We start from the raw sequence: 137,664 nt of genomic DNA, 5'->3' as shown, positions 1-137,664 counted from the left end.
TGGCAGGCCGCGCCCAGAGGAGGGGGGCTGTCCCAGGAACTTGGGAAGTGTTCCCCTTAGTCCCACTTAGCTTTGGGGACTGAACGGGACACTTCGGTCCAGGCTCTGGTCCGTGGGCGGGTCAAGGCCCTGGCAGAGGGTGGGATCCGCGGAGGCGCGACTTAGGCGGAAGTCGCGAATGTCTTTATTGCTGTCGTTTGGCGCCCCCGTCTGTTTTCCTAGCGGTTTCAGCGGCTGTGAGCTACTTTCAATCGCAGGAGCCGCCGCTGGGTGGCTGGGTGTTGAGCGCAGCCCCTTCCTCCTTCACCCCGTGGGTGGGTCTCCAACTTCTTCCCTTCCTCTGGGACCCTTCGGCTCTAGTGCCAAAGCCTGTGGCAAATCGTACCTCAGTCTGATGGAAAGGGAGAACACCATTTCTTGGCGACACCTTCATTTATTAGTGGTTTTGAAAATTATTTTGCACCTTTTAAATAATACTAATATTGCTATTATAGCACGTTTATTATGAAAAGTACATTCGAGAGCATGTCAGGAAAACTCTTCACACTAAAAGACACCTATAATTGTTCATGAAGTCCGTTTAGCAGACAGTGTTTCATGGGAGACACTGAACATACCAATATTTAATGTCCCTTAATTTATTTAGATTTCACATCTACTAGTAGTAGTAATACTGGCCGAGCTGTATTGAGCTTTTACTCTGAAACTACAAGTGCTTTTTACATATATTAGCTCCTCTAAAACTCACAACTATAGAAATTGATTCTATTACTATCCCTTTTTCAGAGATGAGAACCTTTCTACATGGAGGTTAGACAGTTTGCTTGTGATTTAAGTTATCTCTGATCGCATCCAAACTATACTGTATTATAAAGCTTTGGGCAGCATTTTTGGTTGGTTCTTTTATTTTGTATATGTCTTCTTTAAATATAGGCCTACCTCAAAAACATTTAGTCTGTATAGAGGTAGTGAGAAGACTGACACAATTCTGTTGAGGGTTATTATTGAAATGCCCAAACCTTGAACCTCTGGAATGTCCAGACTGAGACTGGGTTCGGCCTGTCAAAAGTCCCTGGTTTTCAGACACAGCCTCCAGGCCACCAGGACTCCCTACTCACTACCAAGGCACAAGACTCACTCACTCAAAAAAAAAAAAGTTAACCCATGCCCGCACGCTTTGGCAGGAATTTTTAAGATGCGTTGGGGGTGAGGGTTCAGGAAGGCTTTCTCCAAAAGGACTGAAAAGCACTTTTTGCTCCAAAGGAGGAATTACATGAAAGAGGCCTAAATTTGTTGTTGTTGTTGTTAGGCCTCCAGACTAAATATCTGTTTCTTGAGCAGCGGCGGGTCCTGCGAGGTGAAGTGGTAAACACTTTTGGCTTTCGACTGAAGGTAATGAAAATGTGTGCAGGCTGTCCGAAGGGTGAAGGGTGCCCGTAGAGCCCGAGATGCCGTAGAACCCCCAAAACCTCGCTGGGGCCTGTCTCCTGACTTCGGAGGAAGACTCCCAGCGAACGGGGCTCAAAACTGGCAGGTCCACAGCGGGACGCAAGCCCTCTCCAGGACAGGGGCCGCTGGGTGGAGGCGGAGAGCAGGACGGCTAGGTCCTGGGCTTCGATCTCCGGGTACATTTTCTTTAGGCTTAGTGCCGCTGCCACGGCTCGGGGGTTTCGGTTTATTAGCAAAGATGTGGGTCTGGCGACTCCAGCGCGGACTCTGTAACTGGCAAACTTTTGCTGCCTTCCCTCTGCAGGCCGGCCTCGCGTTCTCCCTCCCGGGCCTCTCTGGCTGCGTCTATTTCTTCTCCTCTTTTCTCCTACAATCCTGCGCCCACTGGACCGCCTTGGGTGGGGGCTGGGAGGGTACTTTCTCCCTGGACTCCTGGACTAACCCGACTCGCTGCCTGCCTGAAGCCCGCGCGCCCTCCGACACGACAGGAAAACTTGCAGGGACATCTAGCGCCGGACCTGGGGAACTGCGCGCGGTCCAGCCGGGAAGCTAAGCCCCATCACTTACTCCTCCGCCTCCTTCCCTTCTCCTCCTCCCCGCCCCCCACCCCAACCCCCGCCCCTTCGTGGTTAGGCATTTCCCTACACTTCATCCCTTCGTTCTGTCGATGACCACAAGTGGATTTCCCACAGGGACAGCGGGGCTCTGCGGAATGCGGGGGAGGAAGGAGAGACAGAGAGACTTACTTATTTTCTTTCATCTCAAAGGGCCGACAGAGTGAGCACTTACTGGACTTCAGTTACTGATACTGCTGGAGAAGTATTCCAAGGGCAACCTCACACCTTGAGTTGTCGGACAAAACAGGGGAAGATGGTTTGCAGTCCCATCTTTTGTTTTGCGGGCGGGGGGTGGGGGGTGAGGAGCAACAAGTTATCCGGTTCTTCCTCCAGCTCTGCACCCACGCTGCGGCGTCCCCTTCGTAGTGAGGTTAGTGCTTCTGTGAGAGGGAAGACTCCCTGTGCTTAATTCCCTCCAGGACTGGAGGAGCCCACCGCCCTGCGGGAGGTAAACCTGGTTTCACCAAATAACACTTCGGTTTGAAGCGGTTTTTTGTTGTTGCAAACAATTTACATTTAATAAAGCCTATATTGTTAAATTCAAACGGAATACATCTCAGACACATTAAGTGCCTAAACTCAGGATTCCGCTGTCTCACTTTTGCTAACGACCCCTTTCTTTACCCCGGGTTTGTTGTTTTTAATCCTTTCGATATTTCCAGCCTGAGTGAAACTGGGTATTGCCTGCAGAGGGAAAATTAGCTCCAAAGTTGGCAGAGCACAGACTTGGTCTTAACCAAGAACTGTCCAGCCTGTTCCACTGGATTTAAGACTTTACTTTGGAATTAAGACTATTTCTACACTGAAGTTTTGGCTTCTTACAAGTTAATTAGGGTGGTGTCCTGTACTTTCTGGTGTGGCCATCAAAGAAAACATTTTCAAAGTAGTTCCTGCGACTCCATTCTGTTAGGACCAGGTTATTGTTGTAATGGCCACCGATTAAGGATTAATTGAGCTCGATGCTTTCTTGGCAAGGGGAGGAACTTATGTTCTTCAATAAATCTAAATTGCAGCCTGTATCTACCCATTCCCCAATTCAGGACAGGGACATGATCTGAAATATCAGCCCCAAGGAGGAAAAAAGAGGATGTAACTTCCAGAACAGCATTAATTTCCAAAAAAGAGTGTTTGGGCAGGCTAAGGAGGGAAAGGAGCAAGTGGGAGAGGAGAGCGGGGCTTTGGGCAATGAAGGGCCATCTTGAGTTTCTCGCCAAAATCAGGAAAGATGGCAAAACTGGTTTCAGTGAATAATTGCACATCAGTTTTTGGAGACTGCAAAGATTTTTGGCTGCAAAGATTTTCATGTTACAAAGACTATTTCTGTTGTTAAAGCCCCAACATAATACACCCCCTCAACATACACATACAATCTGTGCTCCTGGCCAGCTAAAGAAAAAATTTCCCATGAAGTTTAAACCTAAAATCAGCTTGGATACAGGATATACAAGCTAAATGAAATGTTTCTGCAAGTTCAGCCTCAAAATTCCTCCACTGCCTACCACTCTGAGTTGTAAACTGTGTGTCATCTTAGTTCATAAACAGAGCAGCCCTGACTTTGCGTGGTACTCAACCACAGCCCCATGATCTAATAGCAGAAGTTGCCCTGGGGTGCTGGGTTTAGGGGGCCTTCACAGGGTCAAGTCAGAACCTCCTTCCTAAGGGGAATCCCCTCCTCCAGGGCCAGGATCTAGAAGGCTGTACTGGAAGAGAATACAACTGCAGAATAGCAAGAGGCTAGGCTTATTATTCAAAACCTCCCTGGTCTCTGAATATCCACTGGCTAGGATGGGTAGAGTAACGCCATGTCTTGCCAGAGTTCCACAAGGAAACTAGAGACATGGCCACCATTGAGAAGTGTCTTTCACAGAGCATTAATTCAGACTTTGCTTCCAGTCCTGAACAACTTACTTTGCTGCATTGACAATTAAGCCAAAAATGAGGGGCTGTCTGAAATCAGAAAAACTTGACAAGTCCTTCCTTCTCATCTTAATGTCATTTTCCTCATTTTTAAGCATATAATCAGTCATTAATATGTATTAACAGATAAAAATGGAACAGAAATTCCAGAACTCAAAATCACAGTGATATTTAGTTATAAGAGGCTGAAAGTTCGTTGGTTCCAGTTATGTTTCAGAAATATTTCGACTAATTTGTTGAGGTCACAGAAAAAAATTTTTTAAGTATCTACATGTTTTCCCTCTCTGAGAAAAAGAAAAGGATACAAAGGAAAAAGAAGAGCATTTCAGGGCAGCCTCCATGATTGGTTTGGTAATGATATTGTTGGGTAAAGAGACCCTAGCCAAACTCTTCCAAAAAGTCAGCAACCTTGTTACCTGGCTCTGGCTGGTATTAAATAAACAAATAAACAACAAAAAAATCCAGCTTCTCTTGCTAACTTCTGCCTTCTCTCAAGTAGCCAAAATTGTTCTCACCAGCAGAGTTACATTCCCTACAATTTTATGCAGAGGCTTAGGCCCCTCCTGTCTCGAATTGGTCATGAACATGTCTAAGACTTCAAAAAGGTCAAGTCTCCTGCTTTTCCTTTCCAGCGCCCCTCTCATAACTTTCCCCTTTATTTGAGCCTTTTATGGTTACTGCGTTTTTGCGTGTCAACACTCCCAACACCACCAGCCCACCCTGCGATGTCTGACCAGGCCCAAGACGGCCTCCCTGGCTCTTTTGCTTGCCCCATCCAGGTCCTGTCTTGGTCCAGAAACAGCAGGGCTAGGTGACGGCTGGCCTCACCAATCACAGGCTCGTGGAAGCAATTTTCTTGGAAATGGGCTGGCCTGGGGAGCTAATCCTACAGAACAAAATGGGCTCACTCTGAGGGCTCTCCCACACACTCCAATAACCTCGGCTCATTAGATGTAACGTTGCTTCTAAAGTGGATCCTTAAATTTGCCACAGGACTCACACCAGACAGTGGCTAAGATGGTGGATGATGGGTTGGGATTCTGTGGCCGAGTAATGGAAGGAAGTGTTGAAAAGGCTTCAGGGTTGTGATCCCCGCACCCTGGCACTCTTCCCCCTCGAAGTCAGACCCTGTTGCTTTGGGCTGTTCCCACTACAAGCCCCAAGTTTTCTTGGGAAAAACACTCTCTTAATCTGCCCCTCTCGATTCTCTGCAGTTGGCAACTAGGAAAAGAAAGCGAAACAAAGGTCCCTGGGAAAGTGAAGTTTTCAATTAATTGGTGTGAGTAACGGGCGGGGGTGGGTGGTGGCTGCAAAATGCATGAGGCAGTTCGGCTGCAGGGCGAGGCGCAGAAGTTTCCAGGAGGGCGGCAGAGTAGCTTTCTCCGGGCGCCCTCCACAGGGTCTTTCTGCGGACCCGGGGAGGCTGCGCGAGGGCTCGGGAGCCCATCTCAGGCGGCGACTCCCGGCTGGCTTGACTGTAGAGGCGAATAGCGTGGACCAGGCTTCCGGACTTTTCTCGGGTTCGCCGCTCCGAGGACCGGTCTTTCGTCCGCTTGATTTACTTGTAAGTCTCTGCCCCCCGCCCGCAGGGCGGCTTCGTGGGCATTTTCCGGGTGGACAGTGTGTGCAAATTGGGGCGGGGGAGGGGGTTGTGCTTCAATTGGTCTTAATTCGGAGGATCGCCTGGGAGAACTTGCATTAAAAGCCTTCGCCCTGTAACAACGCGCAAGGTAGGGAAAATTAGCTCCCTCGGGTTTGGGGTCTAGGTCAGCTAATCCCAGGCATTAAGCAACAGGATCAAAACCCGTCTGTTTTCACATCATTCTGATCATCTCTGTCCTTTGCCTTCATTTAGTTGTGCAGCCAGGAAGCCGAGGAGAGGTGGCAAAAACAGCCGTGGCCGAGACAAGGCGCAGGCCTCGGCGCCCGCCTCGGTCGCAGACAGGGCCCAGGATGGGCGGTCGCGCAATCAGCTCCTGGGGGTGGCTGCGCCGCAAACGCCTGAGTCCGGGGGCGGGCGGAAAGGGGCGGTGGGCTGCACAAGAGCTGGGGAGGGGTAGGGGCCTGGGTGGGTGGGTCCCGGGCCCCGGCCGGGAGCCAGGCTCTCCTGCGCCCCCCATCCCCACGTGGCCCCGCGCAGCCAATGGCACGGCCCCGAGCGGGAGCCCTCGGGGAGGGAGGCGGCCCCCCGACCGGCCCAGGCCCCCTCCCAACCTGAACTTCGTTTTTATAAACGTCCCGCGATGAGCTAACCTGTTGGAGGGCGGGCGGGAGGCGGGAGGCTCGCAGAGGGAGAGAGGGCGAGAGGAAGAGGGCGGGAGCGAGAGAACAGGAGAGAAAGGAGAGGGAGGAGGCGCGCAGCGCCATGGTGTCCTGCACAGGGCCGGGGCCGGGGCCGGGCCGGGCCGGGCCATGAGCCGTGCCGCGAGCTGGGACATGGACGGGCTGCGGGCGGACGGCGGGGCCGGCGGGGCGGCCCCGGCCTCCTCGTCCTCCTCCTCCTCGGTGGCGGCAGCGGCGCCGGGCCAGTGTCGCGGCTTCCTCTCGGCGCCAGTGTTCGCCGGCACACACTCTGGGCGCGCTGCGGCGGCGGCGGCCGCGGCGGCCGCGGCGGCGGCGGCGGCCTCAGGCTTCGCGTACCCGGGGACCTCTGAACGCGCCGGCTCCGCCTCGTCGTCGTCATCTTCGGCTGTGGTCGCTGCGCGCCCGGAGGCGCCCTCCGCCAAAGAGTGCCCGGCGCCCGGCGCAGCTGCTGCAGCGCCCCCGGGCGCCCCAGCCCTGGGTTACGGCTACCACTTCGGCAACGGCTACTATAGCTGCCGCATGTCGCACGGCGTGGGCTTACAGCAGAATGCTCTCAAGTCGTCGCCGCACGCCTCGCTGGGAGGCTTCCCGGTGGAGAAGTACATGGACGTGTCGGGCCTGGCAAGCAGCAGCGTACCAGCCAACGAGGTGCCCGCGCGAGCCAAGGAGGTGTCTTTCTACCAGGGCTACACGAGCCCCTACCAGCATGTGCCCGGCTACATCGACATGGTGTCTACCTTCGGCTCCGGGGAGCCTCGGCACGAGGCGTACATCTCCATGGAAGGCTACCAGTCTTGGACGCTGGCCAACGGGTGGAACAGCCAGGTGTACTGCGCCAAGGACCAGCCACAGGGCTCTCACTTTTGGAAGTCATCCTTTCCAGGTAGGGACGTTGGGAAAGGGAAAAGGGCAAGAGGGAGAAATGCAGGGAGGGAGGTAGAGGAAGAGAGAAAGAAGGAAAAGAAAGGACTGGGAGTCTGCGCCCCTACTTGGGAGTTGAGTGCCTGTCCTCCTCCCCCAACCGCGGTTAAACCCAGTGGAACAGTTTGTGTGAAATCTGTAAATTCATCCCTTGATTAAACTGTCTCACAACCCTTTTCTTCCTGTGTGTGGACATAGGCCTATTTTTCTCCTAAAGTTGAAGGTTTTTGCTGCCCTTTGCCCAGGCCTTGGCCCCTCCTCCCCAAAGAGGTGTCATGAAGTTGAGCCCCACTTTCCAAGGACAGAATGCCCCAGAATGCCACTAAAGCTTCCAAGAGCTCACAAGTCCCAAGGAACACAAGAAATCAAAGTCTGAACAAATAGCCTGGGCTTTTTCTTAAGTCTATGTATGTTCGTATGTTTGCAACCAGCATTTGCAGGAACTGTCCTTATGAGAGCCCCCAGCAACCACACCATAAAATCGCAGGCTTGTTAAGATGCCGGTGTGAGAAGCCATGATGATCCATCAAATTGGCCTTCACTTTGAAGTGTAAATAATCTTTCTTTAATAATGTGTAAATAAAATGTCTGTATAAATAATAATAAAATGTAAACAGCCTGGCTTTCTTCATTCTCTATACCCTCTCCAAGTCTACACACACAGTCCCCAGCTGTGTGCTCCATATATCCCCATCTAATTTTTCCCGTGCTGTTTTTTTTTTTTTTTTTAAATACCAGGGGATGTGGCTCTAAATCAGCCAGACATGTGTGTCTACCGTCGGGGGAGAAAGAAGAGGGTGCCCTACACCAAACTGCAGCTCAAAGAACTGGAGAACGAGTACGCCGTTAACAAGTTCATTAACAAGGACAAGCGGCGGCGAATCTCGGCTGCCACGAACCTATCTGAGAGACAAGTGACCATTTGGTTTCAGAACCGAAGAGTGAAAGACAAGAAAATCGTCTCCAAGCTCAAAGACACTGTCTCCTGATGTGGGCCAGATTGGCCACAGAGTTTAAATGCTTTCAGTTGCCTCCAAAAGACTTTTGGAAAGACTTGAATATGTATTTAATTCCCCCAATCCCCTGCCAGTGATGGCAAATTTTGTGAATTGTTTTTCTCTTTTCCCCTTATCTGGCTCTAAAACCTTTTGCTGCCCAACCTTTGTACTTCTGTTTCTTTCTTATTATTGATTTTGCTCTTGTCTAGGTTTATTTTTTATGACTTTTTAATGTTCTGTTTCTCCCTCCAGGCCAGTATAAAGGACTTGAAGTATTTTTGAATAATCCCCCCAAATGAATTTCAGAAGTGCCATTCTGATTTTAGGGTTTTATTTTTTAAATCGCTCTTTATGCCTGTTTCCAGCACTTACTATCTTCATAATCCATTAGGGCAGAAGGATTTGGATTTGCAGTCATTCATATCCTGTGATTGGGTAATTGAATCATTAGCTCTCAGCAGTCACCCTGGGGCAAATGGAAACAGCTCTGGGCAAGCAGTATTCTAGGGTCCTTGGGACAGTCTGAAAACAGGAGGCTGGAGGTACTGTGATGGCTTTTAAAGCAGCTGCCTTATTAAATAGGGTTTGTATCAATAGTGGAGTGAAGACAATCTTTCCAACATTGGGTCGTTTGCTGTTGTATGTGTACAATACGCCCTGTAGATTTGTGCTTTTATAATCTTTAATTTGGAAATGTGTCTTCATGGATGTCTTCATTTCTCTAGACAGAGATATTTAAATGTCTGCAATCCGCAGAGTGACCCATGGATGGTATAAGTGCATTCCTTCTCCTTGGTCTCCAATTTGTGGGGCTAGAATTGAGGCCATCTTCTAAGTTCCCTTAAAGAGGTTTGAATCGATGTGGCCATGGGTGGGAACTTTAATCCAGAACCCAGTGAAGAACTTGACTGTCTGAACAAATGTATTGGGCTCTTTTGGAGCTTAAAGCATCTAACAAATGTGGGAAATGTGGAGCTCTGAAGTCCAGGAAGAAAAAAATAAAAGATGTCTCTGAAAATGATGATAAATAACTACTTTTAAAGTGCTGCATATTTATACAAGAGATTATTTTTGTAGATGCAATGTCTGTGAGCTGAGACACATGGGCAGTGCTTCAGGCATTTAAAAATCACTTTTTACTCCTAGGGAGATGCAAATAAACAGAACTCTCTTGTTTCTTCTGAGTCTTTATACATTAGTTTTCTTTTTCCAAGCTCTTGTTGCCTCTAGAAACTGTTCTTATTTATTATAAAATCTTGTTATCCCAAATGCCATGGTTCCCTGTAGATGAAGGAAATGTAACACTAGTTCTGGTCTCTAAAACCTCCAGGCTCTGCACTTCCATCATCCTTTCCCCCTCCTTTTCCGTGGCTTTAACATAAATAGTGATATCTTTAAATTAGGATATAATTTGTGGTGTCTAAAATTATATTTTTCTACCAGACCAGCTTTAAAAAAAAGTCCCCAATAAAATTCTACTTCTCTTTGAAAAGAAAATTATCAGTTTATTCAAATGGCTTTATTTTTTAAACCAATATAATATATATGTGCTCGGGTTGGCGATTTTCTTCCTAGAAAGGCTGTTATAAATATCTGTTCTAGGAAGGTCTTGAAATTAGTCATATCCATATTTGGAAACTGAAAAAGAAACATTTCAGGCTTATCCCTTATCGCTTTCTCCCGGCAGTCTGCATACAGCAGTTGAAGGCTGAAACCATAATTATACACCCTAAACCTCTAGACGCAATTTTTAGGCACTAGGAACTTTATTTCTGAGGGCTTTTTGCCACTCAGGGAAATGGCCGCTAAGGAACTGGATGCCTCCTCGTTGTTAGCGCCCGGGCGCAATGATTTCAATGGCTGCTAACTTTTTGGTATGCAAGTTAAATATAGTTGTTTAAAACCTCACACAATATGTAAACTCTTCTAGTGGGAGAATTTCCCTATGGATCTGCCAGAGAAAACTCAGAGACCCAAAGTTTAGAGCTACTTTCGTTTTCTCCGCATCGGCTTGATTCCCCCTACCCCCCGCCCCCCCAATATCTTGCAACCGCCTGCGAGCAGGCAACTTCTTTTTAATTGAGAGACAGGCAGACAGGAGCAGAGACAGAGAGAAAAGGAAAAGTGACCACGATTCAATCTCTCAAGAAGAAATAACCCCTGAAAATGGGGCCACACCGTCCCGACGTTCCACTTCGGTTAGAGTCACTAACATATTTCTCTTTTTCTCACAAGATGTGTTTTTATTTAAAACGGGCCTGTTTCCCTTCTCCATCGTCGTTCCTCTCCCCTTCTTTTCTTTTTGTAAATTCCAGACTCCACAACCGCACCCCATCTCCCAGGTCCATTTCTCAGGTTTCCTGCCGTGGATGGTAGGGAGGGTTGCCTCGAGGTTTTCCTTTCATCTGTAGTTTTCCCCGCCTAAGAGAAACAGGAGGACTGCTGAAGATGAAAACTGCGTTCAAACGCTCTCCAGTGGAATTTGAATTGACGGCTAAATCAATAACAGATGAAGACTTTGTTATTTATATGCATTCCTTTTATATTCCGAATTGAGGAGCGGAGCCGATCAACGGCCGGAGGGCTGATAGGGAGACCCACGAGGCGAACGGAGGAAGCTTCGGGGAGAGGCCTTTGCTGCGGGTGGAGACTGAAAGGCCACCGAGAGAGCGCCTCCAAAACCTGGCAGGTTTCGAGCGCCGCCGGTGGAGAATCGAGGCCCCCGCGTCTACGCGCGATCCAAGAGGCGAAGAAGACTTCGGAGCTGGGACTTACGCCAGACAAAGGGGCGGCCGCGACCCTTCCCAGTCTCTGGCAGCCATCCGGATCCCTGTGGCTCCGCCGTCCCGGCCAGCCTTGCCGCTACCATCTCCGGCGTTCCGAGATGCTCGGCCGCGCCTGGCCGCGGGCCGTGACCGCACAGGCTGGCGACCCCAGGCCGGCTGAGCCGTCCTTCACTGTTGATCTTGACCGTGCGGCGGCGCCTCCCCAGGCGTGGAGCTCGCTCGCCATCTCCTGGGCAGTAGGCGGCATTGGCAGAGCTCGCCGTGTAACTCCGCGACCATATCCTCCTTTCCCATTCTGCAGTTCACCAGCCAAGCCTCTGGCACCCTCCCACTTCGCCGCCCTCCTTCCCTCCCTCCCTCCCTCCCTGTCCCCAGCCTGCCAGCTCTAACATACAACTTTGTCTGCTGGACCTAGGAAATCATAAGCCCAGGAGATGAGATGGGGCAGCTGGGCATCATCTGAGCCAAGGAGAAAAGAGAGTCTAGTTGTTCGTCTTTTCTATTTCTCTCTTGATTCCTTTATACCTCTAGTCCCGTTGGGCAAACCGCAGCAAGCATCCGCCTAAGCGTCCGAAGTAGACACCCCTGGACCTGGAAATGGTACTGCGGTAGGAAGACAAAAGACTGCAGGCACCCCTTGGAACTGGAACTTTCAGACTTAGGGAGGTTGTAGCTCCTCGAAAACAGGGCGAGTTTCCCTGAGAGCCTAGGCTCCCTAAGTCCTCAGGAACTGAGGTTGCAGCGCGTGCCTACACCCCCCACGAAAGGACAAGGGAATGGAATATGTCTCTGTTTCTGAGCTCCTAAGGAAACTCTGACGGAGCCCTGTGGAGCCCAGACTTGCCACCCCACCCCCATCCCCACCCCCTACCCCCGCCCCAGAGCGAGGGGAAGAGGCCGATTGCGTTCCCCAGAGCCGCCCAATTGGTCGCCATAACTCACACAATAAAGTCGCAGCGCGGTGGTCAGCCTTGCCCTGCGGCGGCGCCTGTGTGGTCTCCGTGCCGGAGCTGGCAGTCTAACCAATTCCAGCTTGGCTCGGGGACCGCGAGGCGGGCTGCAGGCTGGGGCGGAGGCGGGTCGCTGGGGGTCTTGGGACCGGAGGCAAGAAAGGAGGATCCTCAGCCCTCTGGCCACACTGGACCGGAGGAACTGCGGCCGGGGGCTGCCGCATTGCTCCCAGCAAGGGAGCTCTGCCGCCCGCCTCCCTGTTCGCCAGACCTCCGAACCCGCCAGCGGCCCGCGCGCCCCTGGAGGCGCGAAGCAGAGGAACGCAGTTAGTCCGCGGCCTCGGTGTGCCCCGCTGTTCCCGGCCGGTGGCTCTGGTCTTCTGTTCTTCAACACCAGGTCAGGGGAGCTCGCTCTACTGCACGCCACGGAGTGAATGAACACCTTGGAATTCTGGTTTGCTGGGTGTAATCGCCAAGGTGAACTGCTGGCCAGTAAAAGAATGTAGCCTTTGGCCACGATTGTCCAATCAAGCAGCCCGGGTCCCCAGACCAGCACTCTACAGGGATTTGGATGCTGACTGTACTAGGAGCAGAAGGCTGGGCCATGGTGAAGCACACCAGGAGTGATGTGAAGCCTCCTTCCTGGGCGCCAAACTTGGGCAGAATTTGTGATGCATTTCTTTTCTATCAGCAAACTATGCCGGCAGCCTGGGACCTGGGGCTCAGGCAGCCCTGGGTTTTCACTGCCAGGTCACCTGTGCACAGTCCAGTCCAGAGGGATGAGGTGGGGAGGGACGGGGTAGGACTAGCTTTGCTAAGGCCTATGGACCGAGGATGGCCTTACCAGACCAAGGGCTCTCTGGACAAGCCAGGAAGTGCACCCTACTGAAAAAGGCCTCAGCTGCACGTGAAAGCTGGTAAAAGCAAGCCTGACCCAAGTAGCCAGCAGAAAACGGGAGTGCAAAGCCAGTCAAGACCAAGAAGTGTCCCAAGGGACATTAAGGCAGAGGTACCCGATGCCCAATGCCCCCCAGCTCTTGAAATCGTCCAGGAAACTCAAAGAGGCTTCCATCTTCTCTCAGTATGACTTGGCTCGGCCTGGCAACCTCGTCCTTCGCCATCGAATATTGCGGGTGTTATCATAATACCCTGAATGGGGGCGGGGGCGAGGGAAATGGGTCGGGGGATGTAGGCGGTGCTGAAATGACCGGCTTTGAAGAACCTGCAGGCGAAGTTTCGTCCAATCGTCTGAGCCTGTCCCTCTTATTCCCGGTTGTAACTAAATACTGCTGCAAGCGCAGCCCAAGCCCTTTGTTGGAGATGTGTGAGCGCAGTCTCTACAGAGCGGGCTATGTGGGCTCGCTTCTGAATCTGCAGTCGCCCGACTCCTTCTACTTTTCCAACCTGCGGCCGAATGGCGGCCAGTTGGCCGCGCTTCCCCCTATCTCGTACCCACGCGGCGCGCTGCCCTGGGCCACCACGCCCGCCTCCTGCGCCCCAGCGCAGCCTGCTGGTGCCACCGCCTTCGGCAGCTTTCCCCAGCCCTACCTGGCTGGCTCTGGGCCTCTCGGCCTGCAGCCCCTAAGCGCCAAGGACGGATCCGAAGAACAGGCCAAGTTTTATACTCCCGACGCGGCCGCGGGGCCGGAGGAGCGCGGCCGTGCGCGGCCGCCCTTCATCCCGGAGTCTAGTCTGGCCCCTGCGGCCGCTGCTCTCAAAGCGGCCAAATACGACTACACGGGTATGGGCCGCGTCGCGCCGGGCTCTTCAACCCTGCTCGAGGGGACACACTGCTCCGCCGGTTTCAAGGACGACGCCAAAGGCCCGCTCAACTTGAACATGACAATGCAGGCGGGCGTCGCCTCCTGCCTGCGACCTTCGCTGCCCGACGGTAAAGGGTGGCCAGGCTCCCCGAGCAAAGCTCCCCGGGCCGGGGTGGGAGGTGGGGTGCTGGGGAGAGTGTGTAGAGGGAGGGAAGCCGCCAGGGGTGGGCAGGCAACTGGGAGCGGGCCGGGCTGACTTGGGTTGGGGCTGTGTTGCAGGCCTGACGTGGGGGGCGGCCCCGGGGAGGGCCCGAAAGAAGCGGAAACCCTACACAAAGCAGCAGATTGCGGAATTGGAGAACGAATTCCTTCTCAACGAATTCATCAACCGGCAGAAGCGCAAGGAATTGTCCAACAGGCTAAACCTCAGCGACCAGCAAGTCAAAATTTGGTTCCAGAACCGGCGTATGAAGAAGAAGCGCGTGGTACTGCGCGAGCAGGCGCTGGCATTGTACTAGCCCCGTGTGTGTCCCCGGCCGAGCTGGGCCTGCCTTTTTTTCAAGGCCTGGCCGTGAAGGAAGATGGGGCTTTTTCTTCTGCTCCTTCTCCACTGGTTCCAGGTACCCTCCCTCTCAGACAGCAGCCCCAGAAGCCTGCAGGAGATTTGTTTGGAAACCTGGCCAGTTAAGCGGCCCTGCTTTCCCCCTTTCTCAGAGAAACCTGCAGAAGTCGCAGCCTCGGCCTTGAGGTTTCCAGAGTGGAAGTCTAGGGTCACCTGTCCTAACTCTTAGCTGGGGTACTATCCCTCGGATTCACTTTAGCGCCTTTGTACTAGCATTTCTGCTTCCACCTGATTCGTCTCCCTATCTCCTCCTCCCCAGCCCTTTCTGCGTCCAGCAGGCACCTAACTAGGGCTCAGAGTGAAACTGAATTTAGGAAGACCTCCCTGGCAGAGTAGAAAGGGCTGACGGCACAATTCTGTCTCTTTACAGCCAAACTCCTTGTGGCAAATCCAGGATCTTGACTCTGGAGGAAGGAAAGGGCACCGTTCTCCCTTGGGAGGACAGTAGCCACCTTAGACCTTCAGGAGGAAAAAGGAGTAAGGGGGCGTGGTGGCCAGACAAACTCCAGAGACACCTCGGAGTCCAGGCTGGGCTGGCCCCTCCAGCTGGGCTGAATGGATTGGGCACTTCCTTCCCATGGATGGGATGAGGGAGGCTGGGGCTCCACAGCAAATGGCAATCTCCAGATGGACTGGTAAAATCCCCATTTCTCCCACATCCTCACACATACCTATGCTAGAGCCCTCCACTTTGTAACTGGACCCCCAGAGCTGAACTCTGGTGAGGCAAGCTCCTACTTGGCTTTGAGGCTGAGTTGCACCAGGAGGAAGGGAAACATCCAGGGGGAGGTGGGAGTGAGCCAGGAAAGGGGGGGGGTCCTACATTCTGCCTGTCCATAAGGCTTTCCTGGAGAGGTGGGAAAAGGTGTCCACTGGTCTGCCTTTCTTTCCTGAATTATGGTAATGAACCACTGCAGGGAGAGGTGAAGTCTCTCCCACCAGCCAGAAATCAGGAGGGTTAGAAAGGAGGCCCTTCAGATCCTTAGCCCCCTCTCTTCTCTCAACCAAGCAGAGAGAAGCAGAAGTTCTCTCTCCTCATTCTCTTCACCGCCCACCAGATTCACCAGGGGCCCCATTGCTGTGCTCTTTCTGAGGCCATGTCTGACCTGCTCCAGCAGAGCCTGAGAGATTATGGGCCCTGGCAGGCTTGCTCTGTGGAGGCTGGGGTTGCTGAATGCCAGGTAGAGATGTCCTGGGTGTGTTGGGGTGTCTTGCCTTGATTTCAGTGACCCCCCCAAGCTCCTTCTCTCATCTCTGCCCCTTCTCCACCTCCTTCAGAGAAATAGCTCCCTCTCTTCTAGTGAGATGCACGACAGCCAAAGAGTTGAAGATTTTTTCTCAAAAGTACGATGATGATTTATTCTCAGTGAAAGACCAAGAATTTTCAGTACAAGATCTGGAATGGACACCTCATGGGGCACCCTGAGCCTCAGCCCAACTGACCTCAGTTGATGTTTAGATGAATTGCATTTTCTCTGCTATCTAATAATTTTTGTACGTGTTTTGTTTATTTTGTCAAAAACAATAGCTTGTATCTATCAGACATACAGAAATGTTTTCAGTGGAAATAAATATCCAAGTCCCAGTCAAGCTGTCACAGGACTGATGTCAGTTTTTCAAAATGTGTCAGATTCTCTTCTAATGTATTTCAGGTCACCAAATTCGTTTTTCTTTCCTGGTTGCTGTTTCACTATGGGTGTCGACTTGACTGTTCATTAAATGAGAAAATGGCTTCCAAGTCAGTCAGGAAATGGTGTATAAAAGCCTATGAACAAAACATATAAAATACCAAGGTAGGGGAACCATGAGCAACTTTCAGCATGTCCCACACACTAAGTGAACCCTCGGTTTGTTGCTGGCCGGGACTTCTGCATTTTGCCTAAATTCTCAAACTTTGAAGCTTGCTGTTATCAGGGGGCTGCCAAGATATGAGGTTCCTTGGACTTCAATACAAAACGTCTCTCCCTGCCATGTTTTTCCAGTCAGGCTTCTTGTGAATAGGCTACGTCCTGTGGAAATCCTCCATACTGGTCCCTCTGCCAGGAGCCCAGCAGCCTCCCTTAGCAAATGTGGACCCGGCACTCTCTAGGTCTTCAGAGCTTCTAAACCAGGCCAGGAAACCTGGGGCCTGCTCAGTATTCTGAGCTCTTGCAGACCCCAGCCCCCTGCTAGCTCAGAGATGGAAACTAGAGAATTAGTAGCTTTTAGCAAGTGGAAGAATTAGAAAAACGTTGTCTCTAATTTTGAGCATTCAATGGTTCCAACTCCCCTTCTCTGAAGCAAATCTGATGAAATATATTTTAAACAGCTCCTTTTAAAAAAAGAAAAATGAAGCAAGAAGCTGCTGAGGGAGGCCCTATTATTTAGAAATGCTGGTAGGGCTCAGGGAGGCAATGGTATCAGAACTGAGTCTCTCTGAGTCCGGTAAGGTTTGCCCCCTTCAAAATAACCAAACAAAGGCAGAGGCCACACTCGGACCTTAGGTATGGCCGGCTGGGTAAAGGGCCAGGGAACCGGACTTAGACCAAGGCCCTAAGACAACACAGGGAGACCATTTTCTCTGCAATATACGCCATTATATCATTGTGTTCTTTCGCTTTAGCCTGGGATGTAGGATGGAAGGAGATATTCATGAAGACCACTCCCCAAAGAGATTGAAATTATTCTAAGTGTAATATTTTGTCTCTTGATTGGAGCTTCAATAGTGTTTTTCAAATCCATCCCTTTTGCTGATCCACACGAATATAAAGGCGGTGGTGTCCTTTCTCCCTTCCTAACCAAAGTCCCAGCAGGGATTTGGAAGCACGATGAAATCTGAAAAAAAAAAAAAAAAAAACAAAAAACAAATACCCCAGCAAAATGCTGAAATCTGAGTGTTTAACATTCCCTCGCACAAAGACAAATGCGTCCTCCGAAATGCTGCAGTCCAGGCGGGCCTCTTGACCAAAGAAAAGGTTTTTAAACAAGGAAAAACGGCTTGGTCTGGCTTTCAACCGGCTGAGAGCTCAGAGGCCCGGCCAAGAGACGCTTTTAAGGCCTGGGGGCTCTCCCCAAGGGAGGCGGGCTGGAGAGGCTTCCGGGAGGCGGGCGCGTGGAGGAGAAACCCAGAACCGTTGTAAATATTCATGTATGTGGGGGTGGGGGGAGGGTGTGCCCCTTCACCCCGCCTCTTCCAGCTGCACCCACCCCCCCCTTAGTGGGGGCGGGGGGCACACCGGCTGTCCGACCGTCCTTGGACAAAGGTAATCTCCCCACATTTTTGTTCTTCGGTCACTTGACTTAGGGAGCCCATTCCGAAGACTTTTCAGGGAAGGGACAGGCTCTGGGTGTTTCCCTGCGTTTCTCCTCTTCTTTCGTTTCCTAAAAGAGCATAAATAATTAAAGTTTGGCAGGGAGGAAAAGCTTTCTTGCAAAACTGTAGTGGCAATAAATGAAATGACTCAGAATCTCTTCCCCAGTCAGTTTTTACGAGAGCTGCCAGACAGTGTCTGTTCACGTTCTCCAGATACCAGGGGCGCCCTGACAAAGTTAAGGTCAAGTTAGTGTCTTATCTTGGGTGGCTCAAAATTACCGCATCGCGTCCGGGCGCTGCGCCGAAAGCTACCACTCGCGGAGCTGCGGGCTGTGAAGACAGGGTCCGGTGCGCTCCCTGCGCTTCGAGTGGGGCCGCGCAGGCAAAGACGAGGCCACAGCCCCTGGATCTTCACGGTAGGTTCTCGAGCCGGACGCACGGGTCGGGAGGCTGCGGTTTTCCTTGGGTTTCAGGGTGAGGATGGAGGAGAAAGCTGGGGCCAAAGGGCGAAGCGGGCTGGGCCAAGAACGAACGCCTTGGCTTGGTTGTGGGGGGTGGGGGTTCGCGCTAATGCGCAGAGAAGGGCCGGCCGCCCCCTTCCCTGTGCACCCTTGCGCCGCTGCAGATGGCGCACCCTCCCCCGCCAAAGCGCGCCTCCAGCCCGAGCGCCGTCGCCATGTCGTTGAACTTGAATGGTTCGTCCTCCCCCGTTTCCCTCTTTAACGGTCAGCAGACTCCACTTTGGGGGCAGCGGGCTGCCTGCGCCCCACCCGTGCAGAGAGAAGGTGCCAAAATCTTGCGCACTTGCAGACACATAAAGAGCCAGCCGGGGGGCACCCCGCGGCCCCTGCCCTGGGTCTTGAGCGGCCGCGGGGCTAATGTGCAGTGTCCGGGGAGCCATTTTAGGAGAGAGATCCTGGGGCGTCAACTCCGAGCCCGAAAGGGAGAGGTTTGGGCAGAGATGGAGATGGGGAGGCAGACAAGTGTGCCAGCGGTCTAGGCTGAGGAGAAGGGGGCGAGCTGGAATCTGGGCGAGGGTGTCAGCTATGTGGAGGGTGCATGCAAGGATGGGCAGTTCTTGGATGGGGGGGTTTCTTGCTCTCCAGCCCCACCGACCTGTTTGCGCAGTGTTCGGAGGGAAGCTGAGGTGGGAGGGGGCGGAGGAGAGAAAGTGGGAGGGAGAATGGGAGGGAGGAGATAAAAGAGGAAGGGGGGAACATTGGTCAGAAAAATAGATATGCGCTCTGATCACCCGCCTTTTCTCTGTCAGTCGGCATGGTGGGCAGAGCTCACGGCACGGGCACTGCAGCGACCGGGGCCAGGGAGGGAACCAGCCTCACAACCTGCACTGCCTCTCTCGGGCGCAGGGCTGAGGCCTGGGACCAATGCTGGGATTGATTGCCTGGCAGAGGAATCCTGGGGAGCGAGAGGCAACCTCCTGCCCTGAGTTCCGGGATTCGGATTTGGGGAGCTTTTTGCCAAGAGACTGGTTTCACCTTTGGAAAACGCTGGCTTTCCTGAGGCTGAGCCCAGGCCTCGCCTGGACCCACCCCACTCCCCCACCCCACGGGCTAGAAAAGAGGGACGCAGCCGCCGAGGAGAGTGAGGCCTTGGGGAGAGTGGATGGGGGGCCCTCAGGGTCGAGTGGAGAAGAGGGGCTTAAACCAGGAGGCAAGAGCGGCTGAGAGCCCGCCCCTCACCCCCAGAGCCAACGGACCTCCGGGGAGCCCACAGTGGCCCTGCGGGCCCTAGGGTGCTGCAGAAGCCTAGGGGAGACGCAGCACGGATGCGTAGGCCTTGGCGGGGCTCCGACACAGGGAAGGAGCTGGATGTGAGGCTGGTTGGTCTTATCCAGGCCAGAAGGCAGAGAGGGTGAGACGGGCGGAGGCACCGGCGGTTTGTCTCTGCTTTCTTGCTTGCGGAAAAGCGGGAAGCCAGGCACCCTGAGAGTAGGACTTCAGATCCTTTTGTTCAGCAGACCCCCAAGCTTCTGGAGGGCCACGGGGTATCTCCGCTGGCTGAACTCCCTCCTTGCTTTAGCACTGCAAGAGACAAGGCGGAGAGGCGACAGGGAGAGAGATTGAGCCGGGGACACATAGCTGGGGCAAAGGAGAATAGAGGGTCAGGGGACCGAGTGAGCCAGCGGCAAGGAGGGGAGTAAAGTAACAGGAAGGAAGAAGAAAAAAGGAAACAGGGAAGTGAGAGGAGAGAGGACGGAGAGACAAGTGAGAAGACTGAAGGGGGACAAGGAAGGAGAAAGAGAAGAGAAGGCGACAGGGCCGAGTGGGCACCGAGACCCTGAGCCGGGTGAGCTTCTGGTAGGCTTTTGGCTGAGTGTTTTGAGGCTGGCATTCGCGCTCCGGGTCGGCAGTAGAGAGAGCCAAGTTACTGCTCGGCGTGAGCGCCGGGCAGAGAAATATGTAAATCAGGGCTCCTGGCTCCCCGAGAGCGGCGCAATTACGCGCCTTGAACTAGAAGCAACAAGCTCCTGGCGGGCAAACTGAAGAGGGTGGCGGCGTCACGGGGGAGGGAGCGGCTGCAGGAAGGGGTGTAGGGGGTGGGACCCTCACACCTAGTCCCCTGTGCCTGGAGCCGGGGCTCCCCCTCCGAGCTCCGCTTCTTTCCCTTCCCCCTTCCTCCCCCTTCCTCCCCCTCCCTCCTCCTCCTCCTTGCCGGCCTCAGTCCGCGTACTTAAAGCGGCGCTGGCAGGCGCGGGCGGGCGGCCCAGCCGGGCGGTGGCAGATGCACCCAGCAGTGGCAGCCGCCGGCGGCGCACAGGTGACCGGCCTGCTGCACAGCCTGGTCAGGGGGCTCCCGGAGAGAGCTGGCTGGAGAGGGAGGCCGATCTGCCCCCAGCGCGCGCGCGTCTCGGCGCCAGGAGCCGTCCCGGGGCGTGTTGGCGAGCACTGATATAGATATAAGGACATTTCTCTCCATGGCGTCACGTGACATAATTACCACCAGAATCAATCAAGATGAATTGCACGTCAGCGCCCGGTGGGGATTTTTGCTTAGTTGATCCTGGCCCAAGCCTCTTGTGCAATCGATGGCTCAGGTTGGCGGCGCGGGGAGCGGCCCAGGGCTCGCCGGCGCGCACGCCGCGGAGCCATGAACGACTTTGACGAGTGCGGCCCGAGCGCAGCCAGCATGTACCTGCCCGGCTGCGCCTACTATGTGGCCCCGTCGGACTTCGCCAGCAAGCCGTCGTTCCTGTCGCAACCGTCGTCCTGCCAGATGACTTTCCCCTACTCTTCCAACCTGGCGCCGCACGTCCAACCCGTGCGCGAAGTGGCCTTCCGCGACTACGGCCTGGAGCGCGCCAAGTGGCCATACCGCGGCGGCGGCGGCAGCGGCGGCGCAGGGGGAGGCGGCGGCGGGGGTGGCCCCGGCGGGGGCGGCAGTGGCGGCGCCGGGGGCTACGCTCCCTACTACGCGGCTGCTGCTGCGGCGGCGGCGGCGGCGGCGGCGGCCGAGGAGGCGGCCATGCAGCGCGAGCTGCTCCCGCCCGCGGGCCGCCGGCCGGACGTGCTCTTCAAGGCGCCCGAGCCGGTATGCGCCGCGCCTGGGCCGCCGCACGGCCCTGCGGGCGCCGCCTCCAACTTCTACAGCGCCGTGGGCCGCAACGGCATCCTGCCTCAGGGCTTCGACCAGTTCTACGAGGCTGCGCCCGGGCCCCCGTTCGCCGGGCCGCAGCCCCCTCCTCCGCCCGCGCCGCCGCAGCCCGAGGGCGCCGCCGACAAGAACGACCCCAAGACGGCGGCCAGTGGCGGCGGGGGAAGTCCCTGCGCCAAGACGACCCCCGGCTCGGAGCCCAAGGGGGCGGCAGAAGGCGGCGACGGCGAGGTGCCCCCGGGGGAGGCGGGGGCTGAGAAGAGTGGAGGCACAGGTAGGCACCGGACGCGGGGTGGGCGGCTGGGCTTGGGGGCCTTAGGCGCGGGGGGGCGGAGGGGGCCTCCCTCTGCTTGCGCCGTTTTATGTGCTACTTTATAAGCGTTCGAAGGGGTTTATACATCCTATAAGATTTCCCTGGCCGTTGTAAAGCGTGTTTACGATAGGAAACCAATTTAGGTGGGCTTAAGGTAGACTTCGAGGAGGACATTAATCGCTGCAGAGAGCTTTCCCCCAGTTTTGTGCGTGTGTGTGTGGAGGTGTCCTAGAGACCGTGGAAGGAGGGAGGAAGGGAGGGGAGATTTCAAGCCAATTTGTGAGTGTGGACACTCGAGCCTCCTGCTTTTAAAGGAGTGGGGGGTTGGGGAGAGTTTGATCCTTGAACTGGACTTTATCCAAGCCTCTGCCTGACGCACGCTGCCGGCTGGAGTCGAGTAGATGCCCGGCACGCTCGTGTTTCTCTCCCTTCTGAGTCCAGCTCAGAGCCTGCCTCGCTCTCGCTCTCTGCTTCCCACCTCGATGCCAGGCTGTGTGTGTGTGTGTGTGTGTGTGTGTGTGTGTGTGTGTGTGTGTGTGTGTCGGGGCGTGAACACAGGTCCACGCCCGCACTCTCTCCTGTGCCCGCCCATATATCATCCCCCACGACGCAGGCAGGGCCTTTCAGCCGCAGCAGGGACGTCCCCAACCGGCCGAGGCCTGGCCCTTGCGCGGCCCGAGCGGACAGCCAGGGGTGGGCAGGCAGTGGCCTCTCTTACCCCTTGGTCTCTTTAACTTACAGTGGCCCCCCAGCGGTCTCGGAAAAAGCGCTGTCCCTACACCAAGTACCAGATCCGCGAACTGGAACGCGAGTTTTTCTTTAACGTGTACATAAACAAAGAGAAAAGACTCCAACTCTCTCGGATGCTCAACCTTACTGACCGGCAAGTCAAAATCTGGTTCCAGAATCGCAGGATGAAAGAAAAGAAACTGAACAGAGACCGTCTGCAGTATTTCACTGGAAACCCCTTATTTTAAGAGCTCCAGGAGCACCCCTCTCCCCTGAGCCCCACGCACCCACTCTCTTCCCCACCAGCCTGCCCTGAGCAGGCCCAATGTCCTTGGGTTTAATGACGCCTCTTCTCTGTGGAACTCCACGATTCCTTCCCACGGTCAACTCGGGACCTCCCGGCGACCACTGCAGCCTGCGGACGAGGTCGGGGACTTGGCCGAACGGATCCTAATAAGGGGAAAATGGTAAATGCAAACGTCCCTTTACAATTTTACCGCCAATGTGCTGTTGTTCTTCCCTCTCTCTGAGCTCCCGTGGGGACGCTGTGGGATCTGTAGAGAGTTAGGCCGAGGGGCTGGAAGGCACTTGTTTTTGTTCTGAGTTTAAGGGACTGCATCTTTTCCCCTTGGTGAATGCAGATTATTTAAACTCTGGGAAATGTACCTTTGGTCTATCCTATCAAGGCACGAGTCACTGTCTTTTGTGTGAATAAATGGTTTCTAGTAAAATGGAGGTTATAGCTTCAATACACTGTATGAATTTTCCTCTTTGAAGAAGTTTAGTGTCTGATTAGGATATTTTTGTGGCCAGAACCTTCTCCCCCAAGCAACTGAAAATCAAGTGAAAAGCTTTATAATCCCGCTAAGATAAGACTTGTTCTCTTCCATCCCTTCTAAACTACACTGGCATTAAAAATCACTTTAGGGATGACTCTCTGAATTGAAGATGTGACCCAGCCATGCTGGTGCTGCCTTATCCAGGCAATGAGTCTGAGACAGCAGGAACCTAAGAAACAAGTCTCCTTGCCCACCTCACCCTATCCTACACCCAGGGTAGTAAACTTGGAATTCCTTTAAAAAAAAAAAAATGGGTAGGAGATCCAAATTCACTCTTAATAAGATGTAAAGGAGTCAGGGTCCCTTAAAAGAAGAAATAAAAACTAGAACCTTCATTGAAACAAAACTAATTTTCTAAAGGGACGGTGGAGAGGGCCTGGGTCCTTGCTGGTGTCACAGGGACCTGGAGCAGAGAAGGTCTCCCTCACTGCCCCGCCTTGGAAATAGGGCCCAGGACTGGCCGACCACTTCTCACAGCAAATACCGCTTCAAGTTAAAGAATGTGGTGGAGGCTACACCGCACTTTATGTTGCAGGGCCAGGCCAGGCTGTTTACAAAACCTTGAACTGTCTAGACAACACCATAAAAGCCAAAGTTCTAAATAGCTTAATTGGGTTATATTATACACCTTCTGGTGGGCCCAAAAGAGATTTCCGCAATGTGCAATAAACTGGAAGAGTGAGAAAAGCTTCTCTTTCTCTGAAAAGAGTAAAGTGAATCTTATGACTCTTAACCTCTCATAAGTCCAAAGTCAAAAAATAAATCCATGAGCTATACAGCACCCCATGCATCTTCCAAGGAGGCATGCATTTCCAAATGCAGAATTTTTTTTTAATTATCAAAGCTTTTGGAAGGAAGGAAAAACATAAGTGCATAAGTGTATGCCTTTGAACTTCCAAAATGTCAAGGTCATCACCTTTAACCTTTCTGAATAATTAGGCGCCTTAAGGTTCTTCTGTGATATTCAACTGCCACCCACTCTCACACACACATGCTCACACACATCCAGAGCCCCACACACATTTATGACCACACAGAATCATATCAAGGGCTCACCATAAATCTAAGCAAATTCCTAATTTCAGGATCAATAACCTTAATTTCCCTTCAAACATTTGTGTAATTCAGTACCAATTGACTTCTTTTAAAAATACTGGTTATATTAAAATGTCTACCAGCATGCTTTTACTACAGCTAGGAAGTGCTGTTTTTTTTTTTTTTTTTTTTTTTTTTGCTGGGGGGGAGTCATAGATAGCAGTCCATTAGCTCTAATGAAGAAACGCGATTTTGAAAGTAGGCACTTGAAAAAGACAGTTCTATTACAGACTTACTTCGTTATATTTGGGGAAAAAAAAAGAAGTCACCTTGTCAAATAAGTTACTGTACTTTCTATGATATGGAACAAAAGAAAATATATTGTTTCCAAAAGCGTCCCTCAACGTTTGGTTAAGGATGCGATAGAAACAAAGCCTACAATTGAATAATTTCGTTCAGAAGGGGACTCCTTTGTTTGGAATCCTAGGCATCCGTTACAGTCTCAGTGTCGTAGTAATGCGATCATTCCAGGAGGCTAAAACTGGTTTATTTTCTTCTCTACGTCTCTCTCTCTCTTGCTCGCTGGCTTGTTCTTTTTTAAATGCTGCGTCTAAATGCAGCAGCTTGTATGTCCACCACCTTAGTCAAGCCGAACCTAGAGATACCATTTCGCGTTTGCATGGCCTTGGAGAGCCACACGGGGGCGTGCTCACGTTCCAGAAGCCTCATTTGTCGGAGAGGCCGCGGTACCGTATCTTTCGGATACTGGATTCTAATATGCAATCTTAACCAGCTAGAAACCGCTAAGGTGTTTGCTTGCTGATTGTTTGTTCTCAGTAGCCGTGAGGTTGGGAAGTTGTATAAAGACAGAGGAATGCTAGCAGATTCCTGAAATAAGAGATCACCTAATCGTTGTCTTATAAGCTGTTGTATAGAATACTTTGGTATAACCTGGTGGTGTCGAAGAGAGGTTTTTAAAAGACAAATATGTGCATTTCAAAAAATAAGCCATGCCACTGCAAGTTAATTAAATTATGGAAATCAATTTTCTTGGTTTGCGTGTGGAGAGCGATAGGAAGGTAGGACCACCCCTGCCTAATACCGCGTACGCCTTGCACGCTGTCCGACCGCCTGGGGTGATTAAAAGGCTTTTGTTTAAGACAGATCAGGGCGCCGGCAACTTAGCTGAGTGTGGTCTCAGAAAAATGAGACGCGTCGAGACCTAGAGGGTCGTTCTGCGCCAGGGACCCCCACCCCCACCCCCGGTAGTGCCTGACGCTCGGGGCTACCGGTAGTGACCGGGAGGCGCAGGCAGGACTGAGTTGGGGCTCCCGGCCATACCGAGCTAGTGTGGCTGCGGGGAGCGGTAGACAGCCCCGGGGAATGTTTATACTTCAAGGTATCTTGGAATGGTGTATGCATTTGAAGCAAACGGGGCTTTGCGTTTGACAGAACCCTGGCCACCCTTCCAAGCTGTCTGCTGGCCTTGAGTGTGGAGTTTTATTTTGGCACAAGCTCCTGAAAGCAGTTTTCTTTCCGTATGCCCTCCTCAACCCCATTCCCACCCCGAAAGCCCCTGACATTGCGGAGGGCCTGTGCCACCATCCAAGGACTGAAAGAGAAGTTCCAAAATGAAAGGTGCCAGTCCCTTCTTTCCTAAAGTTCACTGTGAAGCACACGCAACCCCAGAATTAGTGAGGACCTCCTCAACTTGGCTGTCTTTGCCCCCTTCCTCCAGGCCCCGGGCTAAAGATTCTGGGTCCACCCCTGGAAGTTGGCATCGGCTTCAGTGGAGGCTGGGGGCCATGAGTCTCCCCACCCCATGGGAGGCGCCAGCCAGAGGCATTGATGTTCCCCGCGGGCACCCTGGCTCCTGCCTGTCTGACTGTGGGTCCAGCTTAGCTATTGTGAATCGACATTTCCTGGGGCCTAACCTGGGCCTCAGTCCAAGTGGGGTGAGAGTCCTCCTCCCCAAATGTCGTTGTCTTCCTCTTTAGCCAGCTCCAGCGGGGGCGCCTATGGCCTTGGAGGGCCCCTTGGCCTTGGCTGGCAGCCTCTCCTAGACCACGAGTGCTCAGCAATCTCTAGTCCCTTTCCTCTCGGCAGCGCCCAAGTTGAGTCTAAAAAAGACCGAGGAATTGGGGAATTGGACCAGGACTTCTCCGGGCTGCAGACCTGACCTTTCTGCGATCATTCAGGGCATGTGGGGCTCATGGAGCATGGCCCCAGCATCTTGAGTCACTGAGGTCTCAGAGCTTGAAGTGAAGGGAGATTGGAAGAAGTAGGATTCTTTTGTGTCTGCAAAGGGAAGAGGTTCCTAGGCTGCTGGTCCTTTTGCAATGTCTCCCTAGACCCGTCTTTGCATTGGTGGTGGCTTCTCTGGCCTCCCCAGTTGCCCTTTTGAGTTCTTTTCACATCAGCTGTGAGGTGCACGGTGCAACCCAGAAGGGTGCTTGGAGGAAGCAGCTTTTAAAATTTGTGCCCATCCATTCTGCCCCCCAAAAGTGGCACATCTCTGAGAGGTCACTCAGGGCCCAAAATCAGTGGATCCCCAGGTCCACCCAGGCCCAGGGCCGCTGCCCTTCTTCCCGGTGACAGGAAGCGCAGATGCAAGTCACTTCTTGATTACAAATGCTAATTTCTTGCTGAAGCGACCCTTTTAATTTTTCTCTGGAAAGAACTGTGCCAGGGAGAAGGATGTCTTGATACAATTGTGGATATTCATCTCCTTTATGGTACAATATTGATTTATTATTAATGGTAACTGCTCCAACTGATCTAAAGATGATCGAAAACAGCAGCTATGTAGCTACATTAAATACTTGTAAGCAAAATAAAGCCTGGCCTTGAAAACCCAGCCTTTTTATTCCATTTGTTTTATCTTAGCCTTAGGGTCTTAGATAAAGTTTCTATCCTCCCAGGCTCAGATCATTCTCTTCCTTGTATTGTTTCTATTTTGCTTGATTTTTATAATAAAATCCCTCCAAAATATTGGCAATTTCTGGCCTCAAGGAGCTGGTCTGAAGATAAAAATTTGAAAAAGAATAATAGAATTTTGTGATAATAGATTCAAAATTATATCTGATACACATATTCCCCCCCTCCGGTGAGTGAAGATGACCTATTTAAAACCAAATCCAGTGTGGGAGTGACTGAGCCTGAAGGCGCAGGGAGCTGAAACAGAAAGGCTCCCCAAATTCAGGAGGCAGAGATCCTGGTTAACGGCAGATATACCCCTTCGGTGAGGAATTGCTGGTTTTTAGCTTGGATGTTTTCTTCATGTATAAATAAAGATTATGAAAGGACATTTGATGGGCATAAAATTTGTGATTAGATCGAACACTCTTGCCTCTCTTGTGGGATAGGGAGAACTGGACAGCGGAGTTCCGGGCAGCTCCCTTGGCCGACAGGCAAGGGAGGACAGTACTGGAGCGCCAGGCTGGCGTCAGGGCGCCTGCCGAGAGCATGTGCAGCGGGCACTTTGTCCAGCCCTGGGCACGCTTAGCTGTGGCTGAGATCATGATCTCCGCCTTGAGAGAAGGCAGTTTTCGGGGTGCTAGTCCGTGGCTGTTAGCTTTGAACAGGACCTTAGCTGACTTGAGTCAAAAGTTGGGTTTTTTCCCCTGCCTTCCTCACTTCCCCACCCCCAAGCCTAAAAACAGCCACCCCTGCCGAAGGTAATGTTTAAACCTCCGCTTCCTTAGCCGGCATCCCGCAGCCGGAGCAGTTAGAGGCGCCAGGCTTTTAACCTGACAATGATGTTGTATTTGAACAGCTGCGTAAAGGTTTAAAAGGTCTGTCTCATTGCCACCGAGGAGTTTTTTTTAAAAGGGGTTATTGTTTGGGCGAGGGCACTGTGAGGGGACAGCCGAAGCGGTCCCAAGGCCGAAAATAATGTCCAACGACTTTTTCCACCAGGCCAGGGGAGATTCCTTTTGGGGAGGGCTGGACAAAGGGTTTGCTGGAAAAGGTTTTTGTGAAGGAGCGAGCGGGCTACTACATCCACCAGTAGGCTGAGCATCGGGCTCCCCCCCTCCAAAAAAAGGCAAGGCAGAAACCCAGTTTGCCCACAAGTTCAGTCTCTGGGCCTGAAATCCAAAGCCAGCCCCCATGACAGGAGTGTGGGGAGAAGAAAACACGGATGCCTCCCCAGACAGAGAACTGGTTTACGATCAGAGTTTCCGGGGCCCTTCTCCTCTCTCGGATGCAGGAAAGGGGATCCAGGAAGCCTGAGAACGGCTCCAGTGCCCTGGCCGGGCCCCTCACCCAAGGCAAACCTTTGGAAATCAAGTTTAAAGCTCCCTGCTGCTGCCCCGAGGCCGCGGCTTCCGAAGGACTGCTCACCGCCTGCAACAGGGAACAAGGGAGGAAGTTGTTGAAGAAGTTTCTCATAAAACTGAGTTTCCATGGTGGTGATGGTGGTTGTTCTTTTAATGAGGTCGACCACAACCCCAGACCAAATCCTTTTTATAGAACTTTCCCTCACCAAAGGAAACAGAAGACTAAGGTTCTCTCACCTCCTTTTTTCCCTCCCTTCCCTTATCCAAACAAAACCTTCTCAAATAATTTTAGGAATTGCCCAAAACTGTAAGACTCAACTTCTGACAAAAGTATAGCTTTTAATATTTGACAATTTGTGTTAAAACAAAAATTGACCTTCTTGGTTAGTAGCAAGGGGGAAAAATCAATAGTATAATTTTCAATAATTCATAAAGCGAACGCCATTATGCTAAATCTTAACTATTAATCTTATCCTTTACAAAGTCTCGATTGATTTGTTAATAAAATATCTTCCCGTGTGTGGCAACAGCGGGTATAACTCTTTAAAAACCTTCAGAAGCAAGAAAATTACCAAGTAGCCCAAGAATGTAGATGAGAATTTTATTGATCGCCCTGATTCTTCTTAATATGTATTAATAAATTCCACAACCTTTTGTACCTTGCACTTGTCAAAAACCAATGCTTTTACAAAATCCATAAAAGGAAAACATATTTTTCTTTGCAGAAGAACCATATGACACCTTTGCATCACTCTCTCCTGCTTGGCCCAGTTTTCTAAAACTTCTGGAGTCAGAGGGTGAGAGTTTCCCCTTCCTAGAAAACATTTTCTCTCTTCTTCCTTCCTTCCTCTTTGCCCTCTATTTTCAGGGCGTGTGGGGAGGGAAACCTCGGTTTAGTTGGTTTAGTTCTTCCGCTAAGAACCCGGGGGTGGGGGGACGCTTTCGCGGATGCCGCGCTGCTGGCGAGGGACTGTCTCCAGGCTGAAAGCTCCCAGCGGCCCGGCCCGCAGAGGTCGGGGTGTGGTTCCCTGAAGAGCCGAAGGCTGGAGTAGCCCACCGGGGCGCAGAGGCGCCGGGAGCTGGGGCGGGCTGGCGGGCCGAGGCAGAGGACAGTGCCGGGGCCAGGCCGGTCCTCGGGGCTCCTCGAGGCTGGTCAGCTGCGTGGCCTCTCGGCCCTCGCGGCCCTTCTCGACTCCACTCCCCAGGATATCTTGGACGCGTCTAAGGCGCCAGAGCTCTTTCCTGTGGACTCCTGGGGTGGGATGTCTCAGAGTCTGGGGAGTCCAACTCACCTTCCCAGGCTGTCCGAGACAAAATGAACCAGGCTGGGCCCCCACCCACCGCCCTGGCCCCGGCCCTCTCGGGCGCCTTCTGCCTGGGTGTGTGCGGGGAATGCTTCTGTGTGCTGGCGCCACGGCGCCCGGGCTGCCCTCCCCGCGTGTGTCCTCCCGGAGACCCCTCGGGCCGAGCCTTTCCTTCCGCCTGCGGGCCCAGAGGCTGGAGTAGGGGACGCGAGTGGGGCGGGCGGGCAGAGCGAGCTCCGGGAGGCCGGCGGGCGGCGGAGAGCGCTGCGCCGCTTGTCTCCAGCGCGCACTATCGCGGGCGCGTAGTAGATGTCGCTGTTGTCCGCGCTTACGCGGCCGGCTGGCCGGGCTCTGGAGCACGTGACCTGCGAGGAGGCTGCGGCTCAAGGCCATTTTCAAATCTCATTGGCTTGGTTGTCATGTGGTCGGCAGAGGCATCCACAATTACACGGGGAATGTTTTCCTAGAGATGTCAGCCTACAAAGGACACAATCTCTCTTCTTCAAATTCCTCCCCAAAATGTCCTTTCCCAACAGCTCTCCTGCTGCTAATACTTTTTTAGTAGATTCCTTGATCAGTGCCTGCAGGAGTGACAGTTTTTATTCGAGCAGCGCCAGCATGTACATGCCACCACCTAGCGCAGACATGGGGACCTATGGAATGCAAACCTGTGGACTGCTCCCGTCTCTGGCCAAAAGAGAAGTGAACCACCAAAATATGGGTATGAATGTGCATCCTTATATACCTCAAGTAGACAGTTGGACAGACCCGAACAGATCTTGTCGAATAGAGCAACCTGTTACACAGCAAGTCCCCACTTGCTCCTTCACCACCAACATTAAGGAAGAATCCAATTGCTGCATGTATTCTGATAAGCGCAACAAACTCATTTCTGCTGAGGTCCCTTCGTACCAGAGGCTGGTCCCTGAGTCCTGTCCCGTTGAGAACCCCGAGGTTCCTGTCCCTGGATATTTTAGACTGAGTCAGACCTACGCCACCGGGAAAACCCAAGAGTACAATAACAGCCCCGAAGGCAGCTCCACAGTCATGCTCCAGCTCAACCCTCGCGGCGCGGCCAAGCCGCAGCTCTCGGCCGCCCAGCTGCAGATGGAAAAGAAGATGAACGAGCCAGCGAGTGGCCAGGAGCCCACCAAAGTCTCCCAGGTGGAGAGCCCCGAAGCCAAGGGCGGCCTTCCGGAAGAGAGGAGCTGCCTGGCAGAGGTCTCCGTGTCCAGTCCCGAAGTACAGGAGAAGGAAAGCAAAGGTCGGTATGAGCAGAGTTGTCACCCCAGCGGGGCGCGCAGCCCTGGAACCGGCAGAGAGAGGGAACACCCGGGTGCCCAGTGCCGAACCGGCAGCCTGGGGCCCCGACTGGCAGGTGCCTCTCCTCCCGTCTTTTAGAAGGGCAGTCTTAATCCCGAGATGGCTTCCTCTTCTGCCGCGCTGCCCTGACCCTCCTGGCTAGTCCTGGCCCCATGCTGATGGCGCCCGGACAGAGGAAGGGCTTGCTGGGTTTATTTTTCCTGAGCTAGACCTGAAATGCAACAAAAGAGTGCAAATGAGACCTGAGGCTGGTAAACGCAGCCCCAGAACCTCCTTTCTCCCGCTCAGATTTGCAGTCCCAGCCATGCCTTTCACTCAGTGATGATTTTAAGGTGGTCCAAGGTACCGTGTTCGTATTCAACTGTATGCACCCCGCATCCTGCGAGCTTGGGTACAGCAAGGGGAACGAGATGGCTGGACCAGTTGGTGCTTGGGCCGGAGAACAGGGCTCCCTGCCTCTGCGGGGCTAGGTAACCTTGGCTTTGTCTGGGGAAAGTGCGGAAAGCTTTGCAGTCCTTTTGCAAAGAGGGCAAAGGCATAAGGGAGGGAGAATGGAATGTGCATGGCCCACCCGGCAGGGCCAGCTTTAGGGCTGGATAGGGCAAAGAGCCAGGGGCTCTGGCTTTTCTGCCCCTGATCCTCTGCCCCAGTGCTCAGAGTTGGGCCACAGCAAGGAGCTACATTTCTCATTTCTGCGAGAATGCTTTTGTGTGGGGGCAAGAAAGCAGAAGAATTCAGGAAATTCTGGGGCATAAAACTATGCCCAGGCAGGGCGGAGAAGGTGTACTTGGTTCCTCTGGTATCTTTTGAAAGAATTGGTATCTCTAAGCCTGGCTGTGGGGCTCCCCGCCTGCCTGGGAGAAGTGGGGAGGAAGTGGCAGGTTTGGGGATCTGAGGCAGCAGTGGGATTCATAGGCTTGTCAGACTGTGGTTTGCTTCTTCCACTCTAGCCCTGTCGTGAGATGATCATTTAGAATGCTGCTGGTGAGATCCTGAAAGTTTACTATTGTACTAATATTTTGTGCAGGTCAGAAAGTAGAGAGAGAGAGAGAACGCTGACACAGACGGCAAGAATAGCCACCCATTTGTGTCATTTTGGGTACTTTAACTAACCTGGCATCATTTACAAATATCTTTCAGGGCCCACCTCATGTGAGTAATGTTTAATACAAGCATTTCCCAAAGCGGCCTGGCTGCCAGCGGGGTCATGGCCAAGGGTAAATTTGAACAGATTGAGAGAAAAAAAAAAATTCTTGATTTTTTTTTCTTCTTCTCCCTTTAATTTTGTTAGAGGAAATCAAGTCTGATACTCCAACCAGCAATTGGCTCACTGCAAAGAGTGGCAGAAAGAAGAGGTGCCCTTACACTAAGCACCAAACGCTGGAATTAGAAAAAGAGTTCTTGTTCAATATGTACCTCACCCGCGAGCGCCGCCTAGAGATCAGTAAGAGCGTTAACCTCACCGACAGGCAGGTCAAGATTTGGTTTCAAAACCGCCGAATGAAACTCAAGAAGATGAGCCGAGAGAACCGGATCCGAGAACTGACCGCCAACCTCACCTTCTCTTAGGTCCGAGGCCCGTCAGAGGCTAGGATCGGAGAGGAGCGTCGAGTTCCAGGGCCGAGTGCTGGAGGACTGGGAAGGCGGAAACAAAACCTTCAATGCTCTTTGTTTTTTGAATTTTTTTTTTTTCCTGCTAGAATGTGACTTTGGGGTCATTCTGTTCGTGCTGCAAGTGATCTGTAATCCCTATGAGTATATATATATATATATTAAAAAAACTAGCACGTGTAATTTATTATTTTTTTTCATCGTAATGCAGGGTAACTATTACTGCGCATTTTCATTTGGCTCTTAACTTATTGGAACTGTAGAGCATCCATCAATCCAGTCGTCCATCCAGCAATGTGACTTTTTCATGTTTTTCCTAACACAAAAGGTCTCTGTGTGTGGTTAGTCCATGAGCTCATGGCGTTTTGAATACATCCAGTACTTAAAAGTACTTAAATTACATATATATTTAAAAAGATTAAAACCCACAAGCTTTGGGGGGAGGGGGACTAAAAAAGCACATTACAATGTATCTTTTTGCAAATGAGTTTAGCAGTTGTCCTTGGTGAGATGGAATATTGACTGACTTTGCCTTGTAGCCTTTCCCTTGTGGTGCATCTGTGGTTTGGTAGAAGTACAACAGCAACCTGTCCTTTCTGTGCATGTTCTGGTCGCATGTATAATGCAATAAACTCTGGAAACAAGTGCACTCCCTCTGCTTTCTGAAATGGAAATATGTTGTGATGGAGATGAAAGACTTTGGTGAGATTATCTTCCTGTTAAACTGCTTGTTTGGGGCAGTTGCAGGGGTGGTAGAGAGTAGGGGAAGGGATATGGGAGAGAAAAGCTGAAGGGGGCCTTTGGTGCTGAAATTTGGCCGTGGTGGGGGAGTGATAATCCAGGCTGTGCCTGCTGTTTTCCTAGTTGGGAAGAAGCAGGGTCCTGTCTCCCCCCTCCCCTCATGATAGTAACATAATTGATTTGTCAGTGGATGTGAACTTTCCTCTAGCCTGAGCCTGGTAAGTAAACCTGTGCCCAAACCGCATTTTCCTTGCAGCTCCCCACTTGTGTGTCTTCCTTTCTTTGGTTTTGGTTGTGTTATTTTTAATGCTTTCAGTGGCGTCTTCGTGATTTCTAGCTGGTGTATCATCGTCAGGGACTAGGTCGAAATCAGTCTTGCCCACCTGGAAGCCGCGGGGCCTCCATTACAGGAGCAAAGACAAGCAGCAGCTTAGCATTGCATCGGATCCGTTTCTGCTCCCCTGTTCTTATCCCTACCCCCATTCCAAGCACAAGATAGCCAGGCCACAGTGAAGCCAAAGATGAGTGAGTTTTCTCATCCCACTTTGCCGTGGTTTCCTTGTGGAAGGATTTTATGTTTAGTGATTACCTTTTGGTGGCCTTAATGAAAAAAAAAAATTAAAGGAAGGAAAGGCTTTCACCAGTTAATTCTCCCTCCATTTAATTACAAACTGCTGGTTGGAGCCATCATATCTGGGAGGCAAGAAAATGTACGAAAAGTGACCGAAAGAATTTGCAGATGAACATGACTTCCCATGAAGTCCAATGTTCCAGTTGTTACCATGACACAGAAAACTCCAGCTATCTTTCCCCTGTGTATGAGTGTGCATATAGATAGATGGATGGATAGATAGATTGACTGATGGATTGCAGGATCCTCAGCCCACGAGAGTCCATACTTTTCTAGTCCTGCCAGGGAGAAGAGGAGAGGCCTTGGGGGGATGAGCTGACAGAGAAATCGTTACCCTAGGTTGTGCTGTGGTTTCAAAAGGTCTCCAGTAGACTCAAGCAGCTTCCTTGACAAATCCTTGGATTTGTCAAAGGGCAAATGAAAATGACAAATCCTTTTCGTGTCCCCCCGCCCCCAACTTTTCCCCTAAAAACAATCTCTTTAAGGGGGTCTCAGCCTTAAAACCCTCGACCAAGAGTCCTTGGGAGACTCAGTAATTATTCAGAGTTTTAAACTTCCTGCCGAAAACAGAGATTATTTTCCAGGTCCAAGACAGAAAGCTTTAGGGGAGCCATTTCCTTGGATGGAAGATGGATGGCATCAGTGCCAGGTTGGGAACACTGGAATAGATCTGCCCAGACCTCCATTGGTTGGGCAGGAGAAGGAAGGCAATTTTAGCTTCTCAGTTTACCTCCTGCGATGTGGGGAGCACCATTCGTTGTTGACAAGGGGTCATGTCTCAGAGGAAAATCTGGGCTACAGGCAGAGGCAGCTCCTCTGGAATAAAATCAGAAAGCCTTTGGCAAAGGCAATCAATCAGACCATAAGTAGCCATTTCCCCCCTTCCTTTCAGGGGCTCAAGGTGGGCTGGGAGCCCCCCAAGGGTGCTCTGGGCAACTTGTAGAGCGAGGAATATATCCTCCACCCGCCGACGCCCGACTGCTTTTTGTCTCGGCTCCCAGCCGGGCTTCCGAGGCTTTGTACCATGGATTTGGGAGTGACAATGAGCATTTACCTCAGATTCAAGGCTGCCTAGCCTTACCTTTGGAGACTGGGGGGAAAAAAGTGGGGAGGAGGGAGAGGAAGAAAGAAAAGAATTCGTAAGAGTAGCCCAAGGAACAGGGCATTTTTTAGAGATGTCTGGAATTCACTTGGACGCCTCCAAGTGAGAACCAAGGGGAGCGGCCTGGCCCAGGGAAATGCTGTTCCGATGGCCATTCTTGAGGCAGGGTCGGGGCGGCAGCGGGGTGCGGGCCTGCGCTGCCATTTGGGTTCTTCTCTATGGCGTGTTCTCTTCCAGGACCTTTCCAGAAGTCCCGGAGAAGACAAGGCACCCTGGCCGCCACGGTCCGCGCAGTGCTGACACTTCCGAAGGCAGACAGAGCCCGGGCGGTGGCCGCCGGCCGCGCCCAGCCCAAGGGCCAGGCCGCCCCAGCTCAACCCTCCGGCCTCGGCGTGTGCTCAGCCTCACGTCGAGGGTGTGTGTCTGCGCGGGCGTGTGTGAGTGTGGTAGGGGGAGGGGGGCCTTTCGAGCTGCTCCATCCGTCCGTTTTATTAGGGACACATTAATCTATAATCAAATACACCTCATAAAATTTTTATTGAAAGGCATAATATCATTACAGAGGTCTTCCACCTGTTTTAAACAACACGACAAGCTGTGAGAGAGCGTGTGTGGGTGTGCGTAGGCAGGGGTGGGCTGGGGCCGGGAGAGAAGCACCGGGAGAACTCCCCTCGGGCGCCAGGGGGCCGCCTCGGAAGGCCGGCCTGCCTCTGGCCGCACAGGCACGCGCTCCCCGCCCCCGGCCGCTCTGGGCTCTGCCAAGTGCTCGGTGCGCCCAGAACTCACGGCCGGGAGCTCGGAGCCCAGACGCTTGAGGAAGCAGCCCCAGTCCGGACTGCAAGACCGAGGGCGGCAAGAAGAGGCGAACAAATAGTCCCCAGCGCCTCCTGCGGCCGCGGTCGGGGCGCGTGGTCCCAGTCGCCGCCGGGTTGGCCGAGTCAGGCCGGGCCGAGCTCGGCTCACGGGCCGGGACCCGTGGGCTCTAATTGCTGCTCTTATGTTGATGATGATTTTTTTTTTTTTTTTAAATCACAGCAGCCCCCAGTTTAGCGGACTGATTTACTCCTGGTATTGGTAAATATGATCACGTGGGCCGCGCGACCAATGGTGGAGGCTGCAGCCTGCGAACTAGTCGGCGGCTCGGGCGCCGGCGGGGAGCGGCGCCGCGGCGGGCAGTGTAACCTTGGGTGGGAGCGCGGGGCGCCTCAAAATGTCCTCCAGTGGCACCCTCAGCAACTACTACGTGGACTCGCTCATAGGCCATGAGGGCGACGAGGTGTTCGCCGGGCGCTTCGGACCTCCAGGGCCTGGCACGCAGGGCAGGCCCGCAGGTGTGGCCGACAGCCCAGCCGCTGCCGCCGCCGAGTTCGCCTCGTGTAGTTTTGCCCCCAAATCGGCCGTGTTCTCCGCCTCGTGGTCCGCGGTGCCCGCCCAGCCCCCGGCGGCGGCGGCGATGAGCGGCCTTTACCACCCATACGTGCCCCCGCCGCCCCTGGCCGCTTCCGCCTCCGAGCCCGGCCGCTACATGCGCTCCTGGATGGAGCCGCTGCCCGGCTTCCCGGGCGGTGCGGGCGGCGGCGGCGGCGGTAGCGGCGGTGGCCCGGGCCCCGGTCCCAGCCCCGGCCCCAGCGGCCCACCCAACGGGCGCCACTACGGGATTAAGCCTGAAAGCGGAGCGGCACCGACCCCCGCCGCCGCCGCCGCCGCCACCACCTCCACCTCCTCCACTTCCTCGTCTTCCTCCTCCAAAAGGACTGAGTGCTCCGCGGCCCGAGAGTCCCAAGGGAGCGGCGGTCCCGAGTTCTCGTGCAACTCGTTCCTACGGGACAAGGTGGCAGCGGCGGCGGCTGGGGGAACCGGGCCCGGGGCGGGGATTGGATCCGGGTCCGGGGCAGGCGGCTCATCGGAGCCCTCAGCTTGCAGCGACCACCCGAGCCCGGGCTGTCCGCTGAAGGAGGAAGAGAAGCAGCATTCGCAGGCGCCGCAGCAGCAACTTGACCCAAGTAAGTGCAAAAGAAATTGCCCCCTGATTTATTGCTGAAACCTGTAAGGCTCGAATGTGCAAAACTGATAGTTTTACTAACCTATAAAAACGTCTAGACGCCTACCCTAGCCTGGGCGAGCTACACGCATCCATAAAAAAAGCGTCCCATAACCACCTACCCTGGGCACGCGGTTTGTACTGTAAACAGAGCGCGGGCATTAAGGCTTTTTATGATAATTCCCCCCCCAAGTTGTGAAAACCGGCCATCCTTGGTGAAATTAATTTAACAACCTCTTCTCTCCCCCACCCCGTTGTCTCTCCCTGCCTCCCCTCCGCCCCTCGCTCCCCTTCTTCAAACTCCCCTCTTCATAGACAACCCCGCAGCAAACTGGATCCACGCTCGCTCCACCCGGAAAAAGCGCTGTCCCTACACCAAATACCAGACGCTTGAGCTGGAGAAGGAATTCCTCTTCAACATGTACCTCACTCGGGACCGGCGCTATGAGGTGGCAAGGATTCTGAACCTCACAGAGAGACAGGTCAAAATCTGGTTCCAGAATCGTAGGATGAAAATGAAAAAGATGAGCAAGGAGAAATGCCCCAAGGGAGACTGACCCTGCACGGCGCCGGCAGGACCGCTCTGCTTTGCAATGGCAGTGGGGTTTTTTTCTTTGTGGGTGCTTGATTTCCAGAACTTCTCCAGCCATTCGGACATTCCCCCCACCCCATTTTATGTAGAAGTGACTGTGTGGTTGGTTTCTGTGAGGTAATTTGGGGGACTCTGTATTTGCTCGCTTATGTGGTGGAGAAACCAAGTGGCTTTGGGGTTTTGCCCTATCCTGCTCCCCTCTTTTCCTGTTCCGTTGGTTCCTTAGGAAATACCATATTTTGTGAGTGCACGCTGGTTTGAGGAGTCCTCTCCTGTGTAAATGTCTCCTATATTTCTGATAAGTGCTGTAGTTTAGCCCCGAGCGCTGCTTAGCGCTGCTCAAGCAGGGGCCAAGCGCACCCAATTTCCGAGAGCGAAGGCAGAGCGACGACGGTGCGGAGGCCCGCCCGGGCCGAGCCGTGGCCGTGTTGCCCACCGGTTAAGAAAGCCCCTTGTCCTCAGGGAGGCCGCGGGCCCTCCACTGAGATCTGGAATGAGGCTGAGAGAGGAGCCCAGGGCCTCCGGTGGGTCAGGGGTTTCTTCTCAGTGCACTGGAGGAGCCGCACTCTCCCTGGGAGGGTTTGGCTCGCGTGGGCGGCCGCGGGTGTAGGCCCTCCCGGTTCCTGCCTGAGGACCAGTTGTAAATGCTACCGCTTCCTACCAATAAATGCTGACCTGATCAAATGGAGCCCAGACGCTGGCCCTGAACACTGTGTGCTTGCTTTCTCTGCCTCTTTGCAAAATATAACCCTTATGGGACTTCTTCCCCATCTCTGGGAAGGATACTCTGCTAAAAATCCATGGCCCTTCCACCTGAGAGGTCTCTGATGTGCCTCTGAGCCTCGCTTTGGTTGGGCAGACTGCAGCATAGAGCACAGCCCCCCCTCCCCTCCCCCGGGGGAGCCCTAGACGGTCTTGTCCCAGCCTGCTTCCAATGCCTCGGCGAACTCTGTACCCGGGACCCAGTGTCAGCATTGCAGCAGAACCGGCAGAGCCGATGGACCCCAGAAACCAAGAGACCTTTCTGGGGCTTTGACATACCGCACCCCATGTCTCCCTCAGCTCACGGAGTCGCAGTCATCAACACCCCCGCCTCCCCCCTCCCCGCTACGCAACCAGGGAAAGGCCAACTCAGCACCCTGGGGCAACTCCAGTTGCGCGGGGCTGGCTGGCTCCGGGAGGGCTGAGCCGGTTAGGCTATGAGCTTCCGCCCCTCCTCACAGGAGCCCCGAACTGACCTTAGAAGATCAAAATGGTCAAGGCTCTCCTCCGCAGCTATCCCCACCCCGCTCCCTCCTCCCCCACCCAGTTTCTGTGTGTTTAGCCCCCAGCTCGGCCCTCCGAGGACCGCATTCAGAGGCTAAAATGAAGGTCATTGTAAGTGAGGATTTGGGCCCAACGCGGCCTTTGCAGGCCCGAGAGGCGGCGGCGCCGGGCGGCCTGGGCTGGGCGGAAGGCGGGGGCGATGGCAGAGTTTTGGGGGGATCCGGATGAAAGAGGGGACTTGAAGGAAAAGCAGAGGGGGGCAGGGAGGGAAATCCAAGGCCCAGATCCGGCAGAAGGTGCTGCGTACCCCCCGCCCCTGCGGCCAACGCGATACCTTGGGCTCTTTGAAAACAGGAAGAGCCAAGGTGTCATAAAGCCATCGAGTCGGCGAGACGTCTGGAGGTAATGAGTTTACAACAGGCCCGGCGCTTCGCTTTGAAAGCATCTCATTTTGATGTTTGTGTTTGTGGGAGGAAAGGAAAAATGCAGACAAAACTGGGTCTTAAAATCTGGACAATAAAATATAAACCGGACTCCGTTGGACTAAGAAGACGGGCTGGGGAGCCCCGAATGAGGTGTGAGCACCTAAGAAATAAAAATGGGGGCAGTAGGAAGGAGGAGACAATACAGTTCTGATTTTAAAAATAAGCTGGGTATAGAAGTAGCCAATGGGTGGCTCTCAATAATATTTGACTATGTCCACCGTTAGCTCCTTTTTAAAAAAGGAAAATACGTCTGTTATTTGGGGGTTGGGAGAGTTAGTGCTCTTGGGTCGTTTACTTAGGCCGAGCATCTCCCAGCCGCATGGTCGAGGGAAAGAGATGAAGTTACCACTTAAATGACCTTTCACAAAAATATCTAGCCCTCCGCTCCAAACACAGAGCAAAAATATTGTTGGAAATTATTTGTTTGCTTATAGATAAATTAATCGTTACAGCTGAATTGGAGGAAAGCATTTTTGAAAATGAGAAAAAAAAAAAAAGATCAGCCTCTTAGGAAACACCTAAACTGATTAAAGTCTTCACTTTTTAAAAAAACTCAAGTGGAATGCTCAGCCAATTCATTTTGCTCTGTGACTTTTGATATACATTTAATATCTCATTTATTGTGCTTAGAAGTTCCAATGAACACACCCCAATTGGCCTTTCCAGACAGGCATTCAGGGATAAATAAAAAACGTTTTTAATTTGCCTTCTATCCCCACCCCCATTGTCCAGTGAAATGGGCCTGAAGCATTAAAATTACAAAGTAGCTAACATTCAGGATTTAATGCTACATGTAACAGCTTTAAAAGAAAAAATGAACGAATTTAACTTCTGTAATTTCTTAGCTTTCGAAGTCCGGCTCCACTGTTAAAAAAAAAAAAAGGCCTACAGCAGTTGATATTTAGAAAGTTATGATCTGGTTGAATCTAGCCCATCCTGTAATTGTGGGCGATTACAGAATGGGGACTTACTATGTCTGGCAAAAGAAGGGCTGGAAGCTTTTGAAAAAGAGACTACTGGAAGCTCTCGGGAGCAGAAATATCTTTGGCATTCAGGAGCCTCTGTTTTCTGCACTTGACTTGTCGACAATCAAAGAGATGAAAGCATTATTAGTGTCAGCGATCCAAGCCCCAGTCAAACTAAAGAACAAGATTGGAATTGGTTTGAGTTGAATAAAGACAAGTTAAGCTCTCTCGGTTAGAGGTGGCATTTGGCCACTAGAGAGCGCCGTTGCTCCATTTTGTGATCGTAAAGCTGGCGTTGCGGCGGAAGAAGGGCTTGATTAAAGATACTTACAATCCTATGTTAGATTCCAAATTAGGATAAATTTAACCAAAAAGAATCAATGTGCACTATTACATTCTCCAGAAGTATTTATTATGTATAAAATTTTGGCTTAGGATTTCAGAAAACTTGGACTATGGCACAGTTGAAAACATTACGTTAATGCATTGTATCAGAACAGAAAAGTGTAAAAGAATACATGTTTACGAAGTTAATCGCACTCTGTTCCCATTCAGATTATAAACGGAATGCTTGAAGGAAAAAAAATAAAACTGTTTTGTCCCAAGAGGAAATGTTGTCTTACAATGTTTTCGTAATTAGGCCAGAATGTGTGTAGAAATGACTTTGTAGTGTTTGTGTTTCTTTTTCGCCCCCTCAGGAATCACAAAGTTCTAGAAAGTGCTTTGTATTATTGAGATCTGGACTCTCTCTTCTTCCCCCCCATTCCATTCCAAAATCCACTATCGAGGGTTTAAACACGCGCGCGCGCGCACACACACACACACACACACTGCAAACAGTGAAATTAAAAGGCACGATTACAAAGTTTGTTTCAAGGCTTTATTGAAAATAATTACTCTTTTAATTGGGTATTTGCAAGATTGGAGTACAAATCGTTAACCGTCCGAATCAGTTCCTTCGCCTAGGGATTTAAAGTAAGTTTTTAACCTGGTGATAACCGGCAGAAAAAAACAACAACAGCAACAAAACCCGGACCCCCCACTACTCACACAGCAATACTAATTTTAAAATAAGACATGCCTTTATAATCTGCAGATTCATTAGCAAACCGTTTACCTTCACTATTTCAGCTATTCCCTGTACAAATAAACATTCTCTTGTTATGCCTTTCCGTCTCAGACCTTATTTTCTCCATTTGCAAAATAATAATATTCTGTCCACCCGGACTAACCTCAGGATCTCACCCACGAGCTGGGCCAACCCACAAGGGGCAAGAGGTAGTTGAAATCGGTCGCCTGCTACGCCTTTGGGAGCTGTCTGGGGGTTTTTAGACATTCTGATTTGTCGTGAAAAGCCAGCAAGGTGTGTTTAAGTTCTAGCGGGGGCGTCCTCGGTGGGCTGAGAGAGTGTTTCTGAGGTCGGTTCCCGTGGGCCTGGCGCCCTCAACAACGATTATCCCAAGAAAAAGGGTCACCCAAAGACCCACGAAAAAGGGCAGAGTAGGCAAAGGAAAACACACTCAGCAGAGACCTATTACATTTATTGGACATTGAACATCATCAACACAGGAGTAGAGGTGGGGGGAAGAAGAAGGCGAGAGAGAAGGCGAATTGGTGGTGTAACGTCAAGAGGCTTCAGAGCCAGTTTCTAAAATCAGGAATATTTTTCCGATTCACACTCGATTTGCCCACAGGACACGGGACGTTTCTCTTCCTCGTCCTTCATAGAATGAGTTTTCTTTCTTTACCTTTGGAAAAATTAGTAACTTTTTAAGTTGAACACGGCGCCTGTTGTCGGCACTAATTTCACAAGCTTGTTGCATGAACTAGAATCGTTAGAAGATGGGCGCCGCCTGCAGCTGCTTGGAACCGGCATGTTCCGAACGCCGGCCCGGAGGCTCCTTGGGGGGCTCCCGAGTGTCGGTTCCCCGACCTCCGCCCGGGGCCACCGCCTGCCGAGGTCCTCTCCACGCAAGGGCTGAGACCCGGAGCCGCGCGTCCTGCCGGAGAAAATACCAGCCTCCCCAGCGTGAGTCCTCCTTCGCGGCTTGGAACATTTCTGTCTGCTTTTCTATTTACCCTCTCAGCAATGCTAATGTTCCCCCTCCCCACATTCTTCAGGCTGCCCCCTGCGTCTGGTACTGACGTCTATCAAGGGTGAAATGATGGAAACTATATTCATGGGCATGATTTCCATTAAATATCAATTAACCTGGGAGCCTCAGCCAGGCGTGCAGTGCGTCAAGGGTAAATGTACATCTCATTTCCACAAGGCCCGCTCGGCTGGAAAAGAAGGACTTACTTAGATTCGCTTTGATAATGCACTTTGGTATTGAGGTCACCTTTGTGGCCTTTAATCAAGCCACTTGGATAGGACCTAACTCAAATATTCAGTCCGGATCGTCTACACGGCTTGTCCTCGTTCCTTGGGCTGCGCCCGCGTGTCCAGAGGCGCAAAAGCCACGGCCAACCTCTGAGGGGTTGCTCCAGGGGCCGGGGAGGGAGTCATTTGCTCCACAGTCTCTTGGGAGTGGCCTCCCTGCCTCCCCGCTCCCCCACCCCCAAGTGTAAGGCTCTGCGGTGCCCCCGCCCTGCCGGCCATGGCCCGCATTCCCTGGGCCCCGGGGGCACGGCGAGCCCTTGGCAGTGCGGTTTTATGGGCCCCCTTTAAGGCTGGCGGAGGCATCTCCGCGCCAGCGTGAGGCGTCCCGTCGGGTGCAGTGATGTCGCCTCCGCGCGGATCCCTCCGCGCGGTTATCTCGCGTCCATCTCGCTCCCTCTCCCTGCAGTGGCGTGGTGCGAAAATGCCTCGCCGGGGCGCACCGGGGCGGCAGCCTCGGCAGCGGCGGCGAGAGCGGTGGGAGGGGGCTGCGGGGGGGGCGAGGTGAGAGGTGGCGGCGGGCAGAGGGTGTTTTTTTTCCTTTTCCCTCCAGAGCGGGGGTTTGTAAACCGAAGCCAAAGAGTGTCTCCGTGGGCCGGGCGCACTTTTTTTTGTTTGTCCCGGTGCGCTCAGGGCCGCCTGGTGCCTGAGAGGAAAGAGTGGAGGCAGCGGGGCAGGTCACCCGGGGTGTTGGCGAGTTTATTGCGGCCAAGCCGGCCCGCGCCGGGAGAGGCCGGGCGGGCAGTGGAACGCGGGGGCTGGGTGAGGCCCTGCGACCCGCGAGGGAGGCGGCGCGAGGTCGAGGCGGCGGGCGCGAGAGAGGAGCATGAGCGCCCAGTAGCGGAGTGCCCGCGGTTGCGGGGTCTCAGAAGCGGCGGGCGGGCGGGTGGCAGCAGCAACGTAGCCCGGCGGCCCCAGTGGCGCGAGCAGCCGCCCCAGAGGCCCCCGCGGCAGTGCGGTGGCGCTGAGGCGCGCTCCCTGCCTGCTCCGCGCCGCCCGCCCGCCCGGGGCCGCCCTACCTTGGCCCCCGGCCGCTGGCCGCCGCCGCCGCCGCCTCGATGAGTTCGTACTTCGTGAACCCGCTGTACTCCAAGTACAAGGCGGCGGCCGCGGCGGGCGAGGCCATCAATCCCACTTACTACGACTGTCACTTCGCGCCCGAGGTCGGCGGCCGCCACGCCGCTGCCGCCGCCTTGCAGCTCTATGGCAACAGCGCCGCCGGCTTCCCGCACGCGCACCCGCACCCATCGCCGCCGCCCGCCGGGCCGGGTTGCAGTAGTGGGGGAGGCCCGGGTCCCGGCCAGGACTACTTCCACCCCGGCGGGGGCAGCCCAGCCGCAGCCTACCAGGCCGCCCCACCTCCTCCGCCGCCGCCTCCCCCCTGCGGTGGGATTGCCTGTCACGGGGAGCCCGCGAAGTTTTACGGATACGATAACTTACAGAGACAGCCGATTTTTACGACCCAGCAAGAGGCCGAGCTGGTACAATATCCTGACTGTAAATCGTCCAGTGGTAATATTGGCGAGGACCCAGACCACTTAAATCAGAGCTCGTCTCCTTCTCAAATGTTTCCCTGGATGAGACCACAAGGTTGGGATGCAATTTTTTTTTTTTTTTTTTAAGCGGGGAGAGGGGGAGAAATCTGCTTTCATCTCACGTAATTACTTTAAAACTCCCCTTTTCTCTCCCTCTCCTTTTTCTTCTGGTGTAGCTTGCAGTGACTCTTATTCATGAAGTAGTACAGACTTTTTTTTTCTTTAAAGTAGAAACCATGAAAAGATGATGGGGGTCATAATAATTGCTAGGACGTTCTCGCTGTCCCTCTTGCCTGCCCATGCTATATATTATATCAGACCTAAGGAAAGTTGTGTATATTTCACCCCTTAGACCTGTTTCAGAAACCTCCAGCAACCTGCAGACGCACCATTACATTTTTAATATTTATTTTCCTCTTTTTTTTCTCTTTGTTTTAATCAGCAGCTCCTGGTAGACGAAGAGGAAGACAAACCTACAGTCGTTTCCAAACCTTAGAGTTGGAAAAGGAATTCCTTTTTAACCCTTATCTGACCAGGAAGAGAAGAATCGAGGTTTCCCATGCCTTAGCCCTCACCGAGAGACAGGTAAAAATCTGGTTCCAGAACAGGAGAATGAAATGGAAAAAGGAGAACAACAAGGACAAATTCCCGGTTTCCAGACAGGAGGCGAAGGATGGGGAAACCAAAAAGGAAGCCCAAGAGCTGGAGGAAGACCGAGCCGAAGGCCCGACAAATTAACTTCTACCTTTAAAATTTTACCGCAGACTATTAAAACTAATGATCAGCATATGCTGGTGGACACCACCTGTTTTCTTTTTTGGAAAGGACTTTACCTGTGTTTCAAGCTACCTTCATGTCACTGCTCTTGAGGTTTCTGCGCTTTGAGAGGGATTTGGGTGTTTAAAAAAAAAATGTTTCTAGTGTCGCATAGAAACAGCCCTTGAGCTGTCCTATGTAAGAGTAATTTGATACTGACCTTGTAGCTATATTTTTATAATGGTAGTTTTTAATGTCTGAGCTGGTGATTTTGCCTCGACAACGTAAACTTCCTAATGATTAGCACTAAATAATTGAATATAAAATGCTTTATTAATCAAACAAGTGCACTTGAACGTTTTAAATCTTTTCTTTATGGTGAGTAAATTAAAAGAAGTTTATTAATTTTAAAAAATTATGCCCGCAGAATATTTACTTTATATTATTTGATTAAAATGTGTTATTTATATTTTTTCTGCTTTTATAATGAATGGTTCGGGTGCCTTTTGTTTACTCCAAAAGGTTTCTTTGAGAATTTTGTAAATATAATATCTCTGGGAAAAGTCTGGGCCAAATATTGAGAAAAGCACATGTTAGCTGAAGAGTGTAATGTATAGTCCTGGCTCTGCAGCTTCCTTAAACTTGGGGAAAATGTTCGGCTAGTGACAGAAGTTTCAGGACAATGTCAAAGTTGACATTTAATAATTTTTCTATAGTTTATACAAATTATGGCAGTTTAATCATCTAAAGTGAATGAATACTTGAAAAGTCAATTATAACATTTTCACTTAGATACTTTTTAGCCTGGCAAGTCACCTTGTGGAACGCCTCTCCTTTCTGAATTTGCTTTCGTTTTGAACTGTGCTTGGTATCGCCTGCAACTGCTAGGTCTTTGTGCTGTGGCCTCCGCTGTGATTCCGGTTTTTGTGGGTTTTTTTTTTTTTTTCTGAGGAGGTGCCATATTTATTTGTATTCTCTCTGTTTGCACGCCCATTGTGAGCCAACTTGTTGTGTGCATCTCAGATGTCGGTTGGTACGTCCTCTGCTGTTCTCCAGGTTGGCCTCACCTATTTGAAACAAGCCTTGAGAGCAAATGCAGAAAAATCCGAGTGTAAACAACCGCTGCGGAATATAGCTAGCTCCTTAATAAAAGAAATGAATCCTTTTTCTAGAGCTAGTGTCTTTGAGCGCCGCCAATAACCCTTTTCCTGAGTCAGGAACAATCTCCAGGGCTCATGGGAAAGCAGCATCCTGCTAAAGCATCTATTTGATTTTTAAAAGGTGGGAGGGGGGTTACCTGCACCCTTGCTATAAAAGTAAATAAATGTGGGGTGGGGGGAGCTCTCTTTCATTTCAGAGAGGGTCAGCCAGGCTATTCTAGCTTCATCTTGCTCTAAACAACCTTGATAAGATACGGGGAGAGCTTTGAACTTCGCAAAGGAGTGGAGTTGTAGGCCCAGTGGGTAGCAACCCAAAGTCCAGATTATACCACAGCTTATTCCATTGAGCCAGTGCTGATGCTGGGGTTTGGGATCTGTTATTAACAAGATATCTATTTTCCATTTGAGGCTACTCCTGCAGCTGCCATTTTATGAGGGAAGAGGAGGGGGAAGAGGGGCAGGAGGGAAGAGGAGAAATTCAAGTAAACTAACATTTCTCCCCACAAAAGGGAAAGCCCCTTTATCGGGTAGACTTTGAAGAATTCTCTTCTTTTTCTCCTGGAGAAGGAAAAGGTTTTTAAAGAGGTACATTTTAATTTCCAGAGTGGCTTTTATTGCACAGGTACGAAAATGGAATCCTATACTTTGGGGCCTGTATCACTTGTTCAGGTGATGGTGGGCTGTTTGCCTGCTGCTTCAAGGGCCAGGGAAACGTTGGCACAGGTTAGGCCGGAGGCGAAGCACAGCCTGGCTTTCTATCCAGGGAAGAGGCCATGGCTGTGGCATTCGCTGACCTGAGCCAGGAAAGAGTTTTAAGTCAAGGGTGGCCTGGGGCTTAAGAAACATTTGCACAAGAAGAGACAGCTGCAAACGTGCCTGCTGGATTTGGAAACGTTTTGCTCTGTGTGTTGCCTGAGACTCTGCTGTTGACTGGTTTAGAGCAAGTGTGCCAAGTGCTTGAAAGCATGGCTAGGAAACTGGCTGTGGAGAGGGTGGGAATAAGCTGGCTGGAGACTGGTGCTGGCTAGACTCCAGCTGCCCTCCATTTAAGGGATTCCTCTATTAGCAAAATTCACTGTCTTCTACACAAGAATTCTCCCTGAAAATCATTTTTAGAGTCATTGATTTGGGCAAGACTCGATATGGTGGGGGACCCGGTGCATGGATTGATGTGGAAATCAGTTAAGGAAGGGCGGTAAAAATGTTTTTTCCTCCATTTTGTGCTACTCTGAAAGTGTTGTACCTTCTGGCCTTGTTGGACCCCTAACCAATGGTAAATTCGTAGCTCATGTACACAAAAAGACTTGCAAAAATTAGTACACTTGAGAGTATTTGTACATTTACAGATTTGGTATTTTGGGTATATATTTGTTGTATGTATATATAGATTACTCATGTAGAAAGTGTTGGTAATTAATGTAAGTATACATGCTTCCTTTTGTAGTTGGGGAAAACACAGATTTGTCTTCAAATAAAGTCTGTGGAATTACAATCACACACACTCACCACCTTCTTTCTTGCAGTGGCTAGAAACCCCCATCTGTGTTTCATGCAGACAACTCCCAGTGATGAGTGCAGGAGATGCCCTTCTAATTGGCTCAGATCTGTAAACATCCGAGGGTTGCAGCATATCGAACCAACATTTTTGCTGCAGAAATTTGCATAAGCCTTCAGAGAACCCTTTGGAAACAGTCGACACTTTGGTGCCCTGGACTGCTTAGAGAGTCTGCTTAGAGAGGTCTGTAAATCATTTACAGAAAAATAGGACCCTCCAGTGTTAACACTGGATGAAAAAACCAAGGGTCCTAAGTGATTTGGGTTCTCTGCATAGACCAGAAACACACAAAAGAAGATGTGGGTCTCAACGGTTCCTAGAGAAAAGTCAGTTCAGGGGCTGCCATTTTGTGAGGTTCCACAAAGCCCAGCACATGGCTTATCTCTGCACAGGGGGAAAAAGTACAAATATGGCTGCCTTTTCAAAAGTGCAGTCTTTTCCTAGCCCTCCTTCCACCAGCTGAAATGGAGGGTCATAAACTCGGCCTTTATTTGGGTAGAGGAAAATTGACAGTTGAGGTTATTTCTCAGAATGTTTCAGAACTAAACAATGTTCTGAATGTATAGACATGTATAGACCAGCATAAAGTGTTACTGTTTGGGAAGGTCCAACAACATGCTCGATTTTGTGTAATTAAAATATTGTTTAATTATTCCTCACTGCAGAAGGTGTTACTCTTTCACATCCAAACTTGTGTCCTCTGCTTTCCCACTGTTTGCTGAATCCGCACGCATCTGGCGGTGAACAGGGGAAAGAGAACATTTTAATGAACCTGGCTGCTGCTCTGGGTACCTCTAGCAAAGTTGGAGATCACTGACTTTTTCTAGAAAGAATATGACTTTTGCTGACACATGGCAACAGAAGTACTTTAATCAGAAACATCCAAGGTCATCAGAACTTTTTCAAGGGATACACATAGCCTGCTCCAGAGGGTGCTGTGTGCTTCCTACTTAAGTGTATGACCACTTAGGTACTTGGTGTGAGGATGTTAATTGAGAACTTACACATTGAAATCCTAATGCACATATTTATAAATGTGTTACTTGAAATCCAAAGCAGTGTCCTTGAAAGGATGGGGTGGGGGTGAGGAGAGGTTACCTCTTACAGGCAGGTTTGAAGCCTGGATGGCCATGCCTATGCATTAATGATGAGGGGAGCTAGCCAAGGATGTTTACCTTTAGCTGGGGTTCCCTGGAGCAGCTTCCATGAGAAGAGCGAAAGGAATGGCACTCCTGCCTTTGAAGAAAAAGAACTATTTTTTTTTTTCCAAGCCTGAAACTGGGGAGCTGCTTTTTTCCTGAACAAATGGAGTCCCTCTCCTCTTCAATATTGCACTGAACAGGCTCTTCAATGGACAGACATTTTTGGGGGCAAGGGAAGAGGGGGCTAGAATTCCATAGAAATGCGAATTGCACTTGGGGAGACTTAAACAAGGATTTTCAGAGGGTATTAAAAAAGATTGACTCTTCTCTAACCCAGGACTGTCCCAGGGGGATGTTTCTATCTAGATTAAGTATAGGTATTGGGAGTTCAAACTGTTATTTTGGAGAAGTTGACAAGTACCTAAAACCATTTTCAGCCTTTGAGCTGATTGGCAACTCTCCTACTGCAGAAACCCCAAAAAACAGGAGGGACCCGGTTTATGTTGGAGAGAGTTGGGTGGGGGAGAACACACATTTTCTTGGCCTGCAGAGCCCCGGTTTTCTGCACAAGGTCAGACTGGGTGGCTTGCCTGAAGATGAGAGGGGCAAAACCCGAAAGCGCTTGACTGCTCTTTCAGAGAGGCCTTTTGGTGAGGGGAGGAGAGGAGAAGCCAAGTGAGGGGAGAGTTGGAGGGTGACTGGCAGAATCACCTCCCCAAGCGAGCGCGGCATTCATTCTCCCTGAAACACAGCGCCCAAGGAGCAGAGGTTTCAAGCCAAAGAACCAAAATAAAAAATAAAAGGAAAAGAATTCCTAGAGAAAGGAACCGTGAAGTCTAGAAAGGCAGAGCGAGAGGTGGAGAGGGACACGGAGAAACAGGAGGGGGGAGGAAGAAGAGCAGAAACACGGAGAGAGAAGAGGGAAGAGGAGAGAGAAAGAGAGGAAAAAACATGGCGCTTGCGAGCTGTATGTGCAAAATCCGCAAGGAATTGCAGTAAATTCCTTTTTGTTTGAAGAAAATTTACAACTTGGTAATAGACCTTTTTATGACCTATTTGCGGTCGTCATTGGCTGCGGCTGGTCATGTGCAGGCTCCGCTCGCCTTCACGGCCTTTTTCCTGATTTCCCAGGCGAATTTCCCCCCGCATTCTGCCTTCCTAGAGCCTCACCCCCTCTTTTTCTAACCTTTGTCTCCGCAGAGGTGGGCTCCAGTCGCCAGCTGCGGGATTGCGGGGTCCGCGGCGGCCTCGGCTCGCGCCCGGCACCCAATTTGGCCCCACGGCTGCTTCGCCCCGGGCCGCGCCGCTGCCGCCTCCGGAGCCAGCGGGGAGCCCGGCGGGCGGGAGAGCCCGGAAGGAGCCCGGGGCGCCCAGGCCCCCACTGGCGCCGGCACCGCCCGGCGGGAGCCGCCGGCCTGCAGCCGGGTGGCCGAGACGCGCGGTTCCGACGCGGCTCCTTCTCCAACATGAGTGGGTCCCTGCCGCGCAGAGCGCGAGTAACCGGGCAGCGCCTAGTGGATTACAGCAGCCGCCGGGGACGACCGCCGCCTCCAGCTCTGCACCTCCGGTAAGAGCGGCCCCCGCCCCGCGCTCCCTGCGCTGCCACCGGGAAGCCCGAGGTGCCCACCCGTTCGGTTAGCTCGGGGAGCCCGACCCGAACCCCCACACTTCCCCGGGGCCTGGGAGTGCCTGTCTGCGTCCCCTGCCTCCAGATCACTAAGGTTCTGAGCGGACGTCCACTGGGGCCCTGGGTGGGGGCCGGCTGAGCTCAGAAACAGAAGGGAAGCCCTATTTCCTCTCGAGATTATGAGAGGCAGATAGCGGCATAGACCGAGAGCCTCAGGATCCCCGCCCTGGAAGACTGTGCAGATGGTTTCTGGAGCTGTCAGCTTTGCTGGGGGTCACTACAGACACTCTTAAGTCGAGAGCAGTATTTTGCGGTTGGTCTGTGGTCAGAGGTACCTGGGAGGCTAACAGGTGTTTTCTGAGGGTTGGAGCTTGGGGGTGGGGGTGGGGTGGATTCTGTGTATCAGGATGGTGCTACGTTTGTTCATCTAGGCTTTGGTGAGTGATGCTGATTTTTAGAGTTTTTGGTTTATTGGGCCTTGTTTATGGGATGGAATTTTAAATATTAACCGCTTCTCTAGCTCTCAGATGATTTTCGTAACAACTCAAGAAAGGTTCCACACACATCTGTCAGGTGAATCTGGGTTATTCTGTGCCACAAAATGGATGCATGTTTTGAGAGGTAGCAGTAGAGCAGAGGATCAGAAACCCTGGTGCAGGTCTTGGGGAAAAAAACAAGAGACGTTTCAGAAATTCTAAGCATGCTTAATAAGTTCAAGCATCGCGTGTGTTTCTTATTTGTCAGAGTAGGAAAAGAGTAGACATTTTGCTCTCTAAATGTATTGTGGTGTGTGTGTGTTGCCTACAAATGAATAGCATAGCAATATTTCCAACTCGACTTCAAAACTAGTGAACCAAAATATCTATGAATCGAAAGAAAATTATTTGCAGAAAGAAATGCTATTTTCTCCTACGGATTTTGAAGGGCACTAGAGGATGCAGTTCTCAAATCCCATTGCCTCTTCCCTCACGGACACGTGAAATATTAAAACCTCAGGACAATCTGCCGCATTGCGCATGGGGTTAACCTGTGCGTGGCGGAGCATTGTTTTTTCAGGAGCCAGCGGAAAAGCCTAACTCAATGTTCTCCCAAATATTCCAGTGTGACCATGCTGGCCTTAAACGTATTTCTGAACAATAAATGACATTTTTATAGAAAAGTATTTTTAGTAAGTAACAACGGAATCATGCTCGTTTCAAAATGGAGGGCCACGATGTGTGGCTAGTTGACGTGGGCAATTGTCCTCGATCACTAATTATGATCACTCACAAATGAGAAACTGATTTTTAAGTCCAGAATGTCTGTATTTTGTAAATATCTCTGTTAGAGTACTGCTGAGATCATTCTTTCATATTGGTATCGAGCATTACCTACTGAAAAACAGGCCTCTGGACTGGGGCTCCCAAGGCCCTCCCCTGGCAACTCCAGGAGGAGTCCCTAAATTGCTTGGAGTTGTGGTGGGGGTGGGGACGAGTTGTGGCCGTGATGGCCAAGCCCTTGTGTTCCGAGTTTCAGTAGCCTCTCCCTGGGTTCAATGACTGAGCGCACCCAAGTGACTAGGAACCTGGGCGGTCTGCAGGTCCAATTGCACAGCAGAGGGTGATGTCATGGGCAGATATGGAGGACTAAGGGGTTTTTCCTAAGTCCCGTAGTAGCATTAAGAGCTTAAATAGTCAATTGCATCTAAGGGAATAAATACGCTGCCAGTCACATTTGAACTCAGGCCACTTAGTCCAAGAGGACACTAGTCAACGCTTTTGCCACTACCGGAAATGCCCCCACTGTCCCTGTTAACCCAATTTTTAAAAACTCAAACGAAATTAAAAATATAGTTGGACCCAAAGAGCTCACAAGCTGGGGAGTGTAATTCCCAGAGTCCTCGAACCGAACCTCTAACCGTGTGTAGATCAGGGAACCAATGGCACGTCCGGGCCTTAGTGTCAGGCAATGAGCTGGGCTTGCGGTCTCCCGGAGGACTCGGAAAAAGAGCGAAGCTCGTTGTTATAAACGTGGCCAAGCACCAGGGTTGAAAACCGAACGTATTTTCCTGTCAGATGCTCCTCCAAATAAATATATCTCGCCAGAATTCTGTTTTCCGAGCTCGAGAAGCAGGGGAAATAGGAACAAAGACAGTATTTCACTCTGGGCTGGCAGGCAGCTGCTAGAGGTATTTACGGCCTTGCCGCAGTGCGACCGCCGGGCAGGGCACGCGGGGGCACCGGAAGCTGGGGAGAAGCCACCAAGAACTCGGAATTCCGACTTAAGTCCAATTAGGGCCAATTTTCCGAAATTAATGCGAAAAGATACCCTCTTTCTAGGAACTGGTCTCTTGGATTTCATAGTTGTGCAGTATGTGGGAGAAGTCGTACTCTCTGGACATAGGGTGGTTCCCTCTCCCCCTCACCCTCCCCTCCCCCCCCCAAGCCTTGATTAACGACGGGGGAGAAGGCGTGCACTGGATATGAAACTGCTGATCCAAAGGACAGACAACCTTGAGGGTTTACTGGAAACATGGCGATTTTGTTGGTTTGGCGGAACAGGGCTGGCAGATCAGAAAGGACGCGTGAAGCTTTTAACAGGATTTCCTGCAAAAGTATGTTTCCTGTGTCTCTAAGATGCGGCGTTCAGGCTCTTCTGCACTTAGGCGCTGCAGCAGTGTGCGGTGCTGCACACCACCCAGCGCTGCGCAAACCTCCCGCACAGCTCAGTGCGGGGTTGCGCCTGCCTAGCTCGCGCGCCCAGCGTCCGGCGCATGTGCAATGAAATAACCCAGCCTAGGGATCCAACCAGCAAAGCACGGATGGGGGGAGGGGGCGAGTGGACTCAGAGCTGGAAGATAAAACCCGATCTCTCCACTCCTTCTTGCCTCAGGATTCGCTCCTGATCTTTCCTTTATTCCAGCCTTCAGTCTAAATATAGCCAAACATCTTGTCCTTGACCACGTTATTTTCAATCATCTTGACTCACCACCTCACCCAAATTTAAATCTGTACTTTAGAAACAGTATGCAAATACGAGCTAGTGACCAGAAGAAAACCAAATCTTTCTTTCATGGTGTTAAACATACATACATTTTTTAACACCTTAAACGAAGATTTTATATATATATATATATATATATATATATATATAAAATCCTCAGGAAAGTGTATAGATTTTTTTCAGCCTGGTGCTTCTGCTTTGGGAAAAGGCCTTTCCTCTTGGCGCCTGTTCAAACCGCCAAACTTCAGGCCAATTCTTCAACCGGACCATTCTCGGATCTTGTTACGCCAGCGCAGCACGTTCGAAGGCTCTGTGGGGACCAGTGGCTCAGCAGAAAGCGGTCAAACAAATAATAAATAAATAAACGCACGAACTGTAGGGTTTTTCCGCCTGGGCTCGCCTAATTAACGGAGGATGCACACTCCTGGGTCGCGAGCCTGCTGTCACTGCTAGGGGTGGGACTGGGGGTAGGGGTGGGGGCGGCCAGAAGGAGTCGAGAGGGCCCTGAGGCCGCCCCCATGGGAAGGGAGGACCAACTCAAGCCTCTGGCTCGGGAAGACTCTGCCCGCGCTAAGAAGCCGGGGCCTCGGGTTTCCGGGGCTGGAACAGTCCCCCTGCTCTGCTGTCTGGCGCCTTGTCCAGGAGGAGGCGCTGTAGGACAAGCGTCCTGTCGGCTACGGAGGCGCGGGAGATGCCCCGGGCGCTTGCGGGCGGGAGTGTGGGAGGGACACTGACCCCGCCCCCTCCGTCTCCCCGCCCTCCACCCCAGTTCATAAAGTGTTTTGCGCCAACGAAGATAGTTGGCGATGCGGCGCCCACCCCCAGGGGCGGCTTCTCGAGACTGGCAGCAGAGGCAGCCCGGGGCCCAGGAACCTGAAGGCAGGTTCCGGGGTGGCGGGCCACCTCACTTCCTCCGCCTTCCCGGAGGGGGCGCGATTTCTGCGCTTTGGGCTCTGAAGAGCAGGAAAAGAGGGTCTGGTGGGGCAAGCCACGCCCAATCCCTACCAGCCCCTTCATTTGGGCTGCTGTTCTTGCCACTTTCCTTTCTTGCAATTCCTGGTACCTAGACGCGACAGCCTTGAAAACCCGAGCTTTCAGCGTCGCCTGCCTCAAACTGATGGGCTTGCCCAGGCTCACTTAGAACAAGGCCTCGGCCCCGGGACTCCCTCGAGGCTCCGAGATCCAGGGTGACTTCTTGCGTGCGACTTGAAAATCCCGCAGTTACTCATCTTTCCCCCTTTTCACACCACCCCCACACTCTTCTTTACCCATTGCACCCATTTCAGGCCTTTGGTGGGCTCCATGGGGGTGTTTCTCGCATCAGCGGTGACATCCCCAACTGGCTGTGATCCAACCTCACTGTTCCTTGTTGTCTCCTTGCAACACAGTCTTTTGCTTCCCTCATTTCCCTACGTTAGAGCAGTGATTCTTAATGAAGGCCTGCATTCAAGCCTCTTCTTTATAATGCAGGTTCCTTTGTTTCATGCCAGACCTACTGAATCAGGATGTCCAGAACCTGCAGTTTATAAACACTCTCCACCATGGCAGTTAAGATGTATGCTTATGTTTGAGTACTGGTTGAGGGTCTTTCCTGTGTCTTTTATGATTCTGTGGTCTACAGGGGCCAAGTTATCACTACCATTTAGCAATGCCCCTCCCCCTAGTTAAGGGAGCTCCCTCCTGCATCCGGTTTTCTAGGGGATCTTCCTGACCCAGGGATCGAACTTGCGGCTCCTGCATTGCAGGTAGACGCTTTACCATCTGAGCCACCAGGGAAAAGTCGTAAGCTGACTAGTTGCTACCAAACTGGGAAGGGGAAATTGACCGCTTGCTAACTCAGAGATTTTTTCAAAGAGGTGAATAGGTTCTAGGTACAGACTGCCTCCTTTCAAATTTTTTCCACTGAACTGTTGTGTGAGCTTAGGCAAGTACGGCAAACTCTCTGGGCTTGTTTCCTCATGTGGAAAGCAGAGATAATTAGAGTACCTTCAAGGGTTGTTATGAGGATTTTTACTTACATAGCACTACTATGTGCCCAGCACTATTCTAACTATTTTACATATATTAACTCACTGATTAGGCACTTAAAATGGGTTTTTGGCACTAGCCAAACATTCAATACCTGTTTTAATCACATATTGAATAACAAGCATTCAATAGGTGTTTCTTATCATCAGTATCCTTTTTCTGTTTAATAATCAGGCCTAGCCTTTTAGAGCTGAGAGAGACCTGGTTCACGCACCCATTCCCTGAATTGTACAGAGAAGACAGGCCTAGGCTTGGTCACAGGAGAACATGGATCTGGGGCTTCCCCTGTTGCTGTAGTGGGTCTCAGAGGCCCTGCTTCCTTGGGTCTCATTGTCTGGCACCTGCCTACAGGTAGACTTCAGGGCCACATCCAAGAAGAAGGTGCCCCCAGCTCCTCAGGGGGCAGATACCAGGTAGCAGAAGCCTCACACCCACACAGGCACATCTGTGACTCTTACAGAAGGCTCAGGTCTTACTAGAGAGCAGGCCACCTTCTGGAGCCACCTTCCTTACCACCACCCAGTCACAGCCTCTTTTACAGCCCCAAGGCAAGTACCCTTTTTTCAGTATCTTGAAAGCTGGGACAGAGTGGAAAAGCCAAAGGCCAGTGGCCAACACAAAGGAGGCAAGGAGTGTTCCGCAACCTTAATCTGCTTGTGTTCCAAGATCTGGGCTCCAGGGCCATGGCTGAGCCACAGCTCCCACCTTGGGCCATGGTGATGTCAAGGTGTGTCTTAAAGAGGACTATCCCCCTCAGATCTCCATCAGCCCTTCTATTTTTTGAGATACTTTATATCTTTTAAAAAGAATTATATAAATACTCTCTCAGGCTATAACCCACACATATGTACACCCCTCCCATGCAGCCAGGTTCTACCCCTTACCCCTGGCCTCCAAGACTTCTGACTACAGACTTTTCCTAAGAGGGCCTCTGCAGCCCTTGGCCAAGCTGCTTCTGCTTAACCAGGAGTCCACCTGGGTCGGATTTCCTGTCCAAACACACCTTGTCCCTCCTGCTATAAACCATGTCTAGCAGAGTTTGGCCCATGAAATTGAGCAGTGCTGCAGTTGCCCAGCCACCCCCATCTCCTGACCCATCTAACCTCTGTTCTTGATTCTCAATGGGCTTAGATGGCTATTCCACACCCTGCTTTTCTTGGACCCACTGGAGCTTTTTCCAGGTCTGGCCCCCCATTACAGTTCCCGCCCCAGAGCCCGTTCTTTTGGATGCCACATCTCACTATTGGAATTGTTACCTCCAGGGTTACCTCTCCTTCCCAGAAGACACCAAGGCAGAGTTCCAGTGAGCAGACCCTACTGTAGGGGGAGGGGTGGGGGTAGCAGGAGAGGTGTTGTGTTCCTCTTTCAGCGATAGACTATAGTGTCAGGAATATGAAATTATATTTCTCTCATGTTTGGGACTCCCTGTTCAGCCCTTCTCTGGCTCTTCCCCAGTCTGTGTCCCTAAGTGCCAGGCCTGGCGGTTTCCTTCCTACCCCTGGTCTAGGGAATTCATCTGAAGTCTCATTCCCACTTATCCTGGTTTGGAGATAGTTTAAGAGAAGAGTTCAGCACCACCTCTGGGCAAGAGGCCTCTTGCACGTCAAGGTCAGAATATCCTTTCCTAGGCCATATAGCAAGGAGAAGGCAATAGCACCCCACTCCAGTACTCTTGCCTGGAAAATTCCATGGACGGAGGAGCCTGGTAGGCTGCAGTCCATGGGATCACTGAAAGTCGGACACGACTGAGTGACTTCACTTTCACTTTTCACTTTCATGCATTGGAGAAGGAAATGGCAACCCACTCCAGTGTTCTTGCCTGGAGAATCCCAGGGACAGGGGAGCCTGGTGGGCTGCCGCCTATGGGGTTGCACAGAGTCGGACATGACTGAAGTGACTTAGCAGCAGCAGGCCACATAGCAAGGGCCTCTAGGGCAGGCAGAGAACAGACCTCGTTACATTTGGAGTGCAGCTGATGCCTCCTGGGCCCCTTCACTTTCTCTTCCTTCCTGGGAGTGGCTCTGGCATCTGGGTTGGGAGAACCCTGCGGGGGACTCTAGCTCATGGGAGCTCTTTGAGCAGAAACTCCGAGAACTGGCTCTTCCCAGTCAGATGGGGAAGACAGTGCTCAGAATCTCACTGTACCCAGCAACAGGTTTCTAAGAAGGCTTCTACCTCTTCTCCCCACCTCGTCTTCATGACTTACCACCACCACCATTGACAGTCCTTGGAAAAGCCCCAAGAAATCGGCCCAAGCTAGGCTGCTCTTCTCCCTGGTGCTCAGCCTTCTTACTAGACAGAGTTTGCACTTCCCCATTCCACACTGTCATTCATCTAAAAAAGCCCAAAACTGGGGGCAGGGGCCAAGGGAAGATCGGAGGAAGGTGTACACTCTCCTTAACCATGTTGTCTGACTATCCTAAGATTAGAAAGTGATTGAAGTTGTGTGCCTCAATGTCTTCCTTTCTTTCCTCCTTTCCCCTCAGCAGAGCTAGTTACTTTCCTATTATCATCTAAATATACAGAGTAGGCTGTATAATTTTATTCTTCTTATGTAAGCCACAGTGAAGACTGTGGGCAAGTCCCAGTCATCATCTTACATTATCATTCATTCAAAAAATGTCTCTTGAGCCCAGATTAGGTGCCAGATATTGTTTCAAACACCATCTCCTCAGTCTGGTCTTCTCTTTACACCACCCTTGTCCCATAAAAAGCTCATCACAACTGCTTAGAATGTCATATATCCTTTGGTTAACTCAGTTTTATTAAGTTAGGAATTAAGGAAAAATAAAGAAGGCTTTCCCAAGCCCTCAAACTTTTTAAAAAATGGATGAACAAGGACTTGTTTTGAAGCTGCTCACCTAGTGCTAATAGAGTCAGAAAACAGTTTTTAAAGGATTGATCTTTACTCATATTTTAAAAACAGATACTGCCAACTGTAAAAGAAAAAGATACTTCTAAGTGGGCTAATGGGGTGGGGGTTGGGGGAGAGAAATAAATGCCATACAGTCTGGACTAATAGCTCCCTGCTTCATATCCAATGAATGTGAAATTAGGAAATGGGTTTAGAAATGCACAGAGAATGGGTGGAAATTAGAATGCAAAGAGATTTTAGTAGAAAGGAATCTCTTTCATGGGTTTGATAGGACTTGCTGATGAGAACTTTCACAATTTTATTTAGAAATCTTAGATGTATATGTGCTCTACAAAGCTACAGAGAACATCCATTCTTTTAATTGGAATAGTCAAAATCACATGTTTCCACACTGTTTGGTAGCAACTCTGGTGGGCTGTGGAAGGATGCTGAGGAGGGTGGTGTCAATTCTCTTTTCATTCACTCCCTTTGGTGGGAGCTGGGGGTGTCTTTCCCACCCCCACCTACCCCAAGCACAGAGTCACACTCTCGATGGAGCAGTGCTCAGGCCCAGGCTCTTTTCTTGGTTTTCTCAGCGGGAGAGCAGCTGCCTCCTCCTCTCAGGCTCTCCCTCTGGTGGGAGTGGCAGTGTGCGGGGTGGGGCGGGGGGGAGGTGGAGTGGAGGGGTAAAATCGGGGAGAGATAGGATCTTACCCAGATTTGGACCCCAGGGCCTGTGGGACTGGGGACATCTGACTTCCTGGGCTTGGGTTCCTAAGAGCCTCATTTGCTTCCTCACACCCTGTCCCCTTCACACCAGGGCTGTTTTATTGTTTTATAACCTTCTTTAGAGCTTCAGTTGCCAAAGATGCCCGATGAGGCTATTCTCTACTTTCTCACATCACCAAACCCCAAGTCTTGCTGTTTTAAGCAGTTTGGTCACTTGCAAAGGCTTCCCTTCCAGATCTAAGCAAATTACAGAAACCTCTAGGCATGTGGCTACCTTCAACTTTTGCTGAGCCCATTCACAACAATACAGGGCCAAGTGTTAACTCCAACTGCCACCCCCACCCCCAAGCCCACCCAGCCTCCAACCACTCTTTTCTACTGAAGCTAAAACAAAATTTGAAATAACTTCTGGTATAAGCCAATAGAAATGACCTTTGGCTTTCCTCTTTATTTACCACATCTAGAGCTAGAATATGATTGAAATAAAGGAGTTGATGGTACTCACAGCGGATGCAGCCAAAGAATCATAAGACATGCCCACCAACCAGCCTTTTCCAAATTGCACTATCTCTCCCTCTAAACAGAGTCCCTGAAAAGATGCTGTTTGAAAAGACCAGGGTATTGATATGAATATGACTTCCCCCCTTGAATCCTAGATATTTGGAACTATTTAAATGTGAGGGAACAGTTGCAGTGAACCTTTATTTAGTGAATAAAAGTTTAAAGCCGAAGGTTATTTATGGTTCTGCAGAGATGGGACCTGAGTGGCTATTTACGAGCACGTGATTCCAATAAACTTTGTTTTATGGCTTGAGAGTTGACAAGCCAAAATATAATTCCCACCATAAATTAGGTTAAGAGCATACAAGTGCAGATGCTTGGTTCCTGGAGCAGCGATAGGAAAGTGAGAGGCTCCAGCTAGCGCCGGGTTCAGAAGGAGACAGTCTGCTCCCAGCTCCCCTGCCCACTAGGAGAGAAAACCAGTAAGTCACTTATTACTTTTTCCAGGACAACTCCAGGGGTGGGGGATTTATCTGCCCCATCTTTTCTGCCTGGTGGTGGGGAGAAGTCCCATGGAAGTTAATTTTAGCTTAACCTAAATCAAGAAATAGGATGGGAATCCCCTCTCCCTTCTAGACACAGAAAATTAGGAATTGAGGGTTCTCACCTCACCAGAGGAACTTTCTGTCTCTCACCTCCTCAGAGTGTAGTTCTGCTTCAGAAGAGGAATAAAATGGGTAGCCTAGGTGGACAGATAGAAAGTTTAAGAATGGAGATGCTCTGCCTCTGCGATTTTTCAGAGAAGCCCCCTGTCCCAGAATAAAACTAGAGGAGACTGAAAGCTGGACATCAGCCCCCGTGAGGACCACTGCTTTGTAAGATTGCTTTATGGGTTCTCCAGCAAAAATGCTGATGAAATGATGTCATATCCACAGAACTGGATAACAGTCTAAAGCATTGCCATTTACCTTTAAACCCATCGATTTTCCTCTTCCTTGGCTATCATTTGGGTCCTCATTTCCCTTGGAAATTGCTCTTTGTTTTGAATTAGAGCTGAAGTGGGACGGCAAGTCCCAGCCTTGTCTGGTCCTTCTTTGGGAAGAAGACAGTTTTGAGGGGGCACTGGTTGGCTGGGGAATTTGAAACCAATCTGAAATTGGAAAGGGGGTGCTGAGTTGCTCCAGCTCAAGACAGACGGGGAGCTGGGGTAAGGGACAGATGCAGCGGCTGCCCCCTCCCCAGTGGACCTGCGCCCACCCAGCCGATTTTGCAAAAGGAAACACACAAAGGCCCGTTTTCTCCTCGCTTCCCGTTTTCCCACGGGGGAAACACTATTACAGACCGCCTGAGTCGGGCCAGGCAAAAAGTAAGGTTTTGCCCAAAGAGGTGCATGGCGTGGGGGAGGTGATGGGGGCATACTCTCCTACTGCGGGTCTGCCCTTGAGCACTGCAGTCTCCCGCTTCGCGGAGAACTTGGCGCAGTTCCTAGGGGCGGGCATCCGAAGCAGGAGGGAGGTCCGGGTTTTGGTGGGGTGTCTGGGCCTTGTCATTTTTCTGTGTATCATCCATCTCCGTTTTATTATCCTGTGGAATTCAAGTGACCCCGTTTTCATTGCAACAGGTTCGGGACCGTGAGACACCACTGCTGTAAGTACCTCCCGGTTTCTTCCGAATCGCGAAGGGGCGGTATTGATAACTGGGCGGGTGCGGGGAGAAGGGCCGAGCCAGGGGCGGTGGGCGGGTGGAAAAACGGCCCCTGCCTCCCCAGGCCTGGGTAAGCGAGGGGAGCCCGTTTGGAACTGGAGGATCTAAGCTGGACTCCCGGGAAGATTTTCTGGGGCCTAGTTTCCAGTCACCTAACTAAGGGAACGCGCAGCGAGCGCTCGCCCTTGTCTCCTTGGGCCTCCCTGGACCTTCCCGGCCTTCCCAGGCCTCCCCCGCTCGCACAGGTGCAGCTCCGCCTCAGCGGACGAGTCTGTGAAGAGCTTGCAGCTAATTAGCAGCCTGCCCTATTAACAAGTTGTGTCGAGCATCGCCCTCTGCTCGAACCAACCTGCTAAGCACCCAGGCAACGCGATCCCCATTCGCCGCCCAGCCCAGCTTAACCCGGTCCAGCCTGGCCCCGACCTTCTCTCGTTTTTTTGTTTTGTTTTGTTTTTGTTTTTTAAATAAAAGGAATGTGGAGGTGGGGGACGCAACCCTTTACGGCTGCGGGTGTGTTGGGTTGGCCCGCTTCCGGGAAGGGCTGAAAATTCTGAGCTTTACGTGCAAGTCCCTCCTACCCTCTCCCCCGGCCCAGCCCCGGCCTCAGGGATTTGGGTCTTGGGTTGAGGACTTGGGCTGAGGAAGGAGGGAGGGACAGGGCCCTTCTAATTCACTCCTGCTCCTCTCTAACTGCAATTCGAGAATTTCTGCACCAGAGCCGCTAGTGTTGCAGGCAGACAAGGGGGGAGGGGTGTTTGGGGGTGCTGTTGGGGGCAGAGATTCTTGGGGTGCTGGGCTCAAAAGTTCGGCCCTTTCAGAGTTGCTTATGCCGAGGAAGACAGGTACACTTCTGAGGAGGCCTGTGAACTCTCAGGAAGGCTATCTCATTAAGATGATGGTGGTGGGGAGAGACTCCAGGAAAGACCCTCATGCAAAACGGAGATGGTTTTATTTTAATGAGAGATGGAATGCGTGAAGATGTTAAGAACCAGGCACCCTCCCTTTCTGGTGAGACGTCCTCTTTCTAGGGTCGGAGAAGATAGGGCTTGGCTCTGGGCCAGATTTCTGCCCTCCAGGCTGGGCAACATAATCAACTCCCTAGGGGCTGTGCCCACCCCCTAGGAGTGGAGGATCCGCGCAGTACATAGTTCACCTCTACGAATCAGGCTGTCTCAAGTGAAACAGGCCCTGCAGCTCCAGGCCGGAAAATCCAGCGTCCCCAGAACTCCTGGTCTTGCCCTCTTCCTGTAGCTCCCCTGGCTCTGGGTGCTTATCTCTGTGGATGCTCCTTGCTTGCAAACCCAGGACTGGCACCCCGTAGCTGAACACAGCACAAAAAGCCGGAGACATCAAAAGCATTTGTATGGGCAGTTGAGCGGGAGGTGAATATTTAACGCTTTTGTTCATCAATAACTCGTTGGCTTTGACCTGTCTGAAGGAGTGGAGCAATAAGGTGAAATGCAGGTCACAGTGTCTAATAAATATGAAAATGTGTACCCTCACTCAGGTCCCCACTCATCCCAGCAAGCTCCCCCAATTTTTCTGGATAAAGTCTAGACCCAAGGTCCCCAGGAGCTCTTGGCATTAAAGGAAGTTGGGGGAACCCCCTGGGACAAGGGAGTTGGATGTGGGGCAGTTTCAGAAGGTCTTGTTAGAATTGGCACCCGGGAAATCCCTACAAAATAGCCAAAGCACTGGAACCAAAGGACTGTGGGGAGTGTGTGGGGAGTGTGCACAGTGCAGAGAAGTCAGCCAATTTTGCCATACTAGGGGTAGGGGGAGTGGAGGGAATTCTCCCTGTTCCACCCCACCAGGCCCAAGTTGAGGCTTGAAAACAATTTTTGAATCATGAGGGTAAAATAAAAAACAAAATGAAATACCTCTAGCTTAGAGTTAAGGATCCAAAATCCCCACCCAAGCCCGGGTATCCCTCTGTCCCCGAAATCCATCCCAGTCCTGAGCCCTCTTGGTGCTGTGAATTGAGGGGTGAGCCCCAGACTGCGCCGAAGCACTAGGGCGGCACACTTCATGAACTTTTGTACTCTTGTGTGCTGCTGTCGGCAAAGCAAAAATAATGAAACTTTGTGATATGTTTGTAAATGATTTCGAATGACCCCTCGCCCTGCCCTTCACCATTAGTACACCAGCCCCAGCCCAGGGCAGCTCCGTGCCTGCAAGCAGCGCCTGCCTCGGGGTGGTAAGCAGCAGCCGGACAGAGAGGCCAGCCGGGCTCAGAGCCCTGGAAGGTAAACGTGCGACTTCTTGGAGAACTAGCTTAGCCAGCCAACCTGGCTTGCCCTGGCAGTGGGCAAAAGTAGGGGCAGAGGATATTCCCTCTTGCTTCTTTTTCTTCTGCCACTAAGGGCATTTTCTCCTTTCTGGAAAATACCACTTGATAAGGGATGGGGTGTTATGTGCATCCAGAAAGGGGATAATAATACAATCGCCATTCTGCGATGGATTATTTTTCTTCTGTTCTTTTCTTTCTTTCTTAAGAAGACTCTCCTGACTCCTTGACTGCTTGGTAACCCTGGCTCTGGTACAAGGATGGGAAACTCGTTGCTGCAAATTGCCACCAAGCACTTCAGACTACCTGAACTGTCTCTGAAAGTGAGGGTGGCTGCGTCGGGCTGGCGGCTCCAAGGAGGAGAGGCTGGGACTGGCAACAGTCTGGGTACTTGCTCTGGGTGGAACCTGGAGGCAGTAACGTTGTCTATATATACCCTGTAGAACCGAATTTGTGTGGTATCCACGTAGTCACAGATTCGATTCTAGGGGAATATATGGTCGATGCAAAAACTTCACATTCTCTGCAATAGTCAGAAGTGGAGGCCAGAGGCAGCCGGCTGCTCAGTTGCCTCTTTCTGTTTTATTACCTTGGACTCCAGGCAGGAGGATCGTCGGAGCCCAATTATGTAAAGTAGCCTTTTCCTGGAGAAGCTCCTCACCTTCAAACAGGGCCCCCTGTGTAAATCCCTAATTGGTTGCATGAATGCAGGGCCAGAGGGTTAGGTTTGGGGGCACTGGGGAGTGAAGTGGGAGTCAGGTAGCCCCAGGATCAGCTCTCTTCTCTAGGGGCATAAAGTTGGAGGGTGCCCAAAGAGGGGGCTTGTTGACCTTTGCTGCCAGGTGGGAAGAAGGCAAGCCGGGAAGAGGGAGTTAAGGGCCCTTTTGGGGATGCTTTTGAGTGAGGTGGGTTTACCTCACAACCTTCCTGGGCTACCCTCCCCTGCTGCCCTAGCCAGAGAATCAAGGGAGCTTCTTGCCATACCAGCAAGGCCAGATTTGGCTACAAACACCCTGGCCTTCAAAGAAAGCTTGGCAGTTACTCATTGCCTAATTTGATTCAGGCCAGCCAGATTGTAGTAACTTTTGGGTGACCCTGATGAAGACAAAGCCGGAGGGATTCGGCCTTTGTATGGCAGAGTCCCCATGCTCCCGCGGGCTGGGTGGGCAGGAGTCCTGCCTGCCTGGGGTTCTCTGTCCAAATCAGGAGTTATCTCCTCCACCCACCTTTTGATGCCATGCACCTTGACAAATATGGGAAATTCATTCCCTCTTGAACTGTGCACATTTTGGGGGGCTGATTGCAGTCCGGGTGCATGGAGAGGGCAGTGGAGGTTAGCAAAGTCAGTGGCAGACAAAAGCTGGGGTTACCAGTGGGGAATGAGGGTGCTGGGATTAGAACTCCACTAACATCTGGTGGGAGCCCTCAAAGGTGCCACGGTGAGTCACTTGATTACACGTATGTTATTTAGTTAAATTTGTGAAAATTATGAGATGCTCACCAGCCCGGTGATAAACTCACTCCCTCGCTATTGGCTGGCCTGGTCACATGGCCGCCAACTTTATTCAGTTGACAGCAAGTAGGAGGGCCCTATGGAAGAAGAAAAAAAGACAACACGAGAAAAATTAGTATTTTCTACCTTCTGAAATTAATGGCCATGAGTTCGTATATGGTGAACTCCAAGTATGTGGACCCCAAGTTTCCTCCGTGCGAGGAGTATTTGCAGGGCGGCTACCTAGGCGAGCAGGGCGCTGACTACTACGGCGGCGGCGGTAGCGCGCAGGGGACCGACTTCCAGCCTCCGGGGCTCTACCCACGGCCCGACTTCGGTGAGCAGACCTTCGGAGGCGGCGGCCCGGGGCCCGGCCCGTCTCTGCCCACGCGGGGTCACGGGCCAGAACCCGGCGGCCCCGGCGGCCACTACGGTGCTCCCGGAGAGCCATGCCCGGCTCCCTCCGCGCCCCCGCCCGCACCCCTGCCCGGCGCCCGGGCCTGTAGCCAGCCGGGAGGCCCCAAGCAGCCTCCCCCCGGGACTGCCCTCAAGCAGCCGGCAGTGGTCTACCCGTGGATGAAGAAGGTGCACGTGAATTCCGGTAAGGACAGGCACAGGACCGCTCAGTCTCCACCCTGGCCCGGCGGCCTGAGCCCCTAGAGGGGGTGCGAGTGGGTGGGGGCGTGTGGGGTTTCAATGGGCGCCGCAGTTACTCTCTCCATAAATTTTTATAGCCGAGGGAGCAAGCCGGGACCATGTGGCTGGCTGCCTGTCTGCGGGCGCAAAAAGGGGTGGAGATGGGGGTGGGGTGGGGGAGGACTCCATTTTCAGAGTGGAGGGAACGCGGTGGAGGAGAGGGGATTTCCAAAATGCCTGGGAATTCTGGAGCTGGCGGCAGGCTGGGGAGACGGGGGTACGTTTGGGGATCCCTGCCTGCGAGCCCAGGGGAGCAGGTGGGTGCGAGGGGGTGGGAGGGAGGGAGCGTGTGCGCTGGGGAAAGAGGGCGGGCGGGAGGCAGGGAGTAGCGGGCCAGGAGGGAGCGCAGGGAGGGCCCGGCCTCGGGGCGCGCCAGGAAGTGAGTGCCGGTGGCCAGGGGCCTACCCCGAGGTCGGAGCTGACCTTGTGCCATCTGTTTTGTCTCTCAGTGAACCCCAACTACACCGGCGGGGAGCCCAAGAGGTCCCGGACGGCCTACACCCGGCAGCAAGTCCTAGAACTGGAAAAAGAATTTCATTTTAACAGGTATCTGACGCGGCGCCGTCGGATTGAAATCGCTCACACCCTGTGTCTTTCCGAGCGCCAGATCAAGATCTGGTTCCAGAATCGGAGGATGAAGTGGAAAAAAGACCACAAGCTGCCCAACACCAAAGGCAGGTCCTCCTCGTCCTCGTCCTCGTCCTCCTGCTCCTCCTCAACTGCCCCTGGCCAGCATTTGCAGCCGCTGGCCAAGGACCACCACACGGACCTGACGACCTTATAGAAGTGGGGACCCTGGGCCCACCCCTCCCTGAGCTCCTGGCTGAGCCGAAGCTGCGGGGGCAGGCCGGGCCTGCTGTCACCTCCCTGGGCTCTAAGGTACTGTGGGGTGGACCTGGGACCCACGCAGGCCTCCCTCGGACTAAGGTTAGCATCCTGCCCGAGGGCAGCACCCTCCCTGGAGCGGGGATGGGGGTGGGAGGGGGCGGGATTCTCTCTCTAAAGTATATTATCAAATGGCAGGAGCTACTGAGAACATAAAACCTTGGCGAGTGATTAAACTCCTGAAAATCTCTGCTGTTGGGTTTTGAATTTGCAAATGAAGGTTGGATGCTTTATCCCAGTGTGAATTTGAACATGCTCCCCCACCCCACCCCTCCAGGGATCTTTGTGGTTTAAAAATGTGCCAGAGTTGAGGCAGAAGCTTGGCCACCTCTGCGCTAGGTGTTTTCAGTAGAAGCAGGAGAGCTGAGCCAGGATTCCTGAACTTTCTGGGTTGTCTGTATTTCCAGTGTGAAAAAATATATATATATTTTTTGCTCCCAGTGTCCCTGTGCCCAAAGAAATGAGTCTAAGAAGGAAGCAGAAACGGGTTGTTTTATGTTTATATTTGCTTAAATATTTATTTGTTGGAGAATTGGGGTACAGAAATAACTAACATGGTGTTGCCAAAAAACTTAACATGTGAAAGGGACTGAGTTTCAGGGAGCGGAATCAGAGGTGCGTGGCCTGACTTCTGGCTGGAACTCCACCCCCTCCCCACTCCCAGGAAATGTATATAGGAGGCCCTTAACCCTTCTAGAGGGAAGGGAAGGATCCACTCAAAGTTGAGTTCTTGAATATGTATGTCCACATGTGTGTTTTTCAGCACTGTGCTTACAACTAGTTCTGGGTGATTAGAGGAAAGGGAGAAAAGAAAGAAACAAATGGTCCTACATTTTCCTTCTGGGGAAAGAAAACAAAACCTCCATGTTCTGGGTCATTAGATAATGACTGAATTTTCTGTTCCAACTGGATTCCGAATGTCCCCAAATACTCCATGTAGCAGTATTTTATAGGAATTGGTGTATGGCTGGTATGGGAGAAGGGATGTGCATTGGGGAGAAAGTGGGAAGGTGAGGAAATCTTGCTTTTAAAAAAATGAAAAACTAACTGAATCTAGAAGTCCACAAAAGTTGGTCTTAGGGGTTTTTCCCCCTAAGTTTTAATTTTTCAAAACAAATCTAAGGAATTTTTCAACCTGTTAATTCGAAGCGGAATTTGTAAAAGTACAAAAGTTTTCAGGCCCTTTCCGCTCCCTTGCCTTGAGAATAGTGGTTTAAAAACAATCGCTCTCAAACAACGGGAGATATGTTCTTTAGTCATTTTTCTCATGCCTTGCCTGCGAAGGATTCAAAGCTCATTTTTCTAAAATGTTGACCCTTAAGGATAAGGGGAAAGAGTCAAAGGTAATGGCCAGAGTTCATAGACTCAAATGAAACAAGGCTTCAGAAGTTTAAACCCCAAAGCCTCGGGCTCCAAAAAGAAGCCCCTGGTTGTCCCTTACCAAAAAGTGACAAAAGTGGGGGGGGAGGGAGCAGGAGGGAGGTTGAAAAGGAGATTCAGAATTGGGGCTATTTTTCAGTGCTTCAGAAGGTTTCAGAGGTAATTTTTAAAATATATTTGAGTGTAGAGGGAAAAAAGACTTCCTCTACGGGCATGTTCTTTGGTTCTGTGTCTTCTGAGAGCTGAGGGCAGGTATTCACTGGGGTCCCTAGGCTGAAATTCCACTTCTCTAAAGTATCCTCCAAGCCTTGGTCTTTTGTATTAGACCCTAGGGACAGCTCTTTGTTCCTCCTTGGGGTGAGCCTGGCTCTCAGACTTGCACATGGCAATACTTGAATATCGCCACGTCGGGATATTAAAGATGGATATTCCTGCATTATTTGCATCATTGTTTCTATGACAAAAAGCACAGAGTTCATACATAGTCAAGACGTCTTTTTTCTGATGCCCTCACGTTGAGAAGCTGAAAAGGTATTTTACTGAAGTTCGGCTAAATTACAGAATCAGGTTCATCCAGAGGACAAATTTTCTATTCGATTAGCTGTATTTCAGCCGGGAGGACTGACCTCTAAACCCTTAACCTTTTGGACTCTAACTACCCTTCTCTTCTTTTTTCCCTCCTCTAACATGGAGAGCAGTCTTTGGATGCAGCATTTGAAAAGAGCTGCTATCTTTAGGCAAGTTGGAAAGTTGCTCAGATTCTTCCCTAAAACCCAAACTTGTTAATACATCAAAACTTCTCCTTGTGTGTGGGGAGGTATATATTTCACAATGTCCAATTATATATGCATTATAAAAATTATTATATAGATTTCTTCCCTTCCTAGAAGTTCAGGTTACTCATCCCAGCTTCAGACCAAATGCCAAACTACGTAACTGCCTTCACTTCTGCCCTAGAGGAAAGCCAAGAGGTATATTTGATGAAGAAAACCCAAGTTCCTTCTTAAAAATAGCTCCACTACTTTGGAAAGTAATTTTATCAGAGAAACGAATTCTTTGTTTATAAGTCTCAGTTCTCCTTCTCGGCTTCTAGAGATTCCCTTTTGAAATGTTAATGGAGCCTGCAAGGCCCAGAGGGCAGCCCCCAACCCTAAGGTCCCAATCAGACCCTGTCGTCCATTTGGGCCCACAGGAGTGGGGCGGGCAAGAAGCAGGGCCCCCCAGCCGGCCAGGGCAGGGAAGGAAATGAGTTTCCTTCTGGGAACGTGTTCTGGAGACCTAGGTGTAGAAAGGCTCAGTGCCCATTTGCTTTTATTTGTTTCCAGTTTGTTCCCCCAACTATGAGCCAGAAGTGTTTGTTTTGAGGGTTTTTAAAAATGGTATGTTGGGATAGTAACTGGGGGGAGTGAAGTGTTTGCTGAGGACACTGCTTCTCAGACTCCCATCTCACTTTGTCCATTGCAGCCTTTTGTTGGGAGATGACATTGTCAGTCAGCCCCATGGTGTCTGTTCATACAAGATGCTTTCTTAATAGAAGTAATCAATGTTCTGCTGCCACTGATTAAAGTATTATTTATACTAATTGTTGCCTGTAGTTTTGATGTAATTCATTGATCTATATTTGAAATAATAAAAGGTGTAGCGAAATCTCCCTTCTGTTTGGTGCCTCCACAGAAGCTTTCTTCATTAGGTCTTCTAAAAGCTAACATCCAGTATAAACAATGTATTTTATTATTTTCTATAATATCCCTGATGTGTGAGGGTTAAACTGTGTAAGGCATAGAAATTCTACCATTTTCTCCCTCCCCCATGCCTACATACTCCCAATTTGGCTGTTAAATTTTGTGTGCATTGGAAAGCCAGAGGCTGGATTCAGGCTGGGGTGGGGGCGGGGTGGGCATTATTATTTTTTTTTTTAAGGAAAATAAGTAACTTCCTGGGCTAAAAAGAGGCTCCAGTTTGGCTCTGTGCAGGCCCAGGTCAGCCCCAGACCCCCTGGATCTGTGACATGGTGAGTGAGAGATCTCCTGGCTCCCCAACTCTAAGAGTGTCTGGTGCTGGGCTCTGGGCCAACCTGAGGCTGGCCGTGGCTGCTTGGATCTTACCCTTCTGGTCTCCAGTCTTGGGCTCCTTCTACTTCTGTGCTGTTCAGCCCCACTGGGGCCTCCAGCAGCTGCCCCTCCTCCCCCGAGCGCCCCTTCGGCCCTCCAGACGACAATAAACACTCCCCACTATAAAGAGTGGCGCGCGCTATTTTTTTCACGAGGGCTTTTCACGTCTTGGCCTTGCCTTTGAAGAGGGGGCCAAGACAGGAGTCCCAAAATAGATGGGGGGTGGGGAGCTTACTCTCGACAGGAAATGAGCAGAATGCAAAAAATCAGACGTGTGTCCTTAATATATGTAAGGGCTTGCCTCAGACGCGTGGACATGTGTATTTATAAGTGCGCAGACAGAAGTTTAAATATTCAGACACATTTTATGATTGTCCTCTGCCCGTCTTCTGGCTAATGGCTCCTCCTGTGCCCACCAATACATCAATACGGTCGTGTGTATTGAATCGCGAGCAGGAATGAGGAGGAAGCTCAGCCCAGCTGGTCGGAGTACAGGACAGTAAATCGGGGACCCTAGGCAGTCAGCGCTTCCCGCGCGCCCGCCATGTTGGGGAGCCCTCCCTGCCCCCCGCGCCTGGCTGCGCGGCCAGGGCTCGCCGGCAGCCGGGGGAGGGCCTTTCATAACCCGGAGAATTTTCAAAGTGCGAGGAAGATGATAAGAATAGATTTCTACAAGTCCCGACCACGTGATTGGCGAAATAATTAATTCAGCACGTCCCTTAAGAAACACGGAGTCGTCATTAATCTGCCACGCAAAGGGCTCTCTCCTACTTGGAAAGTGCAGGGATCCCAAGAATATCACCCACCGAGGGGGGCTGCGCTGCGCCCCCAGCCCTCCACCCTCGGCCCCCAGTGGCGGCGGCGGCGGCGGCGAGCGCGGGAGTGCAGCCGGCAGGTAAATATTTTGGCGACTTTTATTTCTTCGGATTTAAATCCTTAATGAACTTAGCTGTCAGGGCCGCTGACAAATAGTTCCCTTTGCTTCCTGATTTGGAAGCGTGCGCCGGCAAGAAGTTGTTAGTGGCTTGGATGGTGACCTTTGGTTCAGCAAAGCTTTGCACTTATGAAAAATTACTGAGAGGGCCGAGTGTGTGTGTGTGTGTGAGAGAGAGAGAGTGTGTGTGTGAGGGTGTGCAGGGGGCGAGGGGCGAGGGTGCGCGCGGGCTGCTCAGAGGCGATAGGAGTAGTAAAAACCCGCCCGGCTGGGGGACGCGCCTGGCGCACGCGGGCCGAGGTTGCCCGGTCGCCTGTGTCTACCGGGAACAATGGTCGCTGTCACGGCATCTGCCGCCTATTCTTAAACCGGTGAGAAAAGGCCCCGGCCCTCTTTTCAAGCAAGGGTCGTAAATTTTTCTTTGCGTCATAATGGAAGGCTATAAAATCGAGTTGAAATTTTACCCCAGGCAGATTTTAACCAACAGATAATGATTTCCGAGTTGTTTCTCCCACTCCCCTCCCTCTCACCCCAGCTCTACTGCTTCTGTCACCCCAGCAAGGAGTCTGTCCCTCTTCCCCCTCGATTTTCGTATCTTTAATTTGGGGAGGAGATCTAAAATAAAGACAGGGAAATTCTCTGCCACCCAAGGAGTGGGAGACCCTGGGGTGAGGGGAAGCCTCGGGGGAAGGGAAACGGGCGTGTAGAGTGGGGGAGAGACCAGGGATGAGATGCTGGAGACGTCTCTCCCGCTGGCTCATTTCAGCCTTTTTTCTCGAACTCGCGAGAAGCTAGCTGTCAGGTCCCACGAACCACCCCGCTCCCACCCCACCCCACCCCACCCCACCCCACCCCAGCTTGCCGGAGGTCCATGCTGGGGGCAGCAGAGGCCATTCTCCTCCTCCAGCTCGTCTCTCCGGCCCGATGCCTCCTTCCCTCTAGTTGGCTTTGAGGATGATATCGGGCGAGCTGGGGGCTGGCTGCGTGTGGTGGTTGTTTTGGGATTGTGTGTGTTTTGATTTCTTTTTTGGCGTGTGTATATTTCCCCCATCAGGACAGAGACAAAGTTTCCTCCATTATGAATTATACATTCAAACAATAACACATTAATTCAATTATTCAAAGATGACAAATGTTTATGTGCTTTGCAAGTGACTTTGGCGCAGATTCTGGGCGCTTTCTCTGAGCTGCTTGCATTTTTTCTCAATGAGAATTGGCTGTCACCCTCCCAACCTCACCCCCACCCACCCCACCCCACCCCACCCCACCCCACCTGGACATACCTTGGTAGCTCCAGAAAGGAACCCACAAAAAACCTCCCCAGCCCGGCTGCCAGCCCCGGCAGCCAACAGCCTCCCAAGGCCCGGCTTGGCGGGCACCGGCCCGGGCTATTTTATCAGTGTGACAATTGCCCGGGTTGGTGTGATAAATCATCGTAAGTAATTCCTGAAAGGGTGCGAGGCTGTTGGGGGCCGGGCGAGGACTGTAAATCTTTCCGGTTTATTGCTCTATGAACATATGCTCCGATTGAAGAAGGCTTAGATCCTTTCCTGGAGACAAATTCCCGCAAAGGGGCCCCCCTCTTTGGCTGGAGATTAACACTTGCTGCGGGCCGGCTGCACGGCCCCTGGCGGGAGGCTTGGGGGCGGGGTACTCCGGGTGAGGGTGGACGGGGGTGGGGGGGGCACCCACGGTCCGGCTCCAAGAGGCGCCCTGAGTGGGCCTCTAGCTAGGGCCAGCCAGGTGAACAAAGGAGGGGCTCGCTGACAGGTCTGGGGGCTCGAGCCTGTGACCTGTTCTCCGGGACTTTCCTGTGCTTCTGGAGTGGGAATGCGGAGGATCTTACCCCCTTCTCCCCGCTCTTCTGCGGCGGCCCTGCCCATGCGCCTACCCCTGTCCGAGACCTCGCAAGTGGCAACAGGGCATCTGCTCCGTGCCCGATGCCGCTGAGAAGCAGAGCTGGCTGTGAAAGCGGGACTTCGGGGATGGAGTGGACACCCCCACATGGTGCGGGATTCCCGGTGCGAGTCGAGCTGGGGTAGTGCGGTGGGAGCTCACTGCAAGCCGGGGGGCTGGAGGCTGGCTGTTCGCCCTGGCCAGGAGCATTTTTTTTTTTTGGCCAGGAGCTTTTAAGCTCTTCTTTCCCACATGCAGAGTTGTTACCCTTGTTACCGTAAATTACACCCGACCACTCGGAGTGTGCTGGAAATCTATCCTGGTTTACTATTTCTAAAATAGAAGCTCCCTCTTCTCCCAGCTAAGCCCAGCCGGGACCGATCCCGCATCTCCCTTCGCGTTCTTGGAGACGTCGCAGGAAGCGGGAAGCCGCGGCCTTCTGTCGCTGGGCCTGCGGGATCCATGGGCCCTGCACGGACCCAGAGGCTCACAGGTCGCGGCAAATAGCGGCTCCACGCCTCCGCGGCTCCAGGCCCGGCCGGACCCGGGTGAAGTTCGCCAGATGCAGAGAAGGGAGAACGCCTCCGGTCTCGGTCGTGCTTATGCGCTTTTTCTGGCTCTGAAAGTGTAGGCTCATCAGCTGTGTCCGCGGAACGAGCCAAAGTCCCAGACTATGGTGGTGGTGAAGAGGGACGTTCCTCGGGGTCTGTGAGCAGGAGGCTCTCAACCTTAGGACGGGAGCCTGCGCTGTGCCACAACGTAATTGCCTCCCAGGGGAGGGGAAGAGCGACGCCTTGCCCGGGTGTTTGAGGATGCGGGACCTTGTACCGGGTGCGGCTGGGGAGCTTGGGGAACCTGGGCCTCTGGTGCTCCGCAGCTGCCTCCGGAGAGGCCTGTAAGAAACGCAGCTTCTAAAATTTCCAGTCCCCGGGCCAGCCTGGTGGAAGGCTGGGCCAAGGTCAGAGGTCGTGGGGGGAGAGACGCTCAGCGCCCCCCATCCCACTGCCAGCGGCCAGGCTGGAGCTAGGTCATTCATAGGCCTTGGGATGGGGGCTTTTCTTCTGCCCCAAACCCACCCTGGTCTGCCCAGGGGAAGGGACCAAGATCCCACGCCTGCTGCCCCTCCTCCCAGCCCCCAGGCCTGGCTGCGCTCCGGGGCTGGATGGCGTGAAAGTTTCAGCCTCAATCAGTACAATCTTCCCTCGGGGTCACGTGAACAAATATGCTCGCATTTGAAGGCAGCGTCTGTATTTCCCGACTATGAGGGGGTTTCCGGGGCTCTCTTCAAATCCAGAAAGGGCCACATTCCGAAAGGAAAACAAACCCCGAGCTCTGGGGGGCCTGGGAGGGCTGGGCAGGAACCCAGAAGTGGGTGGGGGCGCGGGTGGCCGCCGCTCTGGGCCTGGGAGCGGACAGGCAGGCGGTGGACCGGCGGGCGTGCAGCGCAGGCAAAGCCAGCTCGGGGACTGCGAATTCATTCCTCCTACGTTTATTGGTAGTTGAACCTCAGCCTGGTTCCGTTCTACCGGGAATTCCGTGTGCTCTGGTATATGGCCGCGTCTTGAAGCGCGCAGGACCAGGGTTGGGACAGCGTTGTCTGCAGACAAAGGGGGAAGGCTAGCTCTGCCCCCCACTGGCGCCCACTCTGAGGCCGAGGACACCAGGTTTATGATAAATTGGGATCCAGGTAAGCAATTGCATGACAAAATAGAAATCTTTGGGCACAGGGCTGCTTGCTGCCCTGAATGGGATACTAAATATGATTTATTTTGTGTAATCTGTGATCTTGATTATTGCCAATTGGTGAGGCAGCCCGCGTAGACCTAGATACACTTCTACATATACATCCAGGATGGTGATTAATCCTAAGGAGGTTCGCTTTGTGGGGATGTTCCCCGCCTACCCAAAGATTAGGGGGACATACTACCTTGCCAGGTTGGGAGGGTTGCCGGTGGCATAGTGGTGGGAGGTGGCAGTTTGAGGAGGGGACTGGGCACTGGAGGAAGTATTTGGGGGGTAAATGTACAGTTATGAGAATGGGTGGAAAATGGAATGAATAAAAAGAAACTTTTTTAAAAAAAACACTGTCACTTCCAAAGTAAGATGGAGCATCATATTAATTCCGTGTCTTGAGCTGCCTGGCTGGGCGCAGGCAGGTTGATTTATATGTATTTAAAATAAACTCTGTGAACAGCCAGCTCCCTGCATTGTTCTGGGAGCTAGCTCCACATACGCATGCTTTTTATCCTCTTACTGTTGGCTTAATTTTTTTTCCTCTGTGAGGTTAACATGCTATTCAAGCTTCTCCCTCAAATTCAAGAGAACCCCCAAACTACCCAAAAGAATTTGGGGGGCACCTCCATAGTCCTCCTCACTAATCTGGTTTTTGACTGCAATAGTGGCAGAGAAAAGGTTTAGGGCTTCTGGGTCCTTCTTAAAGAAACTGAAATGACAGCTAAATAATATTTTGGTTCCTGCATCCCATCCATCATTTTGTGTATTGTGTCCTGGATGTGGGAGCACAGGACAGTTCATCCTGGGTCTTTCCCCAGGACCAAAGCCTGAGAAAGCGGCCCCATGAGTGAGTGGCTCCTAGCTCCTGGAAAACTGCTATAGGGCTAGGCCAGACTGGGCCTCTGTGGGAAAGGGACCCAGAAAGCAAGGAGCACTCCCTTAACCTTAGTTGGGACAGGTCTCAGCCAGAGAGGGACAGACTCCCAGGGTCCTGGCCATCAAAGGAGAGCAGTAAACTTGTTTGGTCAATCGCTGATGCTTCGCTCCATCAGAAGTTAAAGTCGCTGGACATTTTTCTTCTCTTGCTGCCTTGGAGCTGCACGCCTGCCAACTTAGTCAGCTGAATCCAATTACTGCGAGCAGCATTTCATTTGGCCCCGTGGAGCACTCACTTATAACTTCCCCGAAAATTTCAATAATCTGCACCAAGGCTCCCTATCCGAAAGGCTTTTCTCCTTTTCCCGGGGTACTGGTAGGGGATGGGATACCTGGCTAGGTCTGCCGGGACCAGCTCTTCCTTGACAGCTCTGAGACGGGGTTCCTTCCTGCTCCCTGTTTCTGGCTGTGAAAGGGGTACTTGAGCTGGTGGCTCAGAGCCAGCCAGATAAAGCCTGCAGAAGGCTGGGCAAGCAGAAGGCTGAAGTTAGTTGGACCCGTGCTGGTTGCTGGGTGGGCTGGGGAAAGAGCCTTCGAGAAGACGGTGGGGGCTCTGGACAGCCCAACTTTGGCCACCTTGGGGTCCTCTTTTCCTTCCCCTTCCCAAGGTGCACCCAGAGCACACAGCACATCCCAAGAACACCTGGGAGTAACTTACCCTGTTCCTCCGGGGCTGGGAAAACAAAATCTAGCTACAGGCGTGGGGGAATCGCGGCACTGGGCGGCCTCACAATTTAGATCTTCTGAGGGGAAGGGCATAATTCTGAAGAACGTTTTCCCCCCCAAAATAAATAAGAAATAACTAAGTGGCGAAAGTTGTCTACCCACGTGAATACATCATATGAAGTGGCTTCAGGACCCGCCGATCCGGTCCGAGGGCTCGAGTATATCGTGTTTCCACCGCTCAGCCCTCCGGGCCGGCTCTGTGGAGTGGGCCCTCTGGGTCTGAGACTGGCTGGGGAGCTGAAGCCTGGGTGCGGTGTTAGGAGCCCTACCGGTCCGGGATCTCTCTGAGGCGCTTCCGTTGGGTGTTCATTAAGGGGTGAGTTATTGCCGTGCGAGCCAAAGGTCACTTCAAAGGCTTATGGCTGTGCGGTCTGGTCTTTAGAAGGGCCCTGAATGCTTTGTGTGGGGCTTTCCCCAGCACAGTTTAGTGTTTGCAAACTACTGAGTCGACAAATTGCACAGGGCAGATACAAGAGGAGGGGACTGTGTCTCTCCTTTCACCTGACCAGGGAGGGCACCCGCTGAGCGCAGGCAGTGGTAGGCAGCTTGGTCTGTTTTGGGGTGGGGTGGAAGGGGTGTTTGCTTCTTTGCCAGTTTGCAGCTGGTTTGATCCCCCGACCCAGTTGTGGGCAGGCCAGGCCAGGAATGTGGTGGGTACTGACTGGAATACAATAAACTTAGGGAAATCGTGGTAGATACAATGTACAAACCAAGAAATAACACCCAGCTCCCTCTTCTCTGTGGCTTCATGTGGGAGCCTTGACTAGGACCCACCCGGGCCCATCTACACATTTGCCCTCCTTCTCTGGTGCCCTGAGCTGTAGCCTCCCTCTGTCCCAATCCTGCAGTCCCTCCCTTTTGCTCCTTAGAGGGTGGGCTTGGCCTGGGGGATTGGGGAACATGGGGCTTTTAGGGCTTGGTTGGAATAGGAGGAGAGGGAATGGCTTCCCTGTGTGACCCACTTGGCTCACCCCCTGCGCAAGGTCTGGTCCTTCCCCACCGCTCTGCCTCCCCTTTCTCACATCCAGTCAAGGATTGTGGTGTTAAAAGCCACCTGCTCCCCAGGAGCCAACCAAGTCTCCTTTTTACCAGTGAGAAGGTGCCTGGAGTGGCTGCAGACACCATATAAAATAGTGACATTGATTATGACACCCTTAAAGGGAGTAATGTCTCTCCGCATATGTTGGTAAGAAAGAACTAGCCGCTGCTGAGTTTTCCATTTTGTTCCAGATCATCTCAACAGAATATCAAAAGGAACTTGAAGAGCCTACAAAGAGTTAGAGACAAAATTTTGAGAACACACACACACACACAAATTGTGGTGAGTGGTGTGATTTTTAAAAGTAATTTCCACTACATTTCCATTTGTCCGGCAACTCAAATTAGCCATCTCAGGATTCATGCATCAAAACATAAAACAAAGGGCGGCTTTGAAGTGGATCACCTCAGTGTGAACTGCCGCCGGTTACATGATAACCGATCATCGGTCTTCAAATTTATGGTGCGTTAATAGGGGCAGCCCAGTGCCTTAAATGCAGGGTGTATTACATTGAGTTATCTGGGCTAAATAAGAGTGATTTAGAAGGCGCGTCCAGGTCTTCCCATAGGGCAGAAGAGCTCAGGCTGAGAGATCGGGAGAACGTGGGCAGAAAGCTGCTCCAGCTCTACGGTAAATAGAGCCCCTTCTTAGCAAATCAGAAAAGTAGTCGTTTCCAATCCCAAAGTAGTAAAGCCAGAAGAGAAGGAAGAATCGATGCCCGGTTCCAGTGAATTAATGGGGATGCCCAGCAAGATTGGTGTCTGCCAGAAAGAGATGTGTGGGTTTCCAAGGCCCTGATTCAGGTAAAGCAGAGAAGCTCAGACCAGTTCAAACCTTAGAGGAAATAATAATAATAAAATGAAAGAAATAGAAGCAACCTGCACCCCAACGCCTACCCCTTCTCTCTCAAGTTGCACAGACTAATCCGACCCGTCCTTGATTTTACCACGATCGCAGCTCTATTCACCACCGAGAGACTGCAGCCGCCTCCCTCCCCAGCCCCCTCAGCCTTTGCGCGGCCACTGAGGGCGACGGGCGAACGCGCGCGGGGCCGGCCTTCGTGCGTCCGGCGAGCCTCCGGCCTGGCCTCCAAGGCTGTGGCGGGCGGCAGGTCTCCAGTCCCTGGCCAGGCTGCGCCCATCGCGTCCCGCGTCCGGCCGCCGAGCTGCTCCAGGAGGCCCGCAGAGGCCACTTTATATACTCCCCCTACTCCCCGGGCGCAGGGCCGGGAAAACTGCGGAGCAGGGAATTCTTTTGCTGCGCCTCCTCCTACGCAGAGCCTGTTCTCCACTTGTGAAAAGTGCCGGGCCTTGGGAAGTGTTTTTCTTTTCATTCCTTACTGAAGCGTTTACTGCAGCCGTGCTCGCAGTCATAAATTTTGCTACAAACCACAATGACAGGTGCATTGATATGCACCGTGAGAGCTCCAGCTGCTTAAGAACTCCGTCCCCCAGCCGCTTTGAGCGCCTTTTATTTATTCGGTATCATATTTAGATATTGATCCCGGGCAGAATTAAGTGCAGTGAGCAAGTATCAGGGTTCGGCTGATTCGGAGGCGCAGAGGGTGCGGCGGGGATCCGGCGGTGGTGGCTCCAAGGAGGCCGCCTCCCTTTCGGCTGAGGACCGTTTGGTCTGGCCGGCGGTTGGGCCTCCGAGCTGAGCTGGGCAACTTCCCGGGACCACGAGAAAAGAGCCAGCTAGATCCCATTTGGCGCGCCTGCCCTAGGAGGAGCGGAGGATGGTGCTGGCGGGGTTCTGGGGTGCCTGCCTTGGCCGGTGCTCTGGGCCAGGGGTGGGAGCAGGATTTGGGGGTAGAGGAGAGGAGGAGAGGAAAGGGCAGCTGAGGACTTCGAAGACCACCCCTCCCCCTACGCGGCTTAGTCTTCACCCCAAGGCATTTGGGTCCCGGGGCCCAAATGAGCAGAGGTACCAAAGGGCGAGAAAAGAAAGCCCTAAAGGAGGGGGGGGGGGCTCGAAAAGATGAGCCACTGAACAGTTGACCATTGTCCAAGTGATTTATGACCCGTTCCTGCTTCTTAGGTTCAAGCAGAGTTCACAAGGAGCAGCGATTTCTGGAAAGAAATAAGCTGCGGCTCTTTTTTAAACCAGTTTTGTAACAGTATTCTCAGGTTCTGTTTTAGGAAAGGTGATTTCTTTGGAGCTTTACATTTTGGGGTGATGGAAGAGGCTACAAAGTCCTTCTCAGTAAGGAGAGAGCTATTGCCCTTGCTTCTGGGGAAACGGACATTTGGGTGTGGGATCATCATGGAGTGACCCTTGAAATTCCTTAAGACAATGAAAACAGAAGAGGGAGAACAGACTCTAAGCTTACTCATGGAGCTGCCCAGTATTAGCACTTTTGAGGTCTGTACACAGACCTTTGTCTGGGAATATGCCATAGGAACAAATATATATGTAAAGCCATCTGTTTCAAAGACTTGGTCAGTTACTAAAGAGGCTATTTTACTGTGACTAGTCTACCTATCAAGATAAACTTGGTCACCCTGGGAGGCAAGAGAGGGGATGTTTTGCTTCCAATGTTGTAGATGGAATGACAAGCAGCATCAAGTTCTGGTGGTCTGAGTGTCAAAAGTGACCATTTTGACATCCAAAGAGCCCAAGGTTTAAGACTGGAAGCAGGATCCTAGAAAAATCCTAAGATCTAACCAAAGTCAGAGTAGTTTTTTGGCCTGGGGGCAAACACATATAAATATTAGTCACAAAATGAGGATGTAGCTTTCCATTTAATATTCAGTAGCTTTAAAAGTCAGATAATGATACAGAAATGAATGCAAGAAAGATTAAGACCAGCTTTGTTTGGTAGATATCCTAACTGCATACATTTAAGAACAATAATAGAAACTACTCCTAAAACATTACATCTGACTGTTCTTTCATTAAGAAGCACTTCTCTTATCAAGATTAATGGCATGCTCACTTATATTTTAAAACAAAATGAGCAACTATTCTACCAAATAAAGGCAAATGTGAAGAATTTAAGAACTTGAGTTAGGTTGTTTGGTGAAAATGGAAGGGAAATGAATGAATGGAGTTGTAGTACTAATGGTCAAATCCGTTAGGCCCTAAGTTGTCTAGATAATGTGGTCTGTCATGATGACCATGATGGAAACCAGGGAGTTTTGGGGAAGGCGAGTTGACTGAAAGGTGAGATTAAGAATTCAGATCTAGGAGCTGACCAATGAGTTTTCTTTATCAAGCAGATGAAAGTGGTTGAATAGTGCTGGTTACACTTTAACTCATTAGGGGCTTTCAGAAGGAGAAGGGGGTAGGTGAGAAGGTAAACCCCCCATCAAGAGTCAAAGGACACAAAAAGGGTAGAATTTTTCTTAGTTTTTTTTTTTTTTTAATTCTTCTAATTCTACGTCCATTCATTATGCCATAAGAGGTCTCTCATTGGTTGTAGGTTGGAGGTGGAGTGGAATGGCTGATCAAGAGCAGAGGTCAATAGCAGTATCTATTCATACAATGGATGCAGGATTAAAATTATAAAGTTAGAACATAAAGCATTTTTTATTCACCCATGCTGTATGCATTTCAAATTCTAAATCTCTTATTTCCAATGATATCTATTTAAAAGTAGTGGACTACAAAGTAAAGCATCTAGAAAAATGTAGAAGAGAAGAAACTTCTTTAGCCTCAAAATAACTCTGGGAGTCTTTAAGTCTTCTTCTTGGGTTTTATCTCCTAGTAGATTTCACAGTGCTGACCCATGTGCTAACTGACCGACTCTGACCCATTCACCGGAGAGTGGACTATCTGGTTCTCTGTGAAAGATGCTGTGATTTTGAAACCAGGTGGGGGAGATACTTTTTTTTTTTTAGAGTGCCAGCTGTTCTGAGGGTTAATAGACTTTTCTTTTGCCCATCACATCCCTGGGATGACCTATGATTAACTGATTGATCCATTCATTCATTCACTCATTCAACATGCATTTACTGCACTTAACTGCATGTGGTGCATTGGGCTGGATGTTAGGAATATGTAGGTGAATAAGACACAGTGCCTACCTGCAGAAAGCTCAAAGTCTAGTGAGAGAATCAGTCATTAAAATGTATAGGCCATAAGTGCTTTTCTATGCAGTTTCAAAGGCTAAACTGACAATCTTGGAGAAAGAAAATTGTATCTGGGAAAAAAAATTAACTCCTTCCCTTGGATGAAGGGGAGTCTTTTCTTGTGGTTTATGAGAAATTCCTTCTGACATTTCCAAGGGTTCAAATAAATTGAACTTCATAAAAATCCCAGATCCTCCTACTATGAAGTGGGTGGGAAGCAGAGAGCCTGGGCTAGTCCTTCTGTATTGACTGGTCTTGCCAATGACAGTCCCTCTGGGGCCTCTCACTTTTCTTCTTTGCAGGTTATCTGGAGCCTGGGGCTGCCCCAGCTCTCTCAGGATTTGGTAGACATTGGAGGTGGTGGTGAAGGAGACAGTGGTGGTCAATGTTATTTGAGCAGGGTCAGCAGGCCCCAGAGGTTCCTGAGTACACGATGCAGAAGGCTGCTTACTATGAGAACCCAGGACTCTTCGGAGGCTATGGCTACAGCAAAGCTGCTGATACTTATGGCTATAGTGCCCCCCATCAGCCTTATCCACCCCCTGCTGCTGCCAACTCCATGGACACTGATTACCCAGGCTCTGCCTGCTCCATCCAGAGCTCTGCACCTCTCCGAGCCCCAGCCCATAAGGCGGCTGAACTCAATGGAAGCTGCATGAGGCCTGGCACTGGGAACAGCCAAGGTGGGGGTGGTGGCAGCCAGCCTCCAGGTCTGAACTCAGAGCAGCAGCCACCACAGCCCCCTCCACCGCCACCACCACCAGCCCTGCCCCCATCCTCTCCCACCAACCCTGGAGGTGGAGTACCTGCCAAGAAGGCCAAAGGTGGGCCCAATGCTTCTGGCTCCTCAGCCACCATCAGCAAGCAGATCTTTCCCTGGATGAAAGAGTCCCGCCAGAACTCCAAGCAGAAGAACAGCTGTGCCACTGCAGGTAGCCCTCTGAGGGGCCTCATCTCTGGGCTTTCCTCCAGATTGACCCCAAGAAGCTAGCTCACCTAGGAATTAAGAGGCTCAGGGCTGGACGTACAACTTTGGAGGCCATATGTGTAAACTTGCAATGCAGAAATTGTGGGGTTTTTTTGGCCATACTGCATGGCTTTGAGGGATCTCAGTGCCCTGACTGGGGGCTGCAGGGATTGAACCCAGGCCATGGCAGTGAAAGTGCTGAATCCTAACCACTGGACCACCAGGGAGCTCCCTGTTCTTTCTTTTTAGTGTCTCTGGTTGTGGTCATATCCTTACAGTGACAGGGTGCTGATGTCCACTCCAGGCTGCTGGCACCACTGCTGGACATGTCTCATAGTTATTCATAGACAGCTCTTCCTTATACTGCCCTAATATCTGGACTGCTGGTCATAACTCAACTCCTTCCAGCCAATAGATCTTCAAAACTTGAAGATAGGTACTATGATCCCCAAGCCCAGGGGGTGATATAGCCCATATCACATGAATCCCACTTCCTTAAATTAATAAGAACTAAAAGGCTATTGAACACTATGTTAAGAATCATGTTAAGTGCTTTACAAGCACTGTCTAATTTTCCAAAGAACCCTTTGAGGTAGGTATTAATAAAACATCCATTTTAACAGATAAGGAAAATGTTAGAGATGATAAGTCACTTGCCCAAGATAACTAAACTACCAAATGGCACACCTGGGGAATTCCCTGGTGGTTCAGTGATTAAGGACTGTGTACTTTGACTGCCGAAGGGCACAGGTTCAATCCCTGGCTGGGGAACTAAGATCCTGAAAGCTGAAAGGCAAGGCCAACCCTTTCCTGCCCTAACAAAACAAAATAACATGTACAAAAAACAAAACCTCAAATGGCATATCTCAGGCCACTCCCACTCAATTCTCCCCCTCCCAGGAAATCCCTAACCTGGAGGCTCATATCCTAGGGCAAGAGGCTGTACTCTGAAACAGGAGCAGCCTTGGGTTTTTTCCCTGGAAAGGGAGACTCTGGTGTTGAGAAAAATTTCCCTAGGTCCGTTTAGTCTGTGTGGAAGAAGGGCAGGACCAGCAGCTCTGAGACCTTCTGCCACTCTCTGCTCAGCTTGCTTGATTCCTGAACTTTTCTGGCCTTGTGTTCTCTGATGCACTTTTTATCTTCAGGTAGATGAACTTGCTCCCAGGTCCAGGGCTAGCTTGAGGTGTAGTTAGCTTGGGATGTACTTGGTTTGTTATCAGATCTCTGGTTTGCCTGCTGCTCTTTGGGGCTGCTGCTCCTAGTGGGAAAGAGTCTTTAAGTCTTGTAAGCTCCTTCTCCTTCTGCCCCTCCTTCCTAGCTGCAGGCCTAGGCCCTCCCTCCCAGGAGAAATCCATTTGTCTTCCTAGGGAGGGAGTGGACAAGCTGCTGAGAGGTGGCAGGGGTGGGGGAAACCACTGCTGAAGCTGCTGCTCCCAGCACTGTAATACTCAAAATATGCCCAGCCTGGCCTTGAATGCCCTAAAAATCTGGGGCTATATTTTCATGGTATGTCACCTCCTTGCATTTGAGTACTGGGCCCATGGGTGCAGTTGAGCTGGAGTGAGCTGCCAAGATCGCCACCCTCATTCCATGCTTGGGGTGCTTTGCCCAGGATCCAGCCTCTGAGCAAGGCAGTTTGAGGCTGCCTCCAACATTCCCCCCACCTACCTTCCCAGCAGCAGTGGCTGGAAGGAGTGTTCAAAGTGAAGTCTGGCCCTTCTTTGACAGGGCGGGAGGCCTTACCAGCTGCTACTAGTCTCTCATTAAACTCCTCCTCAGCCTTGGGAACGGGATGATGGACTAGGCTGAAGGGGAAGGGGTGGGCTGAATGAGTTGGACTTCAGAAGGCAGATGGGAGTTTCAGGTGCCACTGATAGGTAGGCCTGGGGCCTTTGAGTTCTGGGAATCTCTTGGAATCTCACCGCTCTAACGCCCCTCCCTCGCTCCAGCCAGGATTAAAATGGGGCGGGGGGAGGAAGAGGAAGGAGTCAGGGAAGCACCCCTCTACGGCCCAGGGTGTCCCCACATCTCCTGCTCAGCGACCTCTCTCTCTCCCTCCCGGCCCAGGAGAGAGCTGCGAAGACAAGAGCCCGCCGGGCCCAGCGTCCAAGAGGGTGCGCACGGCGTACACAAGTGCACAGCTGGTGGAGCTGGAAAAGGAATTCCACTTCAACCGCTACTTGTGCCGGCCACGCCGCGTGGAGATGGCCAACCTGCTGAACCTCACCGAGCGGCAGATCAAGATCTGGTTCCAGAACCGGCGCATGAAGTACAAGAAGGACCAGAAGGCCAAGGGCATCCTGCACTCGCCGGCGGGTCAGTCTCCGGAGCGCAGCCCACCGCTCGGCGGCGCCGCGGGCCACGTGGCCTACTCAGGGCAGCTGCCACCCGTGCCCGGCCTGGCCTACGACGCGCCATCGCCGCCCGCCTTCGCCAAATCTCAGCCCAACATGTACGGCTTGGCCGCCTACACGGCGCCGCTCAGCAGCTGCTTGCCTCAGCAGAAGCGCTACGCGGCGCCCGAGTTCGAGCCCCACCCCATGGCGAGCAACGGCGGCGGCTTCGCCAGCGCCAACCTGCAGGGCAGCCCGGTGTACGTGGGCGGCAACTTCGTCGACTCCATGGCGCCCGCGTCCGGCCCCGTCTTCAACCTGGGCCACCTCTCGCACCCCTCTTCGGCCAGCGTGGACTACAGTTGCGCCGCGCAGATTCCAGGCAACCACCACCACGGACCGTGTGACCCTCATCCCACCTACACAGATCTCTCGGCCCACCACTCGTCTCAGGGACGCCTGCCCGAGGCCCCCAAACTGACGCATCTGTAGCGGCCGCCACCGGCCCGAACTCGCGGCGCGATTACCTCTTTGGCTTTGATGGCGGGGGTGGCGGGCGGGGCCCGCGGGGCAGCTCGGTGACCTCCCCACTCCCTCGCTCTGGCCCGGTCCGCTGCCTCCCGGTCTCTGGGCCAACAGCGGCCGAGGCGCAGGCGCCTGGGCCTCCTTTCCAGGCGCACCCTGCTTTGGGTGACTCGCCGTAAATCAGCCCTAAGGATTCTCCGCTGTTAAACCTCACAGTGCCACATACTGCGGACCGAGGGACTCTAATCTGGTAATGGTGTCCCGAAGGTAAGTCTGAGATCCATCGGCGGCGCGCCTCGCAGAGGGTCCGGGCCTAGCCCGCGTCTAGTTTAGTTGCGGAGACCTTAATTTATATGCTTCTTCCCGTCCCATAAGAATTGCATCGGACTCAACGATCTGTATTTATTATTTGAAGCGAGTCATTTCGTTTTCCTGATTATTTATCCTCGTCTTAATGTATTTATGTGTATATTCGTAGAGTTCTCCAGCCGAGTTTAGGAACGCGCTCCCGGGCCGCGGGGGGCCACATATCACCTCTTTAGTCCCCTTGGTCTGAACTAGTTGAGAGAGTAGTTTTGAACAGTTGTTAACCGTGGCTGGTGTTTGTAGTTGTAAAGGATTAAGACCGCAAATTGTCCTTCACGGGTAGAGTCAGGCGGCCCTATGGCGTGGCACGACACCCGTTATTCTTTTCCCAACAGCCACAGCCCTCGCCACAGTTTATTGATTTCAAATTGTCTGGTACTATTTGAACAAATATTTAGAATAAAAAATTTCTCAGTCGGAAGTGTATCTGTGTTAATCACGCACATTTGCAAGTAGATCACTCTGCCTTTTTCTTGTGCACAATCCCAGAGGAACCCCGCCCCCCGCCCCCCACCCCCCCACCCCCATAGGCTAACCCTGTGAAACATTGTTTCCACTTACTTGGAATCCTGTACACAAATTGGTTCTGGGGAATACTTGATTACTTTCTAGCTATTGACTTCAGAGGGTGCGATATCTGAAGATGCAAACCTAGAAATGTTCTGGGTGGGATGATCTGGGTAGGGTGTTTCTCTGCTGCCTGTTTTACTGTTTCTACCGCCCTCTTTCTAGATACAGATCCACCTTTTTAGGTTGCACTTACATTGGGGAGGCCAGAGCTCACTTCTCTGCATTAAGTAGTTAAAAAAAACTTTGAAAGAAAACTGACAATCAAAGAAAAGATATGAGAAGTCATAAGAAGAACTGAACAATGAAAAAGCTAAGATGCAGAAAAAGAAACGATCATTTGAAGCCATGCACCTAAGCTTTTTCTGTCGGAAATGCCCTCACGATTTTTTCCTTATAGAAATCAGTGATTCATTTCTAAAGAAAACAAACGTTCCCCACGATGTAAAGTAATAAAAGTTTCATTAATGGAACATAATAAGTATAAACACTTTGTTTACTCCTGTTTCTTTGTACAAAATGGGCAAAATGTCTTCGAGGATTTATAACCGTTTTGTAAATATTAGCGTGGTTTTAACTGGGGCGGACTGCTTACACCGGCTTCTCTAGGAGGAGGCACTCGGAGAACGCCTTCAGATAAGGTTCGATTCTTTTGTATTTCAGCAAAGTCGGCCCACGCATCTCTATTTTGGTTTGACAAATAATGCAACTCCTACTACATCCCCGGTGACATGAGGTGAAATTTCTATTGTGTGGAAATCATTTAACTTCTAATCTTCTGGTGGAACAACAATCGTTTCTATTTGGATGTTTGTGTTTCGCTAAATAATGATGGCTCAAAATAATATTTAGTTTCCTTGTTCCTTTGTGCTGTTTTTAAAATGGCATGTTAGTTTGGGGGCGGGAGGGAATTATCCTTTTTGCTAAATTTCACTTTATCTGAGCAGGTTTAAAGTATACATGTTGTAGAAGTGTATCAAAAGAATAAATGACTTCAACCGAAGGGATATTTTACCCACGTTCAAGGCTTAAAATTGTTTTTCTATGAAATTTGCATCCATAGGCAGAATTTCTAATTGTCTTGTAAGAAATTATTTTTTAAAGCTATTAGGGAAATCAAAGGAGAGCTTGCTGCCTTGCAGGGATTACAACCTTTCTTAACTGGCTAAATATTAAATAGATGAATTGTCAGGCTGTTTAGATTCAGCCCGGTTTTCCCCTTCATCTCCTCTTCCTACCATAAATAATAATAAAAAATACATAATGCATCACGGCTTCAGGCGTTTTCCAGCGCGGTGTGTTACCGCAGGAGTATCTGCTGAGTCTGCGGGTGTCTGCAAGGCCCCAAGTGTCATCTGCGGCTTAGGGTTTCATGGATTAGATTTTAAACGGTGTCTGGCCCGGTTGACATCAGCCTCCTCGCACGCTCAGGCTCCAAAGAAGCGCGGGCTTGGGAGCTCCCTTTCCAAGCAGCTGCAGCTGCCCCAAAGCACCCCCTCGCTAGCAGAGTGGGAGTCCTCTCCCACCTCTGGAGAAAGGTTCCCCGAGGCTTCCGGGAGCGACTCGGATGGATGCGTTCCTGCCTCTGGCGTGAGCGTCATGTGATGACCACAATCGGTCGCTCAGGGCGCGAGTGGGGGCGGCGGCCAGTCTTGGGAAGGCCCTTCCCGCGCGGCCGCCAGCCAGGGCGAGAGCGGAGCCCGCGCACAGCCATTTAAAACTGCATGAATTATAAACAAGCCGCCTTGGCCTTCGCCATGAATTCTGCTCTTTTTGAGCCTGCAATTAGTGTTAGGAAGCACCGGAGTCTAAACACAACCAAACACCCTCTGAAGGGTCCAAGTGCCCGAGGTTGCAAAGCTTTATTTATTTCTCATTGCTACCCCCTCCGCGGCCCGAGGTTTGCGCCCAGAGTCTCCTCCTCCCCCGTCACCGCCGGCGGTACGCAGCCGGCTGGGTTCCCGCTCCGCGAGGGAAGGTCACAATAGCTGCTCTATCGGCGGAGGCGCCCGCCTCCCCCCCCCCCCCCTCGGGTCTCGGGAAGGCAGAGAAAGGACGGTGGGGGAGGGGAGCTCGGGCCGGCAATGGCGCCCCAGGCCCAGGCCGCTCCTTCTCCCGCGGAGGACCTGCAGCGGGAAGAGGCACGTCTGCAGCGGAAAGACACTGCCACTCCAGACCGAGGCTTCTTCCCGGGAGCGGCGCGCGGGCTCTGTGGGGAGCTCACCACGGCCTCGAGGAGGCTGCTCGCTGGCCCCTAGCCGCCGCGCGCTGCTGGATCGAGGGCGCCCGCAGCAGCGGGCCTTCCGGGAGCAGCGTCGCCATTGTGAGCGCGGCTTCCCACGGGCCCCGCGGCGGGGAGGCCGCACAAAGGCGGCAAGGCGTCCGACACCCGCAGGTGGGGAGGGGCCGGCCTCGTTGCGGACCTTGGGCTCGGGGAGGTTAACCCCTTTGCCCAAGGGGAGGAAATGGCTCTTTGGCTCTGGTCGTGGCCGGCTCTGCCTTTTTTTCGCCCCCCTACTTAGACCCATTGGAGGGAGGTCTTATCAGGGAGGTTGTGGGCGATTCTCCTGGGACCTGAAGAAAGGGGTCAGGGCCCCAAGCCCAGGCCTATGGATGGGGGTGGAAGTCATTTGGGAGCCCCCTAGTCCGTCTTGCCAATCAAACGTGAATTAAAGCAGGGTTGAGATGAAGTGGCTGGAATGACCAGCTGCAGAATGAGAGCTGGGGGTGGGAAAAGATTTAGGGACAGGGAGAGCCTGCCCTGGCTACCAAGGAGAAACTCAGGACCCAGCCTGCAGTGGAGTGAGAAAACCCTACTGAGTTAGCCAAGGGGATAGAGAAGTTGCAGAGGAAAGGTGGCAAGAAAGGGCAGTAACACATTCTACCTCCTGGCTTTCAGACCTCAGCCTTATCTAAGGACCTCACAGAGAAAAATCCTTCTCAGATGGAATCATTTGTTAGCTATCCATTTTGTACCATTTCTTTGTACAGGCTTTCAAATAAGAGGGAGAGAATACAGAGCAAGTGCTTGCCCCTTGGTGCAGCCTCAAGCCTAGTCCCTATCAGAGACACATCAGCCAAATTGGTTTCCCAGGCCCCAGAGGCTGCTAACCTTGCTGAAAAGCATTTTTAAATTTGTATCTGTAAGGAGTATTTTAAACATGGTAATTAACCATACTAGTTACTCATCCCTCTCCCTCCCCCATTCTGTACCAGCCAACTGACCCTTGAGTGAAGTGGTCTTCTCAGCCAGCAGGCTTGAGCACCTAGGCTCCCCATCTGTTGAGGCTTTTCATTAGGGAGGGTGAAGAGGATGTGTGTGTGGGTGTATGTTTGAATAACAAAGGAGAAACCCAACATTCTAAAAAAGTGTTTCTCTGCTTGACCTGGGGGAGCCAGAAGCCTGTTTACACTATGGATATTCAAGGGACATCCCAGGCCTGTTTTGACTTTATCCTGAGAATTAGTTGAAACTGCCTCCTGAAGTCAAGAATGGGTTAATCCCAGTTACAGAATCCAGGAAGGTCCTCTTCATCTGGCAACTCTTGGCATTACTCTGGTCCTTCTTTCAGAAACTGTAGGAAAAGAACAGGATGAACAGCAGTTCATATTAAGTAAATAAAAAGAGAAACATAAGGCTCCAGTTCCCACAGGCCTATAGCCTGATTACTTCAGGGCACTGCAACTTTCTAGAGAGGGGATGTAGCTATGGCTTGGGTGAGTGGGCCTATCCCTTGACACTTCAGGCACAGGGAAGTGAGACTGAGTGGCCAGCTGCACCCATAGCACCTCTGAGGACTGGCTCTCTTAGAGCTCTCTTGTAGAAGGTCTGGATGGAGAGAAAAAAGATAGGGTAGATGAATCCTGTGCACTTACTGCATTGGTGATGCTGGTGGTAGAGAAGATCATCACAGAGGATGAAATCTTAGTTATCACTGCTCCCTTGTCTTCTACTCCAGCTACAAAGCCCTTTATTTTGGATGCCCAGAGTTGACCAAATGGATTTATATGCCTGGCCCCAAACCCATTCCTAAACATTTCACTCAGGTCTCATACTCACCTTGGCAAATTGGGAAAGTACCAAGATAAGTCAAAGATCCATTTTCAGGCCAGGCCCAGCCTTCTGAAGCACAGTAAACAAAAGGTTTCCACACATGAAGAACCAAGGTTAATGGATGTCCAGTCATTTGCAGTAGCAGAAGCAGGTGAAGGGTTCCCAGAAGATCAGCATGGTGGGAGATATTACAGAAGTCTTCTTGTCCCAGATCTTGTGGTAAAATCTCTTCTTCTTCCTGCTCATTGCTCAGTCATGACTCTTTGCTACTCTATGGACTGTAGCCTCGCAGACTCCTCTGTCCATGGGATTTCCCAGGCAAGAATATTGGAGTGGGTTGCCATTTCCTCCTCCAGGGGTAAGTCTCTTGAATGGTTCCTATATCTAGTTGGGGTCATTTTATATGGAAGAATAATATCTGGAAAATCATGAGAATAGGATTTTAACATTAGTAAGAGCCCAAAGAGGAGATCTTAAGTGAAACCAGGATGCATAGAGAACCCTGGTACAGAGGCAGTGTTTTAGGTGGGGAAGCCGGGCTAAAATCCGTCTAAGAGTGCCTGTTGGACCAAGGCCTTTTTGAAGGAGGCGATGAGAGTCCCTGACTTATGAGGAGACAGGGAGAAGGCCTTCTGATGGCTCTCCTGGTAGGAAAGCTACCCTAAAATACCACACCCCTCCTCATCTCCACAAGGGCCTGAAGGCCAAATGACCGGGAAAGTGGGTCGGTTGGGTTGAACTCCAGGCAGTGGCAGAGCCAGAACTGACCTCTTTCACCCGCGTCTGCTAACCCCTTGGGGCAGCAACGATGCCATCTCCGTCGCCGGCAAAAACACACAAAGGAGGCCCCCACCCAGGCTCGAACCTGGGGGCACACTGGAGAGAGGGCTGGCGTGGACCCCGAGTTGGACAGCCTCCCACCCCCACGGGGAACAATAGCTGCCGCCTCCCCGGGGCAGTGGGGCGGTCGCGCCGCACAAAGGCCGGCTCGGCTAGCGCCATGTGACGCGCTCGACCCGCTCTCACAGCGCGGCGCGGCGGACGGGAGGGTGTTCCGACCCACCTGAACACTTTCCGAAAGACAAACGGTAAGTTAATCACCCAACCGGCTGGCGACCGCGTCCCCCTGGCCCGCGGGGAGGCCAGGGGAGGGGCTGGGGTGAAGGCCTGCTCTGCGTGTGTGTCTAGGCTGGGGGCGGGAGAGGTTAGTTCTATTAAGAGTTCATCAATCACCGGTGTGCACTTTTCGCTCGACAGCGGTTCCTCCTACTTCGGAGCAAGTCCGGGCCAGCTGGGATCCGACCAGAAACCGCAAGCGGAGGAGACGCGGGTACGCAGGCTGCGGGTAACGGAGGGCGCGACCTGCCGCCCCGCGCTCTGCAGCGCCAGGCCCGAGGGTAGCGCCGCCCGGTCCTCCCCGCTCCAGGGACAGCAGCCGCCCAGCAGCCCCGCCCGCGGGCCAGGCAGGGCGCCGGGTGCCCCGAGCGTCCCGGCCCCACCTCCACGCCCCACCTCCGCGCACTTCCCGCTTGCCCCAGTGACACCCTTCACCGCTGCTGTCCCCCCAGAAAGGGACAAACCCGTCTCTGAGGGCAGGACGAGAGAAAACCTCAATAGGTGGAAAGGTTCTTGCAAATACTTTTATTTAAGAGTTTTATAAAGGATGTCCCAAAGGATCAGAATTCAGGGGAGACGCTGAACGAGTTCTCTCATTGACCTTCAGGACTATTTCCTATTTGTATGGGAGGAAAGAGGTTAAGAACCCCTGTTGAACTTGGAACTAAACTTGAATGCAATTTAAAATAACCATTAAAATACACTTAAAACACTAACCACAATGATATGCCTCTTCTCTCTTTTGTGATATGAGGGAAGGCTTGGAGTAGTTGTACTTTAGCTGTTGGGGGTTCATTTTAGAAACACCGTGAAGGAGCAGACTACAGCTGGGGGCGAGGGGCAGGCTTCAGGCAGAGCTGTTCACAGCAGGAAGGCCTGGGTGAGGGGGTGGGGAAGCACTCTTATACCCCTCTTGAGTGGCACCCGCTGTCCTTTTGGTCATAAATTCTAAGAGAGTTCTGGGCTACCCTCTCTTTTTAATTTCTGTTCTCAGTGATATGAGATGGGAAGTTTCTCAAGTTAACCTGTTGTCTCAGCCCACAGTAAAGAGCCCCTGGAGGACAGAAAGTCCCAGCTCTTGCCCTCTCCCCTCAGTCCTCTTCTCTCTCTCTCCTCTTGGGTGGAAATGGCTTGTTTCTGGAGAAATGTTCTACTATCATTTTCCTCAGATGGATGTAAGCTGAAGCCTTAAGGCCTCTACAGTGTCCTGAACTCCTCCAGCAGTTAAAATACTGAACCTCTTGTTCTTGGTTCAGAGTCTTCTCTCTTCAGCAGTGCCTACTGAACAGTTCCTACGTGTACTGTGCTGGGCTCTGGGATATAAAAATTGAGTCACTAATGGCGTATGCCCTTCAGTCTGCTGGGGTAGAAAAAGAATCCTAAGATTAGTATGAGAGATGCTATAACAGAGGTGTGGCCAAAATGTTCCTGGAATAAAGGAGTCATTAACAGTATCGTAGTGTCAAAAAAGGCTTCTCAGAAGAGGTGAATTTGGGTTCCTGAAGTATAGGAATTTTTTAGGCCCAAGAAGGAGTGATCTACCAGGTGGAGAGAGCAGCACATACTAAAGCAGGGAGGGAAGAAAGAGCAAGGTATGGACCTAGAACAAGGAGAGGAGCTCGGATTGAGGCATCTGGCTGGACAGAGAGGCTGTGTAAGGGCCACGGAAGGGCATCTGGACTTAACATGTAGGCAAGGGAGAGCCACTAAAGGTCTTAAGCTGGGACATGTGATCATTTGTTATCTATATTTGGAAAGCTGACTCTAGGGGGTACTGTGTCTGATGGGAGAAAGGAGAGAGAGGAAGCGGGAAGAACAAAGAAGGAGGCTGCTGCCATAATCCAGCCTAGAGAGGGAGAAACTTAATAAGGATGAAGAGGAGAGGCATTTAGGAGGAAGAATTCAGAGGACTTGGTGATCAATTGGATTAGTGAAAGAGGAGTTGTGGATGCTAATCCCTAGGTTTTGATTTTGACAGCCTAAGCAGGTAGTCAGTTATCCACCAAAATGAACAGTGGAGTGGGAAGGGAAGACTGCAGGAGAAAGGAATGAGTTCAGGTTTAGGTCTCTGTTCATTGGCTTCTGCTTTGCTAACTGATGCACTGTGTGACCCTAAGATATTCATCTAATCTTTCTGGCCTTCACTTTCATCATCAACGAAACAGTCAATAAAGAGATCCACAGGTTTATCATTAGTAAAGCAGTGTGCCACATGTGTGCACTCCCAAGCTTAGGAATTATCTTTATCAGGTCTACAAAAAGCTAAAATCTAGGGAAAACATCCTCTTACCCACCCCCATGCTGATCAATACTTAGATCCTGGGTGGCCAGTGAGAAATAAGTCTCAGGGAAATTAAAAACAACACTCTACTGCTTCCCAGATAGTGAATTCAAGCTAATGCTTAGGACTGGGTCAGATCAGATTGCTAATCAGAGTCCCTCACCTTCCAGAGGGTATTCTCCAGGGGAACAAGCAGAAATGTGGTCTTGGTATCAGACCACTAAAGAGGGGTCCTCTAAGAGATGTCTGAAAGCTTCTGTGCTTTTTTATACCATGTGTCTTTCAGGGAATGCTTGCAGCCACCCATCCTTTTTAAATCTTAGGCTTCCTTGTGTTACAGTGTTGTATAGGAAAGTGCTGAACATCTGACCCTAGCCATTTACATTGAAGGTGACTGCAATAAGTTGTTTCTTTTTTCTGTGTCAGTATTAGCATTTGTAAAATAGAATTATAATAGAATCAGGTAAGATAAAGAAGAATGACATTTTTGGAGGTGCTATAAGGGTATTATCTTACACTTATCAGATTGGCAAAAATTTAAAAAAATCTTTAATATCCCACTGACTTGTCAAAGGTATGAGGAAACAAGAATTCTCATATGTTGCTGTAGAAGTATTCACTTCTAAAGAGAGCGATTTAGCAATATATAGAAACATTGCCAGTGCACATATATTAGATTAAGTAATTTCATGTCTAGGAATTTTTTCTAATAGGCAAAATGTTGAGCATGTGTTTGTAATACCAAAATGAAAATAAATCAATGCCCACTAATAAGGGACTACTAAATAAATTGTGGTAGATGTATACAGTAGAACAGCATAAAGGTGTAAAAAAGTAGAAAGAAAGGATCTTCAAGATATAATGGGGGGAAGCATGGTGCAAAAGAGTCTTGTAATATCATTTATGTAAAAATGTGGGGAGATATATCTCTAACTAGATATTTATCTATCTATAATTGTGAAGTCGAAAGTATTTCTGTAAAGATATACTCATAAAATTGGTGAAGAAACTCAAAATTGGTATTCATGTGAAGGAGAACTAGGCGCCTGGGGACAGAGGTGGGAGAAAGAAAGGGTACCCTTTTGTACCCTTTGAATCTTGAATCATATAAATTTAAACTTAATAGCTACAATAAAGATAAAGGAGGAAAAAAAATCAGCATAATCTTTATTTTTGGCCGTACCACCTGGCATGTGGGACCTTCCCTGCCTATATGCTCCCCCTGGCCAGGGATCAAACCCAAGACCCCTGCAGTGGAAGCATGGGGTCTTCACCACTGGGCTGCCAGGAAAGTCCCAAAGATCAGTATAACTGACATGGGTGTGCTTTTGCATGTTCACACATATCTTTATTTGTACTTGCCTATCCAACTACATTAATCTAAGGATACCTCTTGTTTTATCTTCAGGACCCTGATGTCTATCAGTTGAACAGGAAATGAGGGGATCCTTTACCTTCATGGAGGGTGTAGGGACCTAGGCTCAGTTCTGCCCTTTCTAGCTGGAGCAGCTCAAGGTGGGACCTCAGAAGTCTAGGGCACAGGTTTAGCAAACAAATGGCAATGGGAGGGCAGGCCTCCCAGTCAGCCCGCTGGCTGTGTGGTCTCCTTGAGCACTGCTCAGCTGCTCAGCATGGAGGTCGTCACTGTGTAGCGGAGCGGCTGCCTGACTCTCTGCTCCTGGCAGACTGGAGATGCAGGAAACCGCAGTGGCCACCCTCATCTTTTGCAGGATGGCTTTGCCTTTTAACTTCTGAGCAAATAAAGTAGCTTCCTCACTAAAATGAGGGGTTTGATGTCACTTCTCTCTCTAAGGAGTCTTCTAGCATTGACATTCTATGCTGCAAAAGGTCAATCTTTAGCCACAGTAAGAGTTACACCTTAGGCCAAGGGACGGTGGTCCACTTTGGATCCTGAGAGCTTAAATGCTCATTCCAGACCATTTGGGAGAGATGGAAGGAAATGAGAGCTGGCTTCTCTCTCTTAAGACCCCCATTCCTACTCCTTCCTTCTTCCCATTGCCTCAGAACCACTCAGCTCCCTCTGAAGGGATTGCGAGCGACAAATCCCTTTCTTTCACTTCCTACTCCACTGCATTCTCAAAGTCAAGTTAGGGAAGTGGCAAGAAGTGAGCTGCATCTCTTCAAAGCACTATTTTGTCAGCAAAACTTGGGATGCTCCTACTGACTACCTTTTAAGGACATTTTCTGGAACTTCAGTCTAGTTAGACTTAAGTTTGATCTTGACATTGATCTCTCCTCCTCTACCTCCCAGTAGGCTTCTGGATAATTTTCAGGTATAATCCTGCTCCATTTAGGCATGAGCTCTCATCGTGCTGGTCAAGACTTACCCTGTCTCCCCACACTGCTCCCTACCCCAGCTCCTAAAGCAGGCATTTTCAAAGTGTGGTTCTGAAGAACACTGCTTTAGAATCATTCGACAGATTTATTAAAAAGAAAGACTCCTGAGTCAGACCTATTGGATTAGAAGCTCAACGGGGGTGGGGGAAGGCTAAGGAAACTGCACATTTATTTTTGAAACTGCACATTTAAACCAGCTTCTCTGGTGATTCCTACCCACCTGAAGTGGTGCTAGGAGCCAGTAATCTAAGGATATCCTTTAGCCAACATTGGTAATGGTGAAGACACACCGTTCTGTCCATTTTCATTTCTGCCCAACAAACATTTCTTGAATGCCTCCCATATGCCAGGGACGGGCTTGACTCACAAGCCTTTAACAAAGCTCTAGGAAAAGTCACAGCACACTAGACTCTTTTCCTCAGGGAGGGTCATGGTATCAGACTTCTGGCAAGCTTTGAATTCTTGTCTTTAGGATCCTGTTCATCTCTACCCCTATCTTGGGATAGAAAGATGCTGCAGAGAACTACAAATCTTGCTTAAGAGAAAAGACAACCCCACTTTTTATCCCAAGCAAGAGCCTTTGTGTCCTTTGGGGCTGTGGAGCCAAGAGTTTGCCTGTGCTCAAGCATCAGTGGGCTTCCAAGGTGGCACTAGTGGTCAAGAACCCACCTGTCAGTGCAGAAGTGGGTTTGATCCCTGGGTTGGGAAGATCCTTTGGAGGAGGGCATGGTAACCCACTTCAGTACTCTTGCCTGGAGAATCCCATGTTCGGAGGAGCCTGGGGGCTATGGTCCATAGGGTTGCAAAGAGTCCCACAGGATTGAAACAATTTAGCAAGCACCCAGGCATCTTAAAGGGATAACACAATGGGACTTGTGGAGAAGGATTGTAAGAGGCTTTTCAGGAACAACTGTAAACACACTGAAGACTAGACTGCCAGCCTCCACTGCTCTGTCTGCAGAAAAGAAGCTTGTTGTTTGAATGGTAGAGAGAAAGGTAGTGGGGGGGGGGGCGGTGGTTGGGGGTGACTGCTGTGGTGAGTAGGATGGGAGAGATTTCAAAGCATTCCTACATCAAACACAACCTGGCCGTCAGGCCCCTAGGCTGCCACCTCCTGCTGAGAACTCAGCACCAGGACCCAGCAGGGCAAGTGACCCTTGGGAACAAGCAATAAAATCCTTAAGATGTTTCTCCTATACCCTGTGAACTTCTAGGAGACAAACTTTAAAGGTACTAAAAATATCCATATTCATATCTTTATATACACAATTGCCCCAATAATACCTTCCAACATCTCCTTAGAAAATTATAGATTCAGATTTTCCTAGAGTAGATTTATAGCATAGCTAACGTGTCAAAAATGAATCCCTTATTCCTTTGGTTTAAGAATATCTTTTTTATTAGCCTAACCCTCCCCTAACAAAAAGTTCTTACACAGTAAGTCTTTGGCAAATGTTTATTGAATCTGAGTCTGAGATAACCAAACTCTTGACTTTCATCCTGAGCAAGTCAGAACAGCCCAGGAGTGGAGATGGCAACTCTGAGCCCCAAGGTGTAGTATATGCCAAAGGCTGGGAGAGTCAAGGGAGTAGAGAGAAGGAGGAACAGAATATAGCTCTTTGCATGCAGTTATCAGGGACCTGTTACTGGATCTGAACAAATAATGAAAACCCCACCTACCCACTCTCTTCCACAGTTGTTAAAATAACACACTTTTTAAAATCTAATTTTTAGATTATTAATTTTAGATGTCCCTTTCAGGACGTTTTCTTCCCTTGGCAAAGCTCAATCTCCCAAATTTTGCTTCAGGGAAATAGCATGTGCAGCTCAGGGGTGCAACAAAGTCAGTGTTTAACTGAGACATGCAGGACCCAAACTTTGTTCCAAATGCTTAGCAGCAAAAACCCTGTCTTTGTTGAAATGACAGTTGCCAAGGCATCTAGGCTGGCTGTTTTTCCTGAAACCTTAGAGAAAAGGCACATAATTTGATAGGTTTTAGGCCATTTTTGCCAGACAATGGTTTTCTGTCCTCCACCTGGGTTGCAGAGGGCTGGAGGTCTTTCTCTAGAGAAATTGACAGGGCCGCCCTTTCTTCTTGACCCTCTTGGGCCTCTGGACCTAGGAGCTGTGATCAGATGAGTACCATCTGAGACTGGGTCTTCTAGTTTTGAGACAGGAGTGTGAGAGCTGAGACATTATGCTGGTAAAAACTGGTAAAAATTGAATTCTAGCCAGTGAGGGGTTAACGGACATTGTGACCTATTGATACTTTGGCATTAAGGGTACAGAAGGAGGACAGTGAAGAAATGCCTATGTATATGAAGCCCGAGTTAGCTCCAAAGAGGTCTATTATTTCCCAGCCAAGGTGCTAGAGAAGAGCCTTAATTTTTTCTTTTTAAAAACTATTTCGAAAATAAAAACTATTTAAAGGACGTTTGCTGTGTGACTGGCTACAGGAGATAATTGAAGTAGCAATATCAAGCTTGAAGGGTTCTTTTCCAGCCCAGAATTTTATTTCCCAGCGAAATCCAAGAACTTCAGCAGTGAAGGAATCCTAGACCTCTTCAGCTCTGTGCTCATTCCTTGGTGTCTACCCTCTACCTATCCCCTCCCCTCCTGGCTGGCTCAACTTCAGCCTCACCACTGTGGTTAACACTGTTTATTCACAAGTTCACATCCCTGTAAGGAACTGGCTCCCTGGACTGTAACCACTCCTATTTTCCAGACTTCCTCAGAGTGGAATTTTAGGCAAGGGCTCAATAGCTCTTTCAGGACAAGTGGATCAGTAAAACAATAATAAAACCTCGGTCACCATAACTCAGAGGCTATAACAGATCAAGTTCTTAAGAGCACTTGAAAAAGCCAAGAGTAGGCTCTTTATTCACACAGAGTTTTAGGAAACCACCCTCTTTCATTACTGCTGTGTGTAAATAACATCTATTTATTTATTTAACTTGTTTCTTTTCCTAGAGCCCCAAAGAAGGAAACATTAAAAAAAAAAATGTTCAAGGAAGTTGGAAAGTTTGTCAGTGTAAAGCTTTGTAACTCTTCTACCCCCCATTTCCTGTGCCAATTGCACTTTTATTTCCCGTCTCTCTACACTCAGTAAACAAAACCATATTATCAAGGGAAAGACGTGAGCCCATTAACATTGTGAGCCCTCAGATTTCACTCGCAAGAGACGACGCAGCACTTATCTGATGGAACAGAAGCTTTAATTGCTTAGAGGCACAAGCCCGTCCAAACCTCTGAGATCTGACGGGTCCCTGAGAAGCTTTGCGCCCTGGAGCCAAAGTACCTCTAAAAAAGCGGGCGCAGCACGAGTGAGAGCCAACCTCCCAGAGAGGAGCACAGCGAGCGACTCATCCCAACGGCAGATTCTGTCTTTTACAAACTAGTCCACGAGGATAATCTGCTAAACGTCCCACAGGCAGAAACTTTATCTTCTGTCCAAATCAAAATCCGCACTCAACACTCGCTTCTCATGCACCACAAATGGGAGCAGTGGAAGAAGCTGCGAAGTAACGTCAAAATCTAGCCTAGAAGTGAAGATTTTGTGCCGTCCTAGCTACACAGCACCTACAGCATAAAATTTATATCCCAAAAATCGGGGGTGAGGGGAAAAGGAAAATTAAACGTCTACTTCAGGTTTGTGTGCTTAGTCGCTAAGTCGTGTCCGACTCTTTTCGACCCCATGGACTGTAACTTGGCAGGTTCCTCTGCCCATGGGGATTCTCCAAGCAAGAATACTGGAGTGGGTTGCCATGCCCTCCGCCAGGGGATCTGCCCAACCCAGGGATCGAACCCAGGTCTCACGCGTTGGAGGCGGATTTTTAACGTCTGAGCACCAGAGATATCACCAGTGCCAAGAATACTGAAAGCACATAGGGTTCAGAGAAAAAGGGAAGAGAAATCACTTTACCTTCCCTGGAGGAAGCTAGGAAGGGGTTCCGTAGGGCCTTTTAACCCTTCCCACACTGCGGCGACCACCATCCACACTCGAGGGGCTAGCCACCCACGGTGTAGAAGAACAGGCTCTCCCCCTCTCCATTCTCTCCTCCTCCACCGAGCGGCCCTTTCTGCTTTTCTGCCTCTAACCTGCCCAATACCTGTTCGGGAAGCGGGCGTTTAGCGCTCACGCCCCGCCCTGAGCCAAGCAGCCCCAGGGCCAGAAGGCTGTCCTCTGGGCCGCGTTGGGGCGCGGGGCGGCGGCCTCCCGCCTGTGTGGCAAAGTTGGTGGCCGGGCAGGCTCGTGGAGCCGCGCGCCAGTCGGGACCCGGGCCGTGCGGGGACGGCGCCCATTGGCCGGCCGGCGCCACGTGGCCACCCCGCCTCTATATTAGGCCACTATTTACCCCCGGCTGGCTCGCCATGGCTCGGCGAGGGCAGGTCGGCTAGACAGGGGAGGTGGAGCAGCGCAGAGCGCGGCGGTCCTGCGGACCCCACACCCAGGCCCGGCCGGCGCGCTCCGGTGGGTGGGCCGGAACCATGAGCTCCTACCTCGACTACGTGTCGTGCGGCCGGGACGGCGGCGACTTGCTGAGCTTCGCATCCAAGTTCTGTCGCGCCGACGCCCGGCCCGTGGTCCTGCAGCCCGCCTTCCCCCTGGGCAGCGGCGACGGCGCGTTCGTTAGCTGCCTGCCCCTGGCCGCGGCGCGAGCGGTGCCCTCGCCCCCGGCCGCCCCGGCGCAGCCTCCCGGGCCTGCCGCGCCCGCGTACGCGCCGTGCCCCCTAGAGGGGGCCTACGAGCCAGGCGCCGCACCTGTCCAGGCCGGGGGCGAAGACTACGGCCTCCCGGGGTCCGCGCCCGCGTACGATTTACCGTGCGCGCTCGGGCGGCCGGCAGACGACAGCGGTGCGCACGTCCATTACGCCACCTCGGCTGTCTTCTCTGGAGGCGGCTCCTTCCTCCTCAGTGGCCAGGTGGATTACGCGGCCTTCGGCGAGCCGGGCCCCTTCTCGGCGTGTCTCAAAGAGCCGACCGACGGCCACTCTGGGGCCTTCCAGACCGCGTCCCCCGCTCCCGGCGTCTACCCCAAGTGTGCGTCCCCAGCCTCCGGCCTCCCTGCCGCCTTCAGCACGTTCGAGTGGATGAAAGTGAAGAGGAACGCCCCGAAGAAAAGTAAGTACTTGGGCCTTGGACGGACGGACGCGACTGGGGTTGGGGATCGAGCCTGCCCAGCGGAACTGAGCCGAGGGTGCGCTGCAGCGGTCCCTGTGGACGGCGGTTTGGGTCTTATGGGGAACACGCGGCCCCAGGAATTATTAAACCAGGCGAATTGCATTGAGCGTGCCCCGAATGCCAGGGGTTGAGAAAATTGCGGGAAGGAGCGCTCCGTGAAGCTTTTCTTTTGGCACAGTTGTGTTCAGAGACCCAGAAGGGCCGTTCAGTAACTGATTCTAGTGTGGCCCCAAAGCCTTCCCAAGTCGCGTCTCCGTGTCATCTCGCCACGCTGACGACGCCCTGTCTTTACATTGCAGGCAAATTCGCGGAGTATGGAGCCGCCACCCCCTCCAGCGCGATCCGCACGAATTTCAGCACCAAGCAACTGACAGAACTGGAGAAGGAGTTTCATTTCAATAAGTACTTAACTCGGGCCCGACGCATCGAGATAGCCAACTCATTGCAACTGAATGACACCCAAGTCAAAATCTGGTTCCAGAACCGCAGGATGAAACAGAAGAAAAGGGAACGGGAAGGGCTTCTGCCATCGGCCACCCCCGTGGCTTCCTTCCAGCTTCCCCTCTCAGGAACGAGCCCTGCCAAGTCTGGCAAGAACCCGGGGAGCCCCTCTCAGGCCCAGGAACCATCCTGAGGTTTAGTCACGTCGCTGACAAACTGTGGGCTGCAGAACTCTTGGGCCACCCCACCCTTCTCTGGACTTATTAGCTCAGTTTGGAATGGAGGTGGGCATGGCGGAAATAAGAGCAGTTTCACTTGGGAGAGGAAATACCTTGGTGGCTTCTGAGTTCCGGGCTGTGGGTGTACAGATGTTAATTTGAAGTCTCTAAAGCCACTCATCTGTGTATTGTGTCTTATCAGGGAAAAGGTGCCCAGCTGCCAGCCCAGCCCTACTGCTATGTTGCCTAACTCAGTCATATGCAGTTTTCCGTGCAGAGTGGCAGAGCATTCCTACTGCCAACCCCGTGATGTGCTCAGAAGAGCATCTACCCAAAGTTTTATCTGGTTTTAATTTAAAAGACAAGGCTACATGTATTCAGCTTCTGATGACCAAAGCTAGTTATACTTAAGGCCTCCTTGGTGTATAAGCTGCTTCAACCGTGATCCTCACATTTGCACTACAGTTTTTTTTCCCCCTTAAAAAGCAGTTTCTACCTCTCCAGGTGCCTAAGTGAAGATACAATCTCTGTTTAGTTAGTAGCTGAACAAATGCACAGGGTGGATAAAGACCCTGAAGTATACTTTGACACCAGTTACTCAAACTTGAATGTAAATATATACAGTATGTATATTTTTAAAGAAGTTTGCTTGTAGTGAACTTACATATGGCATTTAATGTCAGCATGTAAATGGCTTGAACTTTTTTTGGTAATAAAAATGACAGAATGTGTCACTTTCTGCTTTTCCTTATACTCCTTTATTTTGATGATCTTTCTTTAAAGCTGATTCAGTTTCTTCTATTTGGAATTCTGCTATGGAAATTTGTTAGGCTGGTAACTTTAAAAAAGAACACTTCTTAAAAGCTGTTTATGCAAACTAGTTAGGGACAATTATCTGAGTAGTTTAACAGAGGAAAAAACCTAAGTCTGCTCAATATACCAAGTAACTACAGAAGTATTTCCTTACCTTAAGTGCCCAGGTTTTATGGTGAATATGTGGACTGCACATTAAGTTTAGATGTCCACTGTGGGGATGATGTATAGCTAAGGAGACACTGAAGAGACATCTCCTTGTCCTTTTGTCTTCTGCTTTCACAAAAGGAAGAAGAAAGACAACTTGAAGACTTTGTTAGTTGGTCAGTGTTCTCTGAGAAAGGCAGCTGCACATCGGAAAGTCTCGGTGGCTGAATTCCCATTTTCAAAGTCAAGAATTACAGAGGAGGCTGGGAGAGGCCAGTACAGGAGTCAAGCTTTCCACTTCCTGTAACCCAGACTTTGTGTTAAAACTTATAAGAACATAGAGGTACTTAATTTTTTTTTTTTTAATGATATATTTTCAAATGAATTTTTTTGAAGGAGCACTCCAGGCACAAAATAATTTGAAAGTTGGCGAGAAGGTATGTGATTTAAAAAAAGCCTTTAACCTTATTTCCATCCAGCCCCCCAGTTCCCATCTGAAAGCATCCATGGTTGAGCAGGCTGTTACGTAACCAAACACAATATTACTTGAAAAACTCTGGTGTTAAAAACAAGCGGATACTTGGGACAGTTGTGTGGAGAGGAGGGCAGTTCATTTTCCTCACTTCATAAGTTACAGACATATCTTAAGTCTCTATCTAGTTTGACTGAAAGGCTTAAAGGCCCGTAATAATCAGCTAAGAGGATCAGCTCTTCTTTTAGCTGAATTTCTAGATTCTAGTGTAGTACTTCAAACCAATAATTCAGAAGTCCAATAATTGTGGAGAAATACTTTCTCTATAAAACAATAATGTCATTGTCTTAGAAAATTGAAATTACACTTAAATTCCTGTCCATTGGACCCAAAGTTTGATGGAGTTGAAGAAATAAAATGATCAACAAACTCAGCCGATTATGGGGAAAAGATACCATTTATAAAGCAGGTTTGTCAATATTATTCTTTTGTTTCACCATCTGCCCATCACTAACCTGATGCTAATCAGATCTTGTTTGAGATAACAGCCCCCCTCTGAGCTCTGTAGCAATTTGAAAGTCCTTGTTAAAGAGTTGTGATCTGCTTGCCCACAGCTACTTTCCGGCTTCCCCTGCAGTGGTCTATGTTTCTTTTTTGATAAGCATTCAAATGCACACCTAAACAAAAAAAATAGAAACACACTCGGTCATTTCCTTAATCTACCACCCTTTTCTCTGAGAAAATAATGCTTTTCCTTTTGAAGCCACTAGTAGCGCTTAGCCCTGATGGATGTCTTTCCTGATGAAGGTGGCTATTTTGACAAACGTATAATGCTGTTCTATGAATCAGGCCAATATTAGCTATTTTTTGACCAACCCCAGGGATCTTTAAAAGCTTTCTTAATGCAGATCGCTATACAGCTATATTCAGTATTAGGGAGAGTCCTGGCTAGAGATTGGGACGAACTAGGTGACCTCTGGAGGTCCCTTCCAGCAATGAAAATGCTACAAAAACAACTCAGTGACTTCTGCTGATTTTAATTTAGGCCTATCACCGGAAGAAAGAGACTTCAGTTCTGAGAAAGCAAATGCCGTCCCTAGGTTTACATTGATACTGTTTATACAGGAAAAGTGAATTTTAAATATTATTAAATAGATCTTGTCAGTGGAGATACCACTGTCAAGCCTGTGTGCATGTTTATAGGGCATTCCTCTTCCATTTATTCAGAGCCTTGTGGTATTTTGAGTCAGATCTTCCATGAAGTGTTATGGTTACTACACAAACGATGAAACTGCTAAAACAGTCCATCCCATTTCTATTTTATAAGATTTTGAACTAAATATGCAAATTTATCTTCTAGCAACTCGTTACAAGAATGAATACACAGTGGACAGCTCTATCTGTTATATAATTAACTATTCAATGTTCCTTTGTCTTCACAGAATGACTATGTGTCTATTTTTCTGGACTCAGGATAGCTGGGAGTGTGGAAGAAGAAATAAAACATTTAATAACAAAAATTTCCATTACTGTACTTGACTACTAGCAAACAAAGGACTTGCTGACGTACAAACGTAAAGCAATGTCACCTAGATCCTCAAAAGATTAATTGTATGTGATTTATTCTGCCTCAGTCTTATATAAAGTGAGGCTGAAAACCAGACGAGATTATGTCCAATTATGTTATCGGAAAAGAGGAGCAGGTTCAGCAGAATTGCACAAACTCTGAAGTTCTTAATTATTTCTTATGGCCAAACAAATGCTCTATATTTGCTGAATATTGAATTTGGAAACCTCAGGACCTAATCAGTTTCAGAGAGATGTTTAGTTTGATCATAGACCTCTCACAGAGAAAAATGTCCATTGTTAAAACTTTATTTGTGGTTTTAAAGTGAAACCAAGCTGGACATATATCACAAATAATGATAAATCTCCATGTTGATAGGAATCAGGATTTTCATGGTTTTAAATTTTATAGCGTATTTCTGGGGCACGAACATTCAACGAATATACAAAAGAGTTTTGTTTAAGATCTCACTTATAACTGCTTCTGAAGTTATATGTTATGAAGAAATATAATTTCAATAGAAGTGTTTAAATTCAAGCCAAATGGAAAGAAATCCTAAACATCGGTATGAAAAGATCTTTTGCTTAGATTGTAAAGATTTAAACATTACATTTTCTAACAGTCTTATTGATATATCTAACAAATATAAAAGATGGCCAAAGGGTGGTCACTTGGACTTGTAATAACTAATAAAGCAGATCACTGACATCTTCAAGGAATTTCTGCTACTGCTGCTAAGTTGCTTCAGTTGTGTCCGACTCTGTGCGACCCCATAGACAGCAGCCCACTAGGCTCCTCTGTCCCTGGGATTCTCCAGGTAAGAATACTGGAGCGGGTTGCCATTTCCTTCTCCAATGCATGAAAGTGAAAAGTGAAAGTGAAGTCGCTCAGTCATGCCCAGGTCTTAGCGACCCCATGGACTGCAGCCTACCAGGCTCCTCCGTCCATGGGATTTTCTAGACAAAAGTACTGGAGTGGGTTGCCATTGCCTTCTCCAAGGAATTTCTAGAGGGCTCTAAACTATTTAGTACATCCCATTGTTGGGGTTTTGTACAGCCTAAACTACAGTTTGAGGGAATCTCTTTGAGAAAAAAAAAGCCCTCAAAATCATAAGTGCAAAATTGTTGGAGCACTTCCCTAGAACTTATAGGGTCCAAGTTAGTGAAGTTTACATTTCTTCGGGTTCACCTCTGTTCCTTCCTGAAAGATTTCTCTATTCCCACTGCCCAGCCATCACTTGTAAGATGATACCAATAGTTGCTTTTAGCACTAGCTGTGCTAAATAATGACTTCCCTAGTGGTTCAGATGGTGAACTCGCCTGCAATGCAGGAGACCCAGATGAAGATCCCATGGAGAAGGGCATGGCAAGCCACTCCAGTACTCTTGCCTGAAGAATCTCGTGGACAGAAGAGCCTGACGGGTTACGGTCCATAGGGTTGCACAGTCAGACACGACTGAAGCAACTTAGCATGCACACACACATGTGCTAAATAATAATTGGATGTTAATACTAATTGTGTTTCCTGATTAAAAGGGAGAATAACTTCCCTGGTCTCAGTTGCTCCAATAAAACAAAGAGGGTTGGTTTGGATGATCATTATGTTTTCTTATCGAGTATCCTTCCATAATTCTTTATTCTGCTGGCTATTACTAAATAGTTTATTTAGGAGTAATGAAACTGTATGACTATCATCAACAAGAGACACTGTTGAAGTAATATCTGAGGTCTTGTAAAGTTAACCTATGGAGTTTTAGGATGTGTATGTGTGTGGTGTGAGTGAGTTGGGTAATGTTTCTCATGGTGTTGACTTGATGAACAAAAAAGTTAACAATGAACAACGGTGATAGCCCCCTTCCTGGAAGTTACGTCCTCCCTTTGAACAAAAAAATTAGGGTCTACTAAGAAACTTTTCAAATGAGTGTCAGGGTTTCACATTCTCAATCTCCTTGTTCTTAATTCTGTATTTCTTCATTTCAGAATAAAGAAGTAATTTTGAATTTCTCTTGTTTTCAAAAAAAAATTGTTTATTTGGCTGTGCTGGGTCTTAGTTGCACCATGTGGGATCTTTAGTAGTGGCATTGTTGTTCAGTCACTCAGTCATGTCTGACTCTTTGAGACCCCATGGACTGCAGCACGTCAGGCATCCCTGTCCTTCACCATCTCCCGGAGCTTGCTGAAACTCATGTCCATTGAGTTGGTGATGCCATCCAACCATCTCGTCCTCTGTTGTCCACTTCTTCTCCTGCCTTCAATCTTTCCCAGCACCAGGGTCTTTTCTAATGAATTGACTCTACCTATCGGGAGGTGAGGGGGGAAGGGGAGCAAAGTATTGGAGCTTCGGCTTCAGTCCTTCCAATGAATATTCAGGATTGATTTCCTTTAGGATTGACTGGATTGATCTCCTTGCAGTCCAAGGGACTCTCAGGAGTCTTCTCCAACACAATAGTTCAAAAGCATGTGAACTCTTAGTTGTGGCATATGGGATCTAGCTCCCCAACCAGGGATGGTTGGCCCCCTGCATTGGGAGCATTGAGTCTTAGCCACTGGACCACCAAGGAAGTCCTGGATTTCTCTTCTTTTAAGATACATGGGACTCCTAAGTAAATGCTCTGTTATGTTGAAGACAAGAGATGCAGATAACCAGCTCACTCCTGCTTTCTATTAGTCACCAAATTCTGTCCATTTTTTCTACATAGGCTGCATCATCCTTCATTCAGCTGTGCAGTGGATGCCTTCCTCATCTCCTTGCATCTCGCTTCCTTGGTCAATCCATTTTAAAGCTAAGTCTTCACCATGTTATTCCACTTTTAAATTCTTGATAGCTCCTGGTTGGTTGCCAGTGGGAGAAACTCAAATGTCTTTAACCTGAGACTCAAGTACCCTCAACATCTGTATTTATCCATGTTAATCTCATACCATCGCGTGCCACAAAAACTTCACCCCAGGTAGTATGATCTGTTCATTCTTTCCCCAAGGCAATTTAAGCTTTTCTGCCTCTGAACCATTTCTCATGCTATTCCTATCTCTTGTAATTATATCTTACCTTCTCTTTGCCTATCCTACTTCATCCTCTATGGCACAGCTCAAGTCCTGTCCCCTCTGTAAAATCTTTTGCCCTATCCAAGGTTAAAGCAAGCTCCTCTGAGCTTGTGCAGCATTTATTGCTTGTAGTACTCCTTTAGCACTAATAATCTCCTGCTATTTTATGAGATCTCTCTCTCTTGTTCAGTTTCCCTTTCTTTCTCCCTCTCCCTCTCTGCCACTGTCTCCCTCTTCCTCTGCCCTCACTGGTCTGTCTCTATACTATTTGCTGAAAGTTGAATGCAGTTTTAGTAGAGGAAGCATATAGTGCTACTTGTTAAGTGCCTCTTCTCCCAGGTGAAGAACACTATAATCACTTATTTGCCAAGTATTCTTTATATTTCATTATTTACAGTAGAACACAAGCTATTCTTGACCATAGGACAAAATTCTAATAGGAGGCTAGCAGGTAAAGGAGGGGGAACTATAAACTCCTTTCCTTGTGTATCAAGGCACATTTTTTTTGATTGAATACATTGTAAACTAACAAAGATTGTCAATATTGTCTAACACGGTCCCTTTTATCCTTTCAGCATATAATTTAAAATGCACTTTGGTTGTTGTTTGAGACTTTCTAATATACTGCATTAATTACTTGCTACATACAGCCACTTGAGGACCTTATGGGAACAGAAGCATTGAGAAGGATTGTGGGAACAAATAAGGGCTAGTGTGGAGTTTGTCAAGAAGTCTGGAAACAATAAAATGTACTGGTTATGAGTGTACCTTAGAGGCAGACAGGCTTGGGAGCAAATTCTGGGACAAATGACTCAGTAACACTGAGCTTCTACATTCCTCCCTTAAGAATGGGAATAATAATGTCCTTACATTATTGACTTTTGGGGATGAACAAAGATAATACATGCAGATTGCTTAGTGCAATATCTGATGCTTAATAAACAATCACTAATTACTAATACAGGATGGATTATGAAAATTATAATAGGCAGCCAGAATGAAAAGATGCAGGCTAAGGGAGAAAAATAATTTATATGTACAACAAATATTTATTGAGCTCCCAGGTGCAAGGCACAGAATTTTAACAACTGGAATTGAAGAGAGATTGAGAAGAAAACAAGAATTGAGGAAAATCAGTTTGGGGACAATAAGTAAAGGTCTATGGTTATTGATAAAATTAGCAAAATTTGGTGGTAGATGATAATAGACAGTTAATGGATACATGATGAGAGCAATGGCTGAGTTCTCACTGAATTAAGAGCCCAGGACCTTGGAAGAAGCCTTTGTGTGTATCGGTCACTCAGTCATGTCTGGCTCTTTGCAACCCCGTGGACTGTAGCTTGCCAGGCTCCTCTGTCCATGAGATTTCCTAAGCAAGAATTCTGGAGTGGGTTGCCATTTCCTCCTCCAGAGGATCTTCCCGACCTCGTAGGGATTGAACTCGTGTCTGTTATGTCTCCTGCATTGCAGGCAGATTCTTTATCTGCTGAGCTTTTTATTTCCCTATAGGGGAAATAAAAAAATAAGAAGGGCATTAGACCATTAAACACTGCTTTCAATTTACTGGATCATTCCAGGCAGCACAGAAAACTTAAATTCATTTTTCCCTATCAAAAGGATCTGTGAATTGACATGCATGGTATTCTGAGGGTCAGGTGTCATAAATTAGAACACTGCACTGACTTACATGACTTTCCTACATTGGGACATTTCCCTGCGTGGAATGGATCATCCTTAAAAATAGAGATTCCCGTTGTTGTGCTCTGTTGACATCAAAGTTAAAATAGGATTAACCACAGTTTTTACTTTGTTACTGCAGAGAGAAGAAAGTCTTTCTCTCTCTACTACTGTCAGTGGGGAATTGTGAATTTTTCCAACCTGTTACTATTTACATTGTGGGTTTAAGAAAGCCTGCTCTTAAAGTAAAACAACAATAACAAAACAAAACCAAAAAACTTGCTGCAAAAAGAACACTTTCAGGTCCTATATAAATAGAAAGCATTTTATTTTTCCTAAATGCCTATGACCTAATTGTCAAAATAGTGTTAGTATTCAATTGTTTCTATGAGTTATTGCTCTGCCATATGTAAATGTTTATATCTCCTCTTCCATTTGAAATTTCAAATTCATAAAGTATTGGTTTCACTATAGAGGACAAGAAAATAAATTCTTAACTTATGAAATAACTGTAGAAAAGACAGATTCAATGTAAAATAAATAAAATGAACTCCAAAGGACAAACTAAAGCTATAATATTTCTCATTCAGATGAAGGTAGCATACTATTTGTCCCTTAACGTTTCAAGTGACTTAAAAAGCAATTTAAACTTTCTTGGGTTAACCTGCCAAAAAGCCCAATTTATTCTTCTGTTTTGACTGCAAATAAAAGCCCACATGCAATCAGAATCGGAGAAGGCAATGGCACCCCACTCCAGTACTCTTGCCTGGAAAATCCATGGACGGGGAGCCTGGTAGGCTGCAGTGCATGGGGTCACTAAGAGTCGGACACGACTGAGCGACTTTACTTTCACGCATTGGAAAGGAAATGGCAACCCACTCCAGTGTTCTTGCCTGGAGAATCCCAGGGACGGGGAAGCCTGGTGGGCTGCCATCTCTGGGGTCGCACAGAGTCGGACACGACTGAAGCGACTTAACAGCAGCAGCAATCAGAATAATCTATTTTTCTAACAGCATATGATTTCTTTGCAAACTTCAAAAACAGCTGTGTTTGTATCTCTGAAGATGCATTGGAATTCGTCACATGATGACACTATCCAAGAATTAAGTCCACTGTTATTAAAAGGTTGTGACTTTTCCCTTGGCCCTTGACTTTGAAGATGTATGTATTTTATTAGAAAATGTTACAAGTTTCTTAACTCATCCCATATAAACACAGGCTATTGTAAGTTATATGTTTTATAACACCAGTACATTGAATTATCTTCATTCTGAATGATCAAAGATAATAAAGGCATTGCTTTATACCTGTCCTTAATGGCACCCCACTCCAGTACTCTTGCACGGAAAATCCCATGGATGGAGGAGCCTGGTGGGCTGCAGTCCATGGGGTCGCTAGAAGTCGGACATGACTGAGCGACTTCACTTTCACTTTTCACTTTCATGCATTGGAGAAGGAAATGGCAACCCACTCCAGTGTTCTTGCTTGGAGAATCCCAGGGGCGGGGGAGCCTGGTGGGCTGCCGTCTCTGGGGTCGCACAGAGTCTGACATGACTGAAGGGACTTAGCAGCAGCAGCAGCAGCAACTCAGTATGCATCACAAGGACCACCCCAGGTTATTTGTAAGTAATAGTTTCATATTTTCCAATTCTGTCATCTTTCAGTTTTATAAAACATAATTATCATTTGAACTCAGGACTAAATGTAGTGTTCAGTTCAGTTCAGTTCAGTCGCTCAATCGTGTCTGACTCTTTGCAACCCCATGAATCCCAGCACGCCAGGCCTCCCTGTCCATCACCATCTCCCGGAGTTCACTCAAACTCATGTCCATCTAGTCGGTGATGCCATCCAGCCATCTCATCCTCTGTCGTCTCCTTCTCCTCCTGCCCCCAATCCCTCTCAGCATCAAAGTCTTTTCCAGTGAGTCAACTCTTCACATGAGGTGGCCAAAGTATTGGAGTTTAAGCTTTAGCATCAGTCCTTCCAATGAACACCCAGGACTGATCTCCTTCAGAATGGACTGGTTGGATCTCCTTGCAGTCCAAGGGACTCTCAAGAGTCTTCTCCAACACCACAGTTCAAAAGCATCAATTCTTCAGCGCTCAGCTTTCATCACAGTCCAACTCTCACATCCACACATGACTACTGGAAAAACCATAGCCTTGACTAGACGGACATTTGTTGGCAAAGTATTATCTCTGCTTTTTAATATGCTGTCTAGGTTGGTCATAACTTTCCTTCCAAGGAGTAAGCGTCTTTTAATTTCATGGCTGCAGTCACCATCTGCAGTGATTTTGGAGCCCCCAAAAATAAAGTCTGACACTGTTTCCACTGTTTCTCCATCTATTTCCCATGAAGTGATGGGACCAGATGCCATGATCTTAGTTTGCTGAATGTTGAGCTTTAAGCCAACTTTTTCACTCTCCTTTTTCACTTTCGTCAAGAGGCTTTTTAGTTCCTCTTCACTTTCTGCCATAAGGGTGGTGTCATCTGCATATCTGAGGTTATTGATATTTCTCCTGGCAATCTCGATTCCAGCTTGTGCTTCTTCCAGCCCAGTGTTTCTCATGATGTACTCTACGTATAAGTTAAATAAGCAGGGTGATAATATACAGCCTTGACGTACTCCTTTTCCTGTTTGGAACCAGTCTGTTGTTCCATGTCCAGATCTAACTGTTGCTTCCTGACCTGAATATAGGTTTCTCAAGAGGCAGGTCAGGTGGTCTGGTATTCCCATCTCCTTCAGAATTTTCCACAGTAAATGTAGTGCTGCTGCTGCTGCTGCTGCTAAGTCGCTTCAGTCGTGTCAGACTCTGTGCGACCCCAGAGACGGCAGCCAACCAGGCTCTGCGTCCCTGGGATTCTCCAGGCAAGAACACTGGAGTGGGTTGCCATTTCCCTCTCTAATGCATGAAAGTGTAAGTGAAAGTTAAGTCGCTCAGTCATGTCTGACTCCTAGCGACCCCATGGACTGCAGCCTACCAGGCTCCTCTGTCCATGGGATTTGCCAGGCAAGAGTACTGGAGTGGGTTGCTATTGCTTTCTCCAAATGTAGTGTTAGGGACACTTTAATAAAATTCCAAAACACTTTTGGGTTGCTAGAAAATCCAAACTTTTTAGTATTTTCTTCCCTTAATGTCAGAAGGCTTTATTAGAGGCTGCTGTCTTAGTGAAGAAGGAAGTTATTTGTTAGTTTTATCTGTTTCTCACTTTTGTCAAATTTAATCGATTTATTTTAAAATAATATGCATGGCATTAGCCAGTTTTATAAAATTTTATCTGGGCACCAAACTCTCTCTTCATGTGTTCATCTATCATTCCTCACATCTATGTATAGAAAGATGTTAATATTACTGATGATTATTTCTACATAGTAGAATTTTGTCGATTTGTTTTCTCTGTAATACATTTCTATATTGCTTAAATTTTTCAAATAATCAGTCATTAAATGTAAAGATAATAGAGTTGTTACTTTAATATATATAAAAAAAGGAGGAAATGCAATTGGTAGCCACAGTCTTTGCATTTATTTTTGCCAGTGGAAGACCTCAGGGGAATTAGATAATGCATCTCATGTGCCAATTCCTGAATAATTAAATAAAAATGTCTGTAATATACATGGGTATACACATGAGTCAAATAAATGATAGATAAGGTCTATCATTCATTTCTTCAACAGGGAATTCAGTACTTGAATGTCACATATGTTCAATTTTCATCCTACCGGTTGGAAACCACCTCTGAATTGTGCTGATAAAAGCAGAATTCATGACTAGCAAAAGAATAAGGATACCTTTCACTTAAGTAAAATGGAGAACAAGAAATACAGAAAACTGCATTTCTGATTATTATTTTTTCATACCTATAAAGCAAAACCAAAGGAATGCTGCTTTTTTATGTTAAAAGCAAATTTATAAAGATACAAACAAGCTTTTTATATGAATCCACATTCTTAATGAGGTTTGCATTTTCATGGAAAGCAACACCAAAATATTCTCTTTCTTGCATTTTCTGTTGCAGAAAGACAAAATTTCACAGTGGTCTGTGAGAGAAATATACAAAAGAACAGGTCTATTAAGCCTCTGGGGGCTTCCCAAGTGGCTCAGTGGTAAATAATCCACTTGCCAATGTAGGAAACACAAGAGGGGGTGGGGAGGTTCAATCCCTGGGTGGGAAAGATCCCCTGGAGGAGGAAATGGCAACTCACTCCAATATTCCTGCCTGGAAAATTCCATTGACAGAAGAACCTGGTGGGCTACAGTGCTTGGCATCGCAGAGTTGGACACGACTGAGTGGCTGAGCACACACACACACACACACACACACACACACACACAGAGCTAAGCCTCGAGGACCATAGTTAGGAGTTAGATAACCATGATGAGAAAATGCTAGTTTTTTCACTGTTTTATTTCAAAGTTGGCTTATTTCATTAGTAACTTGATACCTCTAAGTATGTGTGATAGAACTTAAAATAGATGCTTATTTTTTCTAACTATATTGTGTATCTCCATTTGTCTGAAATTGTGAAAATTCTGTGGAGCATCAGCTCTACAGTGGGTTCCATCATTTAGTTGTTCTGGGTTTCCCAGTACCCACTCTTCCTTCCTCTAACCACTCTTCACTTTTCCTGTGTGGAAAGGAACGACTGATTCTCATGCCCATGGTGGTGATGCCACCCCTGGGACTTTTCAGGGTGTTCTCAGTGGCCTGTGGAACCACCTCCAAGCCTAGTTCTACAGCCCTCCTGGAGATAATTAAAGTTAATCTTTTTTTTCTTTTTTGTTTAAATGGACTTGAATGGGTGTAATATTTGTCTCTCAAAACCCTGTGTGATGCACTACCCTCAAGGAACTTATACCCTCAGAAGTAAGGAAGATGAGATGAGTCCAAAAATAATGTTAAGTGCTTTAGGGGAGTTTCACATGCTGAGGACGGTGTCTACACAGCACAAAATGAAGTGGCAGTTGGGCATGCATCCAGTAGCTTTAATAATTTTGGCAGCTCACTGAATACATAAAGCTGCAGAGTGGATCATATCTCTGGAGAAGGGGATCCTACAGCTTCCACTGGGAGCTTGCTGGGAGCTGCTTCACAGACTCTGGCAATGGAGAAGAGAGGGTGTTTTTTCCCTCTCTTTTGGTTCCCAAGAACTTTCTCAGATCAAAGTGGGATTTTTTTTTTTTTTTTTTTTTTTTTTGCCACATGGCATGTGGGATCTTAGTTCCTTGACCAGGAATCGAACCCATGCCCCCTACATTGGAAGCATGGCGTCTTAACCACTGACTGCCATAGACGTCCCTCAAGGCAGGAATTTTAACAATGATGATAAACATCTCACTATCAATTGCCTCTTGCTTGGGTTCATAGTTTGATTAATTGTAATTCCTTCTGTTTCCATACTCTTCTGTGCTCCACAATGAACTTCATACATGTCTTTGATTACAAGTTATCACAATGATTTGTGTCCATGTCTCTCTACTCCAGGGCAGGAGCTGTACTATGTTCATCTTCCTAATTCTGGATTCTCTACCACCCCCAGTTTTGCTGTGTTTAGTGTTATGCTGATTTTATTTATCATGATTACTGAAGACTTTTTTTTTAAGAATTGTCCATGTGCTCTACTTTGGTCCTTTTAGAAGTTGCTGCCTCCCACGCTCAGGTTAGAATGATAAAGTAAGATAAGTTTGTCTCTGTATCTTCTTTTTCTGAGGTACCTTCTGCCATTACTCCCCTGTGGGTATACCTGCCAGTCAGTTGTGGATTAAGTCAGCTCTAAAGCACTAAACTGGCAATGTTCTGTCCTAACCTGGTTACATGAGTGGTCTCATTATTGTCTTTTAAACTGTACCCCAAAATTCGCTGTACCCTTCTGCAATCAAACTAAGTGAAGCAATGCACATTGAAAGCATGTGTCTACACTACATATTACTGGGTTTCCCTCTGTATGAGAGCGAAGGCTGTTTTAATACATTTTAAGCTTCTTCTAGAGGCAAGAATGAGACTCAGCATATTAAATACTGAGATGACATGAAAAGCAGCCTTGTAAGATGAATTAGATGGGAAGAGGCAGAAGTCAAGCCAGGCCATTTCAGGGTTCATTTCAATAGCCTTGATGAGAGATGTTGAAGGCTTGAGGTGAAGAAGACAAAAACATAAAACAGACATTTTGGAGCAAAAATGGGAAAGTGTTAGTGACTGATGTAAAAGGAGAGCAGTAAGACCAGATACAGACCTTAGAGCTCTAGAAACAGAAATGACTAAAATAATTTTTTATCATGTTAATCTACATAATTTAAAATTTATCCTTTTACTCATTTAAAAATATACAACTCAGTGACATGAAGTACACTCATATTGTTGTGCAATCATTACCGCTATTCATCACCAGAAGTTTTTCATCATCCCAAACTGAAGCTCTGTACCCAGTAAAAACTAACTCCCCATCACCCCTCTCCTCAATCCCTGGTAACCTCTACTCTGCTTTCTATCTCTGTGAATTTGCTTATTCTAGGCATCTCATATAAGTGGAATCATATAATATTTGTCCACTTGTGTCTGGCTTATTTAAATTAGTATAATGTTTGCAAAACAAATAATTTTGTTGTGCCTTGCCTCCATCACAAGTCATTTAAGATAAAGTTGTATTTTTCAAAATGACATCAATTATGTATATGCTTAAATTTAAAAGGCCTATTTCTGGGTTTTCTGATTGCAAATTTCCAGATAAATGCAGCCGAACTTTTCTACGTGTGTCTGGGGTGTGAGTGGTGTGTGTGTGTGTGTAGGGGTACCTTCTGCTCCCCTAGTAAGTGCTCCATCACTACTCAGGAGGCCTTCCAACATCTAGAAAAGCTACATTTTCAGATCTTTCTTGGATTCTCCCCAGATTCAAAGGTATCTGGCCAGTCTCCTATTCCCTTTGGGCTCTGTTCTCTACTAAAAGATCGAGGAGGGTGACAATAGATTGGTGTCCATTTCCCAGTTTAAATATTTACATTTTAACCATGAGCTTTTTTTTTTTTTCCTTCTAATAGACCCTAATGAATCCTGGAGACAGTGTGGGAATGGAAACTTTAGGAGAGCGGCAAGCTGACGGAGAAGGTGAGACTTGTGTGGCCAGGGCAGGTGTGTGGCTCTCCCAAACCCCCCTTGTAGATGAGCACTCGGGATGGCTGCATGGCCCCAGCACACCTGGCTGAAGGTGGAGGTGCTTTAGGTGCCATGAGGCAGGGTAGAGGAAGAGCCCCTTACAGCATAGAATCCTAATTGTTTGGGCTGGAAAGAGGCTTTGTGATTGTCTGGTCCAGTCTCAGAATATAGGCCTGGTAATCAGAGGGCCCGGAGAAGTCAATGGCACCCTACTCCAGTACTCTTGCCTAGAAAAATCCCATGGATGGAGGAGCCTGGAAGGCTGCAGTCCATGGGGTCGCTGAGGGTCGGACACGACTGAGCGACTTCACTTTCACTTTTCACTTTCATGCATTGGAGAAGGAAATGGCAACCCACTCCAGTGTTCTTGCCTGGAGAATCCCAGGGACGGGGGAGCCTGGTGGGCTGCTGTCTCTGGGGTCACACAGAGTCGGACACGACTGGAGTGACTTAGCAGCAATCAGAGGGCCTGGGTTTGGATTCTGTCTCTACCTCTTACTGTTTGACCTTGGGCATGTCACGTGACCTCTTCTGTGCTTCAGTTGCCTTGTGGGGAAACGAACAAAATGGTATCTACCTCATAAGATTGTCATCAGGATTAAATAAAGACAATCTATTAAAAAGTGTTTAAGGACAGTTTTTGGTATAGTTTGTATCTTTATTACATAGTAAGCACTAAATCTACGTTAGCCATCCTTCACTTTACTCTGAAGCCCAGAGATATTGCCCTAACAGCTCAGTGTAGAGCTAGAGTTGGAGCTGCAGTAATGGGAGCCTTTATGAGCTCATTATCTCTCCAGGTTTCTTTTTTTGCAATTGGAATATGGTTGATTTATAGTGTCATATTAATTTCAGTTGTACAATATAGTGATTCAGTGTTTTTACATCTCTGGGTTTCTTTTTATTTGGCCATGCCACGTGGCATGTGGGCTCTTAGTTCCCCATCCAGAGACTGAATCCATGCTCCCTGCACTGGAAGCACAGAGTCTTAACTTGGACCACCAGGGACGTCCCATCTCTGGGTCTCTTAAAGCCAGGGGGAGGGGGACTACCAGGTCATAATCAAGAATCTTTCTATCGAAGTCTGAAGGAGAAGATGTAACCTAATGCTCAAAGCACTCCATTTTATTTTCCCACAATAGAAAGAAGCCATAGTGGGGGAGGGGCTGCCTGGTAATGTAGGGCCTGACTGCCAATGAGCCTGTTTTACACACACACACACTCACTCACACACACACATTCACTCATAAGCACCCCTACCTGTCACTTTGCCTTTTTATTTTTAAGTGAAAGATTCTGGTTAAAATATAAATGCCCCTCAAGAGAGGTTATATATTAACCTCCTATATTGGTTACCTACTGTGATATAACAAATCACCCCAGACTTAGTGGCTTAAAGCAACAATAATCATTCATTAAACCTCTCAGTTCCTGGGGTCAGGAATTCTGGAGTGGTGTGACTGGGTGGTTCTGGCTCAGCATCTCCAGTCAGGTTTCAGCCGGCTATCTGCTGCACTGCCTCAGTCTGAGGGCCTGAGTGAGCTGGCGGATTCACTCCCAGGGAGGTTCTCTCACGTGGCTGGTGGCTCTGTCCTCTCACGTGGGTCCCTCTGTGAGGCTGCTGGCATGGCTACTGCCTCCCTCCAAAACAAGCAACCCAAGAAAGCAGGGGCTTTCTGATCTAGCCTCTGAACTGGCACGCCATCACTGAGGAATGTTCTGTCGTTCACCTATGAAGGCCAGGAGGTGAGGCTCTCCAAGTCTGGCTACCAGGCCCATTTTCAGCTCCAATGCCAGTCATGAATTAACGAGCAACTGGAGAAACATGGAGGTGGAGTGGTCTGGAGCGAGGCCTTAAATTGGCCCTGAGTGGGGAGACAGGAAGACGGAAAGCAAGCTTCATCTACCTTTCTCCACCTCAACAGAGGCCAAAAGTCAGCTTGAATTGTGAAGATGTGGCCCCCGAAGGCGCTTTGCTGGAGCAGCCATGAAGAGATACCCCACGTCCAAGGTAAGAGAAACCCCAATAAGACAGTAGGCGCTGAGAGAGGGCATCAGAGGGCAGACAGACTGAAACCACAATCACAGACAACAATCTGATCACATGGACCACAGCCCTGTCTAACTAAATGAAACTAAGCCATGCCGTGTGGGGCCACCCAAGACCCCACCTGGTGGGGTCATGGTGGAGAGGTCTGACAGAATGTGGTCCACTGGAGAAGGGAATGGCGAACCACTTCAGTATTCTTGCCTTGAGAACCCCATGAACAGTATGAACAGGCAAAAAGAGAGGACACAGAAAGATGAACTCCCCAGGTCGGTAGGTGCCCAATATGCTACTGGAGATCAGTGGAGAAATAATTCCAGAAAGAATGAAGGGACAGAGCCAAAGCAAAAACAACATCCAGCTGTGGATGTGACTGGTGATAGAAGCAAGGTCCGATGCTGTAAAGAGCAATATAGCATAGGGACCTGGAATGTCAGGGCAATGAATCAAGGCAAATTGGAAGTGGTCAAACAGGAGATGGCAAGAATGAACACCGACATTCTAGGAATCAGCGAACTAAAATGGACTGGAATGGATGAATTTAACTCAGATGACCATTATATCTACTACTGTGGGCAAGAATCCCTTAGAAGAAATGAAGTAGCCATTATAGTCAATAAAAGAGTCCTAAATGTAGTACTTGGATGCAATCTCAAAAACAACAGAATGATCGCTGTTTGTTTCCAAGGCAAACCATTCAATATCACAGTAATCCAAATCTATGCCCCGACCAGTAACGCTGAAGAAGCTGAAGTTGAACAGTTCTATGAAGACCTACAAGACCTTTTAGAACTAACATCCAAAAAAGATGTCCTTTTCATTATAGGGGACTGGAATGCAAAAGTAGGAAGTCAAGAAACACCTGGAGTAACAGGCAAATTTGGCCTTGGAATACGGAATGAAGCAGGGCAAAGGCTAATAGAGTTTTGCCAACAGAACGCACTGGTCATAGCAAACACCCTCTTCCAACAACACAAGAGAAGACTCTACATATGGACATCACCAGATGGCCAACACTGAAATCAGATTGCTTATATTCTTTGCAGCCAAAGATAGAGAAGCTCTTTACAGTCAGCAAAAACAAGACTGGGAGCTGACTGTGGCTCAGATTATGAACTGCTTATTGCCAAATTCAGACTGAAATTGAAGAAAGTGGGGAAAACCACTAGGCCATTCAGGTGTGACCTAAATCAAATCCCTTATGATTATACAGTGAAAGTGAGAAATAGATTTAAGGGACTAGATCTGATAGAGTGCCTGATGAACTGTGGACAAAGGTTCGTGACATTGTACAGGAGACAGGGAGCAAGACCATCCCCAAGAAAAAGAAATGCAAAAAAGCAACATGGCTGTCTGAGGAGGCCTTACAAATAGCTGTGAAAAGAAGAGAAGCGAAAAGCAAAGGAGAAAAGGAAAGATATGCCCATTTGAATGCAGAGTTCCAAAGAAGAGAAAGGAGAGATAAGAAAGGCTTCCTCAGTGATCAGTGCAAAGAAATCGAGGAAAATAATAGAATGGGAAACTAGAGATCTCTTCAAGAAAATTAGAGATACCAAGGGAACATTTCATGCAAAGATGGGCACAATAAAGGACAGAAATTGTATGGACATAATAGAAGCAGAAGATATTAAGAAGAGGTGGCAAGAATACACAGAAGAACTGTACAAAAAAGAGCTTCATGACCCAGATAATCACGATGGTGTGATCACTCACCTAGAGCCAGACGTCCTGGAATGTGAAGTCAAGTGGGCCTTAGGAAGGATCACTACAAACAAAGCTAGTGGAAGTGATGGAATTCCAGTTGAACTATTTCAAATCCTAAAAGATGATGCTGTGAAAGTGCTGCACTCAATATGCCAGCAAATTTGGAAAACTCAGCAGTGGCCACAGGAATGGAAAAGGTGAGTTTTCATTCCAACTCCAAAGAAAGGCAATGCCAAAGAAGAATGCTCAAACTACCGCACAATTGCACTCATCTCACATGCTAGTAAAGTAATGCTCAAAATTCTCCAAGCCAGGCTTCAGCAATACATGAACCATGAACTTCCAGATGTTCAAGCTGGTTTTAGAACAGGGAGAGGAACCAGAGATCAAATTGCCAACATTCACTGCATCCTCAAAAGAGCAAGAGAGTTCCAGAAAAACATCTATTCTGCTTTATTGACTATGCCAAAGCCTTTGACTGTGTGGATCACAATAAACTGTGGAAAACTCTTCAAGAGATCGGAATACCAGGCCACCTGACCTCCCTCCTGAGAAACCTGTATGCAGGTCAGGAAGCAACAGTTAGAACTGGACATGGAACAACAGACTGATTCCAGATAGGAAAAGGAGTACGTCAAGGCTGTTATGTTGTCAGCCTGCTTTTTAACGTCTATGCAGAGTACATCATGAGAAATGCTGAGCTGGATGAAGCACAGCTGGAATCAAGATTGCCGGGAGAAATATCAATAACCTCAGATATGCAGATGACACCACCCTTATGGCAGAAAGTGAAGAAGAACTAAAGAGCTTCTTGATGCAAGTGAAAGAGGAGAGTGAAAAAGTTGGCTTAAAGCTCAACATCCAGAAAACTAAGATCATGGCATCCGGTCCCATCACTTCATGGCAAATAGATGGGGAAGCAGTGGAAACAGTGGCTGACTTTACTTTTTTGGGCTCCAAAATCTCTGCAGATGGTGGTTGACACCATGAAATTGAAAGATGCTTACTCTTTGGGAGGAAAGTTATGACCAACCTAGACAGCATATTAAAAAGCAGAGACATTACTTTGTTAAAAAAGGTCCGTCTAGTCAAGGCTATGGTTTTTCCGGTAGTCATGTATGGATGTGAGAGTTGGACTATAAAGAAAGCTGAGTGCCGAATCGATGCTTTTGAACTGTGGTGTTGGAGAAGACTCTTGAGAGTCACTTGGACTGCAAGGAGATCCAACCAGTCCATCCTAACAGAGATCAGTCCTGGGTGTTCATTGGAAGGACTGATGTTGAAGCTGAAACTCCAATACTTTGGCCACCTCATGCAAAGAATTGACTCATTGGAAAAGACCCTGATGCTGGGAGGGATTGGGGGCAGGAGGACAAGGGGACGACAGAGGATGAGATGGCTGGATGGCATCACCGACTTGATGGATGTAAGTCTGAGTGAACTCCGGGAGTTGGTGATGGACAGGGAGGCCTGGCGTGCTGCGATTCATGGGGTCACAAAGAGTCGGGCACGACTGAGCAACTGAACTGAACTGGCCCCTGAAGGAAGAGACAGACCTCAGAAGTACACTAGGACCTGATAAAACGATTTCTCTTTGAAGCAAAATAAGTACCACTTTGAAGCTTTTGACAAATATTCCTTGTGCTCACTGTCGCCAGGCTGGACAGCAGTTTGAGATAGCTGCTGTTGCTCCTGCTAGCCTACTGTGTGTGAACAGAGGTCTGTCTCTTCGTGTCTTACTGTCTCATCGCTAGAGTGGGCTTGATAATATTAATTCACTGGTGGTTGTTTGGAAGGACAGGTTTATCATTACCAATACATAATAGATTTATTTTCATGTTACATTTTGCTTTAAAAAGTTCATTCATCTGTTTAAAAGATAGTACAAAGATTCTTGTAGATGTATTAATCAACACATTTACTTGCTCATTTTTCTTTTAATTTTAGTTTTCAAAAATACCCAAAGGCTGCATCCATTACAGGGTAATGGACTGCAAAATCGTACTTAATTGCAATGAACATATTTACTGGAGTTACAGAAAAGGAAAAATATATAATTTTGTGAACTTCTGTCAATTTAAAGGAATTAAAACAACCCCAGGTGAGGGCAAGAGAACGCTTCGTTGTGTTCTCACTCTCCCTCTTGCTCCCTTCTCTCCTCATTCACTTTATTATTTATTTTATTACTGGTGTATAATTGCTTTACAATGTTGTATTAGTTTCTGCTGTACAACAAAGTGAATCAGCTCTACACATACCCCTCCCTCTTGAGCCTCCCTGCCACCCCCGCACCCCCATCCCACTCCTCTAGGTCGTCACAGAGCACTGAGCTGAGCTCCCTGTGCGTTAGCTCCACTGACCTTGAGAAAGCAGGGGACCTTGGGCCAGAGCATTCCTGTACACTCAGAAGGCCCGAGATCTGTGGCTCAGAACTCTTGGGAGATGGATGTGTCTAAAACACTCCTGGTTTGATTCTGATACAGGGTTTTAGGGTGACTCCCCACCAGCAATTTTCCAGAGCCTTCCTCCTCTGCAGACTGAAATGCTCAGCAGATGATCGTCTGGGGGACCTTTGTGCCTCCAGCTGTCCCACTGTCTGTGAGTTGCTCTGGTGCGTTCCCTACTCACCTCAAAGATAGAACATTTTTTGAGGCGACTAACCACGACCTTACACCAACTATCTGATTTATGATTCTTGAATTATAAAATAATTGAGAGAAACATTTTCCCCATACATTTAAAACTGATAATTAAAAATAGATAAAACACACACATTCGGGCATATGTAATTCACCCCCATTTTTCAGATCCTGGTGCCATGATTATTTCAAACTGGATTCGCCTGCTGTCTATTTCTGGTTCCTCAGGGATCCTGTGAAAAATCCAAGGAAATTCCTTGCTGATTGGGGAGATATTAGACCACAACATATGGCTCACACATGTGATTAGTATTCCTCTAAGGAAAAATGCAAAGGGTTATATTTAGAATATGGGGTACATGTTCAGTGGTTCTGGATGACCCAGGGGATTATTAGATTCTTTGTGTAGAATTTTCTGTAGTTAAAACAGGAATCTGGAATTCTGACTGGAGTGAAGGTTGGAGCCCATCTGTAGGTTTTGCCAGGTGTGAGGCCTGCCAAATTTTCACCATTGTGTAGTTTCTTGAAAGCTTCAGAGATTTTCTGCATTTGGAGGTCTCTACCATATATTTCAGAAGAGCCTTTTGACACAGGTACTCTCTAAAGTAAAAATTAATAGTTCATGAACAGTGTTATTGGCCCCCAAATGAAATGTATTGAGCCTATAATAGCATTGGCACCTAACTTAAGTGAAATAATTATACATTTTATTTTATTATTTTTCTTGATGTTTCACCACAATTGTGTTTTACCATGTATTTGGGCATGAAAGTAGAGAATGGGACAGGGTTTCTGATGAAATTCTGATGCTCATGTCATGGTCCTGGGAGGCAAAAGCTGGTAAGTCAGGGTTACTGCTACTTTGGTCCAAGGCCTTGACTCATGAGACCACCTCAGAAGCCCCACAGTCCTTCCTCCATTGCCTGGTAGGTTTCGTGTGCTGAGCTATGAGCTCCTAGTTTTGTATGTACAACTTAAGCCACTGAAGGCCCTAAGAATGTGAGGGCTGTCTATGCTTGACTTTTCCAACTCAATATCCTACTCCCAACTCAAAATCAATACCCCCACCCAATATCCTTCTCAGAGCTGAAAGATTCCCCTTCCCAGTCACCTGACTGCTGTCCATGTGGGGACACCTACCTCTCTTCACTCTCAGTCAGGTGAGAACTCGAGAACTACACTGCCTTCACTGTCTTAAACTAATGTCTAAGTCCCTTTTTTCATTTTTCTCTTCAAGTGTTTGCATTTACTTTCCACGTTCTTCTTTAACATCTCATGGGAAGCTCTTTTCCATGACCCCCCATGTTCTTGCCATCCAGCTGAGCCTCAATCCTTCTGCCCGTGATTTTTCATGAACCATTTCTTTCCTTCCCTCCCTCTTCCTTTCTTTCTCCCTCCCTCCCTGTTTCTCCTCCCCTCACCCTCTTTTTCTCTCTCTCCGTTGTGTGTGCTGACCTGAGCTCTAGGCAAACTGCAGCAAGCTTAACTAGTTTATCCCACTCTCAAAGGGTGCCTCTAATAAGAATTTGCTTAACTTACCTGGCCTGATTTTCTACTACTGCCAAAAAACTCTTCACTTCAGTCACACTAATTGCCTTTTGTCTTTTATTCATGTTAAGATTTTATTTACTTCTGTTTATTTTTTTCTTTCTGAAATATTCCTTTTCCCATTTTCCAATTCCCCATATTCAGACTTCTGATAACCTTACCTCAAAGTACTTTATTCTTTTCCTGCACTTAAAATGAACAAAATAGATCAAAACCATAAAAATGTGTTCATACTCTTTGACCCAGTAATACCATTTCTAGAACTGGGTCCTAAGAAATGAACCATCAACAAGTGAGAGAAACCTCTTGTGCACAGGTTCCTCTCCCATACAGCATTATTGAGGATAATATTGAAGAACTGGAAATAAATTGTATATCCAATAATATAACTAAATAATTGTCTTATACCACTCAATGGAAATTTTACGTGCACAAGATGAATATTATAAAGACTGGAAATATATGAAACTTTATTTAAAATATAAACAATAGAAAGAGAACATATATGCATATACACATTTAAAGTCAGTCCTTAATGCGCAATTTTTAAAAAAGCTTGGTTATTCCATCTTTCTAGATAATTTAACACTAAAGACATTACTGACAAAAGAAAAACACATCTATTTACAAGTTTCTATGTAAGTTTAAATTTTTCTTAAAAAGAATCTAACATCTAGAATTCATGTATGACATTCTGGTTACTTTATAATCATTTAATCCTTACAACATACCCAGTGAGACAGGGATTACTAGCTCCATTTTACTGATTAAAAAAAAAGAACAAGTCAGGAGAGGGTAAATCGTTTTCTCAGGATCACTTGGCTAGGAAACGGTAGGTTCAGAATTTTCACCTGACTGCAGCATGATCATCTGAAAACAAATGTTCATCATTTGAGGACTTGAATATTAAATAATGTGACAATTATGCTCCTTTATAAGTAGAGGGTAAGAACAAAAGAGTTTTGGAATTACTTCCATGGACTTCTTCCTAAGGAGCAGTGGACAACATCACAGAGGTTAATGACAAAGGTCATGCTGGTGGACAGAGTGCCTTCTGGAGTCTCAGTTCTCCATTTTTAGCTTAGGATTTATGATCCAGAAGTGACAGTGATAAAACTGTTCAAGCACTTGAATGGCTTGATTAGGATACAACCCATCCTCAAAATCAGATAGCAGATTGGATGCTACCATCTTCTACAGGCAGCAGATCAGCTCGGTCCTTCATGACCCCTTGTTTATTTATTTTTGGCTTTTCTGAGTCTTCATTGTTACGTGGGTTTTCTCTAGTTGTGGCAAGCGGGGGCTACTCTCCAGTTGCGGTACATAGACTTCCATTGGGGTGGCTTCTCTTGTTGTGGAGAACAGGCTCCAGGGTGCATGGGCTTCAGCAGGTGCGGCTCACGGTCTCCTGAGCACAAGCGCAATGGTTGTGGTGCACGGGCTTAGTCCCGCAGCATGTGGGATATTCTCGCATCAGGGATCGAACCCGTGTCTCCTGCATTAATTGACAGGCAGACTCTTGACCACTGAACCACCAGGGAAGCCCCTTCATGGCACTTTGGTTTCAAGTAATCTGTCAGCTTTCCAAAGGTACTTGGAGCTCCAGACTCAGGGCTGGAGCACAGAGGACCCTGGAGTTATCTCCTATGTATAGATCATAAGAAGCTGTGAGGTGTGGGCAATCTTTGGCTGCAAGTGATACCTTGATCTGCAGAGAATCTTCCAAAAATAATGTTGGCAAAAAGCTAATTTTACTGAGTTCATAGAACTGGTAGCCACCTGGGAAAGGGTATTTCAGAGATTCACATACTTTCCTCTGGGACTTGTAAGTGTGGATTCCTAGTTGAAAAGGACAGGTAAAATGCTGTTTGGGGGCTTCTTCCAGGCTCTTCAAGCTCTATGGGGGTGGCCTAGGCACCATGGATGAACTGCTAATGAGAATTTTAACCTCACAGTGATATGATTATTAGGTCAAGTTTGATTCTACCCACTGTATTGTACTTGTCAGAGCCTACAGATAACTTATGCCATTGGTTAAAAAGATGAGACTGTTTATACCTAAGAAAACTCAAAATTTATTTCTCATGGCTTGGGCAGAAACCATTTCTTATGGTTCAGTGGTCATTTATTTACTCACAAACACCTGCAGATAATTTTCAGAACAGTCCAGGGGGTAGCATGACTTGGGGCAATACTGCTTGGAGAGCTCTTTGTTGCCAGAATGTCCAAGATAGACAAAGTTGGAGTGTCCATGGGCTGTGTGGGAGGAGGGCTGAGGTAGGAAGGCTGAAGTTCAGGTACAGCCAACTCTTACCAAGGTAAAAGGAAATGGAACTGCCTGTCCCCCTTGCCCTACACACAATTCAGGCTTCATATTATTCATATTGCATTTATACATAATATTCATATTGCATTGTTTTCACATTTTGTTTGCTTTCAAATTTGCCCATACTGTGTATTTTAACTTGAAATCTATCGTGCAAAAATTCTAGGGTACAGAGGTAGTGAGGAAATCTTAGCTTGCCCAAACATGGTGCTAGCTTTTGTATCTCCCTCAGGGTGGCACTACATTGGTTACAATTTGCAGTTTTATGAAATCTGTTCCTTGTTGAAAAGTGAGGAGTCCAAGGTTTGAAAGTGCCCATGTCCACCAGTAGCCTTAATTCAGGTGTGTGCTATTTGCTAATGTGGCTTTTAAAATCCCAAACAATTAAAAAATTAAAGCTTTTGATGTGAGCAGCTTCAGGGGATAGCAAAGGTTAAAGTAGGCAGAGGTGCATGGAATGGTGAAGATCTGCAAATCCCTCTACCTGAAAACCATAACTCCAGAGTAGAGAAGAGAGGCCCACTGGATCTTTTTCTTTGTTTCTTTTTAAAAGTACTTTTAAGCCTACCTAAAATCTCTTTTTATTATGGAAATTTATGAACAAACATGAAGTCTAAACTTACCTTGAGTATTCTATTCACCAGGATGATTTCCAAGCCTGATAACTAATGAAGAAGCTTGAATATTTTATTAGGTTATGTTTTCTAAAAAAAGATTCAATGTTTTGCTTTTGATGTATTTCAGATGAGCCAAGAATAGAATATTATTCCTAAGTATGCTATTTAGGGATTCTATTATAGAGAAATTTTGGAGTTGCCATACTGGTTGTTACATGAATAGTATTATTTTTAATAAAAGCATGACTCTTGGCCATCACATTATTCCTCTCTCACTGGGATATAAGCAGCATCAGATAACTTTCTTAAGACTGTGAAGAAAAAGCCCTATTATTCTATCAGTGACCTTTGGCAGGCAACTGCTCTCTTGAACTGCTCATGTCTCTGGAGTGTCTGAGTAAGGTTTCTTCTGGTCAAGCCATCGACAATCCAAATGTCAAACAACAATATGGCCATTTTTCATCTTGAAATAAGTGTTTCTCCAATAAGATGATCAATTAGTCTCATTCACATTTTCAATACACCTCTCCGTGTATTTTTATGCCATGCAAGGATCTCTATTCCTATTACCTTCTTATTACAAAACCTCTTCATTTAGATTTCAGGCTATTAGAACACATAATCAATCCAAACACGCCTCATATATGACCTATGTGTATTGACAATTTCATTATACCAATACATCCTGCAAAGGTGGTATTATGAAAAAAACTCTCTTCTTAAGGAATGAACTAAAGTCTTTCAGAGAAAACATACCATGTTATTTCAAGTTCTGATTTTTTTTTTTTTTACTGAAGTAAGTATATTTAATTAATTACAAACATTATTTTTTTCACTTGGAAATAGGCATTTTGTGGAATGCTATGTAAGAAAAATTCCAAAGTGTATTTGCATTTTGCTGGAAAGACACTTAAGATGCCATATTTTCTTCTAAAGAAAATTATAATATTTGAAACATCAGGTATACATTTTGAGAAGAATTCTCAGAGAATCATTCCGTATTATTTTTGGAAAGTATGACTGCTGTCTGGGTTTGTGTAGATACAGCTATTACCACTGCTTCCAATGCAGCCAGATTTTCAATATTTTAAACTATTGATTTTTCTTAATTCCTTGTTAATGGTGCATCACCCACATCTACCCAGGTTTTGGAATCCATTTTACATTACAGTTGGATGATACATAAATCCTGTCCAACAGATACCTACATTTTAGAGAGACTTATGAATGCTCTCATTTTTAGAGAGCTCATTTTTAATTAATGAAATTTAAAAAGGTCCTTTCAGAGAATGTTACTTGGGAGCTCAGAGTGCTTACACTTTTGAATATAAACTATTTCACATCATTTTGGAAAGCACAGTAAAAATATCATGCTAAATATGCATGTCCATGTGTGTCTCTGTATAGTGAGAGAGGAAAAATAGTTTCATGTCCAGAATCAGTCTTCAATAACACACTTCAGAAACTTGGAATATTTAACATATTCAAAACAGCTGGTTTAAAATAATAACAAAATGCTTTTCGACATTTGAAAGTGAAACAGCAGTTCCAGTAGGCATTATAAATAGAATGATCGTCATTGGTTTATTAATTCTTTCTTTCCTATGACAAGTCAGTGACAAGCACCTAATCTGGGCCAGGTAATGTACAAGGCACTAGAGATACAAAGATAAATGACAATCTGTGCCCTCCTGGAGGGTTTTTTTCCTCCTGGAGTTTAAATGTTTAATTTCTTTTGTGCTTTTTTTAGGAAGAAAAGGAAAAAGAGGAGGAAAATGACCGTCTAAAAAAGGAATGGAAGCTTGAGTCAGAAGCTATCATTCAACTTTTCTTGGGAGATTCTGAACTCATTCCATTATTAGAATGTTCTCACTTCTCCAACTGAGATGAAGCAAACACATTTCTTTTCTCTCATACAAAGATAGGATGGGTAGTAACAAGAATAAAGCATGGGGGTCTGGAGTCAGGAAGGTATGGGCTGGAATACTAATCCTGCTGCCAGTGTGATTGTACCTTTCTGTAATTGACTTAACTAGCCTCTTCATGGAGAAGGCAATGGCACTCCACTCCAGTACTCTTGCCTGGAAAATCCCATGGACAGAGGAGCCCGGTGGGCTATAGTCCATGGGGTCGCTAAGAGTCGGACACGACTGAGCGACTTCACTTTCACTTTTCACTTTCATGCATTGGAGAAGGAAATGGCAACCCACTCCAGTGTTCTTGCCTAGAGAATCCCAGGGGCGGGGGAGCCTGGTGGGCTGCCGTCTATGGGGTCGCACAGAGTCGGACACGACTGCCGTGACTTAGCAGCAGCAGCAGCCTCTTCGTAGATTGTTTTCCTCATTTCAGAATGGAAATAGAAATATCAGTTGATCCTTAGTAAAAACCAATTATTCCCCCTTCTAGTCCCTACCTTTCCCTTCAAGCACTCAATATATTTGATCGGAAAATGAGGCTCCAAACAAAAAATTTAAAATAATTTGAAACCTGGGAATTGTAACTTTCAAATGATGTAGCTTAACTGCTAACCTTGGTGTTTTTTAAGATGCTGGAGTAAAAATGATGTCAGAGCCCTCTAGTTTCTTGGTCTGGTGGTGCATGTGTGGCATTGGTCCCAAACTAAATATAGCACATCTTGCTCCTTGGGTCAATATAATTTCTAATCCCTAGGCTGAATGAGCAAACCTCCCCAGACAAGATTTAATTCTCAAATACATTTAGGTAGGCACTGGATGTATCTACCAGTGCATCACGAAGTGAAAACAGGTCATCAACATTAGCTCAGCTAACTGAAAAGAAACTTGCATTAAGAAACCAGCAGTCTCACCAACAAATCCTGCTGGGGATTGACTGAACATAATTGTTAATTGAAAAAAAAAATTAAACATGGAGTATTAGGGAAATATTCTCTCACTGATAGCTGCACATAATTCCCTGAAGTGTTAATGGGAAGCTCAGCAAGTGCATCCTCCGAAGAATCTACCTCTTAACGTCCACATTCATCTCTCAAGCTCCATTCACAGACTCTTGAAGGGAGGTGAAAAAAAGAAAGAAAATCCCTTGGGATTTTCATGTAAGAGGAGTCCATCTCTTTGCCCTTCCAGTTCACCACAACACAGCCTTAGCTTTAGAATGGCTGAACTGTTTGGAGTCACGCATTCTCATCTCTGAAGGATGGATTTGGTTCTTTATCTTTCCAGAATAGAATAATGGATTTCATCTCACTTACTTCCATGAAGGACAAGGTTTAAAATGCCAAGCCCCTCTGATTTAAGTGGACAATAAAGTACTTATTTTTTTAACTTTGGTCCAAATGTTTCTGAATTCTTAGACTTAAAGCTGAAAACAGGCTTTATGCTCACAGAGTATCAAGAGAAGTTAAATGTCTTTATTTTTCCATTCATTTCCCTTGAAATAAACAAGCCTATATTTTCTAATTTCTTCACTAACTGGAATCAATTTCTGTGGTAGATGAAAGTTACTATCACAACTCAGTGTGAAAAGTCAATGAGAAATTTAAGACTGCTGTTTCTGCCACCACTTATAACGATTACCATGGCAGCCTTAGACTGCCTGCACGGTAGTCCTACAAGCCAGACCCCAAAGATTCCTTATATCTCTGTGCAGTTCTTCCTAGTAAAATAACCATTCAATCTAAATGAGACTGAAAAAGCTGTCCTTTGGCAATTTGGCGTTTTGCTTGAGGCTTGTATTAGTTTTCTGTAACTCCCTTAGCCAAGTAGCACAGGCTTAGTGATTTAAAACAATCTAAATTGATTATCTTATAGTTCTGGAGAATTCTGATGTGGGTTTCACTGGCCTAAAGTCAAGGTGTTGGCAGGGCTATATTCCTTCATAGGCGCCTTAGGGGAGAAACTGTTTCCTGGCCTGTCCAGTCTGCAGAGGCACTGGATCCTTGGTTCAAGGCCACTAGTAGTCAGGTGAGTCACATCGCATCCCTCTGACACTGATTCTTCTGCTTCCTGTTCCATTTTTAAGGACCCTTTGTGAATACTGGATAACCCAGAATAGTCTCCTTGTCTTATGGTCCGTTGACTAGCAACCTTAACTCAATTTGTAACCTGTATCATTCCTTGCTCTGAAACATAACGTATTCACAGTTTCTGGGGATTAGGACACAGATAACTTTCCCTACCACAGGCTGTGTAAAACCTCCTCCCCAAACAAATAAAAACAGGCAACAACCAAAAAGGCAATATGTTCCCCTTTTTCAGAAGAGTAGAATAAAACCTCTTCTCAGATGAAGACATTTGTCATTTGGTTGGAGCCTTGGGAGCAACTATTTTTGAATCATAAACTCCAATTGAGTCTTGTCGAGCTGGAGGAGTTCCCAGACTAGTGACAGTCACAGCTAAAATAAAGTTCTGAGTCTTCTGGGGGATCACCTCCTGTTTCAAACAGTAAACTGGAGTAAACAATTACTTTCTTAGAGGTGTCTGGAGGCAACCGTTTATATATGTATTATTCTAATCTGAACTGGTTTGAGAGAGCTGGGCAAGTCTCTCCTTTCCTGAAAGCTTACAAGTTCCTGTTCTAAAGTTCATGGTTACCAATGGGGGATGTGGGGGTGGGATGAACTGGGAAATTGGAACTGACAGTCCCAATGTATAAAATAGATAACTAATGAAAACCTACATATAGCACAGAGAACTCTACTCAGTGCTCTGTGCTGGCCTAAATGGGAAGGAAATCTAAAAAAGAGTGGATATATGTGTGTATATAACTGATTCACTTTGCTGTAAAGCAATAAACTAACACAACATTGCAAATCAACTATATACTACAATAAAAATTAAAAAATAATTTAGGTGTGAAGACCCTGACTATGGTACTGGTAATCCAGGGTGGGCAATTTTGCAGAGAGTGATTTTAATGGCAGCTGGGGCATGATTAGACACAACTATCATTACATAACAGATGAATTTTTTCTGTTTCTTTCTGATAATTTGAGGGTGTGGAGTCGTCTTTATTTCTTCTTCTTCTTCCCAACCCTCATTTCTTACTGCTTGTGTCTTTGATCTGCAAGGGTTACCCAATGCCTCCCAAATGGAAAGGTAGAAGTCACCTTTCTGTGAAAAGTGTGAAGCTTTTACACCATAGTCCTATGTACCTGAGACAAACCACCAGATTTGGCTTGGTTTTCCTCTGGTTGCATTCTTCCTCTGACTTTAAAAATGTGCTGTAAAGGGTCTTTCTGAAGTCAGAAGATTGAAAGACAAGTCGGTCAAGGATGAACATAATAAAATTCTTTAGGATTTGGGTGGTGGGTAGTAAAAGGAAAAGTTCTTAGATATCAATATATACTGTTTCTGTCCCCCTTCACCCCTCAGTCCTCACCCTCATGCCACCCCTGTGCCTTTCTGAAATGGCCCCAAAGAGCCCCTACATTCCTTAAAGTGTAAGCTTTTCAGTGTGCTTAGAAGCTTCTGATTTACTCCTACTGATACTTTGCTAGAAGAAGTTGCTGATTCCTATTTCCCAAGAATTTATGGGTCACAGGCTGATTTTAGACTGCTGGATGATAAAAAGAAAAGAGCACTTATTTCATAGGTCTTAGATTTTAATGACCACTGTGGTAGGCATCCTTTAAGATGGCCTCAATGATCTCCCATTCCTCGAGTCTGGGCTGAACATAGGGACTTTCTTCCAACCCAGAGAATATGGCACAAGTGATGATATTTTGGCTCTGAGATTAGGCTACAAAATGACTCTGGCTCCCATCACACTTGTCCTCATTGTATGTTTGCTCTGATGAAAATCAGCTGCCACGTTTTTATGGAGAGGCCATGTGATGAGGAACTGAGGCAGGTATGGGGTGGCAGCCATGGAATTAGAATACTGGCCCCCAATGTAATAGTGACCTGGGTCCTTGGGCTCTTTAATCAACAGAAATTGATGAGGCCAGATGAGGAATTCAGGCAAGGCTTTATTGGGACTCATGCTGCAGCATGAAGGAGAGAAAGAGAACAAGTATCAGGCACCCAGCTCCACCTCCAAGGAGAGCAGGATGGTTCCGTAAACGGGTGAAGGTAGGGCAGATTGGTGGGTTGAGGGGTGGCCCACCCCCTTGCTGGTGAGTGTGCACAGTATCTTGCTTTTGTCCCTGTCTCCTCAGAAATGGCAGTTGATTTGTGGCCATTTTGTAGCTTTGGTTTGTAATGTGCCCCAGCTGTGCATGTGTGGCCGTTGTTTGAGGAGACATTTGTCCAGGTACAAGTGCAAGTACTCCAGTAGGGCGTCCCAGGTCCCAGCCTACCTCAAATGTCACAGTTTCACTTATAGAGGAACTGAAGGTCACGGCGACCTCCTGAATGCTCTTGGAAGTGGCTCTTTTCTTGGTCAAGCTTTGAGCCAACTGTTGTCCTTGAGGCTGAAGCGTCTGGCAAACCTGAATCCTTGACCCACAAAAACTTTGGGAAAATAAGTGCTTGATGTCTTAAGTCTCTAAATATTAGGGTATCATGTTCTAAAACAGTTGATAACTAGTACAATAATGACATGGCATTACAGTTTGGAAAATAAAGGAGGAAAAGAATCACCCATAATTCTACCACTCAATCACATCCATTCCTTTAATTTTTGCATGTTTTATTTAAATCTGCATACATACGTACACATATATTTATAATGCTGATAAGCACCCAGTGAACCAGTGAAGTTGCTCAGTTGTATCCGACTCTTGGCGATCCCATGGACTATAACCTACCAGGATCCTCCATTCATGGAATTTTCCAGGCAAGAGTACTGGAGTGGGTTGCCATTTCCTTCTCCAGGGGATCTTCCTGACCTGCGGATTGAACCCAGGTCTCCCACATTACAGCAGACACTTTACTGTCTGAGCTACCAGGGAAGCCCTGATAAGCATAATTTGAATAACATTCTGCATTTTATTTTTATTAAACATAAAACACAAGTATTTCTATATAGCTGTAAAAAATCTTGGTACTTACAATTTTTAATGGCTGCATGATATTCTCTTAAGTGGAAGTACAATAAGTTAGCCGATTTCCTTATTTTGGGGGGCATGTTGATTACTTCCTATTTTATTTGCAGTTGAAATAACATAGCAATTGTCTTGTATATGTGGTACTGTCTCTCTTTTTTCACCACTTAAATTTTTCCCATGCCATTGCCTTCCTTAGTACAGTTCTCAATTTGCTGTAGTAAATCCTTTGATAATCCTTAGTGGTTGGTAATGACAAAATTTCTCTGTCACTTCATGTTCAAAGCTATCTTTGTTTTTCTCTTCATTAAATATTAATTTAGATGGCTATTGATTTTTGGTTGAAAATTGCCATGTACAAATATATGGCACTATCAAACAAGAAAAATTTCATCTCTCCATTAAGAAGATAGTTTAAAAAATTTTCACCTAAATTATACAATTTTATACATGAAAACAAAATAGGTAATGTATATTTATAATATTTAATTTTATCATTAATTTTGTAACACAAGCATTTAAAGCAGCATATTACAAAAATCACTTTTTTTTTCGGTTTGAAATACTGCTTTCATCATTCTTATTGAATTCCTTGATTTTTTCTTTTTTTTGTGATCAAATACACACAACACAAAATTACTATTTTAACAAGTTTTAAGTGTACAGTTCAGTGGCACTATGTACATTTAAATTGCTGTGGAACAATCACTACCATCTATCTCCAGATTGGTATTATCTTTCTTCTGGATTAGGAATTTACTGTAGGTGTGATTATGGGGTTAGAGTAGGGGTCCCCAACCACCGGGTCGTGGACCAGTACCTCCAGCAGATCAGTGGTGGCGTCAGATTAGAAATAAAGTGCACAACAAAAGTAATGTGCTTCAATCAGCCTGAAACCACCACTTCCACTCCCCGCCCATGGGAAAACTGTCTTCCACGAAATCAGTCCCTGGTGCCAAAAAGGCTGGGGACCTCTGGGTTAGAGGGTTTGAATCACGTGCCTGTTTTGAAATTCAATAATAGTGTAGTGTCAAGTGCATAGATTTGAATCTTGTATCTGAGTAATATTTTGCAACATCAGGAAAGTTATCTAATTTCACTAAATCTCTTGTTTCTCTTCTCCAAAGTGGCAATAACAATGGCACCTAATAATACCTAGTAATAATCGGTATAAAATACTTAGTATGGTGCCTGGCAAACAGTAAACATCCATTATTTATTTAATAATATGCAGTATGTAAGCCTGTTATTTATCATTAAAATTATCATATTCATGATCGTATGGAATCAATTGTTCTTTGAATACGGTGGCTACTGGCATTTTACCGCTTCTGTCATATACCGTATTGTAAGGAAATTTTAAACAATATTTGCATTGTGATAATATCAGGATTGCATAAGGTGCCAGCAGGGTGATTCTCGTTAAACTTGAAGGATCACCTTAAACCACAACGGTATTCACAGCATAAGGTGAAAGTTGCTTAGTCGTGTCCGACTCTTTGCGACCCCATGGACTATACAGTCTATGGAATTCTCCAGGCCAGAGTGCTGAAATGGGTAGCCTTTCCCTTCTCCAGGGGATCTTCCCAACCCAGGGATCAAACCCAGGTCTTCCACATTGCAGGCGGATTCTTTACCAGCTGAGCCACAAGGGAAGCCCATATTACAAGGCAAATTTCTATATCAGATGAAGTGCAGTGGAAAAGGCTGAGAGAGAGATAAAGGTAGAGACAGAGATAGAGAAAGCCAGAGAGAGAGAAATAGATTGATTTTGAAGAGATAAGTAGAAAGAGAACCAGGGAAGTTCTTTGTTATTAAGTCATTAAGGAAAGCAATTGTAGAAAAAGAAGGGGTCAGAATATAATCACATTTCCCTGGTGGCTTAGTTGGCAAAGAATCCGCCTGCAATGTGGGAGACCTGGGTTTGATCCCTGGATTGGGAAGATCCCCTGGAGAAAGAAATGGCAACTCAGTCCAGTATTCTCACCTGGAAAATCCCGTGGACAGAGGAGCCTGGCAGGCTATAGTCCATGGGGTTGCAAAGGATTGGACATGACTTAGTGACTGAGTCCTACAAATATCTTCACAGTACACTCATGAGACAGTGAAGGGTGATTAAGCCAAATACAGAAAAGCTTACTTTTTCCAATATCACACAGCCATTTATTGGCTGATTAGAATTTAGGCCCCCAGTCCCATGATTCCATTTGCCTCTGGCTCACTGACTAAGGATTGATTTCAAGAAGAGGTCCTTTTTACTTGAAATAAGTGAATCTTTACACAGGCACAGACTCTTGGAGAATGGAGACTCACAGAGAGCACAGCTGAGCCAGAGAGCTGCCATTTGTCCCCTGACATCCCTGCCTACCCTTCTCCATCTTGCTCCCTGCATCAGAAGTGGCGGGCAGAGGTTGCATTAAAGGGCTCTCTCTTGGTCTCCAACTTCCTGTTGGCTTTGACCAAAGAGACTGGAGGGATGAGAGTATTATCCTTCCAGTTTCCTCCCTGAGGGCTTTCATCAGGCTAGCTGTGTCCTGGTTCCTGTTCAGCATCCCTCTGGGCACAACCTCTCAATCTTCAGTTTTTGATAACCTCTATACCTTGTTTTTGCAGGGTGAAAACAGCCCCGGGGCACCACCATACTATTCCTTGTTGATTCCTTATACTCTAATCATGCCCTTTTAAATAGTCCTTTTACCAAAATTTCCTCCAACTATTCCATACTATCAGTTTTCTGCTGAGATTCCAACAGATACATGAGTTTTATTGTTACCAACCAGAACTTTTGGGGAAGAAAGAGGAGGTGACCTAGCCTAAGAGGGATCTAGTTTCTTACCACTCCAGACTGGGATTGGTACATGCAGAGGGTAAAGGGAGGGGAGGAGAGTTATTCCAGTAGCTATGGATTCTTG

At 48.7% G+C, this 137,664-nt stretch overlaps 9 protein-coding genes and 3 long non-coding RNA genes across 28 annotated transcripts; 9 read left to right on the top strand and 3 right to left on the bottom strand.

Moving 5' to 3' along the window:
* The first annotated feature begins 6,395 nt into the window (after positions 1 to 6,395).
* On the top strand, positions 6,396 to 9,690 carry HOXD13 (homeobox D13). Its single transcript, XM_055574726.1, has 2 exons — positions 6,396 to 7,170; positions 7,947 to 9,690. Exons 1-2 carry the CDS (start codon positions 6,396 to 6,398, stop codon positions 8,195 to 8,197), a joined length of 1,026 nt encoding a protein of 341 aa, XP_055430701.1. The 3' UTR covers positions 8,198 to 9,690.
* Positions 9,691 to 13,262: 3,572 nt separating this feature from the next.
* HOXD12 (homeobox D12) lies at positions 13,263 to 14,223 on the top strand. The gene is made up of 2 exons (XM_055574725.1): positions 13,263 to 13,833; positions 13,985 to 14,223. Exons 1-2 carry the CDS (start codon positions 13,263 to 13,265, stop codon positions 14,221 to 14,223), a joined length of 810 nt encoding a protein of 269 aa, XP_055430700.1.
* A 6,504-nt stretch (positions 14,224 to 20,727) lies between these two features.
* Positions 20,728 to 23,238, top strand: HOXD11 (homeobox D11). Its single transcript, XM_055572147.1, has 2 exons — positions 20,728 to 21,505; positions 22,286 to 23,238. Exons 1-2 carry the CDS (start codon positions 20,728 to 20,730, stop codon positions 22,519 to 22,521), a joined length of 1,014 nt encoding a protein of 337 aa, XP_055428122.1. The 3' UTR covers positions 22,522 to 23,238.
* A 6,975-nt stretch (positions 23,239 to 30,213) lies between these two features.
* On the top strand, positions 30,214 to 33,292 carry HOXD10 (homeobox D10). Its single transcript, XM_055572146.1, has 2 exons — positions 30,214 to 30,995; positions 32,346 to 33,292. The coding sequence occupies exons 1-2, from the start codon at positions 30,251 to 30,253 to the stop codon at positions 32,621 to 32,623; spliced, it is 1,023 nt and encodes a 340-aa protein (XP_055428121.1). The 5' UTR covers positions 30,214 to 30,250; the 3' UTR covers positions 32,624 to 33,292.
* Positions 33,293 to 35,881: 2,589 nt separating this feature from the next.
* Positions 35,882 to 38,465, top strand: HOXD9 (homeobox D9). The gene is made up of 2 exons (XM_055572144.1): positions 35,882 to 37,142; positions 37,496 to 38,465. The coding sequence occupies exons 1-2, from the start codon at positions 36,350 to 36,352 to the stop codon at positions 37,735 to 37,737; spliced, it is 1,035 nt and encodes a 344-aa protein (XP_055428119.1). The 5' UTR covers positions 35,882 to 36,349; the 3' UTR covers positions 37,738 to 38,465.
* A 4,913-nt stretch (positions 38,466 to 43,378) lies between these two features.
* On the top strand, positions 43,379 to 46,132 carry HOXD8 (homeobox D8). 2 transcript variants are annotated; one of them, XM_055572149.1, is made up of 2 exons: positions 43,379 to 44,458; positions 44,849 to 46,132. In XM_055572149.1, exons 1-2 carry the CDS (start codon positions 43,927 to 43,929, stop codon positions 45,139 to 45,141), a joined length of 825 nt encoding a protein of 274 aa, XP_055428124.1. In that variant the 5' UTR covers positions 43,379 to 43,926; the 3' UTR covers positions 45,142 to 46,132. The 2 variants fall into 2 exon arrangements, with proteins under 2 accessions (XP_055428124.1, XP_055428123.1); XM_055572148.1 differs by having other exon boundaries at positions 43,384 to 44,458; positions 44,846 to 46,132.
* A 3,998-nt stretch (positions 46,133 to 50,130) lies between these two features.
* HOXD4 (homeobox D4) lies at positions 50,131 to 66,701 on the top strand. Of its 9 annotated transcripts, none has more exons than XM_055572156.1 (5): positions 50,131 to 50,583; positions 61,359 to 61,384; positions 63,581 to 63,687; positions 63,938 to 65,821; positions 66,366 to 66,701. In XM_055572156.1, exons 4-5 carry the CDS (start codon positions 65,380 to 65,382, stop codon positions 66,698 to 66,700), a joined length of 777 nt encoding a protein of 258 aa, XP_055428131.1. In that variant the 5' UTR covers positions 50,131 to 50,583; positions 61,359 to 61,384; positions 63,581 to 63,687; positions 63,938 to 65,379; the 3' UTR covers position 66,701. The 9 variants fall into 9 exon arrangements, 8 of the variants coding, with proteins under 8 accessions (XP_055428131.1, XP_055428133.1, XP_055428130.1 ...); XM_055572153.1 differs by lacking the exon at positions 50,131 to 50,583 and adding an exon at positions 60,094 to 60,219 and having other exon boundaries at positions 63,941 to 65,821; XM_055572151.1 differs by lacking the exon at positions 50,131 to 50,583 and adding an exon at positions 60,094 to 60,219.
* LOC129646249 (uncharacterized) lies at positions 60,067 to 61,807 on the bottom strand. Of its 3 annotated transcripts, none has more exons than XR_008711797.1 (4): positions 61,393 to 61,807; positions 60,706 to 60,887; positions 60,405 to 60,479; positions 60,067 to 60,203 (listed from the first exon to the last, which is right to left on the bottom strand). It is a non-coding gene; the product is annotated as an uncharacterized LOC129646249 (long non-coding RNA). The 3 variants fall into 3 exon arrangements; XR_008711799.1 differs by having other exon boundaries at positions 61,594 to 61,807; XR_008711798.1 differs by lacking the exon at positions 61,393 to 61,807 and adding an exon at positions 61,157 to 61,352.
* A 5-nt stretch (positions 66,702 to 66,706) lies between the features above and the next one.
* On the top strand, positions 66,707 to 92,322 carry HOXD3 (homeobox D3). 6 transcript variants are annotated; one of them, XR_008711791.1, is made up of 8 exons: positions 66,707 to 66,843; positions 81,270 to 81,372; positions 81,933 to 82,562; positions 84,665 to 85,722; positions 86,554 to 88,783; positions 90,696 to 90,800; positions 91,246 to 91,530; positions 91,700 to 92,317. XR_008711791.1 is itself a non-coding variant. In XM_055572143.1 (4 exons), exons 3-4 carry the CDS (start codon positions 82,016 to 82,018, stop codon positions 85,420 to 85,422), a joined length of 1,305 nt encoding a protein of 434 aa, XP_055428118.1. In that variant the 5' UTR covers positions 70,149 to 71,187; positions 81,267 to 81,372; positions 81,933 to 82,015; the 3' UTR covers positions 85,423 to 86,236. The 6 variants fall into 6 exon arrangements, 1 of the variants encoding a protein (XP_055428118.1); XR_008711793.1 differs by lacking the exon at positions 66,707 to 66,843 and adding an exon at positions 70,149 to 71,187 and having other exon boundaries at positions 81,267 to 81,372; positions 91,471 to 91,530; positions 91,700 to 92,322; XR_008711790.1 differs by lacking the exon at positions 66,707 to 66,843 and adding an exon at positions 70,149 to 71,187 and having other exon boundaries at positions 81,267 to 81,372.
* On the bottom strand, positions 80,886 to 84,498 carry LOC129646250 (uncharacterized). The gene is made up of 4 exons (XR_008711800.1): positions 84,266 to 84,498; positions 83,510 to 83,855; positions 82,437 to 82,626; positions 80,886 to 81,032 (listed from the first exon to the last, which is right to left on the bottom strand). It is a non-coding gene; the product is annotated as an uncharacterized LOC129646250 (long non-coding RNA).
* On the bottom strand, positions 89,079 to 91,633 carry LOC129646248 (uncharacterized). The gene is made up of 3 exons (XR_008711796.1): positions 91,506 to 91,633; positions 90,449 to 90,860; positions 89,079 to 89,963 (listed from the first exon to the last, which is right to left on the bottom strand). It is a non-coding gene; the product is annotated as an uncharacterized LOC129646248 (long non-coding RNA).
* Positions 92,323 to 100,571: 8,249 nt separating the features above from the next.
* HOXD1 (homeobox D1) lies at positions 100,572 to 103,875 on the top strand. Its single transcript, XM_055574724.1, has 2 exons — positions 100,572 to 101,319; positions 101,679 to 103,875. The coding sequence occupies exons 1-2, from the start codon at positions 100,686 to 100,688 to the stop codon at positions 102,011 to 102,013; spliced, it is 969 nt and encodes a 322-aa protein (XP_055430699.1). The 5' UTR covers positions 100,572 to 100,685; the 3' UTR covers positions 102,014 to 103,875.
* The last annotated feature ends 33,789 nt before the right edge of the window (positions 103,876 to 137,664 follow it).

The sequence above is a fragment of the Bubalus kerabau genome, chromosome 3 (assembly GCF_029407905.1).
Source record: "Bubalus kerabau isolate K-KA32 ecotype Philippines breed swamp buffalo chromosome 3, PCC_UOA_SB_1v2, whole genome shotgun sequence".
NCBI lineage: Eukaryota > Metazoa > Chordata > Mammalia > Artiodactyla > Bovidae > Bubalus > Bubalus kerabau.
Note: the sequence above shows the minus strand (reverse complement) of the source record. Positions and strands in the feature narration are given on the sequence as shown.

Coding starts and splice junctions, on each gene's coding strand:
- HOXD13 (XM_055574726.1), top strand. CDS start 6,396: ATGAGCCGTGCCGCGAGCTGGGACATGGACGGGCTGCGGGCGGACGGC. Junction 7,171..7,946: donor TTGGAAGTCATCCTTTCCAG/GTAGGGACGTTG, acceptor TTTAAATACCAG/GGGATGTGGCTCTAAATCAG.
- HOXD12 (XM_055574725.1), top strand. CDS start 13,263: ATGTGTGAGCGCAGTCTCTACAGAGCGGGCTATGTGGGCTCGCTTCTG. Junction 13,834..13,984: donor GCGACCTTCGCTGCCCGACG/GTAAAGGGTGGC, acceptor GCTGTGTTGCAG/GCCTGACGTGGGGGGCGGCC.
- HOXD11 (XM_055572147.1), top strand. CDS start 20,728: ATGAACGACTTTGACGAGTGCGGCCCGAGCGCAGCCAGCATGTACCTG. Junction 21,506..22,285: donor TGAGAAGAGTGGAGGCACAG/GTAGGCACCGGA, acceptor TTTAACTTACAG/TGGCCCCCCAGCGGTCTCGG.
- HOXD10 (XM_055572146.1), top strand. CDS start 30,251: ATGTCCTTTCCCAACAGCTCTCCTGCTGCTAATACTTTTTTAGTAGAT. Junction 30,996..32,345: donor ACAGGAGAAGGAAAGCAAAG/GTCGGTATGAGC, acceptor TAATTTTGTTAG/AGGAAATCAAGTCTGATACT.
- HOXD9 (XM_055572144.1), top strand. CDS start 36,350: ATGTCCTCCAGTGGCACCCTCAGCAACTACTACGTGGACTCGCTCATA. Junction 37,143..37,495: donor GCAGCAGCAACTTGACCCAA/GTAAGTGCAAAA, acceptor CCCTCTTCATAG/ACAACCCCGCAGCAAACTGG.
- HOXD8 (XM_055572148.1), top strand. CDS start 43,927: ATGAGTTCGTACTTCGTGAACCCGCTGTACTCCAAGTACAAGGCGGCG. Junction 44,459..44,845: donor TCCCTGGATGAGACCACAAG/GTTGGGATGCAA, acceptor TGTTTTAATCAG/CAGCTCCTGGTAGACGAAGA.
- HOXD4 (XM_055572158.1), top strand. CDS start 65,380: ATGGCCATGAGTTCGTATATGGTGAACTCCAAGTATGTGGACCCCAAG. Junction 65,822..66,365: donor GAAGGTGCACGTGAATTCCG/GTAAGGACAGGC, acceptor TTTGTCTCTCAG/TGAACCCCAACTACACCGGC.
- HOXD3 (XM_055572143.1), top strand. CDS start 82,016: ATGTTATTTGAGCAGGGTCAGCAGGCCCCAGAGGTTCCTGAGTACACG. Junction 82,563..84,664: donor GAACAGCTGTGCCACTGCAG/GTAGCCCTCTGA, acceptor CTCCCGGCCCAG/GAGAGAGCTGCGAAGACAAG.
- HOXD1 (XM_055574724.1), top strand. CDS start 100,686: ATGAGCTCCTACCTCGACTACGTGTCGTGCGGCCGGGACGGCGGCGAC. Junction 101,320..101,678: donor GAGGAACGCCCCGAAGAAAA/GTAAGTACTTGG, acceptor TTTACATTGCAG/GCAAATTCGCGGAGTATGGA.